The 143,884-nt window shown below is 43.4% G+C and overlaps 5 protein-coding genes, 1 long non-coding RNA gene and 2 pseudogenes across 11 annotated transcripts in view; 4 read left to right on the top strand and 4 right to left on the bottom strand.

Moving 5' to 3' along the window:
- Nucleotides 1–4,568, top strand: part of LOC122154792 (uncharacterized protein C1orf131 homolog) — a 7,437-nt gene extending 2,869 nt beyond the window's left edge. Inside the window, exons 3-7 of one of the 2 annotated variants that reach the window (XM_042806596.1) lie at nucleotides 487–543; nucleotides 1,671–1,766; nucleotides 2,468–2,554; nucleotides 3,521–3,570; nucleotides 4,227–4,568. In XM_042806596.1, the coding sequence (XP_042662530.1) occupies nucleotides 487–543; nucleotides 1,671–1,766; nucleotides 2,468–2,554; nucleotides 3,521–3,570; nucleotides 4,227–4,455 (519 nt within the window). In that variant the 3' untranslated portion in view covers nucleotides 4,456–4,568. Of the gene's footprint in view, nucleotides 1–486; nucleotides 544–1,670; nucleotides 1,767–2,467; nucleotides 2,555–3,517; nucleotides 3,571–4,226 lie in introns of both variants that reach the window. The other variant, XM_042806595.1, reaches the window with a different exon arrangement.
- Nucleotides 4,569–25,823: 21,255 nt separating this feature from the next.
- On the top strand, nucleotides 25,824–40,522 carry LOC122154779 (ras-related protein Rab-4A-like). 2 transcript variants are annotated; one of them, XM_042806583.1, is made up of 8 exons: nucleotides 25,824–25,880; nucleotides 26,159–26,239; nucleotides 27,428–27,542; nucleotides 29,080–29,142; nucleotides 30,259–30,413; nucleotides 31,351–31,446; nucleotides 38,396–38,548; nucleotides 39,846–40,522. In XM_042806583.1, exons 1-7 carry the CDS (start codon nucleotides 25,865–25,867, stop codon nucleotides 38,509–38,511), a joined length of 642 nt encoding a protein of 213 aa, XP_042662517.1. In that variant the 5' UTR covers nucleotides 25,824–25,864; the 3' UTR covers nucleotides 38,512–38,548; nucleotides 39,846–40,522. The 2 variants fall into 2 exon arrangements, with proteins under 2 accessions (XP_042662517.1, XP_042662519.1); XM_042806585.1 differs by lacking the exon at nucleotides 29,080–29,142.
- A 3,460-nt stretch (nucleotides 40,523–43,982) lies between these two features.
- LOC122154781 lies at nucleotides 43,983–46,946 on the bottom strand. The gene is made up of 3 exons (XR_006166867.1): nucleotides 46,837–46,946; nucleotides 44,908–45,084; nucleotides 43,983–44,056 (listed from the first exon to the last, which is right to left on the bottom strand). It is a non-coding gene; the product is annotated as an uncharacterized LOC122154781 (long non-coding RNA).
- Nucleotides 46,947–58,706: 11,760 nt separating this feature from the next.
- On the top strand, nucleotides 58,707–67,250 carry LOC122154780 (uncharacterized protein C1orf131 homolog). The gene is given in 9 exon segments (XM_042806586.1): nucleotides 58,707–58,839; nucleotides 59,011–59,081; nucleotides 59,084–59,208; nucleotides 59,210–59,297; nucleotides 61,825–61,881; nucleotides 63,005–63,100; nucleotides 63,805–63,891; nucleotides 64,860–64,909; nucleotides 65,568–67,250. Coding segments are annotated over 9 exon segments (765 nt in total). The 5' UTR covers nucleotides 58,707–58,778; the 3' UTR covers nucleotides 65,698–67,250.
- A 19,728-nt stretch (nucleotides 67,251–86,978) lies between these two features.
- Nucleotides 86,979–93,852, top strand: LOC104367843 (ras-related protein Rab-4A-like). Of its 4 annotated transcripts, XM_042806588.1 has the most exons (6): nucleotides 86,979–87,282; nucleotides 87,563–87,643; nucleotides 88,834–88,948; nucleotides 90,487–90,549; nucleotides 91,668–91,822; nucleotides 92,167–93,852. In XM_042806588.1, exons 1-6 carry the CDS (start codon nucleotides 87,075–87,077, stop codon nucleotides 92,190–92,192), a joined length of 648 nt encoding a protein of 215 aa, XP_042662522.1. In that variant the 5' UTR covers nucleotides 86,979–87,074; the 3' UTR covers nucleotides 92,193–93,852. The 4 variants fall into 4 exon arrangements, 3 of the variants coding, with proteins under 3 accessions (XP_042662522.1, XP_042662523.1, XP_042662524.1); XM_042806589.1 differs by lacking the exon at nucleotides 90,487–90,549 and having other exon boundaries at nucleotides 86,982–87,282; XM_042806590.1 differs by lacking the exon at nucleotides 87,563–87,643 and having other exon boundaries at nucleotides 87,229–87,282.
- Nucleotides 93,853–93,941: 89 nt separating this feature from the next.
- On the bottom strand, nucleotides 93,942–111,565 carry LOC122154775 (protein ELYS-like). Its single transcript, XM_042806573.1, has 13 exons — nucleotides 111,561–111,565; nucleotides 110,904–111,210; nucleotides 107,827–108,010; nucleotides 106,831–107,038; nucleotides 105,422–105,538; nucleotides 104,340–104,424; nucleotides 101,113–101,263; nucleotides 98,128–98,260; nucleotides 97,859–98,040; nucleotides 97,327–97,388; nucleotides 95,538–95,685; nucleotides 95,301–95,451; nucleotides 93,942–94,586 (listed from the first exon to the last, which is right to left on the bottom strand). Exons 1-13 carry the CDS (start codon nucleotides 111,563–111,565, stop codon nucleotides 94,583–94,585), a joined length of 1,737 nt encoding a protein of 578 aa, XP_042662507.1. The 3' UTR covers nucleotides 93,942–94,582.
- Nucleotides 111,566–116,300: 4,735 nt separating this feature from the next.
- On the bottom strand, nucleotides 116,301–117,564 carry LOC122154785 (annotated as a pseudogene).
- A 4,259-nt stretch (nucleotides 117,565–121,823) lies between these two features.
- Nucleotides 121,824–139,237, bottom strand: LOC122154774 (annotated as a pseudogene).
- Nucleotides 139,238–143,884: the final 4,647 nt, after the last annotated feature.

The following is a 143,884-nucleotide window of genomic DNA, read 5'->3' as shown; positions in this document are numbered from 1 at the left end:
AAATGACTTAAGGTTTGTGTCCTATCCTGCATCAGCAGTTTGGTATGGATTTGGAAATGGAATTATGCGTGACGTATAGCTCACATGTGGCAGTTTTTATTTTATAAAATGTAATTTATTCTTGAAAGGATAAAAATTAATTGCAGCTATTAATATCTTTCTGAATTATGAAACCCTTTGTAAGTGTTAGGAGATGATCCAGGCAAGAAAATGAAGGACAAAGCTGTATGCACTGTGCTATAATGGTACCCTATAAATTGTGCAAGGTCATTCCAGTAAGATCCTGTAATATCTGAATATTAAAAATGTCACTGAGGCTGTCTCTTTTCATAAATCCGGGTAACAAAGCTGGAAAAAATAGTGCTGGAAAGCTGTATACTCTTCCCAACAACTCTTTCTACATTTCACTGCTTTCCAAAAAACTATCACAATGGACATTTAAACCGGTGTTACTTGTTATATTAATTCCAAATGTTTTGTTTGTAGACCAAAAGAGTGGATGAAGATAAAAATGTGAACGAACAAGAATTTAACTTTGAAAAAGTAAGTCAGCAGGGCCTATCTAACCTCACTATTTTAGTGTGCAGGTATGTGTATCTATATCCTTGTGAAAGCTACGGTGGGACCAATGGGAAGCACTTCCAGAAAAGGTTATCTTGGTGAGGATTTCCCAATAGGTAATTTTGGCCGTATGCCGTGTCAAAGGAGAAGCATGCTGGCTCTTGTCAACTGCTTTGTGTGAAGAGAGGCATGTTGCAACTCTGTGGCCTTTCTTTCAAATCTGTCAGAGAGAATTTGAGGAGGATCACTGTATGTTACCTTTGTAAAGCTATGTGAGTACCCATAATGTTTAACATAGCTCTTTCAGGCCCATATTGTTAATCTTGGATTTCTGATCTCAGGTGGGATGGGAAAAAAAGTGTATTGGCATCTACTTTTGAAACAGCAGATTACTTCTTTCCATTTGTCTTCTTATTCTCACTTGTTCTTATATGAGCATAACTAGCATTGACCTTCTTAGGTACTGATTTGTTTACAGATCTGTGCAAGTGGTTTTATATGCCTGATCTCTGCTCAGGGATGTGCTGTGATCCAGTGAAATGTTTCACTGGAAATTCTGCATGGAGCTTTGTACTGCTGAGCACAATGGGGATTTAACCACTGACTTTAAAAATAGTATGAATTCACCACAGGTTTTGCCAGGGTATTCTTGTATAGTGTCAGCTATGCATGTGTGTGTAGTCAAACCAACTTCATCAATGCCCGGCTGTGTTTCTCACTGGTTAAGTGCGCTGCAGCCAAGAAATGAGAACAGTCTGTAAATGTTGGGTGCTGTGGGTAGCACATTTCATTGTTCTTCTTTGTGCAGCACAACATGATTCCTTTTTATATGGAGGAGATCCATTCCATTGTGTTGTTTTATGTGAAATGAGGAGGTTCAAAAATTGTCCCCCTGACAGTCTTCACCATCCAGAGATTAATGACAGTGGTTAACGGTGAATGTTCTGCAGTATGGCTCCAAACTCAGTTAGTTTTATTTTATAGTATGTTGATTTCAGGTATTATCCAGGGTTTCTTTGGGAGTATGACTTTGTTGTAGTCTGTCAAGAGCTATTTTACAAGAGGCTGGGCAAATTATGAAATGCTTGCAATTTTCTGTAATGTTCTAGGCTCGTCTGGAAGTACACAAGTTTGGAATCACTGGCTACAAGAAGCAGGAACAACGTATATGGGAACAGGAGCGTGCTATCATGCTGGGAGCCAAGGTAATTGTCACTTGGTTTGTGCTGAGCAGTCACCCAGCTGTTACAGTGCAGGAAAGCAGTAAAAAACTCTGGGGGGTTTTGGCACACCTTTTTAAAACACAAGATCCCCTACCCTGACCCACTTCATCCTTACTTTTACATATTCTATTCTGTCTTGTCTATTTTCTGTTGATGTTTGTAAAATTAGTCTGGTTGTGTTATCAGAGATGTTGTACAGATGAAATACAGCTGATTGGGGTGGAAGACAACACTTACCAATTTTTAATCAGGCCATTCAAAACTAAAATGTTGAAGGGAAGGGCTTGCTTTTTAAAGCTTCGCTGTCCCGGTGAGTTAAAGATGGCGAAAACTTTTCAGTTTGATTCATCATCAGTAATACAAAAGAGAAAAAGAATTTTGTAGGTCTTTTTTGGTGGGTGTGGAGGAGTGTGGTTTTCTTTCTAGCTCAGTGTATATGTGGAAATCCTGTAGGTTTGATGTAGAGCATAAACATCCCTCCTACTGTCTCCGGCATGAAAGATGTGGTTTCGATGTGTCTACCTTACATCCCTTCAGTCCCTTCCTCTCACCCAAGAGGAAATAAACAATTTCTGATGTTCCCCTACCACCATCTGAAAAATATTGTCCATGCAAGTGTGTGAATATTTTTTAACCTACTTGAAATTTTCAATCAGTGGTATCCCTCCCAATCTTTATTTCAGCCCCCCAAAAAAGAACATGTGAACTACAGGACTTACCAGGAGAAAATGAAAGAGAAGAAAATGGCAAAGGAGTATGATAAGGGAAAGGTTTGTGTAAAATTTTCTGTATAAAAAGGCAACATGTAAGAGCTAGCCCAAACCTGACAGATAACGCCTCAGGCGCAGGAGGAGTGCCTGAGCTTGACACCTGCTGCTCCCCATGGAGTGGGTTCCTGATGAGTAGGACTCATCATGTTGTAGTGGGTTTCACTGCCTCATCCTTTATGGCTGATAGATTGATGACACAAAATCAGCAGTTGGTTTTGTTCTTTTTTTTTTTTTTTTTTTTTCCGTGCCTCCTAAGAGAAAAAAAAATGGCCTTCAATTAAAGTTTGTTGCATGTTGTCTAACCACAGAGAGCCAGATCTTCAGCTGGTTTTATATCAGCACAGTTCCATCTAGGATCTTGCTCATTGTTTAAAGCAAGGGTGAGGTTTCTCTTGCATCCATCCTGTAGCACAGCCCATCTGGCTCCAAGCCTACTCCCTGCCTCCCATGGAGTCTTCTCATGTAGGTGGGAGCAAGGCGGGTAATTGCTCTGTCAGCCTGTTTCCTGCCACCCTCTTTCCCAGGGGACCTATTTCTCTGTCACATGGCTCAAAGCACATCCAGGGCATGGCCAGAAGTGGTTGAACCCTGTTATTTGACAGGTATGCTCAATCAGGCAACTAGGCACACCTGCCTGGGAGCAAGTCTTTTGACCCAAGGATCTGTCACATGCCCAAGAAGCAAGCCTGTCCTCCTGCGGTGGGGTTTGTGCCTCCCCACGTGGCAGGGGCAGCCTGTTGGTCATGAGAGGGCTGTAATTCCCGTAAGGTGACAGGAAGGGCTCTGGGCACTCCTAGCAGTGCCTCCATAACGCATTGCATCACTTGGCCTGTCAGAAGGTCTCCAACCTGCTTTAAATGCCTGCTGCTCCGTGAAGCAAAGGGTACCACGTGTTTTGAGTGCAGACGGTTGTTTAGCCAAGATGCTCAGATCTCTTTTCATTCAAATATGTATCTTTAAAAGCAGGAACATAAAGGTGATTCTCTCAAGAAGAAGAAGAAAGAACAGAAGGAGAGGTGAGCTGTTTTGAACATGGTTAAAATGAACTTGCTTTGTATAGCCTCTCCAGCATATTTCCCCCCGTGTAACTATGCACAGTCTTATACCAGAAGACGTGCAGTCACTGTGGAAGGAACTTCTCCAGCTGCAGAAGAACTTGGTCACAAAATGATGATGTTGCTCTGTGTCTAGCAGTTTCAGAGAGCTTTAGTTACGCAGCTTAACTGAAAATATGTCAGTTCTGCCCCACATGTCTAAGAACGCAGCTGGAGGTGAGATGGATGTGCGGACCCAGGATGTGCCACGTACTCGGAGCACTTGCCCTGAGATGTAATTAATGCAAAACACGAGATACAGTATACAGAGGCTTGAAAGATGAAGTGGCATTCTTAGTCACAGTATAGCAGGTTCACTGAAATGTGCTCTATATCTTCTTCTTCTAGCCAAGTGTCTTTATGTTTCTAAACTTTCTGAAATGTAAATCATTCTGTAATGTGCTGCAAATTTTGAATGGCTATGCAGGTAATAAATATTCTGGGTCATTACCTGCTATGATTTAATATTCCATAATACCAAACACCTATTTCATAAATAGGTGACATTTTTTACCATATTAAGCTTTTCATGAGTTTCTGTTGTTTCTCTTAATTATTTTTTTCTCTTCCTATTTCAGGAAGGCCAAAAGGAAGAAATCAGTGCCTAGCATTTGGCCTGCAGGACAAGTTGGAAAATTCAGGGATGGGACCTTGATTCTGCAAAGCCATGACATAAAGAAATTAAATCATCTAAAGTTATCAAATGAACCTATGATACAGAGCAAAATGGACAATATACATAAGATAGAATTCACATTGCTACCAACACAGATTTACAGAGCCTGTCGCCTTTCTGCCATGTCCTAATTTTTTTACCTTATTTGTTGTTGCAGGATTTTCTACATTCCATTCTGACTTGGGAAGAATATGAAAATTTACTGTTTTATAAATAAAAATAAGACTTTATATTAAGAACTTTACACAGGCTATTTTTATTAGTCAATACACGCTAAAGAAAGCATGTAACTTTCTGGAGTCAGCTTCTTGGCCAAAAGTAAAATGTCCACTTAATCCAGTAATTAATGGATTAAAATATATAGGCTCTTCACTTTCATCTGGAAGGAATATGGAAAAAACAATACCTTACTTGCTCTGAAGCTGAAGTTGTTATTCTCAAACATTTATGGGCGTACATCTGTTTCTGTGACTTTATGAATTGTTAGTGGATTGTGGAACTGCACAACAGTTTTCCTGTTCGGCAAAACCTCTCACAGTTTCAAAATTATCTGCTTTGGAATAAAAACAAGATTTTCTGAATTTTGTCCCAAATTGAGTTACGGACTCAATTTATATAACTCTGCAAAGATTTCCAAATAAGCACTGTTTCAGATGGTGGCTTGGTGGCTTGTTTTTAAAAAAACCCATGTAAGACTGAGCCAAATGAGGCATAGACACTTGATAGCTACTGGTTGTTCATGGTTAACTCATGTTTATTTTAATCAGTGTTCCCATGCCTCATAAGGCTTTTCTGTGAATTCTTTGTCAAAACTGAAGTTTTAGTGCTATTTAGATTTCAGTAATTTGGTGTTTCTGAAAGAATAGTTTTGTCCTCTGCATCTGAATATTTTTGTTTTTAAGGTTGTGTTAGTAACCTTTCAAAGTGTCCTCTCCATTCTACGTCAAGCTTAAGAAATGAATATTTTAGGGGGAGGCAAAAGTAAGGTTAGCTGCTAAATGACATACAAAAAAGTTCACGCTGTGTTGTTTCCAGATAAGGTTATCTGGAGCTTGTTTGAACAGCTCTGGCAGTGAAGCAGGTGTGTATAAGATGGAACACAGCCCTTACTGGAGAAAGTTCTTTTAGGTGTGTTGGTGAGATTCAGCGTTCCCCTGTGGGCTGGGGAAGCTGTTGGAGAATGGCTAAGGGAAAAGGGACATGGATCTAGAGATCCTCTTTGCGACGAGAGTCTCTTTTAAGTTAGCATGAGTAGGCCTCAGTCAGCAAGAGTGAACAACAGCAAGAGTGAGTCCCGTGGGAAAGTACGACTAAGGTTCTGAGATGAAACATTCTCTATCTCGTCAAGGTTGGGAAGCATTCCTTGTTCTTCTTTAATCAGGGGAGGATGGAGAAATGAGCATTCTTTTGTTTCTCCTAAACTAACTTATCTGGGTCTTTCCCAGGGCTTGGGCCAACAAGCCCTGGCATGGCTTGCTTGTATTTTATCCAATCAATGATTGACTAGTAGGCATAATTAAGCAGAAGTTATGAAAGGCTGTAATGGAAATCAATAAATTGAAGCACGCTTTATCACTCATACTGAGTCGGCTGCGTTCTTCCTCCTTGGCCTGCGTCCTCGGCTCGCCCAGCCCGGCAATTGGCGCCGAACAGGGACCCTCGAGAAAAAGGGTCAACAGGGAACAAAGGGTCTCTCGAGAAAAAGGGACCCTCGTTGAGGTGAGAACAAAGGGATCCTCGAGATGAAAGGACCCTCGTGAAAAAAGGACCTGGCTGAAGGAAAGGAGCAGTGCGCTGGGAGCAGCGACCGAAGGCAAAAAGAGCGACCAGAACATCGCGTGCTGTGGTGTGTCGTCTCCGGCCTGAACCGATTGAAGTTCACCACTGCAAGGGCTACAAGCTGAGGGCTGCAAGGATATTATAACAGTATTAAGTACATGGATTTTGAAGTAGCCCTAGATTTATTACAGAGCTTTTAGAAAAGCGTGGGACAGATAGTAGTTGCATTAAACAGCTAGCTGGTCTAGTAGCAACGGGGAAAACAAAGGGGTGTTTTAAGAACTCTGATCTGTTGTTTGATGAAGAGGAGTGGAGGAGGTACGGAGATATACTGTGGGATATGGTGATAGATGATGATAAACTTGCTAAGAATTAATGAAACCTTGGAGGAGGTAATCAATAACATTAAGCGCCATAAGGTTGAAAAGAACATGGCTGCTGTGGCTTCTCAGAAATTAGGACTCAGAGCCATCTGCCCCACCGCTAAACGCGGGAGTATCTAGTTTTTTGAGCGAACCTGCCGCGCCAAAACCGGAGAATGATTTGTTGTTTAGTACAAGCAGGGTACCAGCGCCACCTTGCTGGCAGTCTGTACGTGTTACTGAGAATTTCGCGGAAGAAGTGAAAGGGACCGGTGAACAGATAGAAGCAGAAACTGTTAAGGAGCAAGTGATGTCGGAGGATGTCGGAGGGGAGCATAGCAAGAGTGTTGGGGTAGACGAGTTACGAGAGTGAATTGGAGAAAGGTTATGGAAGATGCCGTTGATGCGGGGGATTTTTCTCCCTGCATTTCAGTCATGTTTAACAGAGATGAACATGGTGATCTGCAGGGGGCAGTATAATCCTATTAGTTGGAAATTGTTGTCGCAGTTAAGACAGACGGTATCGGAATCAGGCTTGCATGGAGAACGCAAAACAGTTTTTGAATTACATTTGGGGTAGTACGGTTCTATGTCCTGAGGATATTAAGGTCATTATGCGAACGATTATGACTCAGTCGCAGTTATTGTTGTGGCAAGCACATTGGCAACGGTTTTGTGAAGCATCATTCAACAGCCAAGGAATCCAATGACCCTTACAGGGAGTCACGGTAGAGCAATTGATGGGATCAGGACCTTTTGTGGAAGTACAAGCACAGTTGCAATTAGGTCCTGAACGGTGCATAGAGGCAATGCGAACTGCTAGGGAAGCCTTAGAACATGTAAAAATGTCACAGCCGTCTCCATCTTATATGAGTATAAAACAAGGAAGGGAGGAGTCGTTTGCAAATTTTGTGGATCGCATTACGGCGCCATAGAACAGTCAGATGTACAGCCTTGGATGAGGCTGCTTGTTAAGACAATGTGTAATTCAGAATTCCAAGAGTTACTCGGGAATTTTAATAACATTACCCGCAGATGCCACGACTGAATTGATGTTGGACAGAATGAGTCGAGTCCCTGTAGGACCTCAGGCTATGTTGGTAGAAGCAATGAATAAGTTAGGGAGAGATATCCTTCAGGCTCAGCAGCAAGCCTTTGCAGTGCAACAACGTGCACAACAGCAAGTTTTTGCCGCTTTGGCGTCTCTTCGAGCTGGCGTTGTAGATCAGCGTACAGCGAGGGCCAGTGACGGCAGAAGGCATCAAGTGTTACCGATGTGGCCGAGAGGGGCACTTGCGCCGCGACTGTTGTGTGTGAAACGAGTCTGGTGTGAGACCTGCAATTCAGCAGCCATAACACTGAGGTTTGCCAAAAATCAGGAAACGGGAGAATGAGCGCGTCCAGCCGCTGCGCTCTGACAAAAGTAGCAGCCCCAGCCACCAAGGCAGCACCCGTCTCCAGTGACAACGGCCTCCAACCTGCAACCGTCGGCAGCCTCGGATTGGATGTGGCAACAGCAATAAGTATTACCTTACTCGACCAAAAGCCACAAAAGGTCCCTACCAGGATAAGAGGGCCACTGATTATAAATGGACAATCACATGGAGCATTATTAATAGGAAGAGCCTCCAGCAGTATAAAAGGACTGAACATTATACCAGGACTTATTGATGCTGATTTCACAGGAATTGTCCAACTTATCCTGCAAACATTGTTTCCACCTTTGCATATTCCAGAGGAAGTAAGGTTGCTCAGCTGGTACCGTTGAATCAACTGACCTGTGGTATAACTCCGGCTACGTCCAGAACCAGAGACGACCGAGGTTTTGGTTCCACAGGACCAGCTGTAATGTTGACAATGTCAATGAATCGCAGGCCAATGGCAACTGTACGGCTTGAAGCAAGAGGACATTTTCTAACATTAGTCATGTTATTAGATACAGGAGCCGATCTGACACTTGTGGATGAAGCAGTATGGCCTACTGCCTGGCCGGTCAAACCAATGGCTAAAGGAGTCGAAGGAGTGGGAGGTCATTCTGCAGTGCAGTGCAGTATCGATCGTATTTGGCTGACCATAGATGGAAAAAGAGTATCTATTCATGTTACCGTTATGCGTCTGCCTTCAGGAGTGAATGGCCTTCTTGGTCGTGATGTGCTGGATCAGCTTGGGGTCGTACTTACAACGGACAAACCTTTTTAGGAACGGTCACTGCAGGATGGGCTTTCCCGATTCCACTTCGATGGACATCTAATGATCCGGTGTGGATCGAGCAGTGGCCGTTGAAACTGGAGAGCCTTACAGTCGCCCATCAGTTAGTACAGGAACAGCTCGACCAAGGACACCTGAAATTGTCCACGACTCCGTGGAATACTCCTGTTTTTGTAATAAAAAAGAAGTCTGGTAAACATAGACTGTTGCATGACTTAAGGGCCGTAAATGCACAAATGCAGCCAATGGGAGCGTTGCAGCCAGGTCTACCTAATCCATCAATGCTACCTGAACATTGGAAGCTTCTAATAATTGATTTAAAGTTCTGCTTCTTCACTATAAAACTACATCACCAAGATACACAGAGATTTGCTTTCACTTTGCCTGCCATAAACAAAGAGGCACCAGCACAACGCTTTGAATGGGTGGTGCTACCGCAAGGAATGAAAAATAGTCCAACGTTGTGCCAGCTATTTGTAGACAGCGCTCTGCGCCCCTTGCGGACTGCATGGCAACAGGTGTTCATTTATCACTATATGGATGACATTCTCTTGGCACAAGAGCAGGACTTTACTAATCAACAGGTTCAACAACTGCACGATCAGCTACAGAGCGCAGGACTTATTATAGCCACAGAAAAGGTACAACAGCGCAGCCCTTGGTCGTACCTGGGATGGAAGATAACAGATTCCGTGATTCGTCCACAGAAGCCACAGATAACAACTGAAATAAAAACTCTGAATGATGCTCAGAAATTGATGGGGGACATTCAATGGCTCCGACCAGTGACAGGAATAACCAATGAACAGCTTGATGTGCTGCGACCATTACTACGAGGAACAGATCCAGCATTGCCCGTCTATCCTACAGCAGAGCAGCAAGAAATGATTCAGACCATAGCAAACCAGATCACCTCTCGCTACTGTGATCGACGGGATCCTGACCTCCCCATTGATCTTTCTATATTTCTTACAGGAGAACATTTATTAGAGCATTGACTCAATGTAAAAAGAAAAAGGGGGAGAAGAGGGACCTCAAAATACTAGAGTGGATCTTTCCCAAAATTCAGCCAAAGAAATCAATACAACCCAGAATAGACACGTTAGCAGAATTAATACGAAAAGGTCGAAAAAGGGTTTGGCAGGTCACAGGGCAAGAGCTAAGTCAGATATATGTCCCTATGCAGAAAAACACAATAGATTGGTACCTTATGAATAGTCAAGAACTGTGTGAATGTTTGCTTTCTACAGACGTTAATATCTCTGTACTGCCACACAAGGCACCAATAATACAGTGGATAAGTCACAATGAATGGATCCGGAGGCCTCTGTACAGTGAAGTACCCCTGAAAGAAGCCCAAACAGTTTTCACTGACGCAGGCAAAAAGTCCAAACGAGCTGCGATCACATGGACTGCCAATGACGAATGGCACCACCATTTGCTAGAGGCAGTTCCAGGTGACTCGTTGCAAACGTTGGAATTACCTGCGGTCGTATGGGCTTTCGGTACTTGGAACGAGGAACGGATCAATGTAGTGACTGATTCCCTGTATGTGGCAGGAGTAGTCAACGCATCGAAGATGCCCAGATTAAAGATACCAGAAATCTTAGGTTAGGACAGCTGTTTAGACAGCTAAGGTCTTTACTGCAGATGAGGCAACACCCTTATGCAATCATTCACATCAGAAGTCATATGTGGAATCATGGTTTGGGAGAAGGAAATCAAAGAGCAGATGAATTGGTAATGATGTCAGCCCCGGTCAGTGATTTTGTAAAGGCAAGGGAGTCTCACAGTAATTTTCATCAAAACGCTCGAGGGCTAAGAACGCAATTTAACCTGACTGCAGAAGAAGCGAAAGGTATAGTGAGGGCATGCCCTCAGTGCAGCCATCATGGGCCAGGACTGGGTGCCGGGGTAAATCCCAGAGGTTTAAGTTCAAATGAAATATGGCAGATGGATGTTACACATGTTCCTGCCCTGGATGACCAAAATGGATACCAGCGAAATGGACACGCGCAGCCCTCGGAGAGTGATTCTGCTTCTTTTCGGACTCGTGTCGACCTGCTGCGCTAATCCTCACCATTTGATGAAAGACACCAACATATGGCTCACCTGGGCAAATCAAACCGGTCACACCGATTTCTGTTTAAGCCTAGCATCCACTGCAGATCCATTCAAAACTTGCCTTGTTGGGATACCGTTGTCTGTACATGAAACGGTAGATAAGCTTGATGGGTATTATAATGTTACTCAGTGGAAAAAATGTAACTGTTCTATGTGTTTAAGAGAAGAGAAGTGGGGAATGTATAGCTAACTTGCCATTTGCATTTGAATCTTGCCGGCTTCAATGTCTAATCATTGTCTAAATGCTTCTGCTATTGCTCCGATTCAAGAGTTAGATCTAATGGCTTCTATGGGACCAGCTAGCATTGCAAACGTCACTCATATAACCAACTGTTCTAACATGTCTTCCGCATATCAAGCAGAGAATGGGACAGGTGCAGTCTCTTTTGGGGATGATGGACATTACTTTATATATCAAACAAAGAACCTCTATGGCAGCAGTTCATGAATGTTACAGCAAAAATGAACTGGTGGAATCTGACCGCGACAGGCGGAGGGGTATGGCCAGTAAATGTCACAGGGGAAAAAAGCCTGCCGCCAGGTTTCTTTCTGATTTGCGGGGATCGCGCCTGGCCAGGAATCCCCTGGAGACCAGTGGGAGGGCCATGTTATATAGGTCAGCTAACCATCTTTGCACCAAGTAAAGAGCAGATGATCGGAAAGTTCAACCGAACAAGGCAAAAAAGAAGTATTTTAAATGAAAAATGTGATGATAATGTCCAGCTTCCTTCTAAAACAGAGGCTTTTTTCGCATCACTCCTTATACCTGGAGTCATGGCCGCATGGAATGCAGCCAATCTAAAGAAATTGGCATGTGGGCAGCTAAGCAGTCTAATTTGACCTCAACCATTCTGTCAGAATTAACAACCGATGTTGATAGTATTCGCCATGCTGTTCTACAAAATCGTGCCGCGATCGATTTCCTGCTTTTAGCGCAGGGACATGGGTGTGATGAATTTGATGGTATGTGTTGCTTTAACCTTTCTGATCACAGCAATAGTGTCCACAAACAGCTTGAGCACTTGCGAGACAACCTTAACAAATTAAAAGTAGATAATGATCCTTTTGCAGAATGGTGGAAGTCCTTGGGATTCCCATCTTGGCTCTTAGGATTTATTAAGCCACTTCTGGTAGGATTTCTTTTTATAATAATATTGCTTGGCATTGTATTATGTTGCTTTTCATGTATTCAGCGCCTTTGTCTAAAAATTTTTGAAACTAGCATCAATAGGAGCATCATGTTGGCCCAAAAAGAAAAAGGGGGAATTGTTGGAGAATGGCTAAGGGAAAAGGGACATGGATCTAGAGATCCTCTTTGCGACGAGAGTCTCTTTTAAGTTAGCATGAGTAGGATGGAGAAATGAGCATTCTTTGTTTCTTAAACTAACTTATCTGGGTCTTTCCCAGGGCTTGGGCCAACAAGCCCTGGCACGGCTTGCTTGTATTTTATCCAATCAATGATTGACTAGTAGGCATAATTAAGCAGAAGGATTATAAAAGGCTGTAATGAAAATCAATAAACTGAAGCACGCTTTATCACTCATACTGAGTCGGCTGCGTTCTTCCTCCTTGGCCTGAGTCCTCGGCTCGCCCAGCCCAGCACAAGTCATCACTCAGTCCCCAAAGCGGAAGGCTGTGCCCCCTGGGCTGCTCAGAAACAGGTCCCTCGTACAGCAGAGCGAAAAATAACCCACTAGAAAAACACAGCCTTTTGTTTTACCAATTTACACTTCCCGATTTAGCTGCTCCAAGACAATTGCTGAGTTATTTGTGGGAGTTTTTTTCCCTCCTCCACTGTAGCAGCTGCTGCTGCGGTGCTTTTTCTGAGTCTGCTCTCTGGCTGCCAGTCGGCAGCTGGCCAGCCGGGGCAGGGGACGCTGGAGTAGCAGGTTACACACGCTTTCCCACAGCCTCACTTCTGAGGAATTACTAACATTGACTAAACACAAACACTTCATGAATTTGACAGATATATATACTGTATACACTTTTAGAAAGGCTAGAAAAATTGTGACCCAGGAATTTTACAAATTTCTCTTAATTAGTAAAATTGCATGAAGTAAGAGGTAGATTCAATTTCAAGCTTTATCTCCATTTGCATATGAAGAAGTTATGTATTAGGTACAATCACAAACTGTGTTTACACTTGCTCAGTTTCTATCAACCTTTCAGAAAGCAAGAGCTAGCAGATTTGTGAAGGACATTCTGTTTAAGGCATTCATGTTTAATAAGACATAAATGTACCAGCATTTTTATTCTTAATAAATGTAATGTTATTAAAGGTTTTTCAGTTTAGTAGGATACTAATGAGTTTATTTGAATGTTGATATATTTATGATTTCTGTACTTGACTTGAAAATGAAGTGTTGGTTAGAAGAGATGTATAATTATGTGCATCCACATAGGGAGTTCCATATGTTTTATGCAGAGACGAGGCAAGCCTTGTCTTTAAAAGCAGCTTCTGGCCCCAGCCAGGGCATTGTTGGAACCAAAGTTTGGGAGCATTTTTAGGAGCAATTGAGGAACTTTCTTTTAGGGGTGACACTGAGTATTCTTGATTCCAACCATAGTGGAAGCCTGGTTTAAATTAACTGTTTTCTCTCAGCCTTAGTTTTTTGGAAGGATGGATCAAATTAATCATATTATTAAAACAATGGTGAGGAAACCAATGACTGCAAGCACAGGGCATTGGTCCAGGGAGAATTAGATAATTAATTGCAGTTGCTATAGACCAACTTGGGCACACCTGCTAAACTGGGGAAGCCAAAGCAATATTTATTTTGACACATTTTTGTGGGAGAATGCTTGGAAAGCTAAGGATATTGTAACATTACTAGTTTATGTAGTTTTAAGTCTGAATTGTCCACAAATGATTGAATTTCACTGAGCTGTTAATACAGGAGACTTATGTGTATCCAATTAGGGCTATTAAAAGGAAGAATGTTGTGGGTAATGTTTCCAATCTTAATTAATTGAAATAGTATCAGTTGGAGAATGTCTCCCCAGAAGCTGCCTCAACCAGCCCCTACCAGCTATGATTTATAGCCACTTGGCTTGGCAGTGTGGAAATCTTAAAGACTGAATTGCTGTTGCAAGCTTATTCTTTAGCAGTTAAATTAGGCTATAATTCTATACAATTTGTTAGGAATGAAATAAAGAAATATTTTTCTTTTAGTAATTATGTTGTTTTAGAATGTTGGAAGACTTTGCAAGTTGAAGCCCAAAGGATTTCTGCGATGATTACTTGAAGCAAGCAGTGGGTAGCCTCTCTAACTTTAATTTCATAAAATCATAGAATATTTGGGGTTGTAGGGGACCTTTAAGGATCATCTAGTCCAACCCCCTTGTTCAATAGTTACTGTGAAAAAAAAGCCACCAAATGAAAAAAAAAAAAAATCACAAATCTTGAATGTCCTTTTTTAGAATGAGCTGGGGCAGAGGTGGGGGTTCCTATGTTTTGCCAAATACAGAGAACATGTATTAACAGTCTATAAATTGGGAAATACTTGAAAAAGTGTGAAACAGGAAGAGATGCTCAATATAGGATGGTGTGATGAGGGGCAGGTTTCCTCTTAGCCCTATGAAAGGTTTGAGGCAAAACCCCCAAGACATCTAGTGGGTGTTCTCTGAATAAAATTCCCATTTTAGCTCAGTTTTGAGCTATAGGATTTGCTTATTTTTGAAGATTTTTAGATAGCAGAGCCTGTTGCATACATTTATGGTTAAAAAGAAATTTCCCTGAAAATGCAGATGAAAACTATTAGGCAAAATTTTGTGTGTAAAATGCATCAGTGACAAAAGACAAACATGTAATAGATTCAGTTTAGAATACGTCATCTGGCTAATGAAAGGGGATTAAAATAATTATTCAGCCAAATATAAATGGGTAGGGAAAGAAATAATTTACTTAGTTGATTCTAACTAAGATAACATGCTAAAGTTTTATGACCTAACAATGAAAGATCACTTTCTAATTTTATTCCTTATTTAAATAATTTAAAAATAATTATACTCATACAGTTTTATTACCTGCCATGGTATTGCAGCACATAATTTAAGAACTATTTGCATTTTGGCAACTCTTACACTTTATCCAAACACAGTTCTTGCTGTTGGGACAGGAATACCCTGTCTGTGTCATTCTGGAGTTTTTACCTGTACATGTGTGATTCATGAGATGCTAATATTTATGCACAATCATCCCTTTCTGGTCATTTTGAAACCAGCATCTATAAAACCAAGGATTAATTCAATGCCTCCTTTTTAAGCGTGTAGCAGGAAGATACAAACACTGTTATCCAGCTCCACTTTGTCCATAGGTGTGCTGGGTTTAGACTGACAACTAAAAGAAATGTAAGCAGTGCATGCTAAGAGAAAAACAAAGAAAAATTAATTAGAAAAATTCTGGTCAACTGTGTATGATGTAGCCCAAAAAAATGGCAAACACCCAAGTAAAACACCCAAGGAAAGATACAATTAGCACATGGGTATTTACTGGTTAAAATTCAACAAAGCTCAACAGAAAGTTTCAGCAACTACTGTAAGATTTTATTTAAAAATTTAGTAAGCCTTAAGTGTATTGTGGCTGCATAGGTTATGTTATAACTTGCAATATTAACAACTGATTGAATATAAATAATTTTAGTAACAGAACTTAATAGTGACATGCCACTAGCAAATCTGATTACTATTGTAGGACCTAAGATGTTACCCACAAGATTAAACACGAAAGATGGATTAAAATTTCCTTCCAAAGAAAGGCTGCCTATAAGAGTGTAATTGTGTTATCAGGCCAGCCAGGAAGGTCTCTCCCAACCCTGAGGGAATCTAATTTTGCAGAAATACAGGTTGGAAATATTTAGAGGTGAAATGTTCACCCAATGTCAGTGAATTTCATTGTAGGCATGCAAGTATGTTACCCAGAAAGGTTATAGAAAACCTTTTTCCTGGTTAAGAAGGAAAATTTAAATGTGCTGGTTTTACAAATTTACTAGAATTCTTTTGTTTTAGTCATGAAGACAAGATAATATGAATATATAATTATGATGTATATTTTGTGGAAGCCATTTGTAGAGCAACAAGATATTAATTGCCTTGAATAAAAGTTAATTATAAAGGGAGAACATAAAATAGAGAAAGCAAGGCCTAAACAGCATGTTTAGGAGGGTGGCTCTTTTAAACCCTCCTAAGGGTGACACCTCTAGACTGCCCACCACAACAGTGCTGCCTGGCTGTGCTGGGGTAGCTCAGGTGAACAACTGTTTTGCTGATAGCAGTAAAGAAAATTACATCTATATTTCAGTTTTAATTAATCCCTGAGGTTTCTCTAATAGTTTTTAAATTATGGGTCAGAAATTAAGGTGGCAGGGCAAGAGGTGTTAATTGGATGATTTTTAATCTGAGGATTATCCAGTGCTATCTTTGCTAATGTCTCCAACAGAGAAAGTTTCAATCTCCTGCCTCTGAACTTCTGTGTGATTTGGGTCTGGAATTTTTAAAGTATCTACAAATTGTATACTCAGACCCAGGGACTTCTCCCATCAGTATGGACCATAAGCATCATCTGAGTTAACCTATTAGATCACGACTGGAAGCCCAGGCCCAAGACCTGAAATCTTGTTGTAAGTCTTTTACTATAATTTTAGTGTTGACAGGCTGTAGGGAAATCTCCCAAAATCTCTTTTTACAGTATCATATGGAGTGACATTTTTGTTACTACTAACAAAAATATTCTGAGCCATTGTGCAGAGGAAATGTACCCAAACAAGCATAAGGTGCAGAAGCTGAAAAAAGAACACAGTGTAAAGCATCCTGGGCTATGGAGTTTTCTCCCATGAGAAACAAGAGCGGGCTTGCACTGTGCACCCTCAGAACATGATGCAGACTATCTTTTTGAATGCATGAAGCAGAAACCACCTAGAAGATCATCTAAAACAACCTTGCATGAGTCCCCAAAGGACGGAGTAGAATCAGTCCTTTTCAGTCTTAATTAGTGTCAATCTCCTTGACGTACAAGGTGCCTAAACACTACTGTAAAAGATGCATTACACAATACAGAGTTATGTATGCTGGATGAATTGTAGCTTCTGCACAGCCAACTCTCACTAGTGCTTCAGGAAGTAAATACACTGGATTTATACTTTTATAGGATTGCCATTAAGTCCTGCACTGTTTACATTGGCTTTATATTTAAGGACCTTATGCAGACCTAAATCTGATTTCTAGAACTTAGAGAGGGATTGTGTGTCTCAGCTGTAGTAAAATTTAATCCTGAGCCAAAAGTTTGGGCACATGCAATGATCTGCAGAGTATGGGCATCACCCCATCAGTTAAATGATGTCAGAAAAATAACTTCTTCAGTCTACCAGAAGAAGTTGACCTACAGTGTTTCTGTTACATTGAATTGCTTTAATTGACTTTGCCCATCTAGACAACGTTGAAATCAACACACAAGCAGGGCTTTCATGGCTTGGTTGACAGAAGCCTGCAAATACATATTTCTATAACTTTAAAGGATCATGAGTTGTTCCTGTAGAGAATCGAATTTATCTGATATTTTCAGCTGTGACTAGGATTTTACTCCATTCCATTTCTTTTTCACTTTACTTTCCAGCACAGAAAACCTCCTCCGTTCTTTTGTTTGTACAGAAGAGCATCCTATATTCTCAGGCAACACTTCATCCACTCAGCAAGCGAAGTGATCAATTTATGCTTTTAGCTCAGCAGGATTTTGTCTTTGTTTTTTTAGACTCATTTTTTCCTATTTCCACAGACTGACATTGGCATAACCTTCCATGAAACAGTCCAAGAACTTTGCTGGCATACGTTCCCCACCCCTTAAAAGGAGAAGCGGTGTGAGAGCTTCCATGCTGCCTACTGCAAGACAACCCACATATCTGGCAAACGGCCCCTGAGCCCTCATTCCTCCTTTGTTGAAGGGGAGGTCAACAAGTATGGTCAATAGTGAAAAAACATTGCTCAGATACATATGTGCTAGCTGTCTGAGGAGGCCACCATGCCATTAGGAGGTCACCTGCCAGGTTATGGAGGTCAGGTACCAAACACCATGTCTGGCACAGCACCAGTGGCTATGAAGAGGACCCAACTGGCTTGGGCCCCGTGCCATCCTGACAGATGGGCACGCATGTGAGCGTCCAAGTATATGTAGGCAGGGTACCTGTTTTGGGATGCCTTAACGGGCATCTGCTCTGAATTTCTGTGCCCATGACTGGAGGGAGGCACTGCCCTCAATCCCAGTCAGCACGCAGCAGCAGAAAAGCTACAGGCTGAATTCTGGACTCTGAGTCCCTCATCTGTACCTGCTTCAAGGGCATTTACATTGCCAGAGTGATCCAAAAGGACTTTAATATGTGAGAATCAGGCTTAAACATGTGCTTTTAACCAGAAGGAATTGCTGCTGAGTGTACCTGCCCTCACAGCTGTGAAAGGGAATTTGCCTTTCTGGGGCACTTAAAACAGGCAGCAAGGTGCGTTGTGAAGAGCTGGTGTCTCTGATGTACCCAGTTGTAGGCATTGCTGTGGGTAAAATGTGCCTGAAAGACTAAAAGGAACAAAAACATTCAGCTGGCTTTGAAAGAGAAACATAGTGAGGGTCGAGTCTTCTGAAAAGACTTAAAAATTCGGTAACATCTGCTGAAAAACCTATCTGCCTCATTTGTCTTCAACTTCTCTTCTAACTAGTGATAACAGATCTGTGTGGGTTTTGTGTGACAGCAACAGCTAGGAAGCCAGATAAGATCATCAAATACATTTTATATAAGCCATCAATAACAATATTCAGTCACTAGCACCATAGTCTGGGTGGAAATCCATGCCCATTAATTTCAATCAACATGTCAGTTTGATAATGTAATTAAAAAAAAAAAATAGGAAGAAAGGAAGGAAGCTTCTTCATAGACCACAAGTATTTTCAAATTTTTTTATTTTCCAAAAAATACTTTGGAAAGTAATAGCTACCAGGCAAAACTACTACAAGGTTATCTACAAGTGAAGGTGAACCAAGGAGGAACACAGCCAAGAAAAATGATGTGCGTGGCCAGAGACAGAATTGCATTTTGGGAACTAAGACTCACTTGCTGCACAGATATTGTTATATTTAGGCACATATTCTTCCTTCAGACATGCTTGAACATGTCTAGTATTACACTCTGTAGCACCATGGAGCCTGCACACCTCATCCACATGGGGCAGCTCAGACATCTCTATCCCAGCAAATGCAAGGTGAATTCCTTGGCTTTTATAACAAAAATATTGTGTATAAAAAAGTGAATATAGACCTTAGATGTTCTGAATGTTATGTGTGTCTAAAAAAAAATAATCTGAACTCTGATCCATTAATAGGTGATTGGTTACTAAGAGATTTTCTTTTGTGGAATGCCTCACGAGTATATGATAGCAAGTTGAAAAATGTTAATCTTGCAGCTTTTAAGACAGAAATATTCTGTGGCTTCAGAGAAATTCAGCACATATTTAGCAGTGAAATGCTTAACACTGCACTACAGACCCGCCTTCTCAAGCCATCTCGGCACAGATCACACCTCCAGGCTCATGCAAAGCCACAGCAAGATTTTAGCCCTAGAGACATCCCCTCATGCATGGCTGCCTTCTCTTCTCCCAGGCCTCTTCCAGCTGCTGAGCCCTCCTTGCAGCCATGACAGATGTGTAATGAGCCCTTCTTTGGCCTCTTTGCATTAAAGCAGGCCTGTCATAGCTTTCACGGCTGCATAATATCCCACGTTCAGGAGGAAGAGTAATATTGGGAAAGAGTTCCATATGGTTGCAGCTTATTTTAACAACACTGCAGCTGAAAACCACAGCATCATGACCAGAGGACTCTGTTGCCAGCCAGGGAGCTCTCTCAACTAAGCACAGTTTAGCACTGCCAGCCTGTGTCACACCAGGTTTCCCTCTACTCACATCTGTTCGCACAACAAAACAAATATATTTCAGGAGCTCCACAGTCTGTTTAGATTATTTAACAGAAGCAGCTTTTGGAGGCAAGGATGTCACTATAGACTGATGTTTAAAGGTGTGTAACAGTTCAGAGAGGAAGATAAGCATATTAAAATCTGGCTTTACTCACCAAACCTGAACAAAAGGTTGGCCATTATAATTCAAATGGCATGATGAAGTGCCAGTAGCAGGCCTAGAAGCTGCAAAATAATACACCATCAGCTGACTGCACGCACCTCCTGGCTGCTTCCAAAAGCAGCTGCCAGCAGAGCCTGCTGTGAGTATGCTGGCAGCAACGGGTCACCGGGGAGGCAGAAAGGCAGGGAGGGGACAGCTGATGGGCGCAGGCCCAGGCAATTCAGTGGTTTTCCCCACCAGCCTGGTGCCTCGTCACTGGCCCTCCTCCATCTGCACAAGCAAGGTCTGGAGAAAGGAAGATGAAGACAGACCCTGTGGGGCAGGGTTTGACAGTTCCTACTTTTAAGTATCTGTAAATTAGTTTTTCGAGGCCTACATCAGACTCCCTGTATAACAGAGCCAGTGGAGAGAAGGTGATCCGTTCTGTACTCAGACAGATGAAGACAATCCCTGGGCTCCTCCAGAGGTGTCTCTCATTCTGCACTGACACAGACGGTGCCCAGACAATCAGTGTGTGTTTAGGCTACACCTGAACAAGGGAGTACTTCCATGGGCCAGGGCCCAGCTGCAGCGCTACTTGCAGCTCCCACCACAGCAAGGCACATTTTGGGCAGGTCCCTGATTCAGCTGGCTGAGAGACGAGGTCCCTGAGAGCATGAGATCACGCATCCACCACCCGGTTATCCATAACAGGGGACATGACAAGACAAATTCCTCCTTGAGCATGCAGCTCCCACGCTGACCCAGACAGAGGCACTACTTGCTGAACCATCCAGGTGAACCATGCAAGCTCACACCCGTGTCCAAAGCCAGCCTCAATTGCTTCCTGGTGCTGCATTCAGAGCAACTGGAGAGGCAGAATTGAATCAAGACTGCTATATTGCATCTTCGAGGATATTTACTTGTGAAACAGGACTCAAATGAACAACCTTTTCATTTTATGTGAGTTCTCCTGAGCAGGGAAAACCGCTTTGAGCTTGAAAGGAGGAACACTCACGTGGCCTTGAGCATCACTCGGTAATCTATCAACAGATCTTCTAGTTCAATTATGTGTTATTAAAAATATAACCCCCCTCAGCCATTCCCTATTGTTAAAAAAGAACAAATGCAGCCAATTACATCCCATTATCGCCATTTCACCAACAGAGCAGTTAATCGGTGACACCATGAGTCTAACTTCATAAAACACAGGTGTCACAAACCTGTCTGTGTCCTAGGCACTATGAGTCATTACTTTTATAACATGTCCCAGATTTTTGTTGTCTTCATTTTCCTGTGTCCCTCTTGACACTCTGAAATAAGTCCTTAGTCCCCTTCACTCTATTTACATGATTCTTGCAAAATTAAACCACTGTTTTTGAAAGATATGGCCTGTAGTCTGATTTCCTTTAAAATATTTTTTCTCTATTCTGTGCATTTTTTTTTTTTTTTAATATAGGGCTTCTATATACCCTTATTCTAGTAAAAGTACATTAGTATGTTTCCCTGGACAAAACACCTGAAAATATTATATAAGGTTCTTCAATACAAAAAGAGATGGTACTCAATCCCATATCAGGGCAAATTTGTACTTCTGCATTATAGCATAAAGCTATCCTAAAATGAGCTTATCCCAATTTTGGGTGATTCTTCATGCATACCAGGTTGCATAGTGTCTGCCTTCTTCCTACTACTGGTGAAGAGGGCATGATAAAAATAAAAGCAGTTAGCTAGCACAGAGCACTCCAGACTCTAGCCATCACCGGCTGCCCAGTACAGTAGCATAGCCTGGGGGCTTCATATTTATTCTTGGAAGACTTCACCTTGGTGTAACCCACACAAATGTTTCCTCATCAAATACAAGGACACATAGGCCATACAAATGTTTCTCATCAAATACAAGGATAGATAGAATGCTATTCTGTTCGTTAAACCATTAACAATGATTAGTAAGGAACTTATAAAAAGGAGCTACTGTCCTTGAAGAAGAGAAACATCCTGAAACATAGAAGTTCGTTAAAATTGTTTACCATAAATCAGATTAATTAGATATTAGAGTGTCCTTTGTAGGAACTATTCTAATAGTAAAAATCACACCCACCGCTTCAAAGATCCCTGCCTGAGTAAAGACCCTCACCCTTTGAGCTTGTGCAGAAAAATTAAAACCCACTATAACTTTAAATGAAGACGAGGCACGTTACTAACCAATGAGGCATAGAAGTGATAAGCAACTAATAGTCATTATAGTAAACATGTAATCCTGTAGTCTGAAGTGTATAAATACCTTGAAGTTCTTTTGTGTGGTGTGCTAGCTTTGTGGCATAACCCCCTAGCACTCATCTTTGCACAAATATAGAATAAACTGATATCTCGGATCTGTGTGCAAGACTGGCTTCTGCACACCAGGTAACAAACCCTGTTTGAGGCACAACAATGGGGCAGGTAAAGGAGTTCAATTACAGCACCAGCATACCTTTGCAGTCACCTTCTTCACCAGCTCCCATCACTCTGGGCTAACAGATGAGGGATAAGCCCATGATTTTATAATTATCTGACCCATAAATTTACATGTATAACTGCAACTATATTAATGGACAACCATGTTCATGTGTTGAGGGCAGCTTCTGTGGAAGCTGAAGATGACAGTGTTCAAATGATGTCATCTGTTTTCAAATGAAGTCAGCTGGCCAATGTCACTGCATACAAGGATGTAATGGAAATCTCAGAGGTTTCTCAGAGCATCAACCACCTATCTTCATATTTCATTTGGGCTGCTGGAGCCAAATTCATTGCTGGGTTACCTTGGGTTGCCTTCCATATTCAGCACACAAGGAATGGGAAAGTGTGGCAGAATACATTATTCCCGATTCTACCTGAGTCTCAGACTGGACTGTGTGCCACACAGCCATAACTAATAGAGAAAACACACAGTGTCAGGCTGCTGTAGAGCCTTTCACACACGGCCTTGTATTGCCACCTTCAGACCAAACCAAGACATGCCCTGTCACTCTCTCTAGTATTAAGCAGCCCATCGCACCTTTAGCGGCACTCCAGCCCCAGCCAGAAGCACTCAGCCCCACAGTGAAGGTGAATCCCAACCACAGCTCAACTTCAGACCCAGACTGAACTTTGCTTCCCTACAGTAACGGCAAAGGAAAGCAGAAGGCCACTTGCGATGCTAGGTCATTAAAAGACGTGTCCAAATTTGCAAAGTCCTAAATCAGGTTATTTTATTTTGGAAGGAAGAGCTGTCATGGAATACCCCATCCTGAGTCTGGCTCTGTGGAGATCTTGTGAGTCCTCTTCCACTCCTAAGGTGTCAGGCACTAATATTATGGTACACTGGTTAGTGCAAACTAGTGAAAAATGAGATTAGCATTTTTAGAGGAACCTTAACATGACCTTTTGAGCAGCAATTTTACAACCACAATTATAGACATAATAATTGTGGTGAAACTAATTTGAAGAACAAATGATAGCATTTAAATGCATGATCTACAGATACAATTTGACATAATATACGTTTTTATATGAGCCAGAAGTTTCTAGCAGATGTAAACAACAGAAACCATAAATTAGAGGACAAATTAAACACCTTTTGGTTTTTATCACCCTCATACTCAAGATGAACACTGATGAGGTCAATTCTAGCTATTTATATTTTTGATAAAAAAATAATTATTTTATTAGCATATAGGACCCTATATTCTCGAATTATTGAGGTATCAGCTATATATTTTCTAACCTAGTGCAATCTTTATTAATTATTTCTGAATTTTACTCTGTTCTAAATTCCTCTTCAAAGCAGAAATACTGAAACACCAAATCCTATTAATCTCTCATGCTCTACTGTCTTTGCTCTACCATTTATTCAACCTCCAGCCTCCAATTCAGTATTACTAACATCTTTTATAGAAAGCTTTATAGTTTTAATGTATTTGATTGGCATATGCATGTAAACTAACTGGGATTGGTTGGAGGCAGAGGACCATGGCATTAGCACAATGACGTATTTATCAAATATAACCTCCATATAGTCAAGCTCATCTCGCAAGATACACGTAACAAAAAATAAGATCTGACAAGACTAATTTGACTCTTAGCATAAAGTACTGTTTATACAGTGCAAGACGGCTAAACGTCCATGCTCTCTTATTGCTATAACATGATATATTTTTAGTAATCCAGTAAAATCTGTCTACTTCTGTGTTAACCAGTCTCTGGGGATTTTTTGTTAACACTTTTGGTTTGGTTTGTTGGGGGTTTTAGAGCAAAAATAACCAACAGCCTATCACGGGTTCAGTGACGTTAGACCAGATTTCTTTAAGGCCCAACCTAAGCCTCAAAACGTACTGTTTTGGTGGACAGCTTTCAGCCACAAAGCTCTCGTTTGCGACATACTGTGATCCGTGCAGCTCATGGGAAGACCCCTCAGCTTCCTCCAGTGTTCTGGAGAGCCGATCCTCCAGAGAAATGATCATGTGTGACATTTTAGACCTCAATATCCTCTGTGCATCAGGGTTATGGTAACTTTGGGAACCTGTGTACATAACCTCTAACTACTGCTACTAGTATGAACTTATTAAGTAGTTGGTTCTTTGAAAACTGTAGCAAGTTCCTGTGTCTATATGTATCCACAGCGTCAAGAATAATCAGCAGATTCTCTGAGGGGTTCTTAGTGCTGTCTCAACACGTATTTTTTCACTGATTAGAGACAGGAATTTAAAAGCTGACCTTTGACCAGCAAAAGACTCAGTAAGGAGGTGGCTGGGACGCGCAGTGTCTCCTAGAGCTTGGGACGTGATGGAGAAGTGGAAAGAATGGGAAGTTGTGAGCAACAAGATTAAAAAGCCAGAAATAACAGAAGAGGAATTTTTAAAGGGACTGGCAGAAAGGAGAACATGGAGGACACTCAGGAAGCCCTGTCTGGGGAGGGAAAAGGTGGACAGGCTGTTGTGGTGGAGTCTTAGTGCCCTCCAACTTTCCTTGGCGTTTATCCTGGAGGTATGAAAAGCAATGGTGAAGTGTAGAGCACTGAAAAAAAAAAAAAAAAATCCCTGTTAGCTTATATATACCATATCCCTCAGAGAGATTTGCAGCAAAAAGGCTCAAATGCTTTGGCTGAAATGCTGGCTGTTGTGGGGCAAGGCAACGGATGGTATTTCAAAAAATCTGGGGTAGATATTTTAGGACTACAGCTGGACAGCAGGATACAGTTTTCAGGGGGAACTGTCACAGGGGGGTTCTGCACCAGAGAAAAAAATGCTTGAAATCGCTGAGAAATTTGAAAAACAGTATGAAAAAGCTGGAATCGGCTCAGATTTGCGACAAATAGAATGTACCAGAAGGGACTCAGGGACTATTCCTCCCTAGGGGCAGCCAGACAGGAGCGCTCCGCTCCCCGCCGCAGCCTGCCCAGCTGCTACATTTTCCAGGAGGAGCGGAGGGGAACTTCTAAATCATACGAACACCATCCGCTTCCAAACGCAGGCACCGCAACAGCACTGAGCGCGCCCCGAAGAGGGAGATGTTTTTTGTGAACACGGACGCGACCCGTAGGGCCGCCCCTGCCCCTCACGGGGAAGTGGGGGGGTGTCAGGCAGGCGGCGCTCGCGGCCCCCCCCCCCCCCCCCCACATACATACACTCTCTCTCTTCCTGCCGCCGCCGCCGCCGCCGCCGGGCGAGGCGGGCTGGGCGCGCGTGCGCAGCCGCGGCAGTTGCTGGCGGCAGTGGCAGTTGCTGGCGGCAGTGGCAGTTGCTGGCGGCAGTTGCTGGCGCGCTGAGGCGGGCCGGGCGCTGGAGGCTCCGATGGATTCTCCGCTTCCCTCCCAGCCTGCCCGCCCGGCTTCGCCGGGTAGCACACGACCCCGGGCAGGAGAGGCGGCAGGAGAGGCGGGGGCGGCGGCGGGGCGGCGGCGGCGGCGACATATGTTTTGCGTGTGTGCTTCCCCGCTCCCGAAATACCGCAGACTGCCATGTCCGAGACCTACGGTAGGAACTGGGGGCGGGCGGGGTGGGGGGACCCTCCTCTTCCTCCTCCTCCTGGGGAGCGGGCCCGGGGCCGAGCAGTCGCCTCTTGAGGAGCGGGGCGGCGGCGGTCCGCTGTGGAGGAAGGCGGCGGCGGGCGTGAGGAAGATTTTGTCATCTAGTCCCTTCTTTTTGATGTAACAGCTACTAGAGAATAGCGGCTTGTGTACTTGGTCTTGTGACAAAAATGTGAGTGCATACTAAAATCTAGCTTTTTTTTTTTTCCGTCTTGCAATATTCAGATTTCCTGTTTAAGTTTTTGGTCATAGGAAACGCGGGAACTGGAAAAACCTGTTTGCTACACCAATTTATTGAAAAGGAATGTAAGTATATGAGCACAGTGAGATTTCTTCATTGCTTTGTGCTACAGATGAAGGCTCTGCCTACATGAACATCTATTCTTTGTATGGAAGTTCCTGTAATTCTCCTACTTGTCTATATGAGGATTTTGACTGAGAATTATGTTCAGAACCATGCTATAAGTCTTTATTGCTCACTGTGTTTGCCTCTAAGCACAAGCATGATATTGAGCAGTATTCTCCATTGCTCTCAAATATAGCAGGATATTGATGAAAATAGACTATTTTTTTGTGAGAATTACATCTTGCAGCTACAAGCTTCCCTAGACATACAGTAGAGACTCAGATCTTTTAGAAAAAAATACTGAGCAGATGAAAGAAAGTTGAATTGTTTGAGTAGATTTAGAAACCCTGTAGTCTTTCAACATAGACAATCCATGTTCTTTGTTAAGGACTGTGTTCTATAATAAACACTGGTAGAGACTCCATTGTAGATATTATTTGGAGATTAATAGATGATATAAAAGAAGATTTCCTATTGGGTGGTGCATTTAGCATCATGATTAAACAAAAATAATATGCATTTAGAAACCTTTGTAAAACTAAGATAACTACTATTTTTCTCAACCAAATGGTAATTTGCGTTATCTCCTAAGGATAATAGTGTGTAATCACTGAGGAACATGGCATGATCCTGTGATTGAACTTGAACTGTGGCCTTGCTTCCCATATGGGCAGTTGTATATTGCTGAGAATCTGTGATATCAACAGTGTACATAGAGCAAATATCTTAACTTCAACCTTTAAAGAAGAAGTAGCTCTTGCTTATTTATGGGCAGGACTGTGTCTTTTTGTGTTCTGCTTTTCTGTGAATTTTAATTTTAAATTGCATCAAAGTATTAGAAAACACAGTTGGGAAAAAAGTGTACAAAAGTTATCTCGCCATTTATTAATGTGAACAGGGAATGATTAGATTAAGGCAGGCCTTTCTAGCAGTAATTTTGAATTGAATAACCTGTTCAAAAATTGTAAGAATGTTTATTTCTGCACAGTGGCAATAGACTTCTGAGTGTCACTGAATTTGATGGTTCAGGAAGTAGTTTGTAATTTGAACACTGATGTGTTTTGATTATACCTAAATTGGTTTATGTAAAAAATAATTATTCACTCTATTTTCTAAATAAGTCTGGGTTTTTTTTCTTTTTTTTGTAGTCAAAGACGTCTCAAATGTTACTATAGGAGTGGAATTTGGTTCAAAGATCATAAATGTTGGTGGTAAATATGTAAAATTGCAGATATGGGATACAGCAGGACAAGAAAGATTCAGGTACTGTTTTCAGTCATTTTACTGTTTGTTATTAAATTGTTGGTGTGGGTGTTGGGTATTATTTCTCTCTGCTTGTAAATTTCTTGGTCAGCAGAAGTGTTTGTCTGCCTTCATGTTATTAACTGGGCCAGATCTTCCGACTTGGACATAACAACATAGATCCATTGATTCCAGTAAAGCAGTGCTGCCTTGCAGGACCTGAGGTTCTGCCCTTTCATTAGGTATTTTCTGTGATAGTTAATGTACACGAGTAGAATATGTATGTGGTTAAAATTTTGTTCACTAGGCAAACTCAGAATAGTTTTTTAACTAACCACGTGTGCTTAACTTTGTCTTTAGAAGATCTTCTGTTGATTGGAATAAATTGTAAATTGCTCAATCTGCATGAGAACAATTTCATAGTATTTTATTAGAGGGAAAGAAATCAGTTGTCAGGTTCACTTGGCTAAATACGCTTCCAGAAAGACTGAAATCTCTTAAGTTTCTTAAGGAAAAAGCAATGCACTTGTCAGATTAAAACCACTTTTAATGTTGTCTTTTAATTGTGTCATATCAGAGGCATAGGTGAAACTCAGTAAAGATCTCATGTATTCCTGAGTACATTCACCATCACACGGGACATCAGTTTTTCATATCTTTGGGAGGTGGAGTTTGTGTGGGAAGTTTCTCTGGTTTTAGAGGCAGGGACAGTGGTTAACAAAGGTGAGTGTGGTGGTAGAACCTGAGTAATAGGCAGCAATCCAAGTAATCTGTAGATTTGCCTAGTCACAGATGTATCCAAAGGACTTGTCTAATAGAAGAGTAGGCAAAGCTGGGCAGTGCTGTGTAGTCTCTATTAATGAGATCTCTTCAGTGTGTTGGCCAGATATCCTGGGATTCTGAGGAGTTTGGAAATTGTACTTTCAGAGACTTGTGCAAATTCTGCTCTTTCAAGTTCAGAGTATTCACAGATTTGCAGGTTGTTCTTGTTCTTGTTTTTGTTTTTGTTTTTTTTTCTTCATATTGATTTTTATAATCTATCCAATTCTTTTGTTCTTAAGGCTTGTCACACCTCTGTGTGCTGATCAGGTTTCTTCTTCTCCCTCTACCTTTTGAAGGATGCTTTGCTTTGCTTTCATTGCCTCCTTCTCTTCAACTTAAGGAGTGTTAAATTGTTCAATTAAAACAACTTTGCTCAATCTTTCCTCAATGCTGAGAGTTCAAACATAAGTTAATTATGCTTTTTTTGTGCCAGAGATACCACCATCAGCTTCTAGTTCTATATCAGGCCATACAGTATGATGCTGTGTAGCTTCAGCAGCACACAGGTCATAATGGACTTTGAGAATCCTTGGACAGCTATATTTAGTGAAAGTGCTTTGTCAAAAGTCTAGTTGTAAATAGTCTGCTGCTGCACAGCTGATAATGTCTAAAATATAAATTTTATTTTAAATACGTAAAGTAGAATTCTGTCTCATAACAGAGATTGCATTATATTAGCCATTATATTGAAACAATGAAGATGATATAGAAATGTGCATCTGTAATTTTATTTCAGTTCTGTAACAAAAAATTACTGTAGAGGAGCTGCAGGTGCTTTGCTTGTCTATGATATAACCAGGTAAGAAAGCTAGCAACTCTTTTCCTTATAGACAGTTGGGGTTTTTTGCTTATAGACAATCAGATACAATTAATGCATAATGATTCCTCCCCAAGTACCTAATCCTCTAATGGAGAATGGGCAGGAAGAAAGGAAAATAAGTGTAAAAAGTACTTCTGGTTTTGTGCATATTTAAGTTTTAGAACTTGCTTACATGAGATACTGTGAGTGTCATAAATGTAAACAGTCTCAAAAGGGTTAGACACAAGGGAATTGGCCTACCAGTAGCTGTTTTGATCGTGGTGGGCTACATGCAACCACTGGCCCAGGAAGCCGTGCAATAGCAACTAAAAGCAGACTTAGCCACTTTTAATCAAGGTGGTTCACCCCTATTTGTGGAAACTATGTATTAGTATGCTGATATAACAGGTCATCTTCTGGAGAAGCTAGCTCTACCTACACATTCCATAACTGTAGCCCAAAATTCTGTTCATCTCTGCATCTTTTAACATTTGAGTATTATAGGCAGCCAAGAGAATACCTTACCGTACACATTTCCACACTTTTCCTGGCCGCCACTGACTGATAATTGTCAGATAAGTTTTATGTTGGTTAATGATGTTTGCTAGATTTGTTGCCTTTTTTTTTTTGTCCTGAGTGGACTGTTCTCCTCTGAGCAGTCTTGAAAGTCTTTTTTGGTCTTGGCACAAGTGTAGAATTGAGTGCCTGAACTTTCACAGAAGTAGTAAGTTCTTAAAATCTTACCTGAACTCAAGTATCAGTTGAATTCCATGTTAAACAATAACTCATTGTGTCATTTCAAAATTTCATGTATAAAAGGCTGAAACTAGTGCTTAGAATTTTAGCTTTTCACATTAACAAGGTATTTTATAATTGTGTGTATTTGTATATTGTGGTTGATTTAATTTGCTTTTTAAAAACTTTTCAATAGTTTCATGAAAGAACTCGATACTCTTCCCAGTTCATAGCTGGTATATTGAGATGTATAGGTGACTTGCCTGGCTAGCAGGAATTTGTTGTGTGTTACAAATACAGATTTGCCTTCTGGGTTTTAGTTCAATGATCTGTTCACAAGAAATCAGTATAGTCTAATGAAGGATGTCATTTTCTACATAGCCGGGAAACCTACAATGCGCTTACGAATTGGTTGACGGATGCTAGAATGTTAGCAAGTCAAAATATTGTGATAATACTGTGTGGAAACAAAAAGGATCTTGATGCAGATCGTGAAGTTACTTTTTTAGAAGCGTCCCAGTTTGCACAAGAAAATGGTAAGTAGTACAAAATCTTCATGTAGCATTCAAGGATGCTTAATACTTAAAACAATTTTTTTTTTTGTGCAGTTAGGGAGTACTTTGCCCAGTGTACCTTAAAATATCTACAGAAGAGAGAGTTCTGTCAGTACATGGGCCATAGAGAGAGGACAGTGCCTGCAGTGAAAACTGCATGTACTATTTAAGTCGTCTTACCAGTGATTCTTCCAGTCACAGCTGCTACTCAAAGAATAGCTGCTATGAGGAGATATGTTCCCAAAGGAATGTAATACAACTTCAGGTCTTGCCTTACCTCCAAAGGGCTGAGAAGGAAATGGAGAGCATGATTTCCTGTTTTTTAGCATCTTACAGATTCTATAGATCATAGACAAGGTTGGATGGGGTGCGCCGCAGATGGAAGCAATGAGTTTTACTCATAGGAAACAGAGTTTAGTGTGTGGCATGGATCCCAGAGGACCTTTACCTGGTCTGTAGTGTTCAGAATTTCCAGTGTGAGGACACATTTCTGTGGCAGCTAAAGCCAGTCTCAGTCTGAGCTTCTGTGCTGCAGTCCTGCCATCAGTAAAATCTGGGTTTTTTTTTTATAAATCAATTGCTAGTAGTGTTTTATACCAACTGTGGCTACTGGCTGTCCTTTTGCATATAACTTTCTACTAATGTGAAACCATATCAAGTTCTTTGGTTTCATGTGCTATTTCGTATGCACAGCCCAGGTTATTATCTTTGGATTCCAACTTCTTAGAATTAATATATAAATTTCAGAGGAAGTTTTTTGTGATTTTTCCTGTCAAAAGCTACTTTTCTAGACCATACTATTTGACAATAGTTCTCCTTAAGAAAATTTAAATCTATTGTTCCCAGCTGTCATGCTTTGAATTACTATATCAGATATTCCTGACTTGTTTTGAGATTTTTTTTCTGGTCTCAAATGCAGAGCTGATGTTCTTGGAAACAAGTGCACTAACGGGGGAAAATGTTGAAGAGGCCTTTGTACAGTGTGCAAGAGAAATACTCTATAAAATTGAATTAGGTAAACTGAGATTTATATTCTTTTAATGTGTTTTTTTCCCCTGAAAATTAAGAGTACGTGTGTAACTATCATCATTCAAAGTTCCGTAATAAAATTACCCCAGAGAATCAGAATTTCATCGTGCTAAAATAACCCATTTAGTTTATAGCTGCTTCCCATATGTTTTAATAGGAAAGGACATCCAAGTCAGATCTGTGTATCTAAAAGGGGTGGTGGTGTGAATTATGGATGTTTTTACATGGTGTTTACCTTAAGTATCAGCTCTGAGTGTAGGCTGTGCATTCTGTGGGTTGCTATGTCCCTACAAACATCAAGCCTGACATCAGTTTTAGCAATGCAGACTAAAAACCTAGTATTCAGGGCAGACGTAACTTTTCTGCTTCTCATGCAGCAGGAAATACAGTCAAGAGAATTTAAACAGTAATACTGAAAATTTCAGGGATGTTTCCTAGCAACTGTGTTTCTCAGAAATGACCTTCCTGCCTCTTGGTTGAAACCATTTTTACTTTTGCAGATTTAGAAATATACCAGAAGCTTCTCAGTACAAGTGGGCAGATTTCTATCAGAGACAGGCTCCTAAGTGTTAGGTGGCATTACAGCTAATTTGCATTCCAGTTTTCCTCTCTTACATTCTAGCTGTTCGATCTCTTCAAAGTTTTAAGTATTGGCCAGATCGAAAAGTCTGTTCCAGACACTTATTTTTCAGTGCCAAACACAAATTTTTAGATGAAAAAATGTTTTCTCATGTTTTCTTTGTGCCGACACACATGCATTGAATCATGGAAAAGTTGAGACTGGAAAGAGCCTATGGAGGTCTCTAGTCCAGCCTCCTGTTTAAAGCATGTTCAGGTTCAAAAGGAGAGCAAGTTGCCCAGGGCTTGTCGAGGCACATCCTGAGGTGTTCCAGGAGCGGAGATTCCACAGCCCCTCTGGACACTGTGTCCCAGTGCTAACCCATAGCTGCTATCTACCTAGTTGCTCCCCAGCTTGCACCAGTGCTTGGGCTTGTTCCATTGCTGGTGCAGAGCTCTGCATGTGTAGTTGAGGAATTTCATGAGGTTCCTGCTGGCCTGTTCCTCTAGCTTGGCCAGTGATGCTTTTCTGAAAGGAAGCCCTACCCTTGAGCTATCAACTGGACCCCTCAAGTGGTGTCAACTGCAATGAATCTGAAGAAGTGAACTAAATTATTCAGAGGGATTCTTTGGTTTGTTTCTGTTCTTTCTTTTTTTTTTTTTTAGACTAAATGTTTCTAATCTTAGACAGTCCACGATACAGCCATAAGAACGTTTTTCTGAAGGCACAGAATATGGAGTAGGCAGAAACTGATACCAAAAGTAGGGAAGCTTGAGATAATTTCCTCTGGGGGCAGTGCTTTATGGAACCCTACTGTCAGATTGATCTATTTTTGTTTGGCTTGGTGTCTACAGTACTACTTTCTTTGTATGCCAGTCTCTGAAAGCAGCAGTTTTTAACAGTGTTTGCAGAAAACATTTTGGATGTTTCATTTGTTAGAAGTAGTTAGTGCCAATACATTTCTTGTTGCAGCCTAACTTAGAGACAAACCGCTTTGTCATTATCATAGAATGCCAGGTTGGTAGGGACCTCACGGACCACTTGGTCCAATCTTTCTTGGCAAAACATGCTCTAGACAAGATGCCCCAGCACCGTGTACAGCTGAATCTTAAAGGTGTCCTGATACAGGGCCAAGATAGGAACAGGGGATGTAAGGGTTAACATGAGAATAGCAAGAAGGGGATAATAGCAAGAAGGGGATAACAAAAGAAAATAGTTCAAGGGAAATAGTTTAGATAACGGTTAACAGTTCTGCTTAGTGAACAGACAGTTTGTAAAACACGGTGAGCTCTCTAGGCTTTATCAGTATTGAGCCGGTTGGAACTAGACCCGCGGTTTGGACAACAGCCAGTAAGAGACTGAGTCTGCGCAAAACCTGGGGTCACAGAGCGGACAGGAGGAAGAGGAGCTTGACTTCATCCCCAAAGACCCCCACGCCACCACCAGAAGACACTGCGCAGACTCAACTAGGAGGAGATTATGGAAATGCTAATTATAATACGAAGCGGGGATAGGTGTTGCATATGTATAGGCGTATTGCGAAATATTATGAATATGTAATCATTTGCTCTATAAATCTTAGGTAACAGCACCATACGTGGGGTACACAATAGGAGGAGTTATCCCCTGTGTACCTCAGCGCTGAATAAACATACCTACTTTACAATCTATCATATTGTGGAGTCTATTTCTGCACGTCAGTTTTGGCGAGCCAGGCAGGAGACTCTCTGCTCGACTACGGGATCGACTGCGGGGCGGACTCTCCCAGGCGCGCCCCGAGCACTTTCCTCGGAGGAGCCTCCGCTACCAGCCGCTCACCGTGGGGGGCAGACAAGGACTTCCTGAAGCCGCGGACCAAACGGTATGTTTAAGGATAGGAGCCTGTAAGTCGTACGCGTGGCTGGGGCAGCTGGTAAATCGCACAGAGACGTCTGGCGTGCAGCTAAGCCGGGTAGGTGCACCGAAAAGGCGCGAATTCGTGCGGGTTAGGGGAGTCTAGGGGGCAATTATACCTTGCCACAGACCGATAGAGCGGTCGCTGGCTCCAATCGGGGACCTGTTGGCCGAGAGGGCGGCCACAGGCAAGAGTGATTGAAAAGGCCTTTGTTCTGTTGTGTTTTTTGTTTTTGTTTTTTTTTTTTTTACTCCTGATGAAAGTGTTGTAAGTGTGTGGACGTCCGTGAGATTGTGAGATCGTGAGTGAATGCTGTGTGGTGATTGTGTTAAGTGTGAGCGTTTGGAGTGAGTGTTTTACAAAAACAAGATGGGTAATACTCAGGGAGGGATATTAAAAAAAGAGCCCTCTCGGCTGTATACTCGCCCATTGGCGGGATATTGCAGGGAGCGGAGGTACGGAAAGCAGAAAGACTCTTGTAAAATATTGCAATCAGTGGTGGCCGCTGTATAAGCTGGAGGATGGTGCTAAATGGCCGCTTAATGGAACACTGGACTATAACACTTTGTTACAACTTATGTTGTTTTTTAAGGAGAGAAGGAAAATGGGATGAGGTATCATATGCAGATATGTTTTTCACTTTGCGAAACCACCCAGAGTGGCAAAGGGACTGTGGGTTAGTACCCCCACAGGACCCTATGGTGCTCGCACTTGAACGAGAAAGTAAGGAAAGTAGGGTAAGCTAAAGAGGTGTTGCTCATCATGTAGTATTGGACAGAGATGTACAAAGGTGGATAAGGTGGAAAACTTCAGAAGCTGCGCCCTACGGAAAGTGGGAAGGCTTCAATGAATGTAAAAATAGCAAATGTAACAGAGGACTGACGGGGACCTGGGGGATCTACCCTGGTGGATCCACTGGTTAAACTTAAGCTGGGGAGAGAACAAGAAGAAGTAGAACTTTTGGTAGACACAGGAGCAACGTACTCTGTTTTGAATCAAGCTTTAATACCACTGGGGGACGACTCTGTTATGGTAAAGGGAGCGACCGGCCAATCTGAAAAGGCGTATTTTTGTAAACCTTTAGAGTATAAATTGGGAAAGCAATGGGGAATTCATAAATTCCTTTATATGCCTAACTCCCCAAAAGCTCTCCTGGGGAGGGACTTGCTGGAACAACTGGAAGCAAAAACTGTCTTTGAAAAAAGGGGAAGTCACCTTGGAGGTAAAAGATCAGCAGTACATTCAAGTGCTGAGTCTCACTCTAACTAGTTCTTCGTCAGGAGGAGAAATTAGTGAGGAAATTTTAGACCAAGTATATCCGGGAGTTTGGGCTACCAATGTACCTGGAAGGGCGAAAAACGCTCTACCGATTGAGATCAAGATTAAGGAAGGTCAATGACCGGTGAGAATTAAACAGTATCCTTTAAAAAGGGAGGATAGGGAAGGAATCCGACCGGTAATAGAAAAATTTTTGCAATTAGGGTTACTAGAAGAGTGTGAGTCTGAGTTCAATACCCCTATACTGCCCGTTCGGAAACCTGATGGGTCGTATAGGGTGGTTCAGGACTTACGGGCTGTGAATAAAATAGTTGAAGATCTCCACCCAGTGGTAGCAAACCCATATACCCTGTTAACTGTATTAACACCAGAGTTGATTTGGTTTACTGTCTTAGATTTGAAGGACGCCTTCTTTTGCCTTCCTCTCCATAAAGCCAGCCAAAAGTTGTTTGCATTTGAGTGGGAAAATCCTAAAACTGGTCGAAAGACCCAACTCACCTGGACGGTGTTGCCACAAGGGTTCAAGAATAGCCCTACTCTTTTTGGCAACCAGCTTGCAAAGGACTTGGAATCCTGGGAAGCCCCATCCGAGAAAGGAAAATTATTGCAGTACGTGGACGACATTTTGATCGCTACTGAGACAGAAGAGGACTGTGCAACGTGGACGGTGAGCTTGTTAAATTTTTTGGGACTACGGGGTATCGAGTCTCTAAGAAAAAGCCCAGGTGATACAACGTAAAGTAAACTACCTGGGCTATGAGATCACTGCAGGGCAAAGAACTTTGGGACAGTCCCGTAAGGAGGCCATATGTCAAACCCCAAAACCTCAGACAGTAAAAGAATTAAGAACCTTCTTGGGAATGACGGGGTGGTGCAGGCTATGGATCTATAATTATGGACTGCTTGTTAAGCCCCTGTATGCGCTAACAAACACCGAACAGACGCACCTCGAATGGGATGAGGAGGCTGAGCGAGCCTTCGATTCACTGAAGAAGGTTTTGATGTCGGCCCCAGCTCTAGGACTTCCAGATGTGAGTAAACCGTTTTTTCTCATGAGAAGCAGGGCATTGCCCTGGGAATACTGGCACAAGACCTAGGTCCATATCGACGAGCTGTCGCCTACCTCTCTAAACAACTAGATGCGACTGCAAAAGGGTGGCCTGGGTGTCTGCGAGCGGTGGCTGCCCTGATACTGAACATACAGGAAGCTCGGAAGTTCACTCTGGGCCAGAAAATGAGTGTCTATGTGTCCCATACAGTGTCGGCAGTCCTGGAAGCAAAGGGAGGGCATTGGCTCTCCCCACAAAGATTTCTGAGATACCAAGCTGCACTAGTAGAACAAGATGATGTACAGATAATAGTCACTAATATTATCAACCCAGCTTCTTTCCTCAGTGGTAACATGGGAGAACCAGTGCACCATGACTGCTTGGAAACAATTGAGGCGACATACTCAAGTCGCCCTGACCTAAAAGAAAGCCCCATGAAGGATGAAGAGAGCTGGTTCACGGATGGAAGCAGTTACGTCCTGAACGGTAATCGACATGCGGGGTATGCCGTTACCACCAGTCAAAAGGTAATAGAATCAGGACCTCTGCCTGCAAATACGTCTGCGCAAAAGGCAGAAATAATTGCTTTAACCCGAGCCCTGGAACTAGCTAAGGGTAAGATCATAAACATATACACGGACTCCCAAGTATGCTTTTGGAGTTGTGCATGCACATGGAGCAATCTGGAAAGAAAGGGGACTATTGAACTCCCAAGGGAAAAACATTAAACATGCGGAAGAAATTTTGAAGCTATTGGAAGCTGTTCAATTTCCTGAGAAGGTGGCAATTATGCATATTAAAGCACACCAAAAGGTGAGCTCTGAATTGGAAAAAGGAAACGAGCTGGCGGATAGGGAGGCAAAACGGGCTGCCAAAATAGAGATAAAGACTGAAGGAGCACTTATTCCCGATAGGCAAATTTCCTTAGAAAGTAAACCAGAATATACCAGGGAGGATCAGAAACTTATTGCAGATCTGGAAGGTACATATAACAAGGAAGGGTGGGCTTATACCCCACAGGGGAAGTTAATTATCCCCTCTCATTTACTATGGCATTTTACACGAGAGGAGCATAGAAAGAGACACTGGGGAGCAGAAGCTTTGTATAGTCATTTGATAAAAGAGATTGTAGCCAGGAATTTGTATACCACGGTAAGGCAGGTGACTCGACAATGCGACATCTGCCTCCGGACTAATCCCAAAAACGCCCCCAAACTAGAAATGGGTCAGATTGGGAAGGGCTGAGCCCCTTTGAAATTTTATATGGACAACCATACGGGTACAAAAAGGAATATCCACACAAATTGGAGATGAAATCATGAGCTCCTACATGGTGGCGTTAGGGAAGCAACTCAATAAGATCAGAAAACATGTAATTGGTATTCGAGGTAGAGGGTTGGATGGACCCGTACATGATATACAACCTGGGGACTATGTATATGTTAAGTCTCTTACAGAAAAAACCTTGGAGCCACGTGGGAAGGGCCATTCCAGGTGCTGCTCACGACGTTCACAGCCATCAAGATTAAGGAATACTCGGCCTGGATACATCATACCCGAGTGAAGAAAGCCCCTAAATCTCCATGGAAAGTTACCCAAGTTCAACCAGGAAGATTACGCTTCTCACGATAAGTCTGATAATCATTTTTCCTTTAATGTATAGTCAAAGGTTCAGTGAATGGCCATGGTCCCAGGCCCACATTGGGTATACTGGAAGTATGGGGATAGGCAGCACACACACAACTCTAAATTTGGCTACTACAGTTATACAGGGGATAAATGTGAGCTCAAAAGAAGAATGGAATCACACCTATCAAGGAGTACAACAATTGCAGGGAACATTGGGACAAGAAATTAAAATAGGATGCAGAGCAATTAATGAGTCTACTCACTGGGCAGCAAAACAGTCCCATGTTTGGGAATCCACCTCTTCCCCAGGGAGATTATTCCAATTATGATTAGGGGCACATGGTTGAAATTAGAGAAGAAAATGTTACAGGTTTGCAATTGCCTAAAAGTAAACAGAACTGCAATAGATCTCTCTGTAACTAGAGCAGAATATCGTTATGCATTTTTTATCTAGTGTTGTCAGTTAGATTGGAATGTATAATTTGCATGTGATCTATCTTCTTGTGACCATTTTGTTTCTCATCAGGAGAACTGGATCCAGAAGGAATGGGTTCAGGTATTCAGTATGGAGATGTTGCTTTGAGACAGCTGAGATCACTACATAGAGCACAAGCACAAAGTGCTCAACAATGTGGGTGTTAAACAAAACACAAAATCCCAAATACTTTAGACACAGAAGGTAAGGTTACAAAAATCTCAGGTTGTTGGGTAAATTACCATATTTCATAAATGTGCTGTGTCAAGTGCTTGGCTTTTTCACAGTTAGCCTGTAAAGTAACATAGAATCTAGTGAAATAATGCACAGTAGAATGGATTATTGTTTTATACTTTGATTTTTCTTCTGCCACCTGCCCACTAAAGCAAGACTAGTGCTCTTACTGAACTATTTCTAGATCTTTGCTTACTCAGAGTAACGCTGTGGAAAACACTTTAGAATTCTGTATTCCTGGAATGCATTATAGCCCTAATAGTTATCTAATGCACTATAGAGAAGGTGAATTACTTCTGTTGTATTGTGGACAAATATTACTAGAATTGAGAATTCACAAAATATATGGTGCAATATCTTGTCCAAAGCTATTATATAGTCTTTTCTGAAAATACCAAGTTTAAAGACTGAGACTTGAAATTAAAGGTAATACTGGATTTCAAACTTCAACTGTTTACTTTTTTTCCTACATAAAAGCAGCTTAACGTTGTTCTGATTCCTGTCTGCTATGAGCAGAAATGTAAACAAGAGAATAGTAGTATTTGTTGTTTAAGCAGACCTAAAGTAGCTCTTCTAGGGCTGTTGCAGCCCATCGAACGATGCAGTCTCCTAAAAGTCTTCCAAAGACACTCTTCAGAGCAAGTGAGGAACAGATCTTTCCCTCTAGTAAAGTGGTAAGGGAAGAGACATAAGTCACGTGACCTAATCTGAAGAACAGCTTGGTGGTTAGTCTTTCTCAAACAGTTGTCCTTAAGACACCTCTCCATGGATTTTACTTAACTCTTTGTAGTATGTAAGTGGTTCATGGGGACAGCCCTTTCCCCCTGTGTAGTTAATTATTTTGTTATAATTAATCCTTATTTCTCTATTATGAGGACGGTGATATCAAATTAAACAAGTACTGCAGGCATAGTTACTGCATCACTTTTACTGTATTCATTTTTTTATCAATTTGAGCAGAAGCTTTACAGGATGTTAAATAAGGCAGCATACAAGTCTGCATTCTCATATATTGTTCTGTATCTGTATAGCTCCCAGTTAAAGCTCAGAATTTTAAATAATGGATAGGAATCCTCGAACTGCTTTCCTCCCTTACTTTCATCCTATAAAATATCATCCTTCAATAAGAGACTGCTGGAAAGGGCATTAATTTAGTTCGGCTTTGGTACAGCGCTACAGGAGTGAATATTACTGATCTGATTTCAGGAATTGAGTTTTCACATTGATCAGATGTAGATAATTGATGGAGTTCTTGTGTATTTTACAGCTGTCCTTACAAATGGTGTTTGAAGAAATGGAAAAGCTTGAAGGCTATGCAGTTTTTAAAAATGTCTTTCCACTATCTACAAACAGAGCAAACCACTGCTGTCAGAAAGGTGGCCCGTGTGGTGTGGGGCAGGAGTGTCCACATGACACACAAGCCTGCAAAGTGAACTTGATGATTTGGTGGACAATGTTAAGACTCATACCTGTATGTAAACATTTTCCATTACCTGTTTTTGTTCTTTCGCCTCTAGTTTAAAGCATTGCTATATACTGTAAATAATGTAACAGTAAATTTACAAAGCATGGTATACTTACGTATGCTGATAGAATGTTGCACTACAAGCAGTTTAATATTTTATTTTTTTATCATATAAACAAATTTAACGGAGGTAGGCTTTGTCATGTTTGTTTGCTGCACAATAGTTTATGACCTGAATTATAAAACCACTGGCACTGTCAGTGAAGGGTGGTTGGTTTATTTTTTTCCTACTTAGTTTGCCACATTCTAACAAGCTGTTGACATGACTGATTCTCAACATATGGTTAGGACCCATACTTACGTTTATTAATATGTCAAGCTGAAAAGGTAATTTTTATTGATGTTCACATATCCTGTTTTATCACAGTTCTTAAATAGCTTTTGAAGTTCTTTTATTAAACTTTATTAAGTCTGTCAAATGGCTGTTGACTTTTTTTTTTTTCCCCTTGGTCCTGATGTTTTGTGTAGCACTGGCATCATGAAGGTAGATTGTATATGTGAACAGAACTGTGCATTTTTGCGTATGTTGTAATTCTAGGGCAGGGGCACGGGCTTATGGAGAATTACCACAGTAGGAGCTCTCCTAACCTCCTACCACACCGAGCAATCAGCTGTGGAAATATTATCTCTGTTGAAGCCTACGTAGTGAGGTACAAACTGAACCCAAAGGGTGATTCTAAAGTATCCTGAATGTATGAAATTTAAAATACTCATTTCTTTCTCTTAAAACTTTCATGAAGTACAATTAAGAACTTGAATTTTAAAATTAGACTTTAAAATTAGGAACTTAATAGGCTGTCTTGCTGGAGCTCTACCCTTGAATTTCATGGAAGTGCCCTATGTGTAATGCTGGCCACAGTGCTCCCAGGAGACTGATGTCATGGAAGGGAAAAAACAAGTGTACTACTTCAGTAGTTTGTTCTTCCTGTGAAACTCATCAAGGGAAGTTTTGGCCTTGGTACTGAGTTTTTTTTTTTTCCTGTGTTAAAACACACAATTCAGACTTTCTTTCCTGACCTCTTTTTTTATTGTGGGGAGGAGGCATGGGGCAAGAGATTAGGAAACCTGTTCTCATTCCTCAGCTGGAGACAGAAGAGGAGAAGACTTGCAGAGGGTCCAAGAGGGAGGACAGAACCGCAAGTATTGTGTATCATTTTTAGTGTGACATGACAACTGATCAGGTAAGAGACCCGTGGCTTTTCCTTTGTCAGGTAAGGAGCTGCAGCACTAAGCTCGTGTTTCTGGAAGTAGCTGAATTCAACCAGTTCAGGGGGGCAATTTCATGTGCACTGATAGAAATCAGTAGTGACATTTTTACTTAGTTACTTGTATAACTAGAAATGGGATGTGTCCTTGAAAGTGCAAAATAATTAATTTGATCAGAATTCAGTATTGAAATTCCAAGGTTAAACATGCTTTATTATTTTCTGTATATGAGTCTTTTCTATTTAGGTGTTTCTTGTCAAATGAATGTTTAAAAACTAAACCAGAAAACTTAACTGATACTGTAATTTAGAGGGCAATTAAAGCACAAGAGTGAAGCAAGAATGCTACACAGAGGTATGCCACCTTTCATGGAGTTAGAATTGTGTTTAAAACTATTCCCTTTGTCCTGACATTTTTGGCTCAAATGGATGCTTACCTGAAAACTATATGCCTTAGATCATCTCTGAATTGAAAGGAATTAAGTTTGCTTTATACTTGAAAAGCCTAGGTTTAGTTCTAGAAAGGCTGTTGGGTCCAAAGACCTTTATGTTATGAGTCTCTCAAGTATCCTGTTATATTTAGGGTTGGATTTGTTACATAACTGATAACAATTACGCCCAAGGAGTATTCACTTGTATGGTAAGAGCGTAAGTATTTTTGAAGCAGCTTAACTGTGCATTTACAATAATGTCAAAGAACTCCAAAGAAACTTACCTGTCTTAATCCTTACTCAACTTGCTTTGGCTTCTAGTACTCAGAACATTACCAAAAGCAAGTACTCTGCAGTAGATGGTGGATGTAGTTGTTCTCCACCAGTCCAAAGGGCATATTATTAACTGGGATGTGTTGTGTTTCTGCCAGGGTTGGGGAGGCTTTTGGTTCTGAAACCCCAGATTGTGGAATGCTGTGAAAAGATGAGGTAGTGGGTAGGCTGTCCCTGCCCTTACCACAGTCATTAGACTGTGTTTCTTGGTACACAGACAAAAGTGAAAGCTGAGGATGTACTTACCAGCTGGGACATAGCACAAGTAAAGCTAAAGGTGTCCCCTGTCACTTAAAATGGTTGAAATGGTGTTGGCTGTTGGATCAAAACTTCTTTCCATAAGTATAGTGACAGTTGAAAGGAGCTGGGGGACTGTTACTTAACTCGGTTGCTTTTAAATAAAAATTTTAGGGGATTGATAGGGATTCATGTACTTCTTCCTGTCCTTTTCCCTTTATGTACAAGACTGGCCTCTTTTGTATACTCTGTTCTTATGTTCATTTTGGTCAACTGTCTGTGGTTAAGAAGCTGTAAGCACAGTTTTATTCTTTCTGTAACCATATTAAGCTATCCCCTTCCTACCTGGAACGAAAGAATAGCGTTGCTGTAATGTGTTTGGACATGTTTTTACCTTTTTTTTTTTTTTATTGTATACTCTTACTGTATACACATTAACCAGGTTAATGTGCTTGTTTTGTAGAATCACAACCTTTTATGCTGCATATCTTACATTTAAAAACAAAAAACTTTCTAAAATGGCAACTCCTGAGGAGAATATTGTTGGAAGCAATAGCTCTCACCAGTGCAAACTATATTGTTTACTTTCTTCTCTGAGGGTTTTTTATTTCTAAAAATACCATGCCAATAGCAGCCCTGGAGTAGATTTTAAGCTTTAGCATTAGAGTTCACACAGCAAACCAAATCTAGCTCACCTAAACAGTAAATAAGTGATAAATAGGTTAAATTATGTATGTTTTCAGTGTAAAGTTCTTACTTTACCAAAGCAAGATGGCTTAGAGTTTTACATGAAATAATACCAGGTACCTATATCCTAGTGTAAGAAACTATGAACTAGGGTATTGTTTATTGAAATGTATGTTAAGCTCAATGTAAAGGTTAGGCGGCAAAAGACAGAAAACCGCTTATGCAAACAGCTGCCAGACACCTCTTGTGTGAGACAAGATAACCGCAATTGCTTACACAAACCAGATAGATACCGCTTGTGCAAGCAGAAGGGGTACTGATCAAAGACAACCACGGATGTAAAAATGTATAAAAAGGAACTGTTTGAACTGATCAGTGCGGCAGTTGGCGGAGCGCAGACTCCCCTGCCGTCCAGCGCTGTCTTTGCTCATATTCTACTTGCTATAATTAATAAAATTATAATTGGATTATGATCCATTGTGGTCTCAATTTATAACACAATCATCCAAGGGAATCAGTTGCATCAGCAACAAGCACGAGGTGGCTGGCACTTTGTATCTGGCTACGACTGCACTTAAAACAGTATGAAGTATCACAAAAGGTTCCGCATACACAGTAGCTTCTGGGCACATTTTTGCCTGTTCCCAGGCCAAAAACAGCAATATAGAAATCTTCTTCACAACAGCTATCTTTGCCCCAGCCTTGGGTCTACAGATGGGGTACTTGTGGGCAAACTTGCTATGAAAAAATTCACCTTTGATTGGACTCAGCACCGATGAGAAGCTTTCAGATGCTGTAAGCATCTCACCCCGGGAGGTATTAACAGGACATATTTGGAACAGAAGTTAAACACAACTGCTTATAGTAGCAGCTCCTTGACTCCTTGCTGATTCTCTGAATCCTGGAAACATTGTTAAAAGAACATACTTGCCTATTCCTGCAGCAATGACAGGCAACACCAAGTCATACGTATATAGCAAATAAGACAGCATCAAAAGTCTACATAGCTTCGGTGACTGGGCAGTAGAACAACTGGATGCTCCTGAATGGCGTGTTGCAACTGAAAAAACAAAAAACAAACAGCAAGAACAATATTGTTCCAATATTTACAGACTGACTGTTGAAATTTGCAAATACAGAACTTCACAGGGCTTAAGGCAAACAGAAGCTGATTTGTTCAGGGGTGGTTTCTCTGACCACATACTCCATACCTTTTTCAAAATGGAACCATAGGAAATTTGCAGCAGTTGTTTCCAGACTAGCAACTTGTGGTTCACAAGCATCACAGGACTCAAAAGCCAGGGCCACCCCATTACATGATAGTCTAACTCAAATCCCTTTTGATGGGGATGGGAAACCCAATAAAGGCTCTCAGGGCTGACTTTGCTGTCTTCCAGGGAATGTGCTGCACCCGTCAGAACAGCTGCATTCTACAGTGAAACAGGGAGACAACAGCTCCCTAGCAAACTGAGGCAAACTTAAAGCATCTCCTGCCTCAGAGGTGCACAATGTTTCACCACTCTTAGCTGTATGAATGTTTTGCAGAACAACCAACCCAGTCAGTCACATAACATTAGGTTTTCACCTCCAATTCAGCTAAATGCATTATTAAATGTATAGTGTCAGATAGAAAAACTCTCAGTGGCTGATCTAACAGAATTGCTGACACACGGTATTCCTCACCATAGGAAGCATTTGGAAAATGTACAAAGTCCTGCTGACTGTTTGCCTCTAAAATACTTATGTATAATTTTTTCTCCTACACTTATTAAGAAATGCAATAATAAACAGAAGTGCAGTCTTTTTTTTCAAAAGATATTTTTCATATTTGTTACCTGGAGTGAAGATTAGAGTCATTGGCCAAGTGACTGGTATGAAAATATAACTTTTTTTTTCCCCACCAGTACTCACTCTCTGCATTCCTTCTTCATTCACACAAACTCTCTGGAAAAGCTGTTTAAATATTTTGCTCAACGTAAACGCAAAAAATCTGACAGCTCCTAATTGCATACTGTGGCCCATCTCATCCAAGATTTCCATGGCTTCTTCTTGAATAATATCGGGTGATTCTCCCATCTCTCTTGCTAACTATAGAGAAACAAAACAAAATAGCAGTCAGATGGTTTTCCCTTCTCTTTACCCATGCACACCATTCTATGTGCCATAACAATTAAGGCAGAGCTATTGCAATAGTCAGCAAGATTTTACTTTATGTGATAGGTATGTATCTAATCATAGAGAATCTCTTCAGTTTCAGACAACAAGAGAAAGACAAGCTAGAGCTGTTCAAAATCAAGAATGAGCTTAGGTGCCAATGGCAGGGAGAGAGTGTGCAACAATCCGCACACACCCCCCCCCCCCCCGCCAAAAACTATCTGAATGTTTTCCCTTGTAACATCTTCAGAGGAGATTTAAGTTCAAATAACATTTCCTGTATCATTGATCTGAAGAAGGCCGTCTGCAATTTTGACTAGTAAAATGAAACTTACGTTTGCAGAGATATTCACAATAAATCTCTGAAGTGCACTTGCATTAGATTTTAAGATTTGGCTGAAGAACCTTAGCCCTATCATGCTTCAATTTCTTTGTAATGTATTACTTTGGCAATGGCTAGCTGAAACGCATGCAAAGCACTGTTTCTACCAACTTTGCATCTCAATGATCTTTTTCCTGTTGCTATGCGCATTCGCTTTAGATGTTTCTTAAAAAACAGATTTAAACAATGGTCATCATTCCTATTTGATCCATTGAAGCTAGAAATACTTAATTGAAAAGTTAACTGTTACAAAATGACTAACATGCCTTGTACTGAACACAGAAGAGGAAAGAGGAGGAATGGCAGAAGAAAAAAAAAAGCAGCAGTTCAGAAAAAAACATCACACCAATTTCTTTCTGTCAAATCCTATGTAAAATACTTATTTTCAGTAAATGTTTTAGTGTTTCTGAAGTTGAAAGATTCATTTTTTTAAATTTCATATTACTTTGCAATTCATGATGGCAACAGCACTACTTGGTAGGACATGGTTTAATTTGTCACATCGTAACAGGTTTTGATATATCATGGGTAACATTGACCATTAAAAAAAAAAAAGAGAAAAATGTTATGGTAGCCACTCACTCAGGACTAATCAAGACATCTTATATAGTTCTACTGACCTGGAATTATTTTTCATGAATACTGAAAATAGTTACTCTGATAACTAACACACACTCTTATTTCAACACAATGTAAAATATGAGCCAGTTTGACTATAAAGTATTTTATTCATTACAAAGTAGTAGCTGCCCTTCATTTTAAAGCAAAAATACGGTTACATCTTAGACAATGTTTCTAACTCAAAGAATTCTCTGTGAAATTTAATGCTCATTTTAGAGAAAGTAGCATTTATAACTGATTCATAAATACATCATTAGCCTATAAAATTCCTACAAGACATCTTCAAAGCACAAAAAGTCTACTAAGAAGGAGAGTGCTTCCATCTTTCACAATCCTGATCTGTAGTGAGGACTATGGAGGAGAGGGAAAAAAAAAAACAGTCAAACACATATGCACATTAAGTAAGTTAGATGGTGAAGTGTCATATATGCAAAATCAAAACATGATTTAATGAATGAGCTATCTAACAGCTTTAGTGGTAACTCCATGGTAAATCAGTATCTGTTTATCTGTTTTTGCTGCCAAAAGAGTATGGCTCTCGACTTACTGATTTATTGGACCATCTTTCTAAACTTCAGCTATCATGTTTGACAAGGTCAGCAATAATCTTTTTTTCCCTGCTGTCACACAAAGCTTGGCTGTGTTCAAAGTACCTCATCTTACAGCTCAATGTCCAGACTCACCTGCTTGATAACATATTGAACTTGCTCTGACTGGAGAACAGCATTTTTAATAGCATTTGGCTTGCAAGGTGAAAGTCCCTTGTAGATCACAGGAGTGTAACATTTCATTGTATCTCAAGTTGCTGGACAATCGCCTTTCCTCCAAGATATCTTCAAACTCATCTCTTTTCTTTGACATGAGCTCCTTCTGCTGGGAACACACAAATAAAGAATGAGACACTGTCTCGAGCCATTCAGTGGTCTGCTTGGCTACAGTACCAAAATAACGGCATGCAATAGTTTTGCAATGTTTGGGGTTTTTTTTTAGCTTTCTATAGTGTCTGCATTCCACACCCTGAATGCATGAACAAAATATTACCTGTGTAGAACAATGCTACAGAAAGAAACTAAAAAGAAAAGGAAAAAACAAAACAAAACAAAACAAACAACAAAAAACCCCAACCCTTTGAAATCACAAAGATCCCCAAATCACCCTATGCCACGTTACTTAATTCTGCCCAAGAGGAAGAAGTTGAGAGAACACCTGGGCTTTGAAAGCTAAAGTGCCTTGCCTCAAGCCTCTCTATGATTAATAGGTATTAACTAAACCACCTTTGATTCCAACTCTCATAGCTGCATGAAGACAACGCCATAATGACATTATAAAAACACAATCATCAACACAAAAAAATAATCCCTGTTACTTCCAGTTGCATCCGGCACTGTAGTGATTTGTGCTGGCTTTCACCAGGCTTGGACATAAGGTACATAAACCACAGTCAGACAGGAACAAAAAAACAAAAACAAAACAATTATCAGCCATGTGAAGATAAAAATGTTATATGCTGCACACGTAGGTAAAAGAGAGCACAGCCTCTGAGTAACCAACACCACTGCTAGGCAGGAAAACAAACAGGTACATCAAGAACTAATTGGGGATTGTAAGAAACTATGAACTAAGGGTATTGTTTATTGAAATTTATGTTAAGCTCAATGTAAAGGTTAGGCGGCAAAAGACAAAAAAACTGCTTATGCAAATAGCTGCCAGACACGCTTGTGTGAGACAAGATAACCTGTGAGACAAGATGACGCGTGAGATAAGATAACCGCAATTGCTTACACAAACCAGATACTTGTGCAAGCAGAAGGGGTACTGATCAAAGACAACCACGATGTAAAAATGTATAAAAAGGAACTGTTTGAACTGATCAGTACGGCAGTTGGCGGAGCGCAGACTCCCCTGCCGTCCAGCGCTGTCTTTGCTCATATTCTACTTGCTATAATTAATAAAATTATAATTGGATTATGATCCATTGTGGTCTCAATTTATAACAATTTTGGTGCCGTGACTCGGATAAGGAACGGTGGGCTTCTGTCCTCCGGGGAGGCGCCCCGCGGCAATCCGCGGCCCCGCGACTGATAGCCCACCCCATCCTTACCGACGAACCTAAATTCTAGAATAATGAGCAAAGGAGAAACCGGTAAAATCCCATAAAAATTCTGTGCACGGGAGTCCGGACGAAGACGCAGGACGCGTAAGTATATTGCGATTTGTTCGCGGGTTTACCGTTCGGGCGGGATTGGGTTTCCTGGATTATAGCGAATGAGAGGTTCGATATACTGAACCAAGCGAGTGCGGACCCTTAAGTACTGCGTTTCCCATCTCCCGCGAGGGACTGGGCCAGGAACAAGGGGAGCAAGTGAGTGTGTGTTTGTGGATAATCCAGAAGATGGGGGCGAAGGGCAGCAAGCCTTCGACTCCCATGGGAAGGGTACCCACTGTACCTAAGAATACCCCTCTGGCATATATCTTAGACAATTGGAGATATTTCCCTGGAACACTAGGGAAAGATAAGCAGAAAATGATAGAATATTGTACTAAGATATGGGGAGGGAAGAAGATTTCTAAAAATGTCTTTTGGCCAGTCTGCGGGTCAGAAGAAGATTGGATAAAGGCAACAATTAAATCTCTGGGTTAATAAAAAAACCCCTTAACCCAGAAGAAAGTCAGTATGCGGAGTGTGGCTAAAAAGACGGGAGCTAGACTTTACCCGCTGAATGAAATAAAACTAAACAAAAGAAAAAGAAGGAAGGTTAGACGAAACCCTTCTAACCCCCCCTCCTTACATTTCCCCTCCTGCTCCCACAGCCCCTCCAGAGGTCCCCAGAGCGCCCACTCCCCCACCGGAGTCGGAACAAGAGTCTCCCCCTCCTCCTAGACGTGTAACTAGAAGCCAAAAAGGGGCAGCTCAGATGTACCCCCTAAGGGAAATACCCATGGGGGGACCTCAACCCGTGATCGGATATATTTCCGTACCCCTAAACTCGGCTGACCTACGAGATTTTAAAAGAACCGAGATGGGAAACTTAATTGAGGACCCACTCGGAGTGGCAGAAAGATTAAATCAATTTTTGGACCAAACCTTTATACTTGGGATGAGATGCAATCTATCCTTGGTCAATTATTTACTACCGAGGAAAGAGATATGATTAGACGAGCAGGAATGAGACTGTGGGATGCTCAACATGCCCAGGGACCTCAAGCGGATATTAAATGGCCACTCCAAAGACCTAATGGGATAATCAGGATCCGGTGCATAGAACTCATATGCAGGACCTGAGAACTATAGTAATTCAGGGAATTAGAGAAGCAGTACCCTGTGGCCAGAATATTAATAAAGCATTTAATGAAATGCAAAAGAAAGATGAGAGCCCTACTGAGTGGCTGGAACGACTGAGGAAAGCCCTTCAGCTGTATTCTGGGGTAAATCCAGACGACCCTTTAGGGCAAGCACTCCTCAAAACTCAGTTTGTGGCAAAATCATGGGAAGATATCAGAAAGAAGATTGAAAAGTTAGAAGACTGGCAGAATAGAGGGTTGGATGAATTATTGAGAGAAGCTCAGAAAGTCTATGTGTGAGAGAGAGAAGAGAGCAGCAAGCGACAAGTAAAAATGATGGTAGCAGCGGTCAGAGAGGATCGTAAAGGACGAACTGGTGAACACAGATCTGCTGGAACGAAACAAGGGAACGTAGTAGTAAAGAAGGAACAGAGATGTTGTTTTTACTGTGGAAAGAAGGGACATATAAAGAAGAATTGCAGAGAAAGGATCAGGGATGAGGAAATATTGAAAACGGAATAGGAGAGCCAGGGGCTCTATATCTTAGGGGACCGGAGTCATCATGAGCCCTTGATAAAATTAAAAATAGGTCCCCATAAACAAGAGTTCACCTTTTTAGTAGACACTGGGGCTGAAAAATCGACTATTAAACAAATACCTGAGGGATGTAAAATTTCCCCGGAAAAAGTACAAGTAATTGGGGCAAAAGGAGAACCATTTAAAGTAAACAAAATCAAAAATGTGGTATTCGAAACTGAAAATAAATTTGGAATGGGTGAACTCTTGCTCGTCCCTGAAGCAGAATTTAATCTGCTAGGACGAGATTTAATTGTTGAATTACAATTAGAAATTAAAGTGAAAAATCAAGAGCTAACAGTGTCTACTTATCCTTTGACCGTGGATGAGCAAAAACAAATTAACCCCGATGTCTGGTACTCTCCGGACACAATTAGTAGACTGGAAATCCCACCGATTAAAATCCAAGTTTCTGAACCCCACATACCTGTGAGGGTAAAGCAATATCCCATTTCCCTAGACGGACGGAGAGGATTAAAACCAGAAATTGATCGATTATTAGCACAAGGAATCTTAGAGCCTTGTATGTCACCCTTTAACACCCCCATTCTGCCTGTAAAGAAACCAAATGGGAAATATCGGCTCGTACATGATTTAAGGGAAATCGTTTAAGGGAGCACGGGGCGGCTAGGGTTAATCCCTTGCGGGGAAGTCCCAGCGGCAGGAATTCAAGGGGGGATGGGATTTGTGGATGTGCCGCTCACTAATGTAGAAGTGAGGGCGTATAAGAATGAATTTAGGAGGTTATTAGAGGACCCTGTGGGGCTGTCAGAGAAGACTGATCAATTTTTGGGACCCAGTATATATATACATGGGAGGAGATGCAGTCGATTACGGGAATTTTTTTCTCTCCTGAAGAAAGACAGATGATCAGAACGGTTGGAATGTGGATATGGGAGAGAGAAAATCAGCAGGGGATACCCGGGGAAAGGAAACTCCCTGTAACCCCTCTGCAGTGGAATCAGAATGAACAAGAGCGGAGGAGAGATATGAGTGACTCTAGGTCATTATAATAAGAGTCTGGAGGAACTCCTGAGAGAAGCACAGAAAGTAGATATTAGGAAGGATGAAGAAGAGGCTAAAACTAAAGCTAAAACTATGATAACTGCACAAGAAGCTGTTAGAAACAAACACAAGGAATCTCAGACAGGAAATCAAATTTGAAACAGGCAAGGGAATGAAAGGGAAGGCGGAACCAAGAGGCACCACTGGCTAGGGAAATCACAAGGGAATGTTTTCATTGTGGGAAGGGGGGGCATTATAAACAAGAATGCCCCCAGAGAATACGGGACCTGTTGGTGTTTGAAGTAACCCAACAGGATGAGGGTGGTAATCACTAGGGGTGTCAGGGACTCTACCTCCTGGGGGATATACCAACAGAAGAGCCCTTGATAAATTTGAAATTAAGACCCCAGGAGGAAGATTATGTAAAAGATACAACTTGGGCTGTAGGGGCTAAAGGTGAAGGGGTTTTGGTCCCAGTTATAAAGAATGTGTTAATACAAGGGGAAGATCAATATGCTGTTAATGATTTGTTGTTAATGCCAGGGGTAGGATGTAATTTGCTAGGTAGAGATTTACAAGTGCAATTAGGAATAGGTGTGGTGCTGGGTGAAGGAAAACTAGTGGTTAAATTACTAGAATTATGGGAGGAGAATCGGGGAGGATATTTAGGAACCAGAGCATAACTGTTTGGATTTTATAAATTATCAAACGAAAATAAGAGAAGATCTGTTAAATAAACCTTTGCCCTATAGAGAAAAACTATTTATTGATGGGTCCTCTCGATGCCTAGAAGGAAAAATATTGGGTTATGTAATTATCGAGAGGCAGAAGATGGAAGTGTTTGAAAAGGGGAAATTACCTGCTGGGTGGTCAGCACAAGTCTGTGAACTCTATGCCCTAAAACAGACATTGGTATATTTGAGAGATAAGGAAGGGACAGTGTACACAGACTCAAAGTATGCATTTGGAGTGGTCCACACATTTGGAAAAATATGGGAAGAAAGAGGGCTTATAAATACAAAAGGGAAGGAGCTAGTACACGAGCGGCTGATCAGAGAAGTTTTAGAAGCCCTGAAGCTCCCCACAGAAATTGCAATTGTGCATGTGAAAGGACATCAGAGGGGAGCATCAATGGAAATAAGGGGGAATAATTTAGCAGATTAAGTAGCCAGAGAAGCAGCTACAGAATCATCATTGGTAGTTTTATTGGTAATAATACCAGGGGATTATGAGAATTTAGCCCCAAATTTCACAGAACAAGAAAAGGATATACTTAAAAATAAGGGGGGAAAAGATTCAGAAGGAAAATGGACTTTAGCAGATGGAAGGCAGATGTTAAACAAAACAAGATCATGAGAAATTCTGTCATTAATACATTAGAAAATACATTGGGGAACGCAATCACTTTGTGATCATTTCCTTAGACAATATGGGTGTATAGGAATATATATAGGGCTAAACAACTAGTTGATCGATGTTTGATTTGTTAAAAAGTGAACAAAAAGGTAATGAAAAAAAAAAAAAAAAAGGTGGCTGGGGAACAGGAGCTAGCCATACAAAGCCTCCAGGTAGACTTAACAGAGCTACCTTAAATACAAGGTGAAGTATTTGTTGGTATTAGTGGCTCACTTAACTCATTGGGTGGAAGCAATCCCCCACACCAAGGGCAATGGCAAGCATGGTATCCAAGGTGTTACTGGAAAACATTATCCCCAGATATGGATTAATAGAAAGAATAGACTTGGGCGGAGGAACACATTTCATTTTAAAAAATTATACAACAGCTATCTGAAGCCTTAGGGATCGAATGGGCATGGCACACCCCATGGCATCCTCGGAGTTCTGGAAGAGGAGAAAGAATGAATCAAACTTCAAAACAAACCTTGACTAAGTTAATGATTGAGACTCAGATGTCTTGGATTAAATGCCTGCCGTTGGCCTTATTAAGGATCAATACTCAGCCACGAACAGACCTGGGAATTTCTCCCTATGAAATGATGTTTGGATTACTATGTATGAGTAATGACAGGGATATTGTCATCCCTGAAGTAGGAGATCAGTATGTAAGAAAGTATGTAATAAGAATTGGTAACACTTTAATGAAACTAAGAAAGAAAGGACTTCTGCCTCAAATACCACCATTGGCTTTTAATATCCACAATGTAAAACCAGGTGATTGGGTATTGATAAAAGTGTGGAAAGATTAATCATTAACTCCCGAGTGGGAAGGTCCATTTCAGGTGCTGCTGACCACCGAGACAGCGATCCGAACAAAAGAAAAGGGGTGGACTCTTGCCTCCTGAGGAAAAGGACCGGTGGAAAAGCCTCAGGAGTGGACTGTGGTACCATCAACTGACCAACTACAAGTCACCCTCAAAGGACTAAGTAAATTCATCAGGAGGGGATTGAATGACTCTTAACCAGTGGTTTGACTGGGTTTTTAACTGGGTTCAGAGGTAACACTGTGAAAATTTACTTATTCATTTACTTACTTGCTGTATAAGGAAACAAAAACAAAAAAACAGACAAAACCAAACAAAAAAAACTGTCAGGGAAAAGCTGGCGTTTACCGAGCATTAACTGACAGACAGTTAGAGTGTGTAAGATTATGAGCATTTTGGAGTCAATTAGGCATTGCTAGAAAATCAACCTAATTGGGTAATACCTTGTCTCGAGTGTATGTATGGATGTCATGAAGCGTGGGTTTTGTGTGAATGTGAAATGTGTTACCGGATGTGGTATTTCTTGCAGATGGAGAAAATTGTCTTATAACTGTATAGGGAAGGGGCATGAACTGTAACCTTGATTTACGGGGAAAAAGAGGTTAGTCCCCAGAATTTGTGATGTCCCTGAGAGTTGATGGGAGGACACTATCGGAAAGTGCCAAAATTTTGCTTTGCTTAGAAACAAAGGAAGTGGCTACAAAGGAGCTGCACTTGAATTGACTAACTCTTAACACACGGATTTGTTAAACAGTAGAGGGCAAGACCGGGTTAACCTCTGTGCTCGCCACCAAGAAGACCTTTTTCTCAGCTGTGGGCTGCAACCCCATAGGCATGAGAGGTGGGAGTATATGTTATACCGGACCTCTGCTAATCATCCTGGTATGGTTTGCTTTAATAGTGGCAAATTTGTGCAGCAAGTGCTTTACTGTTATGTCCAACATCAGAGTGGCTTTGCTTTCCCAAAGACAGAAGGGTGGATGGAGATATTTTAGTGGGAAGAAGAGAATCCAAGTAAAAGATGTGACAGAAGTAAAACAGCCAGTACCAAAACCGCCGAAAAGACCTATAACAGAATTTTCAACATGGTTAACCAAAGGAGATGGTGGTTTACATAAGCAGATACAACTACATGGGTACTTGAAAGAGGAACATTTACAAGGGCAAAAGATATGTAGTAAAAAGGCAAACAAAGTGAGGGCTACCAACATCAAGGCTGCACAATAAATTGCTGCCCATGCATAAGCACGCTCCATTGTTTTCGCGGTATCGGAGGTACAAGAGTGAGAGCGCGAGTGGCGAACCTGCCTGGTCTGTAGGGATCAGGAGTCAGGGTCCACATACGCAGCAGGAAAATGGATTTCCACGCCCCCAGTCCAAAGCGCATGTGTTGCTGGAGGGTCTCGAAAGTTCGGCTATACCCGGATGGCAAAAACAACTGCCAGGCCCGCCCAGATCTAGGCAGCACAGGCATTCTGGGTGGAAGAGAAACTTCCGCTCATTGCGCACTTGGACCTTCCTCGGTCAAGCCGCTAGCCTGGGGCTGGACTATCCCACTAATCTTACTGATCCCGCTGGATTGCAATCTTGGGAAGATGGGAGTAGGGGACGATCCCGTGTGCGCCGCCTGCTGTTGGGATTTTTCATTATATTGGTGGTGACTGTCGTTGCCATCGCGGTATGCGAGGGAATGTCTCGTGGCTGGTGTCGGAGATCACCTCCTCCCCCCAATCCTCCAAGATCACGAAGACAACTAAGACGCCCTCGAAACCTTGATGAGGTGATGGAAACAGACTTATAGTTCAAAGAAGAAAATGTTTGATCAGAGGAGTTACCGCGCGGCGTGTGTGACTGTTGTTCTTGGACTCTTTCTATCTTTCTATCGCTATCGCCCCGTGAGTAAGGGTAACAAGACATCGAAGGACAACATCCAAAGGACAGTGCTGATATCTTTGGTTCTTACTTTTTCTCTTTCTGATTGTGTCGCGTGGGACTTTGCTGGATTGTTATACAGTTAATTATTTCAGGTTCTTGTTTGCTAATAAATTGTTGATTATTGTTTACAGAGTGTCTGATAGTACGGTTGACTGTGCAGTTCGGCACACAGCTCGAATTTGCTTAACACCAACAGGTGAAACAGTAGTAGCAAATTGCATGTTGGTCACAACTTGTTGGATTAACTGAACAAAGCAAGGAATAAATAACACACGGCAAAAACATTAAGGCGACAACTGCACATAGCAGATAGAATAAGAGCTGTTTTACCTATGGTGCTCTGAAAACACCCTCAATGTTAGACTCAGAATGGTGGGATGATCTATTAGGAGCTTCCTGGTGGAAAAGATTGTTGTGAATGCGTTATGCCACGTGAAAACTATGATTGTAATTGTAAGGTATTATCTTGAGAGTGTTATGATAAATGTTGGAATTGTGGAAAAAGGTTTGTTTGCAGTGACGAAAATGAAAGTAGCATCTAATAAACAATAATAGGATAAAAGAAAAAGGGGGGATTGTAAGAAACTATGAACTAAGGGTATTGTTTATTGAAATTTATGTTAAGCTCAATGTAAAGGTTAGGCGGCAAAAGACAGAAAAACTGCTTATGCAAATAGCTGCCAGACACCGCTTGTGTGAGACAAGATAACCTGTGAGACAAGATAACCGCAATTGCTTACACAAACCAGATAGATACCGCTTGTGCAAGCAGAAGGGGTACTGATCAAAGACAACCACGGATGTAAAAATGTATAAAAAGGAACTGTTTGAACTGATCAGTGCGGCAGTTGGCGGAGCGCAGACTCCCCTGCCGTCCAGCGCTGTCTTTGCTCATATTCTACTTGCTATAATTAATAAAATTATAATTGGATTATGATCCATTGTGGTCTGAATTTATAACAGGGATCCATCCTGCTGCAGAAATCTCAGTGACAAAATGCTTCCCCTTGAGTCAGGAGGCATCCCCTGAGCTGGAGAGAGTCTCCTATTATCTCCTATAACACCACAGTTTATACGAATGACCCCTCAGTCTTTCCAAACTGAAATCGTATTTCTCTCAACTTCAAAACAGCAATAGCCACCAGACAAGCAAGGCAACTGGAGCAAGCCTCCGTGAAACACAAATATGAAAGTATTGGTTATGATCAAGCTTATTTATTAGAAGAAGATGCTAAAAAAAAAAACACTTATGACTTCCTCTACAGCACCACTTGAAGGGTAACGCAGGCATCCCTTTCCTTCATTCTGCCTCCTCTCCCTATAAACAACCTGTGCAGAACCAGTCTGATAATGAAGGATAAAACATGTTGTTTCATGGTCTCTTACAGTGACCTTTTCTGGTATTGAGAGGAAAGTTTGGCCAGCAAATGCACAGAACACCAGGAACAGATAAGCAAAACACCCAGCAGTAGCAGCTGGGTTTTCAACCTTGCGAGCGGGAGTCAGGTTTCACTGCCAGTGGACCACAGCCACTCCAGCAACACTATCAAAGCAGCTGACATTTAAAATAAGAGCAAACATTTAGTTCCTGTCCATTCATCGAGACAAGAATTTGGCAAAACAAAACAAAAACATAAAATCAGGAATATCTCCACTTAAGAACCACAAAAAATCCTTCCAAGCCTCAACTGTATCAAAAGCCAGTTTCGTTTTATCAGAGAACACAAATCCAACTGTAATGTTTGACCTTCTCACATTCTTTTTCCCACACATAAGAGTCAAATTTGGATACCATCCTTCTACAACAGTAACATTTGGTAGATAGTCTAACTTTTCTTTTCACTACTGTAGTTTAGAGAATTGTCCCACAATAACTGCAGTACAAACTCTCCAGGGACTGTTAAAACTAATCCTATACAATGTATTAAACTCAAGCCCATATTAATTTTGAACTTTATGTGTTTTTTTCCTGTATAGTCTAGCATTAGTTTTCAAACTTTCTTCTTCCAGCTTTCAGCTAGTTGGTGTTTTGCAAGAGCCAAGTAAGCTAAGAACTGTTAAGAAGAATGGAAATAGTTTGTATTAGCCATCTGTTGCCACTGACACCTTATATCAATCCACTTGATTAAAAATAAAACAGGAAAAAAAAATCCCTTAGGGTCTGTAATAGCAAAAAAGATAGATCAGAATAGCATCGGAAGATATTAGTTGGCTCTAAGTATACACCTACTTAGATCAGTACTGGACAAATCATTGCTCAGAAAATATAAGCAACATTTATGTCAATTACCAAAGTTTAAATCCTGCAATGTGCAACTGCACAAAACCCAGACAAAGAAACCCAGCACTCAGCTCCGGTATCATCAGCCACATCAGCAGTCACCACGCTGCTACAGCTGTTCCCCAGCGTGGCTCTGGTGACAGGAGTTTTGCAAAGGCCACGGCCAATTTAAGTCACCTCTCTGCCACAGCTCCCCATTTGATGCTTCCAGATTTGAAGTGCAACCGATTCCTCTCCATGGCAATAGTTATTTTCATGCCCTCTTGAAGCAGCGCAGAGGAAGCCAAAACACACACTTTACCAACCACTTAAGAAGAATAACACTGCTTTTGCACCCTATGGCCAAGCTGTTCTTCTAGCTTTGGTTGCCAACTGGTAGAGAGTACATTTATAAAATATGCCGTTGGAAACCTTGACATCAGAAAATTCAGTTACGTGCACTGTTACTGTGACACTGGTGAAGTACAAAAGCAAAACAGCAGGATCCTGGAACTCCTCTGCTTCCCTATAACCTTTGAAAGCAACAAAATGAGGATGCTCATGATGCGCTTGGGATACCAGCATACAGCCAGGGAGACACAGAAGAGGGCTGTGGGAATCTCTGCCAAAACCAGGAGCTGTTTCCCTCTCTCCCCAGTCACCTCCTCCAAATGTAACTGGGGGTGCGGGGAGGGAGGGGGTTACCACCCCACACCCAAATGTCCTTATCTGAGGCTGGCATAGGAGCCACAGGGAAAAAATAAGGTCAATGAAGTAATTTCCACCACGTAACACAGGAAAACCTGCTTCGGCCACTCCATCGCTGTGACATTTTCTAGGGCTGAATTTGTCGTCGCTGGCAAGTTTCTGTCGCCGCCGAGGGCTCCCCGCGAAGCCCCTCAGACGCCCACCGCCCCCGCCAGCCTTGCCGCCAGGCCCGGTCCCTGGGCTGCTGGACAAAACCTCTCTGGAGAAGAGTCCCAGACGCCTCCGACCCTTCTTAAGCCGGCTGGCGTTTGACAGCCTACCTGAGGGGAGAAGCGGCGCTCGGGATCGGGAGCTCCGACTGTCGCGACTTGACGCGACAGGCACCGTGGCGGAGCGGCGGGCTCGGGGCCCGCAGCGCCTGGGGAAGGTGAGCGTGTGAGGGGAAACGTCCGGCTCCCGCTTGGCCGAGACTTGCCGCCGCCGGGACCCAGGACAGGCCTCGTCCCCTCCCGAGCCCGGCGGGGGCCCGGCCCGGCTGCCCAGCGCGCGGCGGAGGGCGGGGGGAACGCGCGATGGGCGGCGCCATCTTGGGGGCGACGGGAGCCGCTCGGGACCAAACGTCCTTCCGCCCGCCGCCATGGGGTCGCGGGAGCCCTGCCGCCGGCTGGAAGCGGTGCTCGGCGCCCTCTACGACCTGGGTGGGTGAGCGGGGCCGCGCCGTGGGCTGCCGGTCGTGGGGAATGGGGCCGGGCCGGGCGCTGCGCCGTGGCCGGCAGCACCGCGGCCTTCCCTGGGGGTCGGGCGTGTTCACTCTGAAGCGGAGCGACGGGCCGCACACGGCTGACTCGGGGCATGCGTTCGGCACGCAGGTGAGGAGCGCGGTGCTCGGGGCGCGGCGAAGGACAGCGAGGCGAGCGTAGGGGCGGCGGCGGCGAGAAGAAGAAGAAGAAGGAGAAGGAGGAGGAGGAGAACCGAGGACCGCAGCCGGCGGCGGGCGGGCGGCGGGGAGCCCGCGACTTTTTTGGGGAGCTGCGGGCTGAGCTGGCCGCCGCCGGCCCGCCGCCCCCACGCCGCCGCCGTGGAGGTCGTGGTGTTTCGCGGGAGGAAGAGGAAGGGGCGGCCCAGCCCCTCGGTAGCACCCACCGGAGGTGCCCAGGTAGGACCGGGGAGCGGGTGGGCCCCCCTGCCCCAGGCACGCCCACGCCTGCAGGCGTGGGTGCTGCTGTCCCCGAGTAGGAGCGGCCTTCTAACGGGGTGCGCACCCTGGGCACGGTGCCCGTACCGGTGAATATCTTGCTGCTTCTTTAAAGCACAGATAGATGGGTTTTTGTGAAGCCGCACCAGAGAGTTGCTGCTGAGCAGGTACTGGACTGGGATGCCCTTTCCTGGTGACAGTTAAAACCAAATAAAATCCTCTGCGTGTCTGTTGGTTTTGCTTTTTCCTGTCTCCTTAGTCTGCCACCATAAATTGTGAGATGTCTTCCATAATGCCCCCTCCAGTGTCTAGTTTCTTCCCTCTTGCTAATACAGCTGCCTGGAAATCTGGGATCCTTTGGTGATCTGTGTGCTCAGCTTGATGGCATCCAGTCCTGCTGATTTCCAACAGGGCTGCTGGTAGGGGTGGGAGCAGGACTCGAAGACTTTTTTTCCCAATTTCCAGAGATCTCTGGATAACTATCCTATATTTGAACTAGATGTATCCCAACAAAATAAATTGATCTGCAGATAGGACTGCTGATACAGCAAGAAGTGAATGAAATGGGAAGCAAAGCCTCTTTACTTCTGTGCCTAAGTGTTGTGTGTGCTGCTCCGTTCTCGTTAACAGGAGTGGATGTGAGGTGCGAAAGCTTTCTTCTCTGGCATCACAGCAGCACTTGGCTGTTCACCAGCAATGGGGGAAGGCATGACAGCATTAGATCTCAGTCCTCTGATATGGTTTGTTGGTACTGAATTTATTCGTGCTACCAAAAACTGTAGCTGAGTTGCTACAACAGAGAGGCCTGGATAGGCTTGACTGGAAGCTGAGCTGCGTCCCATGCCAAGCAGAGGGTCCATTGCTAATTGATTGGTCTCCAGATTTTATAGCTTCTCTGGTTGTTTTCTTTGAGCCATGTTTATGGCCATAACATCAGAAGCCCAATTCTAAAATAAGGTCTGATGGACAAGCACATGACTGTCTCAAATTCAGGAAGATTTACTGGTATCTGGGGTTTGACTGCTTGGAATTAGGAAGTTCAAGAGACTGACCAAGCAGTTGGTTGAATCCATAAACTTTTGTGCTTTTTCTGGAATGTTTTCCTCTAAAAATTGCCCTAGATAATTATTTTCTTATGCTTTATTATAACTTAAATTTTTCTTCCTGAAAAGACTGGTGTTAAGCATGTTAGTAAAATGGTCTGAAAATAACCATGTTTATTTGTCATTGAAATGGACAGTTTTATATAGAAGCTTTTTGCAGAGTTGGGAGAAGTTTGGGTTTGGCTCCGCTGAATGCAGAGGGAAGCCCTGACGTAACCCTGGAACCTGAACCTGTGACTAAGTATGACTTAAAGTCCTGGAGAGTGAAACCGAAATGCGTTAAAAGCATTCAGGTTCAGTTGTAATATATATGTAGTACTCCTGCTTCCTTGGAGGGGATAGTGCTCTTGAGAGCAAACAGGGAAAGACAAGCAAGCGGATACTCTTGAACAGACTGCAGTTTCCCTGCCCATGCTGCCTGCACCAGAGGCAGAGCATCCACTCAGAGAGGTTGTTCAGCACGTCCTCTCCAAAATCAGGAGTCAGACACAATCTAAAACAAACCTGGGAGATTTGTTACTGTCCCATGTGGGACACTAGCAGGTGTGGAGCTCTCCCTGGGGATTTTGCACTTCTTTTTCTTCCTAGGATACAATCTGTCCCCCCTTGGAGAGTTCCCCTCCAAACTGAGAACTGCTGTTGAAAGGTCTCCACGTAAATCACGGAATAGAGAAGATGGAGTTTTCACTGATCTCATTTTGAGCAAGTAGTTTCTTTAAACAGCTTAAGTGGGGTCCGCCATCTCCTGACAGTGTCATCCTTTGGAGCCGTTTCTCTTGCATTAGTTAAGCTGGATATGTGCTCTAATATATGTCCACACAGTTGCAAATTAAGCCTCTGCGTGTTGCCACCGGCTGTCAGTATATGTGCTATTACCACTGCACTCTCTGTCTCAAACAAAATGACTTAAGGTTTGTGTCCTATCCTGCATCAGCAGTTTGGTATGGATTTGGAAATGGAATTATGCGTGACGTATAGCTCACATGTGGCAGTTTTTATTTTATAAAATGTAATTTATTCTTGAAAGGATAAAAATTAATTGCAGCTATTAATATCTTTCTGAATTATGAAACCCTTTGTAAGTGTTAGGAGATGATCCAGGCAAGAAAATGAAGGACAAAGCTGTATGCACTGTGCTATAATGGTACCCTATAAATTGTGCAAGGTCATTCCAGTAAGATCCTGTAATATCTGAATATTAAAAATGTCACTGAGGCTGTCTCTTTTCATAAATCCGGGTAACAAAGCTGGAAAAAATAGTGCTGGAAAGCTGTATACTCTTCCCAACAACTCTTTCTACATTTCACTGCTTTCCAAAAAACTATCACAATGGACATTTAAACCGGTGTTACTTGTTATATTAATTCCAAATGTTTTGTTTGTAGACCAAAAGAGTGGATGAAGATAAAAATGTGAACGAACAAGAATTTAACTTTGAAAAAGTAAGTCAGCAGGGCCTATCTAACCTCACTATTTTAGTGTGCAGGTATGTGTATCTATATCCTTGTGAAAGCTACGGTGGGACCAATGGGAAGCACTTCCAGAAAAGGTTATCTTGGTGAGGATTTCCCAATAGGTAATTTTGGCCGTATGCCGTGTCAAAGGAGAAGCATGCTGGCTCTTGTCAACTGCTTTGTGTGAAGAGAGGCATGTTGCAACTCTGTGGCCTTTCTTTCAAATCTGTCAGAGAGAATTTGAGGAGGATCACTGTATGTTACCTTTGTAAAGCTATGTGAGTACCCATAATGTTTAACATAGCTCTTTCAGGCCCATATTGTTAATCTTGGATTTCTGATCTCAGGTGGGATGGGAAAAAAAGTGTATTGGCATCTACTTTTGAAACAGCAGATTACTTCTTTCCATTTGTCTTCTTATTCTCACTTGTTCTTATATGAGCATAACTAGCATTGACCTTCTTAGGTACTGATTTGTTTACAGATCTGTGCAAGTGGTTTTATATGCCTGATCTCTGCTCAGGGATGTGCTGTGATCCAGTGAAATGTTTCACTGGAAATTCTGCATGGAGCTTTGTACTGCTGAGCACAATGGGGATTTAACCACTGACTTTAAAAATAGTATGAATTCACCACAGGTTTTGCCAGGGTATTCTTGTATAGTGTCAGCTATGCATGTGTGTGTAGTCAAACCAACTTCATCAATGCCCGGCTGTGTTTCTCACTGGTTAAGTGCGCTGCAGCCAAGAAATGAGAACAGTCTGTAAATGTTGGGTGCTGTGGGTAGCACATTTCATTGTTCTTCTTTGTGCAGCACAACATGATTCCTTTTTATATGGAGGAGATCCATTCCATTGTGTTGTTTTATGTGAAATGAGGAGGTTCAAAAATTGTCCCCCTGACAGTCTTCACCATCCAGAGATTAGATGGACAGTGGTTAACTGTTCTGCAGTATGGCTCCAAACTCAGTTAGTTTTATTTTATAGTATGTTGATTTCAGGTATTATCCAGGGTTTCTTTGGGAGTATGACTTTGTTGTAGTCTGTCAAGAGCTATTTTACAAGAGGCTGGGCAAATTATGAAATGCTTGCAATTTTCTGTAATGTTCTAGGCTCGTCTGGAAGTACACAAGTTTGGAATCACTGGCTACAAGAAGCAGGAACAACGTATATGGGAACAGGAGCGTGCTATCATGCTGGGAGCCAAGGTAATTGTCACTTGGTTTGTGCTGAGCAGTCACCCAGCTGTTACAGTGCAGGAAAGCAGTAAAAAACTCTGGGGGGTTTTGGCACCACCTTTTTAAAACACAAGATCCCCTACCCTGACCCACTTCATCCTTACTTTTACATATTCTATTCTGTCTTGTCTATTTTCTGTTGATGTTTGTAAAATTAGTCTGGTTGTGTTATCAGAGATGTTGTACAGATGAAATACAGCTGATTGGGGTGGAAGACAACACTTACCAATTTTTAATCAGGCCATTCAAAACTAAAATGTTGAAGGGAAGGGCTTGCTTTTTAAAGCTTCGCTGTCCCGGTGAGTTAAAGATGGCGAAAACTTTTCAGTTTGATTCATCATCAGTAATACAAAAGAGAAAAAGAATTTTGTAGGTCTTTTTTGGTGGGTGTGGAGGAGTGTGGGTTTTCTTTCTAGCTCAGTGTATATGTGGAAATCCTGTAGGTTTGATGTAGAGCATAAACATCCCTCCTTACTGTCTCCGGCATGAAAGATGTGGTTTCGATGTGTCTACCTTACATCCCTTCAGTCCCTTCCTCTCACCCAAGAGGAAATAAACAATTTCTGATGTTCCCCTACCACCATCTGAAAAATATTGTCCATGCAAGTGTGTGAATATTTTTTAACCTACTTGAAATTTTCAATCAGTGGTATCCCTCCCAATCTTTATTTCAGCCCCCCAAAAAAGAACATGTGAACTACAGGACTTACCAGGAGAAAATGAAAGAGAAGAAAATGGCAAAGGAGTATGATAAGGGAAAGGTTTGTGTAAAATTTTCTGTATAAAAAGGCAACATGTAAGAGCTAGCCCACAAACCTGACAGATAACGCCTCAGGCGCAGGAGGAGTGCCTGAGCTTGACACCTGCTGCTCCCCATGGAGTGGGTTCCTGATGAGTAGGACTCATCATGTTGTAGTGGGTTTCACTGCCTCATCCTTTATGGCTGATAGATTGATGACACAAAATCAGCAGTTGGTTTTGTTCTTTTTTTTTTTTTTTTTTTTTCCGTGCCTCCTAAGAGAAAAAAATGGCCTTCAATTAAAGTTTGTTGCATGTTGTCTAACCACAGAGAGCCAGATCTTCAGCTGGTTTTATATCAGCACAGTTCCATCTAGGATCTTGCTCATTGTTTAAAGCAAGGGTGAGGTTTCTCTTGCATCCATCCTGTAGCACAGCCCATCTGGCTCCAAGCCTACTCCCTGCCTCCCCATGGAGTCTTCTCATGTAGGTGGGAGCAAGGCGGGTAATTGCTCTGTCAGCCTGTTTCCTGCCACCCTCTTTCCCAGGGGACCTATTTCTCTGTCACATGGCTCAAAGCACATCCAGGGCATGGCCAGAAGTGGTTGAACCCTGTTATTTGACAGGTATGCTCAATCAGGCAACTAGGCACACCTGCCTGGGAGCAAGTCTTTTGACCCAAGGATCTGTCACATGCCCAAGAAGCAAGCCTGTCCTCCTGCGGTGGGGTTTGTGCCTCCCCACGTGGCAGGGGCAGCCTGTTGGTCATGAGAGGGCTGTAATTCCCGTAAGGTGACAGGAAGGGCTCTGGGCACTCCTAGCAGTGCCTCCATAACGCATTGCATCACTTGGCCTGTCAGAAGGTCTCCCAACCTGCTTTAAATGCCTGCTGCTCCGTGAAGCAAAGGGTACCACGTGTTTTGAGTGCAGACGGTTGTTTAGCCAAGATGCTCAGATCTCTTTTCATTCAAATATGTATCTTTAAAAGCAGGAACATAAAGGTGATTCTCTCAAGAAGAAGAAGAAAGAACAGAAGGAGAGGTGAGCTGTTTTGAACATGGTTAAAATGAACTTGCTTTGTATAGCCTCTCCAGCATATTTCCCCCCGTGTAACTATGCACAGTCTTATACCAGAAGACGTGCAGTCACTGTGGAAGGAACTTCTCCAGCTGCAGAAGAACTTGGTCACAAAATGATGATGTTGCTCTGTGTCTAGCAGTTTCAGAGGCTTTAGTTACGCAGCTTAACTGAAAATATGTCAGTTCTGCCCCGACATGTCTAAGAACGCAGCTGGAGGTGAGATGGATGTGCGGACCCAGGATGTGCCACGTACTCGGAGCACTTGCCCTGAGATGTAATTAATGCAAAACACGAGATACAGTATACAGAGGCTTGAAAGATGAAGTGGCATTCTTAGTCACAGTATAGCAGGTTCACTGAAATGTGCTCTATATCTTCTTCTTCTAGCCAAGTGTCTTTATGTTTCTAAACTTTCTGAAATGTAAATCATTCTGTAATGTGCTGCAAATTTTGAATGGCTATGCAGGTAATAAATATTCTGGGGTCATTACCTGCTATGATTTAATATTCCATAATACCAAACACCTATTTCATAAATAGGTGACATTTTTTACCATATTAAGCTTTTTCATGAGTTTCTGTTGTTTCTCTTAATTATTTTTTTCTCTTCCTATTTCAGGAAGGCCAAAAGGAAGAAATCAGTGCCTAGCATTTGGCCTGCAGGACAAGTTGGAAAATTCAGGGATGGGACCTTGATTCTGCAAAGCCATGACATAAAGAAAATTAAATCATCTAAAGTTATCAAATGAACCTATGATACAGAGCAAAATGGACAATATACATAAGATAGAATTCACATTGCTACCAACACAGATTTACAGAGCCTGTCGCCTTTCTGCCATGTCCTAATTTTTTTACCTTATTTGTTGTTGCAGGATTTTCTACATTCCATTCTGACTTGGGAAGAATATGAAAATTTACTGTTTTATAAATAAAAATAAGACTTTATATTAAGAACTTTACACAGGCTATTTTTATTAGTCAATACACGCTAAAGAAAGCATGTAACTTTCTGGAGTCAGCTTCTTGGCCAAAAGTAAAATGTCCACTTAATCCAGTAATTAATGGATTAAAATATATAGCTCTTCACTTTCATCTGGAAGGAATATGGAAAAAACAATACCTTACTTGCTCTGAAGCTGAAGTTGTTATTCTCAAACATTTATTGGGCGTACATCTGTTTCTGTGACTTTATGAATTGTTAGTGGATTGTGGAACTGCACAACAGTTTTCCTGTTCGGCAAAACCTCTCACAGTTTCAAAATTATCTGCTTTGGAATAAAACAAGATTTTCTGAATTTTTGTCCCAAATTGAGTTACGGACTCAATTTATATAACTCTGCAAAGATTTCCAAATAAGCACTGTTTCAGATGGTGGCTTGGTGGCTTGTTTTTAAAAATAAACCCATGTAAGACTGAGCCAAATGAGGCATAGACACTTGATAGCTACTGGTTGTTCATGGTTAACTCATGTTTATTTTAATCAGTGTTCCCATGCCTCATAAGGCTTTTCTGTGAATTCTTTGTCAAAACTGAAGTTTTAGTGCTATTTAGATTTCAGTAATTTGGTGTTTCTGAAAGAATAGTTTTGTCCTCTGCATCTGAATATTTTTGTTTTTAAGGTTGTGTTAGTAACCTTTCAAAGTGTCCTCTCCATTCTACGTCAAGCTTAAGAAATGAATATTTTAGGGGGAGGCAAAAGTAAGGTTAGCTGCTAAATGACATACAAAAAAAGTTCACGCTGTGTTGTTTCCAGATAAGGTTATCTGGAGCTTGTTTGAACAGCTCTGGCAGTGAAGCAGGTGTGTATAAGATGGAACACAGCCCTTACTGGAGAAAGTTCTTTTAGGTGTGTTGGTGAGATTCAGCGTTCCCCTGTGGGCTGGGGAAGCTGTTGGAGAATGGCTAAGGGAAAAGGGACATGGATCTAGAGATCCTCTTTGCGACGAGAGTCTCTTTTAAGTTAGCATGAGTAGGCCTCAGTCAGCAAGAGTGAACAACAGCAAGAGTGAGTCCCGTGGGAAAGTACTGACTAAGGTTCTGAGATGAAACATTCTCTATCTCGTCAAGGTTGGGAAGCATTCCTTGTTCTTCTTTAATCAGGGGAGGATGGAGAAATGAGCATTCTTTGTTTCTCCTAAACTAACTTATCTGGGTCTTTCCCAGGGCTTGGGCCAACAAGCCCTGGCATGGCTTGCTTGTATTTTATCCAATCAATGATTGACTAGTAGGCATAATTAAGCAGAAGTATTATGAAAGGCTGTAATGGAAATCAATAAATTGAAGCACGCTTTATCACTCATACTGAGTCGGCTGCGTTCTTCCTCCTTGGCCTGCGTCCTCGGCTCGCCCAGCCCGGCAATTGGCGCCCGAACAGGGACCCTCGAGAAAAAGGGTCAACAGGGAACAAAGGGTCTCTCGAGAAAAAGGGACCCTCGTTGAGGTGAGAACAAAGGGATCCTCGAGATGAAAGGACCCTCGTGAAAAAAGGACCTGGCTGAAGGAAAGGAGCAGTGCGCTGGGAGCAGCGACCGAAGGGCAAAAAGAGCGACCAGAACATCGCGTGCTGTGGTGTGTCGTCTCCGGCCTGAACCGATTGAAGTTCACCACTGCAAGGGCTACAAGCTGAGGGCTGCAAGGATATTATAACAGGTATTAAGGTACATGGATTTTGAAGTAGCCCTAGATTTATTACAGAGCTTTTTAGAAAAGCGTGGGACAGATAGTAGTTGCATTAAACAGCTAGCTGGTCTAGTAGCAACGGGGAAAACAAAGGGGTGTTTTAAGAACTCTGATCTGTTGTTTGATGAAGAGGAGTGGAGGAGGTACGGAGATATACTGTGGGATATGGTGATAGATGATGATAAACTTGCTAAGAAATTAATGAAACCTTGGAGGGAGGTAATCAATAACATTAAGCGCCATAAGGTTGAAAAGAACATGGCTGCTGTGGCTTCTCAGAAATTAGGACACTCAGAGCCATCTGCCCCACCGCTAAACGCGGGAGTATCTAGTTTTTTGAGCGAACCTGCCGCGCCAAAACCGGAGAATGATTTGTTGTTTAGTACAAGCAGGGTACCAGCGCCACCTTGCTGGCAGTCTGTACGTGTTACTGAGAATTTCGCGGAAGAAGTGAAAGGGACCGGTGAACAGATAGAAGCAGAAACTGTTAAGGAGCAAGTGATGTCGGAGGATGTCGGAGGGGAGCATAGCAAGAGTGTTGGGGGTAGACGAGTTACGAGAGTGAATTGGAGAAAGGTTATGGAAGATGCCGTTGATGCGGGGGATTTTTCTCCCTCTGCATTTCCAGTCATGTTTAACAGAGATGAACATGGTGATCTGCAGGGGCAGTATAATCCTATTAGTTGGAAATTGTTGTCGCAGTTAAGACAGACGGTATCGGAATCAGGCTTGCATGGAGAACGTGCAAACAGTTTTTGAATTACATTTGGGGTAGTACGGTTCTATGTCCTGAGGATATTAAGGTCATTATGCGAACGATTATGACTCAGTCGCAGTTATTGTTGTGGCAAGCACATTGGCAACGGTTTTGTGAAGTCAGTTCAACAGCCAAGGAATCCAAATGACCCCTTACAGGGAGTCACGGTAGAGCAATTGATGGGATCAGGACCTTTTGTGGAAGTACAAGCACAGTTGCAATTAGGTCCTGAACGGTGCATAGAGGCAATGCGAACTGCTAGGGAAGCCTTAGAACATGTAAAAATGTCACAGCCGTCTCCATCTTATATGAGTATAAAACAAGGAAGGGAGGAGTCGTTTGCAAATTTTGTGGATCGCATTACGGCGGCCATAGAACAGTCAGATGTACAGCCTTGGATGAGGGCTGCTTTGTTAAGACAATGTGTAATTCAGAATTCCAATAGAGTTACTCGGGGAATTTTAATAACATTACCCGCAGATGCCACGACTGAATTGATGTTGGACAGAATGAGTCGAGTCCCTGTAGGACCTCAGGCTATGTTGGTAGAAGCAATGAATAAGTTAGGGAGAGATATCCTTCAGGCTCAGCAGCAAGCCTTTGCAGTGCAACAACGTGCACAACAGCAAGTTTTTGCCGCTTTGGCGTCTCTTCGAGCTGGCGTTGTAGAATCAGACGGACGAGCGAGGGCCAGTGACGGCAGAAGGAGCATCAAGTGTTACCGATGTGGCCGAGAGGGGCACTGCGCCGCGACTGTTGTGTGAAACGAGTCTGGTGTGAGACCTGCAATTCCAGCAGCCATAACACTGAGGTTTGCCAAAAATCAGGAAACGGGAGAATGAGCGCGTCCAGCCGCTGCGCTCTGACAAAAGTAGCAGCCCCAGCCACCAAGGAGCACCCGTCTCCAGTGACAACGGCCTCCAACCTGCAACCGTCGGCAGCCTCGGATTGGATGTGGCAACAGCAATAACTATTACCTTACTCGACCAAAAGCCACAAAAGGTCCCTACCAGGATAAGAGGGCCACTGATTATAAATGGACAATCACATGGAGCATTATTAATAGGAAGAGCCTCCAGCAGTATAAAAGGACTGAACATTATACCAGGACTTATTGATGCTGATTTCACAGGAATTGTCCAACTTATCCTGCAAACATTGTTTCCACCTTTGCATATTCCAGAGGAAGTAAGGTTGCTCAGCTGGTACCGTTGAATCAACTGACCTGTGGTATAACTCCGGCTACGTCCAGAACCAGAGACGACCGAGGTTTTGGTTCCACAGGACCAGCTGTAATGTTGACAATGTCAATGAATCGCAGGCCAATGGCAACTGTACGGCTTGAAGCAAGAGGACATTTTCTAACATTAGTCATGTTATTAGATACAGGAGCCGATCTGACACTTGTGGATGAAGCAGTATGGCCTACTGCCTGGCCGGTCAAACCAATGGCTAAAGGAGTCGAAGGAGTGGGAGGTCATTCTGCAGTGCAGTGTAGTATTGATCGTATTTGGCTGACCATAGATGGAAAAAGAGTATCTATTCATGTTACCGTTATGCGTCTGCCTTCAGGAGTGAATGGCCTTCTTGGTCGTGATGTGCTGGATCAGCTTGGGGTCGTACTTACAACGGACAAACCTTTTTAGGAACGGTCACTGCAGGATGGGCTTTCCCGATTCCACTTCGATGGACATCTAATGATCCGGTGTGGATCGAGCAGTGGCCGTTGAAACTGGAGAGCCTTACAGTCGCCCATCAGTTAGTACAGGAACAGCTCGACCAAGGACACCTGAAATTGTCCACGACTCCGTGGAATACTCCTGTTTTGTAATAAAAAAGAAGTCTGGTAAACATAGACTGTTGCATGACTTAAGGGCCGTAAATGCACAAATGCAGCCAATGGGAGCGTTGCAGCCAGGTCTACCTAATCCATCAATGCTACCTGAACATTGGAAGCTTCTAATAATTGATTTAAAGTTCTGCTTCTTCACTATAAAACTACATCACCAAGATACACAGAGATTTGCTTTCACTTTGCCTGCCATAAACAAAGAGGCACCAGCACAACGCTTTGAATGGGTGGTGCTACCGCAAGGAATGAAAAATAGTCCAACGTTGTGCCAGCTATTTGTAGACAGCGCTCTGCGCCCCTTGCGGACTGCATGGCAACAGGTGTTCATTTATCACTATATGGATGACATTCTCTTGGCACAAGAGCAGGACTTTACTAATCAACAGGTTCAACAACTGCACGATCAGCTACAGAGCGCAGGACTTATTATAGCCACAGAAAAGGTACAACAGCGCAGCCCTTGGTCGTACCTGGGATGGAAGATAACAGATTCCGTGATTCGTCCACAGAAGCCACAGATAACAACTGAAATAAAAACTCTGAATGATGCTCAGAAATTGATGGGGGACATTCAATGGCTCCGACCAGTGACAGGAATAACCAATGAACAGCTTGATGTGCTGTGACCATTACTACGAGGAACAGATCCAGCATTGCCCGTCTATCCTACAGCAGAGCAGCAAGAAATGATTCAGACCATAGCAAACCAGATCACCTCTCGCTACTGTGATCGACGGGATCCTGACCTCCCCATTGATCTTTCTATATTTCTTACAGGAGAACATTTATTAGAAGCATTGACTCAATGTAAAAAGAAAAAGGGGGAGAAGAGGGACCTCAAAATACTAGAGTGGATCTTTCCCAAAATTCAGCCAAAGAAATCAATACAACCCAGAATAGACACGTTAGCAGAATTAATACGAAAAGGTCGAAAAAGGGTTTGGCAGGTCACAGGGCAAGAGCTAAGTCAGATATATGTCCCTATGCAGAAAAACACAATAGATTGGTACCTTATGAATAGTCAAGAACTGTGTGAATGTTTGCTTTCTACAGACGTTAATATCTCTGTACTGCCACACAAGGCACCAATAATACAGTGGATAAGTCACAATGAATGGATCCGGAGGCCTCTGTACAGTGAAGTACCCCTGAAAGAAGCCCAAACAGTTTTCACTGACGCAGGCAAAAAGTCCAAACGAGCTGCGATCACATGGACTGCCAATGACGAATGGCACCACCATTTGCTAGAGGCAGTTCCAGGTGACTCGTTGCAAACGTTGGAATTACCTGCGGTCGTATGGGCTTTCGGTACTTGGAACGAGGAACGGATCAATGTAGTGACTGATTCCCTGTATGTGGCAGGAGTAGTCCAATGCATCGAAGATGCCCAGATTAAAGATACCAGAAATCTTAGGTTAGGACAGCTGTTTAGACAGCTGAGGTCTTTACTGCAGATGAGGCAACACCCTTATGCAATCATTCACATCAGAAGTCATATGTGGAATCATGGTTTGGGAGAAGGAAATCAAAGAGCAGATGAATTGGTAATGATGTCAGCCCCAGTCAGTGATTTTGTGAAGGCAAGGGAGTCTCACAGTAATTTTCATCAAAATGCTCGAGGGCTAAGAACACAATTTAACCTGACTGCAGAAGAAGCAAACGGTATAGTGAGGGCATGCCCTCAGTGCAGCCATCATGGGCCAGGACTGGGTGCCGGGGTAAATCCCAGAGGTTTAAGTTCAAATGAAATATGGCAGATGGATGTTACACATGTTCCTGCCCTGGATGACCAAAATGGATACCAGCGAAATGGACACGCGCAGCCCTCGGAGAGTGATTCTGCTTCTTTTCGGACTCGTGTCGACCTGCTGCGCTAATCCTCACCATTTGATGAAAGACACCAACATATGGCTCACCTGGGCAAATCAAACCGGTCACACCGATTTCTGTTTAAGCCTTGCATCCACTGCAGATCCATTCAAAACTTGCCTTGTTGGGATACCGTTGTCTGTAAATGAAACAGTAGATAAGCTTGAAGGGTATTATAATGTTACTCAGTGGAAAAAAATGTAACTGTTCTAATGTGTTTGAAGAGAAGAGAAGTAGTGGGGAACGTATAGCTAACTTGCCATTTGCATTTGAATCTTGCCGGCTTCAATGTCTAATCATTGTTCTAAATGCTTCTGCTATTGCTCCGATTCAAGAGTTAGATCTAATGGCTTCTATGGGACCAGCTAGCATTGCAAACGTCACTCATATAACCAACTGTTCTAACATGTCTTCCGCATATCAAGCAGAGAATGGGACAGGTGCAGTCTCTTTTGGGGATGATGGACATTACTTTAATATATCAAACAAAGAACCTCTATGGCAGCAGTTCATGAATGTTACAGCAAAAATGAACTGGTGGAATCTGACCGCGACAGGCGGAGGGGTATGGCCAGTAAATGTCACAGGGGAAAAAAGCCTGCCGCCAGGTTTCTTTCTGATTTGCGGGGATCGCGCCTGCCAGGAATCCCCTGGAGACCAGTGGGAGGGCCATGTTATGTAGGTCAGCTAACCATCTTTGCACCAAGTAAAGAGCAGATGATCGGAAAGTTCAACCGAACAAGGCAAAAAAGAAGTATTTTAAATGAAAAATGTGATGATAATGTCCAGCTTCCTTCTAAAACAGAGGCTTTTTTCGCATCACTCCTTATACCTGGAGTCATGGCCGCATGGAATGCAGCCAATCTAAGAAATTGGCATGCTGGGCAGCTAAGCAGTCTAATTTGACCTCAACCATTCTGTCAGAATTAACAACCGATGTTGATAGTATTCGCCATGCTGTTCTACAAAATCGTGCCGCGATCGATTTCCTGCTTTTAGCGCAGGGACATGGGTGTGATGAATTTGATGGTATGTGTTGCTTTAACCTTTCTGATCACAGCAATAGTGTCCACAAACAGCTTGAGCACTTGCGAGACAACCTTAACAAATTAAAAGTAGATAATGATCCTTTTGCAGAATGGTGGAAGTCCTTGGGATTCCCATCTTGGCTCTTAGGATTTATTAAGCCACTTCTGGTAGGATTTCTTTTTATAATAATATTGCTTGGCATTGTATTATGTTGCTTTTCATGTATTCAGCGCCTTTGTCTAAAAATTTTTGAAACTAGCATCAATAGGAGCATCATGTTGGCCCAAAAAGAAAAAGGGGGAATTGTTGGAGAATGGCTAAGGGAAAAGGGACATGGATCTAGAGATCCTCTTTGCGACGAGAGTCTCTTTTAAGTTAGCATGAGTAGGATGGAGAAATGAGCATTCTTTGTTTCTCTTAAACTAACTTATCTGGGTCTTTCCCAGGGCTTGGGCCAACAAGCCCTGGCACGGCTTGCTTGTATTTTATCCAATCAATGATTGACTAGTAGGCATAATTAAGCAGAAGGATTATAAAAGGCTGTAATGAAAATCAATAAACTGAAGCACGCTTTATCACTCATACTGAGTCGGCTGCGTTCTTCCTCCTTGGCCTGAGTCCTCGGCTCGCCCAGCCCAGCACAAGTCATCACTCAGTCCCCAAAGCGGAAGGCTGTGCCCCCTGGGCTGCTCAGAAACAGGTCCCTCGTACAGCAGAGCGAAAAACAACCCACTAGAAAAACACAGCCTTTTGTTTTACCAATTTACACTTCCCGATTTAGCTGCTCCAAGACAATTGCTGAGTTATTTGTGGGAGTTTTTTTCCCTCCTCCACTGTAGCAGCTGCTGCTGCGGTGCTTTTTCTGAGTCTGCTCTCTGGCTGCCAGTCGGCAGCTGGCCAGCCGGGGGGCAGGGGGACGCTGGAGTAGCAGGTTACACACGCTTTCCCACAGCCTCACTTCTGAGGAATTACTAACATTGACTAAACACAAACACTTCATGAATTTGACAGATATATATACTGTATACACTTTTAGAAAGGCTAGAAAAATTGTGACCCAGGAATTTTACAAATTTCTCTTAATTAGTAAAATTGCATGAAGTAAGAGGTAGATTCAATTTCAAGCTTTATCTCCATTTGCATATGAAGAAGTTATGTATTAGGTACAATCACAAACTGTGTTTACACTTGCTCAGTTTCTATCAACCTTTCAGAAAGCAAGAGCTAGCAGATTTGTGAAGGACATTCTGTTTAAGGCATTCATGTTTAATAAGACATAAATGTACCAGCATTTTTATTCTTAATAAATGTAATGTTATTAAAGGTTTTTCAGTTTAGTAGGATACTAATGAGTTTATTTGAATGTTGATATATTTATGATTTCTGTACTTGACTTGAAAATGAAGTGTTGGTTAGAAGAGATGTATAATTATGTGCATCCACATAGGGAGTTCCATATGTTTTATGCAGAGACGAGGCAAGCCTTGTCTTTAAAAACAGCTTCTGGCCCCAGCCAGGGCATTGTTGGAACCAAAGTTTGGGAGCATTTTTAGGAGCAATTGAGGAACTTTCTTTTAGGGGTGACACTGAGTATTCTTGATTCCAACCATAGTGGAAGCCTGGTTTAAATTAACTGTTTTCTCTCAGCCTTAGTTTTTTGGAAGGATGGATCAAATTAATCATATTATTAAAACAATGGTGAGGAAACCAATGACTGCAAGCACAGGGCATTGGTCCAGGGAGAATTAGATAATTAATTGCAGTTGCTATAGACCAACTTGGGCACACCTGCTAAACTGGGGAAGCCAAAGCAATATTTATTTTGACACATTTTTGTGGGAGAATGCTTGGAAAGCTAAGGATATTGTAACATTACTAGTTTATGTAGTTTTAAGTCTGAATTGTCCACAAATGATTGAATTTCACTGAGCTGTTAATACAGGAGACTTATGTGTATCCAATTAGGGCTATTAAAAGGAAGAATGTTGTGGGTAATGTTTCCAATCTTAATTAATTGAAATAGTATCAGTTGGAGAATGTCTCCCCAGAAGCTGCCTCAACCAGCCCCTACCAGCTATGATTTATAGCCACTTGGCTTGGCAGTGTGGAAATCTTAAAGACTGAATTGCTGTTGCAAGCTTATTCTTTAGCAGTTAAATTAGGCTATAATTCTATACAATTTGTTAGGAATGAAATAAAGAAATATTTTTCTTTTAGTAATTATGTTGTTTTAGAATGTTGGAAGACTTTGCAAGTTGAAGCCCAAAGGATTTCTGCGATGCTTACTTGAAGCAAGCAGTGGGTAGCCTCTCTAACTTTAATTTCATAAAATCATAGAATATTTGGGGTTGTAGGGGACCTTTAAGGATCATCTAGTCCAACCCCCTTGTTCAATAGTTACTGTGAAAAAAAAGCCACCAAATGAAAAAAAAAAAAAAATCACAAATCTTGAATGTCCTTTTTTAGAATGAGCTGGGGCAGAGGTGGGGGTTCCTATGTTTTGCCAAATACAGAGAACATGTATTAACAGTCTATAAATTGGGAAATACTTGAAAAAGTGTGAAACAGGAAGAGATGCTCAATATAGGATGGTGTGATGAGGGGCAGGTTTCCTCTTAGCCCTATGAAAGGTTTGAGGCAAAACCCCCAAGACATCTAGTGGGTGTTCTCTGAATAAAATTCCCATTTTAGCTCAGTTTTGAGCTATAGGATTTGCTTATTTTTGAAGATTTTTAGATAGCAGAGCCTGTTGCATACATTTATGGTTAAAAAGAAATTTCCCTGAAAATGCAGATGAAAACTATTAGGCAAAATTTTGTGTGTAAAATGCATCAGTGACAAAAGACAAACATGTAATAGATTCAGTTTAGAATACGTCATCTGGCTAATGAAAGGGGATTAAAATAATTATTCAGCCAAATATAAATGGGTAGGGAAAGAAATAATTTACTTAGTTGATTCTAACTAAGATAACATGCTAAAGTTTTATGACCTAACAATGAAAGATCACTTTCTAATTTTATTCCTTATTTAAATAATTTAAAAATAATTATACTCATACAGTTTATTACCTGCCATGGTATTGCAGCACATAATTTAAGAACTATTTGCATTTTGGCAACTCTTACACTTTATCCAAACACAGTTCTTGCTGTTGGGACAGGAATACCCTGTCTGTGTCATTCTGGAGTTTTTACCTGTACATGTGTGATTCATGAGATGCTAATATTTATGCACAATCATCCCTTTCTGGTCATTTTGAAACCAGCATCTATAAAACCAAGGATTAATTCAATGCCTCCTTTTTAAGCGTGTAGCAGGAAGATACAAACACTGTTATCCAGCTCCACTTTGTCCATAGGTGTGCTGGGTTTAGACTGACAACTAAAAGAAATGTAAGCAGTGCATGCTAAGAGAAAAACAAAGAAAAATTAATTAGAAAAATTCTGGTCAACTGTGTATGATGTAGCCCCAAAAAAATGGCAAACACCCAAGTAAAACACCCAAGGAAAGATACAATTAGCACATGGGTATTTACTGGTTAAAATTCAACAAAGCTCAACAGAAAGTTTCAGCAACTACTGTAAGATTTTATTTAAAAATTTAGTAAGCCTTAAGTGTATTGTGGCTGCATAGGTTATGTTATAACTTGCAATATTAACAACTGATTGAATATAAATAATTTTAGTAACAGAACTTAATAGTGACATGCCACTAGCAAATCTGATTACTATTGTAGGACCTAAGATGTTACCCACAAGATTAAACACGAAAGATGGATTAAAATTTCCTTCCAAAGAAAGGCTGCCTATAAGAGTGTAATTGTGTTATCAGGCCAGCCAGGAAGGTCTCTCCCAACCCTGAGGGAATCTAATTTTGCAGAAATACAGGTTGGAAATATTTAGAGGTGAAATGTTCACCCAATGTCAGTGAATTTCATTGTAGGCATGCAAGTATGTTACCCAGAAAGGTTATAGAAAACCTTTTTCCTGGTTAAGAAGGAAAATTTAAATGTGCTGGTTTTACAAATTTACTAGAATTCTTTTGTTTTAGTCATGAAGACAAGATAATATGAATATATAATTATGATGTATATTTTGTGGAAGCCATTTGTAGAGCAACAAGATATTAATTGCCTTGAATAAAAGTTAATTATAAAGGGAGAACATAAAATAGAGAAAGCAAGGCCTAAACAGCATGTTTAGGAGGGTGGCTCTTTTAAACCCTCCTAAGGGTGACACCTCTAGACTGCCCACCACAACAGTGCTGCCTGGCTGTGCTGGAGTAGCTCAGGTGAACAACTGTTTTGCTGATAGCAGTAAAGAAAATTACATCTATATTTCAGTTTTAATTAATCCCTGAGGTTTCTCTAATAGTTTTTAAATTATGGGTCAGAAATTAAGGTGGCAGGGCAAGAGGTGTTAATTGGATGATTTTTAATCTGAGGATTATCCAGTGCTATCTTTGCTAATGTCTCCAACAGAGAAAGTTTCAATCTCCTGCCTCTGAACTTCTGTGTGATTTGGGTCTGGAATTTTTAAAGTATCTACAAATTGTATACTCAGACCCAGGGACTTCTCCCATCAGTATGGACCATAAGCATCATCTGAGTTAACCTATTAGATCACGACTGGAAGCCCAGGCCCAAGACCTGAAATCTTGTTGTAAGTCTTTTACTATAATTTTAGTGTTGACAGGCTGTAGGGAAAATCTCCCAAAATCTCTTTTTACAGTATCATATGGAGTGACATTTTTGTTACTACTAACAAAAATATTCTGAGCCATTGTGCAGAGGAAATGTACCCAAACAAGCATAAGGTGCAGAAGCTGAAAAAAGAACACGGTGTAAAGCATCCTGGGCTATGGAGTTTTCTCCCATGAGAAACAAGAGCGGGCTTGCACTGTGCACCCTCAGAACATGATGCAGACTATCTTTTTGAATGCATGAAGCAGAAACCACCTAGAAGATCATCTAAAACAACCTTGCATGAGTCCCCAAAGGACGGAGTAGAATCAGTCCTTTTCAGTCTTAATTAGTGTCAATCTCCTTGACGTACAAGGTGCCTAAACACTACTGTAAAAGATGCATTACACAATACAGAGTTATGTATGCTGGATGAATTGTAGCTTCTGCACAGCCAACTCTCACTAGTGCTTCAGGAAGTAAATACACTGGATTTATACTTTTATAGGATTGCCATTAAGTCCTGCACTGTTTACATTGGCTTTATATTTAAGGACCTTATGCAGACCTAAATCTGATTTCTAGAACTTAGAGAGGGATTGTGTGTCTCAGCTGTAGTAAAATTTAATCCTGAGCCAAAAGTTTGGGCACATGCAATGATCTGCAGAGTATGGGCATCACCCCATCAGTTAAATGATGTCAGAAAAATAACTTCTTCAGTCTACCAGAAGAAGTTGACCTACAGTGTTTCTGTTACATTGAATTGCTTTAATTGACTTTGCCCATCTAGACAACGTTGAAATCAACACACAAGCAGGGCTTTCATGGCTTGGTTGACAGAAGCCTGCAAATACATATTTCTATAACTTTAAAGGATCATGAGTTGTTCCTGTAGAGAATCGAATTTATCTGATATTTTCAGCTGTGACTAGGATTTTACTCCATTCCATTTCTTCTTCACTTTACTTTCCAGCACAGAAAACCTCCTCCGTTCTTTTGTTTGTACAGAAGAGCATCCTATATTCTCAGGCAACACTTCATCCACTCAGCAAGCGAAGTGATCAATTTATGCTTTTAGCTCAGCAGGATTTTGTCTTTGTTTTTTTAGACTCATTTTTTTCCTATTTCCACAGACTGACATTGGCATAACCTTCCATGAAACAGTCCAAGAACTTTGCTGGCATACGTTCCCCACCCCTTAAAAGGAGAAGCGGTGTGAGAGCTTCCATGCTGCCTACTGCAAGACAACCCACATATCTGGCAAACGGCCCCTGAGCCCTCATTCCTCCTTTGTTGAAGGGGAGGTCAACAAGTATGGTCAATAGTGAAAAAACATTGCTCAGATACATATGTGCTAGCTGTCTGAGGAGGCCACCATGCCATTAGGAGGTCACCTGCCAGGTTATGGAGGTCAGGTACCAAACACCATGTCTGGCACAGCACCAGTGGCTATGAAGAGGACCCAACTGGCTTGGGCCCCGTGCCATCCTGACAGATGGGCACGCATGTGAGCGTCCAAGTATATGTAGGCAGGGTACCTGTTTTGGGATGCCTTAACGGGCATCTGCTCTGAATTTCTGTGCCCATGACTGGAGGGAGGCACTGCCCTCAATCCCAGTCAGCACGCAGCAGCAGAAAAGCTACAGGCTGAATTCTGGACTCTGAGTCCCTCATCTGTACCTGCTTCAAGGGCATTTACATTGCCAGAGTGATCCAAAAGGACTTTAATATGTGAGAATCAGGCTTAAACATGTGCTTTTAACCAGAAGGAACTGCTGCTGAGTGTACCTGCCCTCACAGCTGTGAAAGGGAATTTGCCTTTCTGGGGCACTTAAAACAGGCAGCAAGGTGCGTTGTGAAGAGCTGGTGTCTCTGATGTACCCAGTTGTAGGCATTGCTGTGGGTAAAATGTGCCTGAAAGACTAAAAGGAACAAAAACATTCAGCTGGCTTTGAAAGAGAAACATAGTGAGGGTCGAGACTTCTGAAAAGACTTAAAAATTCGGTAACATCTGCTGAAAAACCTATCTGCCTCATTTGTCTTCAACTTCTCTTCTAACTAGTGATAACAGATCTGTGTGGGTTTTGTGTGACAGCAACAGCTAGGAAGCCAGATAAGATCATCAAATACATTTTATATAAGCCATCAATAACAATATTCAGTCACTAGCACCATAGTCTGGGTGGAAATCCATGCCCATTAATTTCAATCAACATGTCAGTTTGATAATGTAATTTAAAAAAAAAAAAATAGGAAGAAAGGAAGGAAGCTTCTTCATAGACCACAAGTATTTTCAAATTTTTTTATTTTCCAAAAAATACTTTGGAAAGTAATAGCTACCAGGCAAAACTACTACAAGGTTATCTACAAGTGAAGGTGAACCAAGGAGGAACACAGCCAAGAAAAATGATGTGCGTGGCCAGAGACAGAATTGCATTTTGGGAACTAAGACTCACTTGCTGCACAGATATTGTTATATTTAGGCACATATTCTTCCTTCAGACATGCTTGAACATGTCTAGTATTACACTCTGTAGCACCATGGAGCCTGCACACCTCATCCACATGGGGCAGCTCAGACATCTCTATCCCAGCAAATGCAAGGTGAATTCCTTGGCTTTTATAACAAAAATATTGTGTATAAAAAAGTGAATATAGACCTTAGATGTTCTGAATGTTATGTGTGTCTAAAAAAAAAATAATCTGAACTCTGATCCATTAATAGGTGATTGGTTACTAAGAGATTTTCTTTTGTGGAATGCCTCACGAGTATATGATAGCAAGTTGAAAAATGTTAATCTTGCAGCTTTTAAGACAGAAATATTCTGTGGCTTCAGAGAAATTCAGCACATATTTAGCAGTGAAATGCTTAACACTGCACTACAGACCCGCCTTCTCAAGCCATCTCGGCACAGATCACACCTCCAGGCTCATGCAAAGCCACAGCAAGATTTTAGCCCTAGAGACATCCCCTCATGCATGGCTGCCTTCTCTTCTCCCAGGCCTCTTCCAGCTGCTGAGCCCTCCTTGCAGCCATGACAGATGTGTAATGAGCCCTTCTTTGGCCTCTTTGCATTAAAGCAGGCCTGTCATAGCTTTCACGGCTGCATAATATCCCACGTTCAGGAGGAAGAGTAATATTGGGAAAGAGTTCCATATGGTTGCAGCTTATTTTAACAACACTGCAGCTGAAAACCACAGCATCATGACCAGAGGACTCTGTTGCCAGCCAGGGAGCTCTCTCAACTAAGCACAGTTTAGCACTGCCAGCCTGTGTCACACCAGGTTTCCCTCTACTCACATCTGTTCGCACAACAAAACAAATATATTTCAGGAGCTCCACAGTCTGTTTAGATTATTTAACAGAAGCAGCTTTTGGAGGCAAGGATGTCACTATAGACTGATGTTTAAAGGTGTGTAACAGTTCAGAGAGGAAGATAAGCATATTAAAATCTGGCTTTACTCACCAAACCTGAACAAAAGGTTGGCCATTATAATTCAAATGGCATGATGAAGTGCCAGTAGCAGGCCTAGAAGCTGCAAAATAATACACCATCAGCTGACTGCACGCACCTCCTGGCTGCTTCCAAAAGCAGCTGCCAGCAGAGCCTGCTGTGAGTATGCTGGCAGCAACGGGTCACCAGGGAGGCAGAAAGGCAGGGAGGGGACAGCTGATGGGCGCAGGCCCAGGCAATTCAGTGGTTTTCCCCACCAGCCTGGTGCCTCGTCACTGGCCCTCCTCCATCTGCACAAGCAAGGTCTGGAGAAAGGAAGATGAAGACAGACCCTGTGGGGCAGGGTTTGACAGTTCCTACTTTTAAGTATCTGTAAATTAGTTTTTCGAGGCCTACATCAGACTCCCTGTATAACAGAGCCAGTGGAGAGAAGGTGATCCTTTCTGTACTCAGACAGATGAAGACAATCCCTGGGCTCCTCCAGAGGTGTCTCTCATTCTGCACTGACACAGACGGTGCCCAGACAATCAGTGTGTGTTTAGGCTACACCTGAACAAGGGAGTACTTCCATGGGCCAGGGCCCAGCTGCAGCGCTACTTGCAGCTCCCACCACAGCAAGGCACATTTTGGGCAGGTCCCTGATTCAGCTGGCTGAGAGACGAGGTCCCTGAGAGCATGAGATCACGCATCCACCACCCGGTTATCCATAACAGGGGACATGACAAGACAAATTCCTCCTTGAGCATGCAGCTCCCACGCTGACCCAGACAGAGGCACTACTTGCTGAACCATCCAGGTGAACCATGCAAGCTCACACCCGTGTCCAAAGCCAGCCTCAATTGCTTCCTGGTGCTGCATTCAGAGCAACTGGAGAGGCAGAATTGAATCAAGACTGCTATATTGCATCTTCGAGGATATTTACTTGTGAAACAGGACTCAAATGAACAACCTTTTCATTTTATGTGAGTTCTCCTGAGCAGGGAAAACCGCTTTGAGCTTGAAAGGAGGAACACTCACGTGGCCTTGAGCATCACTCGGTAATCTATCAACAGATCTTCTAGTTCAATTATGTGTTATTAAAAATATAACCCCCCTCAGCCATTCCCTATTGTTAAAAAAGAACAAATGCAGCCAATTACATCCCATTATCGCCATTTCACCAACAGAGCAGTTAATCGGTGACACCATGAGTCTAACTTCATAAAACACAGGTGTCACAAACCTGTCTGTGTCCTAGGCACTATGAGTCATTACTTTTATAACATGTCCCAGATTTTTGTTGTCTTCATTTTCCTGTGTCCCTCTTGACACTCTGAAATAAGTCCTTAGTCCCCTTCACTCTATTTACATGATTCTTGCAAAATTAAACCACTGTTTTTGAAAGATATGGCCTGTAGTCTGATTTCCTTTAAAATATTTTTTCTCTATTCTGTGCATTTTTTTTTTTTTTTTAATATAGGGCTTCTATATACCCTTATTCTAGTAAAAGTACATTAGTATGTTTCCCTGGACAAAACACCTGAAAATATTATATAAGGTTCTTCAATACAAAAAGAGATGGTACTCAATCCCATATCAGGGCAAATTTGTACTTCTGCATTATAGCATAAAGCTATCCTAAAATGAGCTTATCCCAATTTTGGGTGATTCTTCATGCATACCAGGTTGCATAGTGTCTGCCTTCTTCCTACTACTGGTGAAGAGGGCATGATAAAAATAAAAGCAGTTAGCTAGCACAGAGCACTCCAGACTCTAGCCATCACCGGCTGCCCAGTACAGTAGCATAGCCTGGGGGCTTCATATTTATTCTTGGAAGACTTCACCTTGGTGTAACCCACACAAATGTTTCCTCATCAAATACAAGGACACATAGGCCATACAAATGTTTCTCATCAAATACAAGGATAGATAGAATGCTATTCTGTTCGTTAAACCATTAACAATGATTAGTAAGGAACTTATAAAAAGGAGCTACTGTCCTTGAAGAAGAGAAACATCCTGAAACATAGAAGTTCGTTAAAATTGTTTACCATAAATCAGATTAATTAGATATTAGAGTGTCCTTTGTAGGAACTATTCTAATAGTAAAAATCACACCCACCGCTTCAAAGATCCCTGCCTGAGTAAAGACCCTCACCCTTTGAGCTTGTGCAGAAAAATTAAAACCCACTATAACTTTAAATGAAGACGAGGCACGTTACTAACCAATGAGGCATAGAAGTGATAAGCAACTAATAGTCATTATAGTAAACATGTAATCCTGTAGTCTGAAGTGTATAAATACCTTGAAGTTCTTTTGTGTGGTGTGCTAGCTTTGTGGCATAACCCCCTAGCACTCATCTTTGCACAAATATAGAATAAACTGATATCTCGGATCTGTGTGCAAGACTGGCTTCTGCACACCAGGTAACAAACCCTGTTTGAGGCACAACAATGGGGCAAGGTAAAGGAGTTCAATTACAGCACCAGCATACCTTTGCAGTCACCTTCTTCACCAGCTCCCATCACTCTGGGCTAACAGATGAGGGATAAGCCCATGATTTTATAATTATCTGACCCATAAATTTACATGTATAACTGCAACTATATTAATGGACAACCATGTTCATGTGTTGAGGGCAGCTTCTGTGGAAGCTGAAGATGACAGTGTTCAAATGATGTCATCTGTTTTCAAATGAAGTCAGCTGGCCAATGTCACTGCATACAAGGATGTAATGGAAATCTCAGAGGTTTCTCAGAGCATCAACCACCTATCTTCATATTTCATTTGGGCTGCTGGAGCCAAATTCATTGCTGGGTTACCTTGGGTTGCCTTCCATATTCAGCACACAAGGAATGGGAAAGTGTGGCAGAATACATTATTCCCGATTCTACCTGAGTCTCAGACTGGACTGTGTGCCACACAGCCATAACTAATAGAGAAAACACACAGTGTCAGGCTGCTGTAGAGCCTTTCACACACGGCCTTGTATTGCCACCTTCAGACCAAACCAAGACATGCCCTGTCACTCTCTCTAGTATTAAGCAGCCCATCGCACCTTTAGCGGCACTCCAGCCCCAGCCAGAAGCACTCAGCCCCACAGTGAAGGTGAATCCCAACCACAGCTCAACTTCAGACCCAGACTGAACTTTGCTTCCCTACAGTAACGGCAAAGGAAAGCAGAAGGCCACTTGCGATGCTAGGTCATTAAAAGACGTGTCCAAATTTGCAAAGTCCTAAATCAGGTTATTTTATTTTGGAAGGAAGAGCTGTCATGGAATACCCCATCCTGAGTCTGGCTCTGTGGAGATCTTGTGAGTCCTCTTCCACTCCTAAGGTGTCAGGCACTAATATTATGGTACACTGGTTAGTGCAAACTAGTGAAAAATGAGATTAGCATTTTTAGAGGAACCTTAACATGACCTTTTGAGCAGCAATTTTACAACCACAATTATAGACATAATAATTGTGGTGAAACTAATTTGAAGAACAAATGATAGCATTTAAATGCATGATCTACAGATACAATTTGACATAATATACGTTTTTATATGAGCCAGAAGTTTCTAGCAGATGTAAACAACAGAAACCATAAATTAGAGGACAAATTAAACACCTTTTGGTTTTTATCACCCTCATACTCAAGATGAACACCGATGAGGTCAATTCTAGCTATTTATATTTTTGATAAAAAAATAATTATTTTATTAGCATATAGGACCCTATATTCTCGAATTATTGAGGTATCAGCTATATATTTTCTAACCTAGTGCAATCTTTATTAATTATTTCTGAATTTTACTCTGTTCTAAATTCCTCTTCAAAGCAGAAATACTGAAACACCAAATCCTATTAATCTCTCATGCTCTACTGTCTTTGCTCTACCATTTATTCAACCTCCAGCCTCCAATTCAGTATTACTAACATCTTTTATAGAAAGCTTTATAGTTTTAATGTATTTGATTGGCATATGCATGTAAACTAACTGGGATTGGTTGGAGGCAGAGGACCATGGCATTAGCACAATGACGTATTTATCAAATATAACCTCCATATAGTCAAGCTCATCTCGCAAGATACACGTAACAAAAAATAAGATCTGACAAGACTAATTTGACTCTTAGCATAAAGTACTGTTTATACAGTGCAAGACGGCTAAACGTCCATGCTCTCTTATTGCTATAACATGATATATTTTTAGTAATCCAGTAAAATCTGTCTACTTCTGTGTTAACCAGTCTCTGGGGATTTTTTGTTAACACTTTTGGTTTGGTTTGTTGGGGGTTTTTAGAGCAAAAATAACCAACAGCCTATCACGGGTTCAGTGACGTTAGACCAGATTTCTTTAAGGCCCAACCTAAGCCTCAAAACGTACTGTCTTGGTGGACAGCTTTCAGCCACAAAGCTCTCGTTTGCGACATACTGTGATCCGTGCAGCTCATGGGAAGACCCCTCAGCTTCCTCCAGTGTTCTGGAGAGCCGATCCTCCAGAGAAATGATCATGTGTGACATTTTAGACCTCAATATCCTCTGTGCATCAGGGTTATGGTAACTTTGGGAACCTGTGTACATAACCTCTAACTACTGCTACTAGTATGAACTTATTAAGTAGTTGGTTCTTTGAAAACTGTAGCAAGTTCCTGTGTCTATATGTATCCACAGAGTCAAGAATAATCAGCAGATTCTCTGAGGGGTTCTTAGTGCTGTCTCAACACGTATTGTTTCACTGATTAGAGACAGGAATTTAAAAGCTGACCTTTGACCAGCAAAAGACTCAGTAAGGAGGTGGCTGGGACGCGCAGTGTCTCCTAGAGCTTGGGACGTGATGGAGAAGTGGAAAGAATGGGAAGTTGTGAGCAACAAGATTAAAAAGCCAGAAATAACAGAAGAGGAATTTTTAAAGGGACTGGCAGAAAGGAGAACATGGAGGACACTCAGGAAGCCCTGTCTGGGGAGGGAAAAGGTGGACAGGCTGTTGTGGTGGAGTCTTAGTGCCCTCCAACTTTCCTTGGCGTTTATCCTGGAGGTATGAAAAGCAATGGTGAAGTGTAGAGCACTGGAAAAAAAAAAAAAAAAATCCCTGTTAGCTTATATATACCATATCCCTCAGAGAGATTTGCAGCAAAAAGGCTCAAATGCTTTGGCTGAAATGCTGGCTGTTGTGGGGCAAGGCAACGGATGGTATTTCAAAAAATCTGGGGTAGATATTTTAGGACTACAGCTGGACAGCAGGATACAGTTTTCAGGGGGAACTGTCACAGGGGGGTTCTGCACCAGAGAAAAAAATGCTTGAAATCGCTGAGAAATTTGAAAAACAGTATGAAAAAGCTGGAATCGGCTCAGATTTGCGACAAATAGAATGTACCAGAAGGGACTCAGGGACTATTCCTCCCTAGGGGCAGCCAGACAGGAGCGCTCCGCTCCCCGCCGCAGCCTGCCCAGCTGCTACATTTTCCAGGAGGAGCGGAGGGGAACTTCTAAATCATACGAACACCATCCGCTTCCAAACGCAGGCACCGCAACAGCACTGAGCGCGCCCCGAAGAGGGAGATGTTTTTTGTGAACACGGACGCGACCCGTGGGGCCGCCCCTGCCCCTCACGGGGAAGTGGGGGGGGTGTCAGGCAGGCGGCGCTCGCGGCCCCCCCCCCCCCCCCCCCACATACACACACTCTCTCTCTTCCTGCCGCCGCCGCCGCCGCCGCCGGGCGAGGCGGGCTGGGCGCGCGTGCGCAGCCGCGGCAGTTGCTGGCGGCAGTGGCAGTTGCTGGCGGCAGTTGCTGGCGGCGCTGAGGCGGGCCGGGGCGCTGGAGGCTCCGATGGATTCTCCGCTTCCCTCCCAGCCTGCCCGCCCGGCTTCGCCGGGTAGCACCGACCCCGGGCAGGAGAGGCGGCAGGAGAGGCGGGGGCGGGGGCGGGGGCGGGGGCGGGGGCGGGGGCGGGGGCGGGGGCGGCAGGGGTATAATGTTGTGCGTGCGCGCTTCCCCGCTCCCGAAATACCGCAGACTGTCATGTCCGAGACCTACGGTAGGAACTGGGGGCGGGCGGGGTGGGGGGACCCTCCTCTTCCTCCTCCCCTCCTGGGGAGCGGGCCCGGGGCCGAGCAGTCGCCTCTTGAGGAGCGGGGCGGCGGGCGGTCCGCTGTGGAGGAAGGCGGCGGCGGCGTGAGGAAGATTTTGTCATCTAGTCCCTTCTTTTTGATGTAACAGCTACTAGAGAATAGCGGCTTGTGTACTTGGTCTTGTGACAAAAATGTGAGTGCATACTAAAATCTAGCTTTTTTTTTTTTCCGTCTTGCAATATTCAGATTTCCTGTTTAAGTTTTTGGTCATAGGAAACGCGGGAACTGGAAAAACCTGTTTGCTACACCAATTTATTGAAAAGGAATGTAAGTATATGAGCACAGTGAGATTTCTTCATTGCTTTGTGCTACAGATGAAGGCTCTGCCTACATGAACATCTATTCTTTGTATGGAAGTTCCTGTAATTCTCCTACTTGTCTATATGAGGATTTTGACTGAGAATTATGTTCAGAACCATGCTATAAGTCTTTATTGCTCACTGTGTTTGCCTCTAAGCACAAGCATGATATTGAGCAGTATTCTCCATTGCTCTCAAATATAGCAGGATATTGATGAAAATAGACTATTTTTTTGTGAGAATTACATCTTGCAGCTACAAGCTTCCCTAGACATACAGTAGAGACTCAGATCTTTTAGAAAAAAATACTGAGCAGATGAAAGAAAAGTTGAATTGTTTGAGTAGATTTAGAAACCCTGTAGTCTTTCAACATAGACAATCCATGTTCTTTGTTAAGGACTGTGTTCTATAATAAACACTGGTAGAGACTCCATTGTAGATATTATTTGGAGATTAATAGATGATATAAAAGAAGATTTCCTATTGGGTGGTGCATTTAGCATCATGATTAAACAAAAATAATATGCATTTAGAAACCTTTGTAAAACTAAGATAACTACTATTTTTCTCAACCAAATGGTAATTTGCGTTATCTCCTAAGGATAATAGTGTGTAATCACTGAGGAACATGGCATGATCCTGTGATTGAACTTGAACTGTGGCCTTGCTTCCCATATGGGCAGTTGTATATTGCTGAGAATCTGTGATATCAACAGTGTACATAGAGCAAATATCTTAACTTCAACCTTTAAAGAAGAAGTAGCTCTTGCTTATTTATGGGCAGGACTGTGTCTTTTTGTGTTCTGCTTTTCTGTGAATTTTAATTTTAAATTGCATCAAAGTATTAGAAAACACAGTTGGGAAAAAAAGTGTACAAAAGTTATCTCGCCATTTATTAATGTGAACAGGGAATGATTAGATTAAGGCAGGCCTTTCTAGCAGTAATTTTGAATTGAATAACCTGTTCAAAAATTGTAAGAATGTTTATTTCTGCACAGTGGCAATAGACTTCTGAGTGTCACTGAATTTGATGGTTCAGGAAGTAGTTTGTAATTTGAACACTGATGTGTTTTGATTATACCTAAATTGGTTTATGTAAAAAATAATTATTCACTCTATTTTCTAAATAAGTCTGGGTTTTTTTTCTTTTTTTTGTAGTCAAAGACGTCTCAAATGTTACTATAGGAGTGGAATTTGGTTCAAAGATCATAAATGTTGGTGGTAAATATGTAAAATTGCAGATATGGGATACAGCAGGACAAGAAAGATTCAGGTACTGTTTTCAGTCATTTTACTGTTTGTTATTAAATTGTTGGTGTGGGTGTTGGGTATTATTTCTCTCTGCTTGTAAATTTCTTGGTCAGCAGAAGTGTTTGTCTGCCTTCATGTTATTAACTGGGCCAGATCTTCCGACTTGGACATAACAACATAGATCCATTGATTCCAGTAAAGCAGTGCTGCCTTGCAGGACCTGAGGTTCTGCCCTTTCATTAGGTATTTTCTGTGATAGTTAATGTACACGAGTAGAATATGTATGTGGTTAAAATTTTGTTCACTAGGCAAACTCAGAATAGTTTTTTAACTAACCACGTGTGCTTAACTTTGTCTTTAGAAGATCTTCTGTTGATTGGAATAAATTGTAAATTGCTCAATCTGCATGAGAACAATTTCATAGTATTTTATTAGAGGGAAAGAAATCAGTTGTCAGGTTCACTTGGCTAAATACGCTTCCAGAAAGACTGAAATCTCTTAAGTTTCTTAAGGAAAAAGCAATGCACTTGTCAGATTAAAACCACTTTTAATGTTGTCTTTTAATTGTGTCATATCAGAGGCATAGGTGAAACTCAGTAAAGATCTCATGTATTCCTGAGTACATTCACCATCACACGGGACATCAGTTTTTCATATCTTTGGGAGGTGGAGTTTGTGTGGGAAGTTTCTCTGGTTTTAGAGGCAGGGACAGTGGTTAACAAAGGTGAGTGTGGTGGTAGAACCTGAGTAATAGGCAGCAATCCAAGTAATCTGTAGATTTGCCTAGTCACAGATGTATCCAAAGGACTTGTCTAATAGAAGAGTAGGCAAAGCTGGGCAGTGCTGTGTAGTCTCTATTAATGAGATCTCTTCAGTGTGTTGGCCAGATATCCTGGGATTCTGAGGAGTTTGGAAATTGTACTTTCAGAGACTTGTGCAAATTCTGCTCTTTCAAGTTCAGAGTATTCACAGATTTGCAGGTTGTTCTTGTTCTTGTTTTTGTTTTTGTTTTTTTTTTCTTCATATTGATTTTTATAATCTATCCAATTCTTTTGTTCTTAAGGCTTGTCACACCTCTGTGTGCTGATCAGGTTTCTTCTTCTCCCTCTACCTTTTGAAGGATGCTTTGCTTTGCTTTCATTGCCTCCTTCTCTTCAACTTAAGGAGTGTTAAATTGTTCAATTAAAACAACTTTGCTCAATCTTTCCTCAATGCTGAGAGTTCAAACATAAGTTAATTATGCTTTTTTTGTGCCAGAGATACCACCATCAGCTTCTAGTTCTATATCAGGCCATACAGTATGATGCTGTGTAGCTTCAGCAGCACACAGGTCATAATGGACTTTGAGAATCCTTGGACAGCTATATTTAGTGAAAGTGCTTTGTCAAAAGTCTAGTTGTAAATAGTCTGCTGCTGCACAGCTGATAATGTCTAAAATATAAATTTTATTTTAAATACGTAAAGTAGAATTCTGTCTCATAACAGAGATTGCATTATATTAGCCATTATATTGAAACAATGAAGATGATATAGAAATGTGCATCTGTAATTTTATTTCAGTTCTGTAACAAAAAATTACTGTAGAGGAGCTGCAGGTGCTTTGCTTGTCTATGATATAACCAGGTAAGAAAGCTAGCAACTCTTTTCCTTATAGACAGTTGGGGTTTTTTGCTTATAGACAATCAGATACAATTAATGCATAATGATTCCTCCCCAAGTACCTAATCCTCTAATGGAGAATGGGCAGGAAGAAAAGAAAATAAGTGTAAAAAGTACTTCTGGTTTTGTGCATATTTAAGTTTTGGAACTTGCTTACATGAGATACTGTGAGTGTCATAAATGTAAACAGTCTCAAAAGGGTTAGACACAAGGGAATTGGCCTACCAGTAGCTGTTTTGATTGTGGTGGGCTACATGCAACCACTGGCCCAGGAAGCCGTGCAATAGCAACTAAAAGCAGACTTAGCCACTTTTAATCAAGGTGGTTCACCCCTATTTGTGGAAACTATGTATTAGTATGCTGATATAACAGGTCATCTTCTGGAGAAGCTAGCTCTACCTACACATTCCATAACTGTAGCCCAAAATTCTGTTCATCTCTGCATCTTTTAACATTTGAGTATTATAGGCAGCCAAGAGAATACCTTACCGTACACATTTCCACACTTTTCCTGGCCGCCACTGACTGATAATTGTCAGATAAGTTTTATGTTGGTTAATGATGTTTGCTAGATTTGTTGCCTTTTTTTTTTTTGTCCTGAGTGGACTGTTCTCCTCTGAGCAGTCTTGAAAGTCTTTTTTGGTCTTGGCACAAGTGTAGAATTGAGTGCCTGAACTTTCACAGAAGTAGTAAGTTCTTAAAATCTTACCTGAACTCAATTATCAGTTGAATTCCATGTTAAACAATAACTCATTGTGTCATTTCAAAATTTCATGTATAAAAGGCTGAAACTAGTGCTTAGAATTTTAGCTTTTCACATTAACAAGGTATTTTATAATTGTGCGTATTTGTATATTGTGGTTGATTTAATTTTGCTTTTTAAAAACTTTTCAATAGTTTCATGAAAGAACTCGATACTCTTCCCAGTTCATAGCTGGTATATTGAGATGTATAGGTGACTTGCCTGGCTAGCAGGAATTTGTTGTGTGTTACAAATACAGATTTGCCTTCTGGGTTTTAGTTCAATGATCTGTTCACAAGAAATCAGTATAGTCTAATGAAGGATGTCATTTTCTACATAGCCGGGAAACCTACAATGCGCTTACGAATTGGTTGACGGATGCTAGAATGTTAGCAAGTCAAAATATTGTGATAATACTGTGTGGAAACAAAAAGGATCTTGATGCAGATCGTGAAGTTACTTTTTTAGAAGCGTCCCAGTTTGCACAAGAAAATGGTAAGTAGTACAAAATCTTCATGTAGCATTCAAGGATGCTTAATACTTAAAACAATTTTTTTTTTTGTGCAGTTAGGGAGTACTTTGCCCAGTGTACCTTAAAATATCTACAGAAGAGAGAGTTCTGTCAGTACATGGGCCATAGAGAGAGGACAGTGCCTGCAGTGAAAACTGCATGTACTATTTAAGTCGTCTTACCAGTGATTCTTCCAGTCACAGCTGCTACTCAAAGAATAGCTGCTATGAGGAGATATGTTCCCAAAGGAATGTAATACAACTTCAGGTCTTGCCTTACCTCCAAAGGGCTGAGAAGGAAATGGAGAGCATGATTTCCTGTTTTTTAGCATCTTACAGATTCTATAGATCATAGACAAGGTTGGATGGGGTGCGCCGCAGATGGAAGCAATGAGTTTTACTCATAGGAAACAGAAAAAGAAACAGATCGTACAATTGCTCGGTGGGCTCAGGACCCTTGTCTCTGAGCCATTCTCCAACACTCGACTACAGATAGGGATTTCATTTCCACATTGGTACGGCAAGCGAGATGGGAAGGAATGAGTTTCCACAGAAACACGTTCACAAACGGCATCCCTGCGTCGTTCCTGCTGGCACACAGCGGGGGAGGCTGGTTTGGGAGGACAAAGCACTTTCTGAAGGGGAAGGAACACAGGAGTAAATCGCAAGCAGCCCTCAGTAACCAGGGCAGTACTCTCACAGACAGACGGCCCTGCTGCACGGGCGTGAAGCTTTCTGCTTCCAGCAGTGCTCGAATCCGCTGGACAACCAGCGCAGGATGCTGATGGAGTGGGAGCATCCAGCAGCTACAAAAGCTGTACTGCATGGCTGAAAACTTGGCCTCTGCTGTAGCGGAGAGGCGTGGCACTGTAAAGCTTCTGTACCCTATGAAGCTGTATAGAAGGCGGCATTAATTTTCCTTACCGAGGTGCTGGAAAGACTTTCTCATGCATACCCATCTGTAAATCCAGCTGTACTACCTCAACTTTGTTTCCCACAGTATTTTAGAGGATCCACTCTGTCTTGTACCGGAAGCTGCTCCAGAGTCACGGTTCCCATTTTTCCGATTTGAGAGTAACCCAGCCTTTTAAAGTACCGCCTGGAAAGGTCTTGGAAAGAAGTGACACTTTGCGCTAATCCCACCTGGCACTGCTTGTACTTTTCCCAATGCTGGGTGGCTTTGAAGAGCTCTTTGCACACAACGGGCACCGGGCCTCTGTTTGCAGCGCAGCTGATCGTCCAACAGCTCTTCCCGAGCCGGCCTGCCCGTACGCCAGCAGAGCAGCGTTATAACCTTGCCAGGCGTTCTCCAGCGCTCCTTGGGCCAGATCACACAACACCTCGCTCTAAACAACGATCGAGTGCATCCTCTTCACAGATGAGCAAGCAAACGCATACACAAGCACTGCTGCCCGGGACGCGTGCCCCCACTAACAGGTTGAATCAAGATTTGCAAACGTGCTTGAAAGTAATACCAAGTTCCGGGATGACGGGAGCGTAGGCAAAAGCTAGGTAAGGCTTCCAACCAGTAAACCGACCCGTGCCAGTCACCTGCAGTACGCTTACATGAACGTTAATAATGGGAGATAAACTAAATGAGCAGTCTATGACCGTGTATTAGCTACAACTGCTTGTAGTTGGTTCTTTGAGTAAAATCTTACCTGGCCTGCATAGCTGTTGGATCCGGCTGAGACGAGCATACCGTTCTCGCCCTTTCGGAAGCCACTACGAGACCACTAGGCTAGATGAAACGTAAAGGCCTTCCAGCGCCCTGGATTCTGAGGGCCACATATGCTTGTGCTGTTGGTGCTCACAGAAATCACACACTACTTCCCTGCACCCTTCTCTGTGTACTGAAAATACTGTTGTAGCACCAAAAGGCAAGCGATCGGTCACCCAGCGATAGCTCCTGCTTTTGTCTGCATTTAAGCCAAGTTGAACAGCAAGGCACACCACAGCAAGGACTGCTGTGGGATAAGCCTGCTCTTAAACTATGCCAGGGGATACACAGCCAAGGAGGAAGCGACCTGAACCAACGGACACGTCGGTAACTGTAACTTGCATTTTTCCCTCTCCCTCGCATACTGGTCATCCACACGGCAGAGGGCTTTGAAAAACACATTTTATTTTAGGAACGGCTTGAATTCAACAGGAACCACAGAACATTTATCTCCAAGCACATCCAAGAGACTCGTTACCTGGACTACTTTGCCAAGAAAAAAAAAAGCATTCCTGGATTGGAAACCTGCAAGTTTTGCACAGAAGACAAAAGTACCAACAAAATAAGAAAAAACTGCTACCTTCTTACTTGAGAGTCTACAATTTCATAGTATTTTCAGATTGGCCTAGACTAAGAGGTGAAAAGCACTGCCTATCAACTCATGAGAAAACACGGGCTGGCTGCTGCCTGTAGCTTGTTTTTTCGCCACCAGAAATCAACAGCTAAGCTATTTGCGATTCGGCACATGGGAACAGATGAAAAACCGCCAGGTGATTTTGCATCGTGATACTCCAAAGTAGTTTGGTCTGAACGGGCAGAGAAGTTGCTGTTTTCTTTGCTGACATCCATTTTCTCCAAACCATCTCCAGGTATGCTTTTTGAAAACGCTTCCACTTCAGCACGATCCTCCTCAGGATTGCTCAGAGTAAGCACAGTTGCCTTATCTCTAGTCTCAGACGATGCATCCTCCGCCATTCCATGATGATGCTCCCATGAATCCCCAGGCAGTGCTATATCATCGTTGGTTACCTTTATTAAAATACAAAAAAAAAAGCCAACAAAACCTCACAGTCAATAACATGCAGGTGGTTTTTGTAAAGGGAAGACAAAAAACCCCCCCAACATATACTGATATTTGTGTCCCTAGTGTCCCAAAAACCACACTGCAACTCTGCCTCAGGGAGAGGACGAGGTACGGCTGGTGGCTCTGCAACTCTAGCACTAGAACAAACAGGGAAAGGTAACTGACTTTCACTCCCTTGAAGTCCAAACATACCGGAATTCAGGTTTATTTGACCATCGCCCCTGAAGGAAAATCATCTGACAACCACCAGCCTCTTTTCCGCTCGTTACAATTCCGCCCGATGTTAAGAAGGAAAGGCAGAAACGAAGCAGACACTGGGCAGGAAGCGGTCAAAGATCCCTGTTTGGCCACATAACCAAGTGTCTCAAAAGCAGTACACCGAGAGCTTGGTGGCAACCACAGTTCTAGTTTCAGCTGTCTTAAATTCTTGAAAACACATTTACCATCGTGTCAGTATAGGTCTTGGCCTAAATAAGATTATCATAGCCGAAAAACTCTCTCTCCAAATATTACTTTGGATGAACTGATTACAAAAAAGCCAATCAAAGTTTATTCAGGTACACCTTCCTTCCAGAATACTAACATAATCCAAATGGATTTTTCGCTATTCCTCTCCACACACGTAGCTCAAAACTGAACTTTGTGAAAAGGCTGCTTACCTATCATATCGTGAGGAAAAGGTTTTCTGCTCATTTCCTGCCCATGCTGCTCCAATTCTGGATAACACATTACTCATGAAAGTTGCTATGATATCCAGATATCCTGAATTGGCTGGTTTTCTTGCTCTTGATACTGGCTTTGGTCTCGCAACTGTAAAGCACAAGGGAAAACCTATCAGCCTTGTGTTATCAAAGTGAGCGTTTCTTGACCGCTGTATTCCCCGCGCTAAAAATTACCTCCTCTTAAGGCCGACGAAGGCAAATGGTAAGGCCTGGCTCTCTCTGCAGCCAGCTGCCTTTGAACTCTAGGAAGGATCTTCCGATATGGGCGTAATTCAGACTTTCTGGCACATGCCCCCTCTCTGAAGCGAGGATGGCGATCATTCTGATGAATAAAAAGCGTAAAGCAGTTAACTAATTACAGCGAGTGCACTGCACAGAACAGCAGCAAGTCATTCATGAAGTTACGGGACGACGTGCCGGCTGTACTGGAGCTGGCAGCAGTAATTGTTTACCACAGCCCACTTCCTTGGGAGCAGGTGATCATGTCTGGTGCAGCCAGCTGATGTTTGCAACAGCTCGCATCCCAGTGAGACCCCCCCGTCGTCAGCTGCTGCACTGAGCCCAACGCTCGGAGACACCGACGGGGGCCATGGGGGGTCTGAGGCAAAGATGCTTTGTGTTGCGCATGACCAGCACGGCCTGCACGCTTCCTTGCGCGTATCTGTGGCACAGAATTTATAGACGGGTCTCTAGAGACAGGCCTATCAGGGCTGTTCCCTGTCAAACTCCCTAGTTTGGATCTAAGAGTACTATCACTTCTGCTGACTAAAGCCAACACCTGCAGCTCAGTGCAACTCGCAAATAATGGGAACATCAGGTTACCACGTCTTGTAGCCTCTACAGCCCTGTCAGGCAAGATGGATGTATTTCCCCCTTGATTCCCTCATAGGCAGACACCTGACCCAAACTGGGTGGCTGGACATCAGCTGGCCTGGGAGACAGACAGCCAGCTGCAAGACACCTCTTGCAGCTATCATGAATGGCTTCACGTATTAAAGGACCAGATTTCTTCAAAAAATTCAAGGTCTGAAACGTCAATCAAAAACTACAGATTAAGACAGCAGTATTATTCAGTCACTAAGGGTCTGGCTAACCACTAAGAGAAATAGGATAATTGTTCACTTAGACTCTCGGGAAGCTCACATCAGCAATATGCTTTGCGTTAGCAATCCGAGTAAGCATTACTACGTAGAGTCGTAAGGACGGCAGCCAAACTAGCAGTTACAGTTTCTAAAAAAAAATCCTGTAAAACAAAATATTGGCCCTTGCAATGCTTAAGTATTTTCTCCCTTCTCTGTCAAAACACGGGCCTTTCTTTTTCCCTGAACACTGACACAAATTACTTTCTGTACAAGCTAAAACTAACACACAACTTCAAATCACGCTTTGCATGAGCCTTTATAAGCCTCTCTGTGCAGAGGCTGATTTATGTTGGCAATACGTAGTGAGCTGAAACTTAATTCAAAATTATTTGCCACAAGCTGTGCCCTGGCTTGGAAGTTAGAATTTGGCCAGGGTCGGGAAAAAAAAAAAAAAAATTTCTTCTCAAATACTTCTCAAACACAGTTTTTCACTTTCTCCATTCTGTCCTCCTTTTTCAAGCAGACCAGGGATCAAAACCCTAACTCAAGACTACACAGGCAGTGCGACTGAAGGGTAATAGAGAAGAAACAGCTTTCTTCTTAGGAACGCTTTTGTTCTTGCTCCTAGAGCAACGTTGTATTCCCTTCTAGACGTTCAGTCTCGGATCGCGCTTCATCAGGAGGCAGTGCTCACTTTACAGTTCCAAGAGCAGACTGAAAACATTCTCATTTGCATAAAACTGGCAGGGTACAACTGCAATTATGCGTGTGGGTGGGCAGGACGAGCATAAACCCATCTCTGACAGTGAAAGCAGTGCAGGAGAAAACTTGGAAAAGGTCCATCTCTTCACATTCTCAATAAAGATTCGGTAAATGATCACCTCCTTCTGGAAGCTGGTGCAAGTCATATGGACAACTCCGGAGTTCAGCAAGCACGTACCATCTGCAGAAACAACCAACATTTGACAAGCTTCCATACGCTCACAGTTACGTTATGACCAGTTTACAGTTTTTAAACAGCAGTATCTGGAAAGACAGATCTCAGTGCCCATCTTCCTCACCAGATCACTTACAGACTTTTTAAAAAAATAATTACTGCGTCTAGAACTTTCATCTCTAGCGCAATCGAGGTGCTGTGCTTTGAGCTTCAGTTCAAAGTCATTTCATTTTATAACCATCACCTCTTCGCAGGCTCTATCATAAAAGCACCAAACCCCAAAACTCAGCACACTCTCGGATGTGTTTCACAATTTTAAATCCCACCTTAGTGCAACGTAATTTGAGTTGGGTTTGTGGGAGCTGGGGGTTTGGGGGTTTGGGTTTGGTTTTCGAGTGACAGAGAACAAGAGAACTATTTCATGTCATCTGACCTCAGTTTGAGCTTATCACTATAAAAAGCAGTGAAATACCTACCAAAATTATAGGAGCTTGGATTAAAAAACTGATCAGGTGGTGGATAGGAAGGAGGCACTCCGCGACAGAGACTCTGCTCACGTACTCGAATATCCAAAACGAGGCTTGGAGAAGTCATACTTAGTCCAGTATCCAGTGACCACAGCGCAAAATAGGGGCAGTCGTGAAGGAGTTCTTCCGGCCTTAAAGAAAACAAGTGCATAAGCTAAATGCCAACTTTCAGATGAATTATCTGGGGGGACACTGAAAAGAAGCTAAGAAAAATCTACCTCAGTGAATCTGGCATTTGAGCGTGATACCAGCGGTTAATGTCAAATACACCCAAGTAAGTAGATGGCTTTCCCTCACCATACGTATTCACTTGCCAGCTGAAGACTGATACACTGGTCTCAGGAGATATTACTGTAAAAGACAAGACGTTGTTTCTTATTTGTAGAAAACATGCCGTATCCGATATTTTTAAAGCACCGCTTCCTAGTTTGGTTTAATTCTGTTCTACCACTCATGCAAAAACAACACTGACTAAGAATAAGAAAAACAATTCACGGAGTAGCAAACACCTCTGTGACAGGTTCCAGGCATCCTGCCCCTTTTTCTTGTTCGGATTGTATCCGTTCCAAGCCAAATCAGATACATAATTAGTAGCTTATTAAGTTTGCCACGCATTAAGAGTTGAACAAGACATTTAGCTAGATGAACAGCTGAGCAAAAAAAAAATATGCTAGGAACACAGACACTGCTTCTTTTAGAAAGCACACAAATAGTCATCGTATACACTTGTATCACTTAGCCAGCATTACTAATTTCCAGCTTTGTCTCAACCACACATTTTCAGAACAGCTCCTCTCCTGCATGTCCGCACCGAAAGAACACAATTATCACACAAAACAAATACAGAAACAAAAGTTACAGGTATTTTTTCCATGCCTCATACTTCAGAAAAAGGAGGCAGAAAGGGGTTTTTTTTGTTGCCGTTTGGGTTTTTTTTGGTTTTCTTGGGGGTGTTGGGGGAGTGGTGTTCTTTTTTGTTTCCAACAGGTTTTTAGAAGGCACTCCTCTCAGAAACATGGCACAAGTGGAGAAAATCCAAAGGTGCTTTGATTAGATTTTGACACACCGTTGCTCGAGGATGGCATCACAAAAGACACGGAAGTTGCCGCTTCAGGACTAAGTCAAAGACAATCAGCAGAAATAGCCTAGAAAGGTCATGCAAGTGTCTTTGTGACACCAGACAGAAGTCAAGGCCCGTAAGAAGCGGGGGAAGGTGACTAACGCAGTCAAAACAAACGGCTATGCAAGTTATCACTGCAGCAGGCTCGAAGATATGGTCAGAGCGTAACTGGATTTGTAAACCCAGAGAGGTATATTTAATTACTGCAAGATAATGAAAGACACCATAAGAGTTTTAACTGTGTACATGGTCAAGGAAAGCTACCGCTGCATCCTGGATCCTGCTCTCCCTATCACCTGGGAGCAGGAGTAACAGTCCATCACCTCCTGACAGACTAGTACCTCTGTACCTGGCAAGTGGCCGAGGGAGGGCAATAACAGCACTGCGCATCCAGCAAGTTCTGGGCCTGCGCAACTGGTGGAAAACACCCAAATAGCTCATCACGGGAGCTGGGCCAGAGTGGAAAAGTCCCTAACGAAAGTCAGTTATCCTGGAGCCCATAAACAGTGACCCCAGGTGAGACCCTCTGAGCTCTTCTCCTGGATCGCAGTGGGCCTGTGACCAGCATCTCCCCTGAGTTGGGACGCCTCTCAGCTATCAACTCCTCGAGGCACCGTCTGCTGTCGAAGCCAATGATGGGCTGGGCAAAGTCGCCCCCCTCGGGTCTCAGTTATTGGCTGTTGAGGAATGATGATGCTTTGCAAGTATTTGCTCTAAGCTTGAGAAGAGGGAAATTTTAACCGTAGGCTAGCTTTTCTTCACCCGCCTCTCTACTTATCTATGTGTTTGGGTATACACAGCTGTTTTTACGAGTGTGGGTACATACATATTTCACTGGATCCAAATATTTTTGTCTGTCTGTGTGTTTGTACATCTTGTGTTTATGAATAAACATATGTACTTAGATAGATAGATAGATACGTAGATAGATCGATAGACAGACAGACAGATAGACAGACAGATAGGTATACGGATAGAGAGAGAGAGATAGAGAGAGAGATAGAGAGATGGAGAGATAGATTTAGGATACCACACAGTAAGTCATTGCGATTCTTGTCATTTTTGAATCTGTACAGTTAAGTCACTATTTTAATCATAACGTATTTTACTGAATTATTTTGTAAATCATTCAAGTGGTTAATGATTAAGTGCTGCTACTCATTAATAAATCTCAATTTGCTGCCAAACTATTACCGTGTTAGTATACCCATCCATGACACCTGGGAGAAGAGACCAACCCCGACCCTGCTCCCACCTCCTTTCAAGTAGCTGTAGAGAGCGACAAGCTCTCCCCTCAGCCTCCTTTTCTCCTGGCTAAACAACCCCTGCTCCCTCAGTCGCTCCTCCTAAGACTTGTTCTCCAGAACCTTCAACTTCAAGGTGCGGCCTCACCGGGGCTGCGTACCGGGGGACGGTCACTGCCCCAGTCCTGCTGGCCACACTATTGCTGATACAAGCCAGGATGCTCTTGGCCGCCTTGGCCACCTGGGCACACCTCTGGCTCACATTCAGCCGGCTGCCGACCGACACCCCCAGGTCCTTTCCCGCTGGGCAGCTCTCCAGCCACTCTGCCCCAAGCCTGTAGCGTTGCGTGGGGTTGTTGTGACCCAAGTGCACTCGATCCCCTCATCCAGATCGCTGATACAGATCTTAAACAGAACTGGCCCCAATGCTGAGGCCTGGGGAACACCACTTGTGAGTGGCCGCCAGCTGGGTGCAGATACAGACATAGGTGTGAACAGGGAAAAAAAAAATATTCAGATCACATTCCTAAGCAACGCAGAGAATGATCTTCTTTTTCCAAGAAGACAGCTGGAGGAATAAAATGACTGACAAACGTTGCAGAGATGGCCCTACTATACAGTGCTATAGCATGTCAGCAAGCACAAAATAAACCCCAATTTCCCCCTTAAGGAAGTCCCACAAAACTCAAGCAACTCTTTGTCTATTTAAATAAGCCCAACAAGCTCGTCTCTACAGATACTCAAGACTTTCTGACTTTCTGTGGGTACAGAACAACATTCACTGCTTAGATTCCCAAACTACTTTTTTAGAATAACCAAGCACGGACATCAGAACAAACCTTCATTAACGCTATCCTCTCCGTCAACCGGCTTGGGAAATTTTTCTACAGTCTGGCAGCTCAGAAATTTGGTATTGCCGGTCGGCCCTCTCCAGGGAAAGACTCCACACGTGAGATCTAAACTGAACCTTTCGTCACAGTATTCCAAACCCTGGGGAAAAAAGGAGAGACAAAAGGTCACTTTGGCGATATGAAAGAATCTATGTACCAGAATGTAACATAATATGCACCTTATACTGTGTATTTCCCATGAGCTTCTTTCTGATGGCAAACAGAAACAACATCTGGCACGCAAGAGAATCAAGCGTCAAATCCTAAGGGGTATCTTTGGCTGTAAAGGCTTTGCACATTTTCAAAATTTAGCATTCCCCTATCATTATTCGGTTCTAATCATGTTTTGCAGAAATCCTTGCAACACCAGGGTTTCTTTACAAACCGGAGGACAGATCTACAAAGAGGTATCTGAAATCAGGCGATACATACGCATGCAAAGCTCTTTGCTCTTGATTACAGGACTGAGGATGTTAGAGAAGTCTTGGCACTACAGCAGCTGAAGCTCTGTCAAGAGGTGTTATCTACTGGCACACCACCAGAGCGAAAACACATCCCTCTGTAGTAGCTGTGAGGACTTCTTACCGAGTAACCGTCTCCTTTCAAACCACATAAGCTTTTACCAGCTCCTCCTCTAATCTTGTCACACTAATGGGTGAAATATCCCCCGGTTCCTTCATCAAGCACGGCCACCAGCAAAAGGGGAAGCAGAGAGGATGTGGGAGGCACGCGGCCAAGGCGTTTAGGATCATGAATTACTACAGAGCCAGCAAACTACTTTGAGATATACCGAAACCCCAGCAGGATTGTGCTGAACCTCTGATACCACCTTTTCCTAGGGAAGCATTAATTGAAATACTGTCTTTCCAAATACAGAATTTGTTCAGGCTGTCTACCATGCAACACATCATTGTGTGTATTGACAAATAGCAGCTCTACAATTTAAAACAAAAACAAAAACAAAAACAAAAAAACAACTCACCAACACCCCCTCCCACCTAACACACAAAATACTACCACCAAGGAAAAACCAACACAACAATCAATTGTACCACACTCTACCGAAGTTTCCTAAACTTTCAGAGCTCTAAAATGAACTGGTACGACACAGTACACTCCCATAGGATTTGATATGATACACCTAAATCACCTAATCTGAGAAGAGACAAACCTCCTCTTAACCGTTCTAGGAAATACTACTAATAAGTATCAAGGCTGGCTTTAAAAAAAAAAAAAAAAAAAAGGGTCTTTCATTACTGAAAAGAAAAATGCTGAATTATGCTCTGAAGCACGCACAGTTCATTCTATTTTATCAAGTAACTTCTGCAATAACAGACACCACCAGACACGTGCAGAGTAGAGAAGCCAAAACCACCTCTTTGAAAAACTAGCATGAAGCCCAAGCAACCGATCCCGTTTTCATTACAGAAGGAACGATCACTAAAACCAGTTTATAATAAATGATGTTGTCCAGAATGAGAAGTCCATCATTCCAAAAGACCGTTGCATCAGATAAAGTCCTCAAACTCCATAAGCCTTTTGGAGATTAATTTGAACGGCTATCAATTTCCTCTCTTATTCATCTATGAACAGCCACAGAGTTGGGGCAGAGGGGAAGGGAAAGAAGATACCAGTTCCTGCCTGAGACACCTTCTGAAGCAAACCACTGTATTTTACATTTTCCACTGGGGCAAGCAAATCTAAGCTGAGCAACTCCGCTGTATGGAAGGTGTTAAGTAATTACTTTGTGGACCAGTAAACTACAAGGACAGTTTTCAAACGAGATGCGCTGGTCAGACTCGGATATGAAAGCAGAGCCTCTATACTCTGTCCAGCCGCAGGCACTGTGTAGGACAAGGGCCAAGATGTGCTGCATGGCCACGCCTGGGGGCACTAGATTTACCAACTCCTGAGATGGCATAAAAATGATCTTTGTAAGCATAACTTCAACATTCCGTTACATTAATTGCTTGAGCACAGGCTTAAACCAGCCCTGAAGGCAGTGGAGACACAACTCTGATGCTTATTTACAAAACTACAGTGCCACATGTTCCAAAACTCCTATTTGTGACTTTTTACCATGGTAAGAAGTCAGTTGCACTGTCTCATAGCCTCAAGTCTGATTCCTGGAAAGTAAAGCACTGCTGTAGTAGACACAAGTCTTTCAACTTCCTCTGAATTCTATTCAATGAACGAGGGTCAACGCTAGCTTCCTCTTTGTTTACTCAAACTTGGCCTGGCAATCGGGAACAACTCTTACACTTTCTGCCATGGAAGATGGACAAGGATCTTGACTCAGCCAGTCATATAGGCAGAGAGCCATGTGGTACTGACCAATCTCTGACTACAAGGAAGTATTCTGAGACTGAAAGTGTCCACCGTCGAGCACAGGGCCTGGCTTAATGCATCTTTGGGGTTTGGGGAGGGGGGCTTGGGAGTTGTTTTGGGGGGCAGTAGGTATCATCAGGTCTCAGTACGAAGCTACACGGCTCATCTGGAAGCGAGCTGAAGAACCCATCTTTTCTCCCCGGAGGCTCCAGCTGTTTAGTTCCTTCTTCAACTCCCTCCCGAGATTGGTTCCTGTTTCAATCTTCCACAGCACTCAGCACAGGGAAGCAGAGGGAGTAAAATATCTCAAACCCAGAGACTGGTGCCTGACACCTGCTGGAAGCCTGTGAATGTACTACTGATTGGACAGTCTGCAGAGGGTCAGGAAGTCTTACAGTAATTACACCACAGCTTTCTCAGGTCACAAACACAACAACATTATTCAATCCTTTGGTGTGCTTTTTTAAAAACGGTGCCAAGCAGAATTTCTAGTAGACCCATTCTTAAAGGCTGCTGAAGGACCTCAGCTCTCTGAGGTGAAATCTGGTGCTACTCACATCTTCAGTTAAGAAGAATTTTATTTGGAAAAGCTGCTGCCTCTTCGGGAGTTGCATGTATATGGGCTCTTTGCAGACGAATCTAGTTGGAACACACGACACTGCAGTGTGAAGTTGTATGACTTGTTCTCAAGAAGTACGGACAAAGGCCACGCCCAAGAAGACTCGGCAAAACATTTTTTTTTTAGTCAGCTCTGAGTTTTGACGGCAAGTATTAGCCCAGCCAACTCAACTGCTACTCACGAAGAGGAAATTACTGTTTTCAGCTTTTGACATACGTGCACGTCTTACCTCGTACATGACCTGTCCTGATGCCAGGCGTTTTCTCTCATGAAATAGTAACTGCAACAGATGTAAACTCACAGCGTCACCTTCACTGAAAAAGGTACAAATTATGACATGTGATTACAAAGCTGCTTTATAGTCCTTGTCATCACCTCATCAGAGCTAGACCAAAGCCTTCTTAATAGCATGCTCTTGCTGAAAAGAAAAACCCACTGCCCAAAACATGACAACCGGTCACATTTAGCGGCTAAAACACAAAGGAGGAAATGCTGGCACTAACAGCTTTGGGGACAAATGCCAACCATGCAGTCTGAAAGCTTTAATATGCTGTATGGACTAACGTTTCTTGGAAACGGTTCTTCACCGTGAAGCGTTCTCCAGCAAAACTGCTTTACAGTCACACCCAAAAAGATTGACACTCTCTGGACAGCTGGGCTGATCAAGTAGCTTGCTGATGCTGAAAGAGAGAGGTCTTTCTTTCTCCCCTCCCCTCCCCTCCCCACCAAACTTCCCGTCCCTCTCTTGCATACGCTGCACCCTTCCACCTTCTGATCTGATTCATTAGCCCGGCAGGAAACCATCGCCCTCTCTGCTCAACAGTGAGCGTTTTGTGCCAGGTGAGCTGAACCGGCTCGTGAAGGCTCCAGAGGCTGCTGAAGCTGGCACGAGGTGACAGGCAATACTGTCACCTCCCTCCTTCCGGGGCAGCAGGCTGCGGTAGCGGCACGTTTAGTGTTCCAGGTCTGCAGCCTCGGCTCCTTTCAGCGGCAGTTTCATACCACGGTGCGAATATCAAAGAAATCATGAAGCAGTCATCAAGATACAAAGCAAGCGTTTAAGAAAGCGAGCACAACAATACAGCCGCTGTTGCTTTGCCTCCTTTCGGGAGGCAGGAACCAGTAGGTCCCTCTTCACTTCTGCTAAATCCTGACAAGGTTGCATTATAAGCTTAACGGCTTCCGTACCTGAGAGAATCGTCTGCACAGCTGAACAAACGAAACATATATGCACGTATATATCAACTGTATGCGGACAAATATTGAAAAAAAAAAATAATAATCAGTGGCTTATAGTAAGTGTTTATTCACCTTTCTTGGGTAGACTGAACAGCCCACAAGTAGCAACAGTTGCGAGGATCCTTTTCAGGCTCTTGAAAAGTGACAGCATAGACAGGAATCCTTCCTCCTGCAAGCTGAGAGTGGTCCCTACAGGTTTAAAGAAATTTAAAAGAAAAAGAAAAGAAAAGAAATTAAGAGGTGATCCTACTGGCCCTAACAGTTTGTAGAGGGCTAGAAGCATCTCCTGAGAAAAGAGCACCTTCTGTGCTTATCCTCAAAGTACAGAGGTCATAATTCCCTCTCAAACAAGTGAGTCAAGGAAGCAACTACTTTTTATGCAACTGTCAAAGGGTGAGGAAATTACTGTCCATCCAATGGAACAGCCTGGGTTTATGCCCTTCTCTGCCTGAGGGGGAGGAACACAGACGATTACTGCAGCTGCCAGGCAAATGACTGTTCTGGCTGCTGTAGCCTACTTCAAGATTGAACTTAAAACGCAGCGTATCTTCTGAACAAATGTAAACCAGTGCCAAACAGAAGTAGTTCCTCGTTTCTTTACTTGGACTACGTAAAGCCCCTTTCTTCCAGACTTCTGAACCTTATCTGTACCTTCACAGTCGCTTCTTGCCGTCTAATTATCCCTCCACTGTCTATTTAGGCATCCAACAGTTTCCGGAGAGGCACTGCAGATTTGCTGAAGTGAATCCCTACCCGAATTTGGACAAATATTTCGAGCGAGATTGCTCTCTGGCAGATTTAAAATCATCTCTTAATTTTTCTATTCCTCGTGAGTTCACATGTCCCTTATTCTCATCTCCAAGTGTTCCACGCAAACTCTCATTCACGTGCATTGCTGCCTCAGAATGGCTCACTCCCCTGTTTCGGTCGAGGCTGACACGTAAGAAAGAGTATGTTTTCAGGCACAGACCAGCTATTGATTCTTCATGTCTCACTAGTATCATCCGGGACACTTTAAAGAATATCACCACCAAAATCACACTAGCAATGTAATTATGCCTTTCAATGCATGCCCTAATTGCAGTAACTTCTTCAGAAAAAGCATTTCTAAGATCTGTTTCATCGAAATACACACATTTCCTGGTTTCACCAAATGCCACCGAAAGAAGAAACTGTCTGATAAAAATCAGCTCTATCACGTCCTAACTGCTTGCCATAACCCAAAGAAGCACGCTTTCCACAATGCCTCAATCCACAGGCACAGTAAGGAAAACAATCCCGGTCCACTGGGGAGAAGGCGGTCCGCTCGGGCCTTGTGTGACTTCACAGCTCTGTCAGAAGAGGATTTCTAAGCATTCTTCCAAGATTACATGCAAAATTTCAGTCCCGGAAACAGTTCTCTTGTAATTAACGTCCTTCCTTAGGCAAAACATGGAGACCGGTGCACCGCCAGGCACAGCCAAGTGTAAAGGCCTACTTACTCCCTCTTCAACGTTTTCATGTTCCACAGTGACAGGTAGCCATCGGAAAAACCCACGACGAGATGATTGCTTCTGCTTATGTAGCTCAGGGTTGATACTGCTGTTCCCGAAGGATTTTGTAATTGAAAACAGAGATGTCTCCCTTCTCTGGCCACAGTTTTTCTTCTCTTTGGAACTCCCACAGGAATTCCACTGGCAACTTCCAGATCTACACACACAAAACCACACAAGGAATGAATGTGTTATGCCATTCACGTTGCATTTTCAACACTGACGTGACTACACGGGTAACCTAATTCTACCAGCCCAGGCAAAATACCCATTTATGCAACGCTTCTTTTGCTACTGCCGTCTTCTGTGTATTCAGAGAACATAAGAACTCTCCGATCGGACGGGTATTCTCCCTCGTATGGCAAAACCAGGTAAAAGCGTAACCTTCAGCGACAAATTCGGCTTGGACTTTGGAAATCAGGAGTTGGGGCTTCACGGTGAAGCTATCTGAAGTGCCATCAACTCCCAAAGCCACTGCTGTATTAGCTGGAACAGCGTATGCCATCTGAATACACCAACCGGAGATCTCATTCACCCACATGCATGAATTTTGGAAAGTCGGATTTGTTTCAAAAAGCAAGCTTAAGATCTGCCCCAAGTCAGCTAAGAGAAGCAGAACAACGTTCCCAAGAAATAGGGCACCTCCGGCACAACTTCCTGCCAGGCAGCTGCACCGACTCAGACGGTGAAATCCCTACAGCTCACCGGCAAGAATCACGGGGACATGGGGATCGTGGTGGGAGGGGGGCGTTTACAGCATTAGCGGGAGCACTGGGCCACTCCCATTTTTCATCAGTTCAGGACTAGGTGATGTCAAACTGCCACCTGTAATCAGCACTCATCAATGTCTGCACACGAGTATCTGCAAAGTGGCACGCATACTGTTTGTTAAAAAGACACCAGGTTTCTTCCTTTTAAATTCAAGTTTAAAAAGCGCACGCTTACCCGATGCTTCTCTTTCATTCTGACTGCAAGATAAATTATCCAAGCAAAGGTCAACCAGAAGTAGGTGGCCAACATCTGTAGCCACTGCTGCCACGCCAAAGAGCCATTGCAGGCTCGGATGTAGGTGCCGAGCGCTCGCACTGGTGATGCCTCCGTGATTAGTTATGAGCTCTACAGCAGTTACCTACAGGGAGAGTGCAAGTCAGTATTTAAGCTGCTTGACAAGCTAAACGGAAATCATTCGAAGGTGAAACCAGAATTAGCACATCAGAAACAAGAAGGTAAATACAGGATCATTAGGCTTACAGACAATATCCAATTTTATCAAGAAAAAATAATAAAATAAAGCCCTCTACAAACACCTGGTACTTCTTCCCATTCACTAGATCTCCCGCAGTTACTTAACGGAATTACCTTCCGCTCACATGGCGCATTCTGTTATTACAGCTCACCAACCTCCCTTTGCTACCTGGAAATAATTAAGTCTAAGAAAACACAGAAAATCAGACGTATGCAAGAAACTTGACCGTAATTAAGGGACCGAAGGAAGACAGACAAAACTAAATCGCCTTCTCCCACTGCTCACAGCCCATCGGCACTGGGACACCGGCTACGCCTCCTTTGCCAAACAGGTATTACGATAAATCATGGCTGTAAGTCACACGAGGCAGCGGTCAAGTCGCATGGTAGACGCACCATCTGCATGGGAATTACACATTTTTACACAGTGTTCAAGGGAGATACTGGCTCAGTAAAATTTACGCTCGTCCTCATGGAGGGTAAAGGTAACAACCAGATAAACTAAAAAGTTTTCCATGCACACCAGCACTTTTGTGAATGGGAACAAAAATTTGAAAGGCCAGACTAAAACAGCAGCAAAAAGAACAGCAGCTTGTGGGATAAAAAGCTAACTCCAACTACGGAAGAAGCCTACAGACCAGGAACATTTGTCAAAATACCGTTCAATAGTTCTGAAACATGCAACCATTATAAACCAATTTTAGATAATTAATGCCTTACATTCAGATTCGCTTTTCCAAGAATCCCATTCAAATAATACTCCACTGACACTCTGAGTTTTCTGCTGTGCTTCACGTGTATATCCAGAGGGCAGTGAGAGATGCTCACACACACACACACAGAATTACACCAATATTCTGTCGAAGCTTGAGAGTTTGTTTTTTTAATTCTCTGAGTGACTACACACCTACTCTTACTCCAGAAGGCAGTTATACGGTCACTATAAATACCCTGTATTAAAACACTAAGGGCTTCACACCTTGGACCACAGTTACTCTAAGCTAGTGTTAAACTCTACAGCTTAGCTGTCCACAGAAGATATACCCACGTGGAAAAGAGTCCAGAAACAAAGGTGCTCATTAAAGCCTTAAAACAGTAACGACTGTTAGTACTGTGGAAAGTGATGTTAAGAACAGATCTGCATTTTACGTTTAAAGATCATCAGCGTGAAGACCAGAGAAACATTCCAGCAGACTCAAAACGCGTATGACGTAACTTATAATTTGGAAGTACGAGTTACCGAAGAAATTCAAAACCTATGGACCGTGGCCAAGTACAAGTTTTATCTACTTGGTTTTGCTTACCCTTACTCCCACACTCACAACTTCAAAGCTAACAGTCCAACTGGCAATACCTCTGCCCTGTCTATGCCCGTCTGCCTCATCTAGTCGCAAAAAGATAGGAAGCAAAATGAAAGCAACAGACCAAACATGCTTATAATCCAGAGCACTAGGGTGTAAGAGCAAACACTCAAATAAGCTGTGACTTTATTCCGAAATCCACAACCTTCATCACACAACAGCCAACTTTTCCCCCACAACGTTTCTTCACATTTTCTCCTGAGGCATTTCTTCGTGCTATAGAAAAACTCCCTAATACAACCGAGAACTACATTCGACCTCAAGTCACTTCTGTAGACACAGAGGCGGTAGGTGACATGGTCCTTCTTAACCTTTCCTTCTCCTATTCCCAGTTCACTTAGATTTAACAAATAAAACTATAAAAAGCAATGTCATTTTCCACAAATGTCATTTGCTTACTGATTATATGCTGATGTCAGCACACAGCATGCCCTTCCGTCTGAAACTCCGGGATTTCTCAAGGTGATAGGCAAACTAACACAGTGGAGCGGCAACCCAACTCCTATCTTCTGAAATTACCACAGTACAAATGCTTACTACTAGTAATCACACTGTAGCATTACAAACAAACAAGCAAAATGCCACCCGTGTTCTAGCAAGTCAAGCCAAATCACTTTACGGAAAGCTGGGTAAGAAAGAAGTATTTACTTGTTGCAGATTCTGGGAGGATAAAACCAGAATGCACCTTGATATTCAATTAACTTACGCTGATTCTTGTTTGCATTAAGACAATGAGACTAGGGGTCATCACATCATTTGAGCCCAGGGCTTATACAAGACAGAAAAAATTGGCAACATCACAACACTGTATCCCCTCCACACAAACACAATTTCAATAATCAGAGGTTCAAGGGCCACACACGGAAAGTTGATCTTTCAACAGTCTGTCAGATAACTTACTAAAGGCTCTTTTTTCTAACCTAAGGCAACAGAAAGAATCTGTTCTGCTCTGAAGTCACCGGCTTGCTTGTCTGAGACTCATGGGACTGGGTCTAAGTCATTTACAGCACAACTACAGACCTCTGAGATATGTTAAAGACAGTATTTCTGACAGAATAAACCATTCAGGAAATGTATGCTACAGAGACTTTAAAGACTGGGGGGGTTTCCCTTTTCACTCTGCCCCAAAAAGCATAGTTTTCAATGCCCTTTTTTGTGGAAGCGGAGAGTTAGGTAACTATGTGCTCTGCAGTAAAACCACAAAACTTACCTTACGATCAGTCAACTCCAAAGATAATGGTACCGTTAGGCCCAGGATCAAGGCTGCCTTGACTGGATACTCTGAAGCGACAGAATGCTAACGCAATACAGAAAAAATACCTCCTGCAAAGAGACGCTCCAAAGCTTTTCCGGAAACAGGATCGTGCAGCACCTAACAACATAAAAGCTTCGTTTCTCCAATTAAAAAGCACGTACCCTTCCTGGAAGAGCCACGCCTTTAACCACTCTTGATATTCCAAGGTCGTACAGACAGAGAACGCTTCCCTCTGCTTCTTCCAAGCCAACCAGCAGCCCAGTTCTCTTCTGCCAGGAAAACTCCTTTACCACATGCACAGTGGGAGGCTGTTTATTTGCTCCCTGGAAACGGTACGCAGAGAGCCGCGCTCCTGTCACAGAGCTCACCGCCTGGAGTTGAGGACCACACGCCTGCCACGCCAGGCCATGGCTCCCTGGAAGAGAAACGCAAGAGGACTTAAGCAAAGGTCCAGCAGAAGACTGAAAACTGCCGAGAAGTCACAGTCACCGCCCTTTCCTTCAGTAAAAGTACCGAGCAGAGGAAGACCAACCCGCCCGATTCCGGTCAAGTAGTTAAAGCCACCCGTTGAAATCCTCAAGGAATGTATTTGAAAATTAACACCTTTGTTATTTTGCATTTGTACTTGTCACTCCCGCACTGAAGAGTTCTGATTGTTTGGGATAAAGATTACGAGATATTGATCTCTAGTCTGTTTACCATATTCAGCTAGGTTTTGCTAGAATCCTCTAAATACATAGGGGAATACAAGTCCTAAAGCCTACTTTGAGTAGAGCAAATCTAAACCAATTCGTTTCTAGTGTATTCATTTTACTTGCCACATGCCTACTTTGGGCAGGGATTTAGACTTCAGCAAGAATTTATCTTAAAATGGGCACCACATGAGTAAACTCAAACTGTTACACGTGCTGAGCACAGGAAGAATTTAACACGTGCTGTTTCACTGAACTTCCTCAAACTCAAAGCAAGGAGTAACTCAACTCAACCACTGCACTTCCAGTCAGGCAGGTGGACTCTAGCTGGTCTAAACAGAAGCCCAGGCATCCGGGCAGGCACCCAGCTCTACTTTCAGATCACCTAGAAAGTCAATGACCTAATCTGCTCAGCCACTTTCAGCAACTCTCACTGGGTACTCATCTGCGTCCTGTCAGATTCTTGGGAAATACGGATGCAGCGCTCAACAGCCTTCTCCCCCTCCTTCTGTTTTTATTCACACTAGAAAAGTAAAACCAGGGGGGTTTGCCTCTGTAACATTTCGGCATGTGACGGTCACAGAGATTGAGCTGGTACAAATCAATACGGCCCCAAACAACACTATTACTTTTTGGAAAACTGCCTCTTACTGAATTAGAATTTGAGGAGGGCCACCGACCCAGCAACGCTTACGGAAATTGTTCTGATGGCACAAGATGGGTGCAGGCTGCTGTAGTTTCAAAGCTGAGCTACACTAACGTTTTAATATGAACACGTTTAATAGTTAAAACATCCTTTCTGTTCTCGGCAAACCCGACGCATCTTAACAGCACCAACCTGACACAGTTGCTACGGTGCCCCGGTGCTTCAGGTAACCTCCAGGCAATAACATCTTTGCACCAAGACCAAATTTAAAGGAAAATGCTCACCTCCAGAAAACTTCCCGCTCAGCACAGAATCTAGGGTTGTCTCATCTTCCCCAAGTGCCTGAACAGTCACCTCGGGAAACTGCAGCAGACTGCTCGTTACCCGAGCCATCAGGTCTCGCACTCTTCACTGTAAAGAAAAAAAAAAAAAAAAATGACCCACGTCAGCCCTAACTATTTTTGAGATTGACACAAGTTCCATCGGGATGCAGCGAATCATCTCCTGTACATCACCTGTAGTTCTTTCCCTTAAAAAAGCGGCACTCGGGACAGTTTTCAATCTCACAGCAGAGCAAAGCGAGAATCCTTTCCCTTCTCTGATGCCTGTGGGATCACAAACAAAAAGTGACACAGACGTATGGACAAGATAAATAACAGGAAAAAACCCAATACCCTGAGTTCACGTCTGCTCACATAGGCTAATAAGATGCGAGCTGAGAAAAATCGTATTTCACATTGCAAGCAATACAGACTTCCACAGTTCATCATTCAGAAAGTAGTTTCCCATACACTTACGATGGAAACAGAACACAGCACTTTAAAACACTGATATTTTCCTGTTCTGAGATCCTCGTATTCCTTATTCCAGTCCCTTCCTTCCTACTGCCTGCCCTCATCACATCCCTGCAGTCTACTACAGAAATTTCTAGGCCCTTCAGACGGTGTCCACACTTCTACAGGTGCTCCACAAGGAGTTCGTATTTCACTATGTCAAAACAGAGGTGCTGGTGGCAAAACTTGAGAGCTGAACTGATTTACAGGGTTAAATAGGTGGCTAAACAAGAGATATTCCATACACATGGGAATGCAAACTACTCCAAGTTACTACGTTCTGCAAGTTCTCTGCGCTATTGAAAATGGCACCGTAAGAAAGTTCATGCTCTGAAGCCTGTGCACTGGAATCCACTACATGTCCAGTCACAAGCACTCGGGTTGAGAATATGTCCAGTATCTTCTGCCAGAGCAAAACCAAGGAGTGTGGGAAAGGCAGGAAGTGTAAGTCAGGGGCCTGCACTAAGCACAAGTCAACACGTTGAAAAAAGCGTTGCCAATGGCAAAGCCAGTATCGCAGGACGCTGCTGCAGCCAGCCAGCCTGACCACTCTGCGAGCATTCACAGCTAGCACAGATCAAGTTCCAACTGGGACAACTTCTTTGCAGCAGTTTTGCTGCATTTGCTTTTTGGTGCTTGTCAGCGTTTCAAAGTAAACAGCGGGACAGCCTTTTGCACTGCATCCGGGGGCTCCAGAGAGTCAAAAGCCCTCACCTCCCTCCACCCGCTGGCAAAGCTCCGCCTTACGCAGCCCAGGACACCAAGAGCCTTCTCTGCACGGGGGCCACTTCTGCCTCACGGTCAGCTTGGTGCCCAGCAGGCTCCCAGGGTCTCTCTGCCAAGCCTCTTTCCAGCTGGGCAGCCCCCAACACATGCTGGTGCATGGGGTTGTTCCTCCCCAGGTGCAGGACTTGGCCTTTCCCCTTGTTGAACTGCCTGAGGTTCCCGTCAGCCCATTTCTCCAGCCTGTCAAAGTCCCTCCGCGTGGCAGCGTGACCCACCGGGGTATCACCTCTCCACTCAGACCAAAACAGGAGTTTTACTCTAAAAGGCCGCGAGCATATCGGAGACCGTCTGCCTCGGAATTCTACAATCAGGCTTATCTCACTCAAGCGCAGCCTACAGATTCTCCTGCAGAGTCTGTGCGGCTGCTCCATAAGCACGAATCTACAGCAGCAGGTGAGAAGAAGAAAGAGTTTCAGCTCTCTAGCCCAACAACCCCCAGCAGAGAAGATCCCGGAGCTGATGCAGCCCACAGCTTTGACTTCCCTTTAAATGAAAAAAACAAGCCAAACCACCCCAGAACTTGACGCTAGAGCCAGTTTACCCAGCTACCTCCTGTGGCTATTCCCTGACAAAACTCCGCTGTCATCCAAGGGGTGCAGTCCCTGCCTAACACGGCAGAGTTTGCAAAAGCTCCCGACGTCAGTTCTGAAATGATGCTCTTTTTCACACCGCTTGGTGTACCTGGACAGACGGACGTAGGTGCTGAGTGCCTCAGCACAGAACACACACGCAGCCTTCCTGGCAGAGGGAGACCGTAGTCAGCAGGACACCTCCAGCGCGCCACCCCCAGTGACATCTCACCGCTTGCCCCTCGCATCACAGATTCCAGAATCACAGCATCACACTGAAGACAAAGGCCTTCCAGAATCTCTGGAGGTCACCCGGCCCAGCCCCCCTGCTCAAGCAGGGTCCGCCAGGGCAGGCTGCCCAGCACCCTGGCCAGACAGCTGTTCAATCCCGAATGCTGAAACATACTTTTACAAACAGCAACCTGACAAGCTGAACTGCGGGGACATCTGCAACACGGGCAACAGGCCTGGGTTTTTGGTGACTCTCTCCTACAGATTTAAGTATGTTCTCCCCACGCGAGGGAAACAACGCCACACCAGCAAAGCCTAACTTTTTTTTACCACGCACTCTAATCAAAGAAGCCTATGCACAATAACCTCCCTAGCAAAGTATATGCCCATGAGAAACTATCACCTAATTAATTAAACAGCTGTGTAGTTTGTGGCAAGATGCAGCTCATTTTAAGTTAAAAACTGAACGGAACTTGGAAGCGTGTCTCCTTTGTTTCCCCACTGGGGGGAAAGGATGGCTATCATATATATATATATATATAAAATACATATCTATAAAACGTATATAAGCACATATCATAAACATACATATAACAGATACCCTTCGGGCTTTGAAACTGAGAGAAAATGAGCTCCTAACAAAAATTCAGCGTAAATTTCATTTCACTCTACTCAGAGCAGTCCCCTCATCTGTTTCCACCTCAACTAGCCACCCACTCATACAGAGTTCAGAAAAAAGATGAATGGCCTCTTGCAGGATTTTTGATTTTGCACGGTTACATTCCTTACAATACCTAAAGCCGTCCTCACGGTCTGTCTTCTCTGGTTTGCAAAACAGCAATAAATACGCCCTGTTTTGGGTATAATCGTAGCGCACCCACCTTTAAATTTCTTTGTCAGCTTTGTGAGAGGAGGAGAGAAAAGGAAGGACTCCTTTTCCTCAACAGGCCGTTTCTGATGCATGGCAGTTCTGCAGGATCTGGTTCTTGAAACAGGATCTGTTGAAGTTCTTGATCCTTCATCACGTCCTGACAGGTTTATGTCTTCAAGCAGCAAAGGACTGCCATCAGGTCCTCGGCAGAAGGCCTCCTCCCCTGTGCTCTCCTTCAATAACGATCGTCTCTTTCTGCCCCGACGGGCTCTCCTTACTGGACTCTGAAACAGAAAAGGCCCAAACAATAGGCCTCAAACCAAAGTTGACTTCTGAGTGCATTCCCCCACCAGCAATCAGCATCTTAGCAGCAGAATGAAGCAACCAGCACCTTATCAGCATGAAAATGCAACCCTGGGAACAATCCCTGGGAACTGTAAGTAAACAATAGGAAGTAACTATAAATCCCAAATGTAAAGAAAAACAGAAACTCCTCAGACGTGCCCGGATCCTGGCCAGATCCGGACACGCCTGAGTGAGGCATGTCAATCTACCAGGTATCTCCTGTGCATTTCGTTTAGACTTGTTTGTTAAACTGTATAAAAGCCAGACCCTCTCACAGCACAGACGGAGACCTCACCTACGAGTGGACACACTGCGTAGGACTTCCCAATTTCTGGGAAAGGCTCTCTGATCCTTCGCTGTGACGGGGCTCCCCAGCTGATGCACGGGTCGGGGTGATGGTAAAGTATGAGGGCAATTGGTGATGGATCTTTCTTAATCACTATAGCCAGCTTTATGTAGTAACGACTAGGTGCATTACCTTGCTTATTCTTTCTGCTGCTTTAAACAGTAATGTCTAGGTGCATTACCTTGCTTATTCTTTCTGCTGCTTTAAGGTAAAATAAGCCTATTTCTTTAACTTGGTGTCTGTGTCCTTTGTGTTAACCCCGTCAATTGGCAAACCAGACTCCCGGGTGTGGCTGATTCCTCATTTGCCTGTGGAAGTTCTTGCTCACGAGTATCCGTTTTTTCTGGCTTGGCATGTGGAACTCTTCTTCTGCCCCTAGGAGAACCAAGGATTTCCACTCTCCCACCTGCACGTATGCCTTCCTGAGTACAGGCAGATTCTTTGCCTGCCAAGAAAATTTGTGCCCCCTTCCTCGCGCGTCTTCTAGGAGTGACAGGAAGTTTAAATCCTGCCCGAGGAAGCGATGATTTAGACAGATCAAGGGCAGAATTTTCCAAAACTTCTGATGAACTCCTCTTCCTCCTTCTGCCTCTTTTAGTTGGCACAGGTAAGAGGAGTTGGTCACTAGGCAGCCCCTCCTGATCCTTGACAATACTGCCAGTAAATTGTCAATCAATGAGTTTCGGTTTTCTTGCACTTCTGCTGGGACTGACTGCCTGTTTAATCTTCTGATCGGTGGCACTCTGGCCAGCTTCTTGACCTCCTGCTCAACTTTTTCTTCCTCTAGTCCTTTTGGAAGGAGCAGAAGCAATAATGCTACCTTCAGCAGGAGAACTTTCCTCGCTAGCCTCTTGCGAGACTTCAGAAGCAGCTTCCTCTGCTCTCCTTAATCCTCCTCTTGGAGTAACAGCTATGGGCAGCCTGCTGACGGACAACGCTTGTCCATCAGAATGGCTGCTTTCTACTTTTTCTGAATTAGTCAGTTTAGGCTTCCTACCTCTCCTAGGAGGAACAGGCATCACAGGTATTTGCTCATCTCGAGTATTTCCTCCCGTTTCAAGTCTACAAGTCTCAGGTGCTCCTTTTGTTCGCTTGGTACTTCTCCCAGGAGACATTCAAACAGAACCAGTCTGTCTGTCTGCAGCAGTTGATGAGTGCCTTCCGAGGGAATGCCTGGACTTCCACTCAGTTGTCCCCTTGTGTGTGTTCTAGCAGTGATGCCATACTCTACTTGATGCCTCCTGGTTTCATCTTCCACTCCCGTCACAGGTGATTAAGGGAGCCTTTGCCTTCTGGAATCTAGTGACCTTTGTCCTGGTTCGGGCTGGAATTGAGTTCATGTTCCTTTTCGGGAGCGAGAAGAATGCTGCCAGCACACTGAGCTTTCAAGGACTCTCCAAATCCCTATGTCCTGCCTTTGCGCAGGCACAAAAGAAGCAGGGATGGGACACGGCTGAAGCACCGGGCCCGGACTGGCCAACGGGCTATTCCACGTCATGTAACATCACGCTTGCTATGTAAAGGAGGGGTGGGCGGGAAGGGGCTCTCTCTCGCTTCCGGGATTGCAATCGCGGGGTCTTAGTATTTCGGGATCGCTAGCCGGGAACGGGCTGGGTGTCGGTCAGCGGGTGGTGAGCAACTGCACGGTGCATTGCCCGTTTCTAATTTCTATTACTGTCACCGTTTTATTTTATTACCATTAGTAAACTGTTTCTATCTCAACCTGCAAGTCTCCCTTTGCCCCTCCAATTCCCTCCCCCATTCCCAGGTGGGGGAGGGAGGCCGAGCGGCTGCGTGGTTGTTAACCGCTTCTTAAACCCTGAAAAGATGTATTTAGCACGTCAGTATGATATGAACAGATAGCTGCTCGTCTAGTGGAATGGAAGACAAGTTCAGCTTTACCGATTCGTTCCTATGTTACTGAAAAAAGAACATGTCCCAGCACTCACTGAGTCTCAAGGTTAACTTGTTCTAAGAGCCTTGAAGTGACAGGGCAAACTTTCGGGTTTGATTTCAGAAGTGATCAGTAAAACAGAAAAAGATACGTGAGGAGAAGGCTGTTAAGCAGTTTCACAAAACAGTTTCCCAGGTTTTTGAAGCTCTGAAAATGACTCTGAGATATAAAGAGCTCTCGGTGTCCCTCAGCTGCATCACATTCACCATCGTCACTAGCTGGCAATTCACGTTCAATCTGTTGCTCTGAAGCAGCACAGCTGTGTTGAAGATTGCCTGGTGGATGGAGCTCACTACACGGCGATGTTTCAGGAGCTGCTTCTGAGGTTTCTGCCGTACCCACACTATCTTCAATAACCTGAAGGTAAAAATGTCTGTTAATGCATTCTTAATTACCAGACAGACTAACTTCAAGCTGAGCTTCGTGAAACTGAGGACAGTGAAATGCTGCTTTTCCTTTCAGACCACCACCACGTGTAAAGTGGGAAACATACAATCTACTCCCTGCCACAGATAACAGTTCATGCGTTTAAGGGACAGAGAACAGACTATTCCATTTATGCAATGACACGCTCCATTTCTGCTCTTTCTGTTCCTGGATAACGATTTGCCACCACCCGTGAACAACGTGAGCAGTTTCACAACACAAGCTGCACACACGACCGGCAGCAATCGTCACGCTGCAGAACTTTCTGGACTGACCACAAATCCACAGGTCGTACAGACAGAGAACGCTTCCCTCTGCTTCTTCCAAGCCAACCAGCAGCCCAGTTCTCTTCTGCCAGGAAAACTCCTTTACCACACGCACAGTGGGAGGCTGTTTATTTGCTCCCTGGAAACGGTACGCAGAGAGCCGCGCTCCTGTCACAGAGCTCACCGCCTGGAGTTGAGGACCACACGCCTGCCACGCCAGGCCATGGCTCCCTGGAAGAGAAACGCAAGAGGACTTAAGCAAAGGTCCAGCAGAAGACTGAAAACTGCCGAGAAGTCACAGTCACCGCCCTTTCCTTCAGTAAAAGTACCGAGCAGAGGAAGACCAACCCGCCCGATTCCGGTCAAGTAGTTAAAGCCACCCGTTGAAATCCTCAAGGAATGTATCTGAAAATTAACACCTTTGGTATTTTGCATTTGTACTTGTCAGTCCCTTCTCTCGGCCCTTCCTCACTTGGCAGGCTTCCCAGTCCTTTGATCATCTTTGTGGCCCTTTTCTGGACCCTCTCCAGCCTGCCCACATCTTTTTAGTACAGCGGGGACTAAACTGCTGGCAGACTCGAGGGTGGGCTAGCCAGTGAGCAGGAGGAAAACCCGTCTCTGGGAAGACCGGGTGTCTCAGCCAGCGGTGAGGGAGGGAGCCCAGGGTGGGGGCACAGAAGATAGCTGGGCTTGAGGCCATGCTGACCTCCTGGGGCTCTGTAAACGAAGGGCGTGCGTGGGAACCCCCGGAGTGACAGCACGCCCGCGGTGTCACTCGCGAGCTTGAATCGCAACAAGCCGGAGAGGAGGCTTCAATCTGCTGACTTCAAAACAAAATCTGGTCAGTCAGTAGCAGCAAGGCTATGGTTCAAAATCAAACGTAAAAATAAAGAGCCACGACATGCTTTTTTTCCTCTGTCCAAGAACTGTGCGTAATAGGAGTAACTCGACTGCCGGGCTGGGCGAGCCGAGGACTCAGGCCAAGGAGGAAGAACGTAGCCGACTCAGTATGAGTGATAAAGTGTGCTTCAGTTTATTGATTTTCATTACAGCCTTTTATAATCCTTCTACTAATTATGCCTACTAGTCACTAGCTGATTGGCTTAAGCTCTAAGGGTCGTATTCTCACGGTCCACCTACTTGCAGTTAGCTTACAGCACAAGTTTCTCATAACACTAAGTTTCTCACGCTACTATTTCTGATTCCTGTTTACTTGTTTTCGATACACAACAGTACCGTAACACAATGTTTCTCAGACCACCGTTATCATAACACTAGGTTTCTTAGACCACTATTCCTAATTCCTCTCAACCTGTTTTCGACACACCACGGTACACAAGGCTGAAGTGTCCTTGACATTCCTCAGGTATCAGCAGCTGCGAGCAGCTGCAAGCAAACCCTAGTGAGGCCCAGCATCAGCAGCTAGAGCAGGCTCTGATCGTACAATTGCTCGGTGGGCTCAGGACCCTTGTCTCTGAGCCATTCTCCAACACTCGACTACAGATAGGGATTTCATTTCCACATTGGTACGGCAAGCGAGATGGGAAGGAATGAGTTTCCACAGAAACACGTTCACAAACGGCATCCCTGCGTCGTTCCTGCTGGCACACAGCGGGGGAGGCTGGTTTGGGAGGACAAAGCACTTTCTGAAGGGGAAGGAACACAGGAGTAAATCGCAAGCAGCCCTCAGTAACCAGGGCAGTACTCTCACAGACAGACGGCCCTGCTGCACGGGCGTGAAGCTTTCTGCTTCCAGCAGTGCTCGAATCCGCTGGACAACCAGCGCAGGATGCTGATGGAGTGGGAGCATCCAGCAGCTACAAAAGCTGTACTGCATGGCTGAAAACTTGGCCTCTGCTGTAGCGGAGAGGCGCGGCACTGTAAAGCTTCTGTACCCTATGAAGCTGTATAGAAGGCGGCATTAATTTTTCCTTACCGAGGTGCTGGAAAGACTTTCTCATGCATACCCATCTGTAAATCCAGCTGTACTACCTCAACTTTGTTTCCCACAGTATTTTAGAGGATCCACTCTGTCTTGTACCGGAAGCTGCTCCAGAGTCACGGTTCCCATTTTTCCGATTTGAGAGTAACCCAGCCTTTTAAAGTACCGCCTGGAAAGGTCTTGGAAAGAAGTGACACTTTGCGCTAATCCCACCTGGCACTGCTTGTACTTTTCCCAATGCTGGGTGGCTTTGAAGAGCTCTTTGCACACAACGGGCACCGGGCCTCTGTTTGCAGCGCAGCCGATCGTCCAACAGCTCTTCCCGAGCCGGCCTGCCCGTACGCCAGCAGAGCAGCGTTATAACCTTGCCAGGCGTTCTCCAGCGCTCCTTGGGCCAGATCACACAACACCTCGCTCTAAACAACGATCGAGTGCATCCTCTTCACAGATGAGCAAGCAAACGCATACACAAGCACTGCTGCCCGGGACGCGTGCCCCCACTAACAGGTTGAATCAAGATTTGCAAACGTGCTTGAAAGTAATACCGAGTTCCGGGATGACGGGAGCGTAGGCAAAAGCTAGGTAAGGCTTCCAACCAGTAAACCGACCCGTGCCAGTCACCTGCAGTACGCTTACATGAACGTTAATAATGGGAGATAAACTAAATGAGCAGTCTACGACCGTGTATTAGCTACAACTGCTTGTAGTTGGTTCTTTGAGTAAAATCTTACCTGGCCTGCATAGCTGTTGGATCCGGCTGAGACGAGCATACCGTTCTCGCCCTTTCGGAAGCCACTACGAGACCACTAGGCTAGATGAAACGTAAAGGCCTTCCAGCGCCCTGGATTCTGAGGGCCACATATGCTTGTGCTGTTGGTGCTCACAGAAATCACACACTACTTCCCTGCACCCTTCTCTGTGTACTGAAAATACGGTTGTAGCACCAAAAGGCAAGCGATCGGTCACCCAGCGATAGCTCCTGCTTTTGTCTGCATTTAAGCCAAGTTGAACAGCAAGGCACACCACAGCAAGGACTGCTGTGGGATAAGCCTGCTCTTAAACTATGCCAGGGGATACACAGCCAAGGAGGAAGCGACCTGAACCAACGGACACGTCGGTAACTGTAACTTGCATTTTTCCCTCTCCCTCGCATACTGGTCATCCACACGGCAGAGGGCTTTGAAAAACACATTTTATTTTAGGAACGGCTTGAATTCAACAGGAACCACAGAACATTTATCTCCAAGCACATCCAAGAGACTCGTTACCTGGACTACTTTGCCGAGAAAAAAAAAAGCATTCCTGGATTGGAAACCTGCAAGTTTTGCACAGAAGACAAAAGTACCAACAAAATAAGAAAAAACTGCTACCTTCTTACTTGAGAGTCTACAATTTCATAGTATTTTCAGATTGGCCTAGACTAAGAGGTGAAAAGCACTGCCTATCAACTCATGAGAAAACACGGGCTGGCTGCTGCCTGTAGCTTGTTTTTTCGCCACCAGAAATCAACAGCTAAGCTATTTGCGATTCGGCACATGGGAACAGATGAAAAACCGCCAGGTGATTTTGCATCGTGATACTCCAAAGTAGTTTGGTCTGAACGGGCAGAGAAGTTGCTGTTTTCTTTGCTGACATCCATTTTCTCCAAACCATCTCCAGGTATGCTTTTTGAAAACGCTTCCACTTCAGCACGATCCTCCTCAGGATTGCTCAGAGTAAGCACAGTTGCCTTATCTCTAGTCTCAGACGATGCATCCTCCGCCATTCCATGATGATGCTCCCATGAATCCCCAGGCAGTGCTATATCATCGTTGGTTACCTTTATTAAAATACAAAAAAAAAAAGCCAACAAAACCTCACAGTCAATAACATGCAGGTGGTTTTTGTAAAGGGAAGACAAAAACCCCCCCAACATATACTGATATTTGTGTCCCTAGTGTCCCAAAAACCACACTGCAACTCTGCCTCAGGGAGAGGACGAGGTACGGCTGGTGGCTCTGCAGCTCTAGCACTAGAACAAACAGGGAAAGGTAACTGACTTTCACTCCCCTGAAGTCCAAACATACCGGAATTCAGGTTTATTTGACCATCGCCCCTGAAGGAAAATCATCTGACAACCACCAGCCTCTTTTCCGCTCGTTACAATTCCGCCCGATGTTAAGAAGGAAAGGCAGAAACGAAGCAGACACTGGGCAGGAAGCGGTCAAAGATCCCTGTTTGGCCACATAACCAAGTGTCTCAAAAGCAGTACACCGAGAGCTTGGTGGCAACCACAGTTCTAGTTTCAGCTGTCTTAAATTCTTGAAAACACATTTACCATCGTGTCAGTATAGGTCTTGGCCTAAATAAGATTATCATAGCCGAAAAACTCTCTCTCCAAATATTACTTTGGATGAACTGATTACAAAAAAGCCAATCAAAGTTTATTCAGGTACACCTTCCTTCCAGAATACTAACATAATCCAAATGGATTTTTCGCTATTCCTCTCCACACACGTAGCTCAAAACTGAACTTTGTGAAAAGGCTGCTTACCTATCATATCGTGAGGAAAAGGTTTTCTGCTCATTTCCTGCCCATGCTGCTCCAATTCTGGATAACACATTACTCATGAAAGTTGCTATGATATCCAGATATCCTGAATTGGCTCGTTTTCTTGCTCTTGATACTGGCTTTGGTCTCGCAACTGTAAAGCACAAGGGAAAACCTATCAGCCTTGTGTTATCAAAGTGAGCGTTTCTTGACCGCTGTATTCCCCGCGCTAAAAATTACCTCCTCTTAAGGCCGACGAAGGCAAATGGTAAGGCCTGGCTCTCTCTGCAGCCAGCTGCCTTTGAACTCTAGGAAGGATCTTCCGATATGGGCGTAATTCAGACTTTCTGGCACATGCCCCCTCTCTGAAGCGAGGATGGCGATCATTCTGATGAATAAAAAGCGTAAAGCAGTTAACTAATTACAGCGAGTGCACTGCACAGAACAGCAGCAAGTCATTCATGAAGTTACGGGACGACGTGCCGGCTGTACTGGAGCTGGCAGCAGTAATTGTTTACCACAGCCCACTTCCTTGGGAGCAGGTGATCATGTCTGGTGCAGCCAGCTGATGTTTGCAACAGCTCGCATCCCAGTGAGACCCCCCCGTCGTCAGCTGCTGCACTGAGCCCAACGCTCGGAGACACCGACGGGGGCCACGGGGGGTCTGAGGCAAAGATGCTTTGTGTTGCGCATGACCAGCACGGCCTGCACGCTTCCTTGCGCGTATCTGTGGCACAGAATTTATAGACGGGTCTCTAGAGACAGGCCTATCAGGGCTGTTCCCCGTCAAACTCCCTAGTTTGGATCTAAGAGTACTATCACTTCTGCTGACTAAAGCCAACACCTGCAGCTCAGTGCAACTCGCAAATAATGGGAACATCAGGTTACCACGTCTTGTAGCCTCTACAGCCCTGTCAGGCAAGATGGATGTATTTCCCCCTTGATTCCCTCATAGGCAGACACCTGACCCAAACTGGGTGGCTGGACATCAGCTGGCCTGGGAGACAGACAGCCAGCTGCAAGACACCTCTTGCAGCTATCATGAATGGCTTCACGTATTAAAGGACCAGATTTCTTCAAAAAATTCAAGGTCTGAAACGTCAATCAAAAACTACAGATTAAGACAGCAGTATTATTCAGTCACTAAGGGTCTGGCTAACCACTAAGAGAAATAGGATAATTGTTCACTTAGACTCTCGGGAAGCTCACATCAGCAATATGCTTTGCGTTAGCAATCCGAGTAAGCATTACTACGTAGAGTCGTAAGGACGGCAGCCAAACTAGCAGTTACAGTTTCTAAAAAAAAATCCTGTAAAACAAAATATTGGCCCTTGCAATGCTTAAGTATTTTCTCCCTTCTCTGTCAAAACACGGGCCTTTCTTTTTCCCTGAACACTGACACAAATTACTTTCTGTACAAGCTAAAACTAACACACAACTTCAAATCACGCTTTGCATGAGCCTTTATAAGCCTCTCTGTGCAGAGGCTGATTTATGTTGGCAATACGTAGTGAGCTGAAACTTAATTCAAAATTATTTGCCACAAGCTGTGCCCTGGCTTGGAAGTTAGAATTTGGCCAGGGTCGGGAAAAAAAAAAAAAAAATTTCTTCTCAAATACTTCTCAAACACAGTTTTTCACTTTCTCCATTCTGTCCTCCTTTTTCAAGCAGACCAGGGATCAAAACCCTAACTCAAGACTACACAGGCAGTGCGACTGAAGGGTAATAGAGAAGAAACAGCTTTCTTCTTAGGAACGCTTTTGTTCTTGCTCCTAGAGCAACGTTGTATTCCCTTCTAGACGTTCAGTCTCGGATCGCGCTTCATCAGGAGGCAGTGCTCACTTTACAGTTCCAAGAGCAGACTGAAAACATTCTCATTTGCATAAAACTGGCAGGGTACAACTGCAATTATGCGTGTGGGTGGGCAGGACGAGCATAAACCCATCTCTGACAGTGAAAGCAGTGCAGGAGAAAACTTGGAAAAGGTCCATCTCTTCACATTCTCAATAAAGATTCGGTAAATGATCACCTCCTTCTGGAAGCTGGTGCAAGTCATATGGACAACTCCGGAGTTCAGCAAGCACGTACCATCTGCAGAAACAACCAACATTTGACAAGCTTCCATACGCTCACAGTTACGTTATGACCAGTTTACAGTTTTTAAACAGCAGTATCTGGAAAGACAGATCTCAGTGCCCATCTTCCTCACCAGATCACTTACAGACTTTTTAAAAAAATAATTACTGCGTCTAGAACTTTCATCTCTAGCGCAATCGAGGTGCTGTGCTTTGAGCTTCAGTTCAAAGTCATTTCATTTTATAACCATCACCTCTTCGCAGGCTCTATCATAAAAGCACCAAACCCCAAAACTCAGCACACTCTCGGATGTGTTTCACAATTTTAAATCCCACCTTAGTGCAACGTAATTTGAGTTGGGTTTGTGGGAGCTGGGGGTTTGGGGGTTTGGGTTTGGTTTTCGAGTGACAGAGAACAAGAGAACTATTTCATGTCATCTGACCTCAGTTTGAGCTTATCACTATAAAAAGCAGTGAAATACCTACCAAAATTATAGGAGCTTGGATTAAAAAACTGATCAGGTGGTGGATAGGAAGGAGGCACTCCGCGACAGAGACTCTGCTCACGTACTCGAATATCCAAAACGAGGCTTGGAGAAGTCATACTTAGTCCAGTATCCAGTGACCACAGCGCAAAATAGGGGCAGTCGTGAAGGAGTTCTTCCGGCCTTAAAGAAAACAAGTGCATAAGCTAAATGCCAACTTTCAGATGAATTATCTGGGGGGACACTGAAAAGAAGCTAAGAAAAATCTACCTCAGTGAATCTGGCATTTGAGCGTGATACCAGCGGTTAATGTCAAATACACCCAAGTAAGTAGATGGCTTTCCCTCACCATACGTATTCACTTGCCAGCTGAAGACTGATACACTGGTCTCAGGAGATATTACTGTAAAAGACAAGACGTTGTTTCTTATTTGTAGAAAACATGCCGTATCCGATATTTTTAAAGCACCGCTTCCTAGTTTGGTTTAATTCTGTTCTACCACTCATGCAAAAACAACACTGACTAAGAATAAGAAAAACAATTCACGGAGTAGCAAACACCTCTGTGACAGGTTCCAGGCATCCTGCCCCTTTTTCTTGTTCGGATTGTATCCGTTCCAAGCCAAATCAGATACATAATTAGTAGCTTATTAAGTTTGCCACGCATTAAGAGTTGAACAAGACATTTAGCTAGATGAACAGCTGAGCAAAAAAAAAATATGCTAGGAACACAGACACTGCTTCTTTTAGAAAGCACACAAATAGTCATCGTATACACTTGTATCACTTAGCCAGCATTACTAATTTCCAGCTTTGTCTCAACCACACATTTTCAGAACAGCTCCTCTCCTGCATGTCCGCACCGAAAGAACACAATTATCACACAAAACAAATACAGAAACAAAAGTTACAGGTATTTTTTCCATGCCTCATACTTCAGAAAAAGGAGGCAGAAAGGGGTTTTTTTGTTGCCGTTTGGGTTTTTTTTGGTTTTCTTGGGGGTGTTGGGGGAGTGGTGTTCTTTTTGTTTCCAACAGGTTTTTAGAAGGCACTCCTCTCAGAAACATGGCACAAGTGGAGAAAATCCAAAGGTGCTTTGATTAGATTTTGACACACCGTTGCTCGAGGATGGCATCACAAAAGACACGGAAGTTGCCGCTTCAGGACTAAGTCAAAGACAATCAGCAGAAATAGCCTAGAAAGGTCATGCAAGTGTCTTTGTGACACCAGACAGAAGTCAAGGCCCGTAAGAAGCGGGGGAAGGTGACTAACGCAGTCAAAACAAACGGCTATGCAAGTTATCACTGCAGCAGGCTCGAAGATATGGTCAGAGCGTAACTGGATTTGTAAACCCAGAGAGGTATATTTAATTACTGCAAGATAATGAAAGACACCATAAGAGTTTTAACTGTGTACATGGTCAAGGAAAGCTACCGCTGCATCCTGGATCCTGCTCTCCCTATCACCTGGGAGCAGGAGTAACAGTCCATCACCTCCTGACAGACTAGTACCTCTGTACCTGGCAAGTGGCCGAGGGAGGGCAATAACAGCACTGCGCATCCAGCAAGTTCTGGGCCTGCGCAACTGGTGGAAAACACCCAAATAGCTCATCATGGGAGCTGGGCCAGAGTGGAAAAGTCCCTAACGAAAGTCAGTTATCCTGGAGCCCATAAACAGTGACCCCAGGTGAGACCCTCTGAGCTCTTCTCCTGGATCGCAGTGGGCCTGTGACCAGCATCTCCCCTGAGTTGGGACGCCTCTCAGCTATCAACTCCTCGAGGCACCGTCTGCTGTCGAAGCCAATGATGGGCTGGGCAAAGTCGCCCCCCTCGGGTCTCAGTTATTGGCTGTTGAGGAATGATGATGCTTTGCAAGTATTTGCTCTAAGCTTGAGAAGAGGGAAATTTTAACCGTAGGCTAGCTTTTCTTCACCCGCCTCTCTACTTATCTATGTGTTTGGGTATACACAGCTGTTTTTACGAGTGTGGGTACATACATATTTCACTGGATCCAAATATTTTTGTCTGTCTGTGTGTTTGTACATCTTGTGTTTATGAATAAACATATGTACTTAGATAGATAGATACGTAGATAGATCGATAGACAGACAGACAGATAGACAGACAGATAGGTATACGGATAGAGAGAGAGAGATAGAGAGAGAGATAGAGAGATGGAGAGATAGATTTAGGATACCACACAGTAAGTCATTGCGATTCTTGTCATTTTTGAATCTGTACAGTTAAGTCACTATTTTAATCATAACGTATTTTACTGAATTATTTTGTAAATCATTCAGGTGGTTAATGATTAAGTGCTGCTACTCATTAATAAATCTCAATTTGCTGCCAAACTATTACCATGTTAGTATACCCATCCATGACACCTGGGAGAAGAGACCAACCCCGACCCTGCTCCCACCTCCTTTCAAGTAGCTGTAGAGAGCGACAAGCTCTCCCCTCAGCCTCCTTTTCTCCTGGCTAAACAACCCCTGCTCCCTCAGTCGCTCCTCCTAAGACTTGTTCTCCAGAACCTTCAACTTCAAGGTGCGGCCTCACCGGGGCTGCGTACCGGGGGACGGTCACTGCCCCAGTCCTGCTGGCCACACTATTGCTGATACAAGCCAGGATGCTCTTGGCCGCCTTGGCCACCTGGGCACACCTCTGGCTCACATTCAGCCGGCTGCCGACCGACACCCCCAGGTCCTTTCCCGCTGGGCAGCTCTCCAGCCACTCTGCCCCAAGCCTGTAGCGTTGCGTGGGGTTGTTGTGACCCAAGTGCACTCGATCCCCTCATCCAGATCGCTGATACAGATCTTAAACAGAACTGGCCCCAATGCTGAGGCCTGGGGAACACCACTTGTGAGTGGCCGCCAGCTGGGTGCAGATACAGACATAGGTGTGAACAGGGAAAAAAAAAAATATTCAGATCACATTCCTAAGCAACGCAGAGAATGATCTTCTTTTTCCAAGAAGACAGCTGGAGGAATAAAATGACTGACAAACGTTGCAGAGATGGCCCTACTATACAGTGCTATAGCATGTCAGCAAGCACAAAATAAACCCCAATTTCCCCCTTAAGGAAGTCCCACAAAACTCAAGCAACCCTTTTGTCTATTTAAATAAGCCCAACAAGCTCGTCTCTACAGATACTCAAGACTTTCTGACTTTCTGTGGGTACAGAACAACATTCACTGCTTAGATTCCCAAACTACTTTTTTAGAATAACCAAGCACGGACATCAGAACAAACCTTCATTAACGCTATCCTCTCCGTCAACCGGCTTGGGAAATTTTTCTACAGTCTGGCAGCTCAGAAATTTGGTATTGCCGGTCGGCCCTCTCCAGGGAAAGACTCCACACGTGAGATCTAAACTGAACCTTTCGTCACAGTATTCCAAACCCTGGGGAAAAAAGGAGAGACAAAAGGTCACTTTGGCGATATGAAAGAATCTATGTACCAGAATGTAACATAATATGCACCTTATACTGTGTATTTCCCATGAGCTTCTTTCTGATGGCAAACAGAAACAACATCTGGCACGCAAGAGAATCAAGCGTCAAATCCTAAGGGGTATCTTTGGCTGTAAAGGCTTTGCACATTTTCAAAATTTAGCATTCCCCTATCATTATTCGGTTCTAATCATGTTTTGCAGAAATCCTTGCAACACCAGGGTTTCTTTACAAACCGGAGGACAGATCTACAAAGAGGTATCTGAAATCAGGCGATACATACGCATGCAAAGCTCTTTGCTCTTGATTACAGGACTGAGGATGTTAGAGAAGTCTTGGCACTACAGCAGCTGAAGCTCTGTCAAGAGGTGTTATCTACTGGCACACCACCAGAGCGAAAACACATCCCTCTGTAGTAGCTGTGAGGACTTCTTACCGAGTAACCGTCTCCTTTCAAACCACATAAGCTTTTACCAGCTCCTCCTCTAATCTTGTCACACTAATGGGTGAAATATCCCCCGGTTCCTTCATCAAGCACGGCCACCAGCAAAAGGGGAAGCAGAGAGGATGTGGGAGGCACGCGGCCAAGGCGTTTAGGATCATGAATTACTACAGAGCCAGCAAACTACTTTGAGATATACCGAAACCCCAGCAGGATTGTGCTGAACCTCTGATACCACCTTTTCCTAGGGAAGCATTAATTGAAATACTGTCTTTCCAAATACAGAATTTGTTCAGGCTGTCTACCATGCAACACATCATTGTGTGTATTGACAAATAGCAGCTCTACAATTTAAAACAAAAACAAAAACAAAAACAAAAAAACAACTCACCAACACCCCCTCCCACCTAACACACAAAATACTACCACCAAGGAAAAACCAACACAACAATCAATTGTACCACACTCTACCGAAGTTTCCTAAACTTTCAGAGCTCTAAAATGAACTGGTACGACACAGTACACTCCCATAGGATTTGATATGATACACCTAAATCACCTAATCTGAGAAGAGACAAACCTCCTCTTAACCGTTCTAGGAAATACTACTAATAAGTATCAAGGCTGGCTTTAAAAAAAAAAAAAAAAAAAAGGGTCTTTCATTACTGAAAAGAAAAATGCTGAATTATGCTCTGAAGCACGCACAGTTCATTCTATTTTATCAAGTAACTTCTGCAATAACAGACACCACCAGACACGTGCAGAGTAGAGAAGCCAAAACCACCTCTTTGAAAAACTAGCATGAAGCCCAAGCAACCGATCCCGTTTTCATTACAGAAGGAACGATCACTAAAACCAGTTTATAATAAATGATGTTGTCCAGAATGAGAAGTCCATCATTCCAAAAGACCGTTGCATCAGATAAAGTCCTCAAACTCCATAAGCCTTTTGGAGATTAATTTGAACGGCTATCAATTTCCTCTCTTATTCATCTATGAACAGCCACAGAGTTGGGGCAGAGGGGAAGGGAAAGAAGATACCAGTTCCTGCCTGAGACACCTTCTGAAGCAAACCACTGTATTTTACATTTTCCACTGGGGCAAGCAAATCTAAGCTGAGCAACTCCGCTGTATGGAAGGTGTTAAGTAATTACTTTGTGGACCAGTAAACTACAAGGACAGTTTTCAAACGAGATGCGCTGGTCAGACTCGGATATGAAAGCAGAGCCTCTATACTCTGTCCAGCCGCAGGCACTGTGTAGGACAAGGGCCAAGATGTGCTGCATGGCCACGCCTGGGGGCACTAGATTTACCAACTCCCGAGATGGCATAAAAATGATCTTTGTAAGCATAACTTCAACATTCCGTTACATTAATTGCTTGAGCACAGGCTTAAACCAGCCCTGAAGGCAGTGGAGACACAACTCTGATGCTTATTTACAAAACTACAGTGCCACATGTTCCAAAACTCCTATTTGTGACTTTTTACCATGGTAAGAAGTCAGTTGCACTGTCTCATAGCCTCAAGTCTGATTCCTGGAAAGTAAAGCACTGCTGTAGTAGACACAAGTCTTTCAACTTCCTCTGAATTCTATTCAATGAACGAGGGTCAACGCTAGCTTCCTCTTTGTTTACTCAAACTTGGCCTGGCAATCGGGAACAACTCTTACACTTTCTGCCATGGAAGATGGACAAGGATCTTGACTCAGCCAGTCATATAGGCAGAGAGCCATGTGGTACTGACCAATCTCTGACTACAAGGAAGTATTCTGAGACTGAAAGTGTCCACCGTCGAGCACAGGGCCTGGCTTAATGCATCTTTGGGGTTTGGGGAGGGGGGCTTGGGAGTTGTTTTGGGGGGCAGTAGGTATCATCAGGTCTCAGTACGAAGCTACACGGCTCATCTGGAAGCGAGCTGAAGAACCCATCTTTTCTCCCCGGAGGCTCCAGCTGTTTAGTTCCTTCTTCAACTCCCTCCCGAGATTGGTTCCTGTTTCAATCTTCCACAGCACTCAGCACAGGGAAGCAGAGGGAGTAAAATATCTCAAACCCAGAGACTGGTGCCTGACACCTGCTGGAAGCCTGTGAATGTACTACTGATTGGACAGTCTGCAGAGGGTCAGGAAGTCTTACAGTAATTACACCACAGCTTTCTCAGGTCACAAACACAACAACATTATTCAATCCTTTGGTGTGCTTTTTTAAAAACGGTGCCAAGCAGAATTTCTAGTAGACCCATTCTTAAAGGCTGCTGAAGGACCTCAGCTCTCTGAGGTGAAATCTGGTGCTACTCACATCTTCAGTTAAGAAGAATTTTATTTGGAAAAGCTGCTGCCTCTTCGAGAGTTGCATGTATATGGGCTCTTTGCAGACGAATCTAGTTGGAACACACGACACTGCAGTGTGAAGTTGTATGACTTGTTCTCAAGAAGTACGGACAAAGGCCACGCCCAAGAAGACTCGGCAAAACATTTTTTTTTTTAGTCAGCTCTGAGTTTTGACGGCAAGTATTAGCCCAGCCAACTCAACTGCTACTCACGAAGAGGAAATTACTGTTTTCAGCTTTTGACATACGTGCACGTCTTACCTCGTACATGACCTGTCCTGATGCCAGGCGTTTTCTCTCATGAAATAGTAACTGCAACAGATGTAAACTCACAGCGTCACCTTCACTGAAAAAGGTACAAATTATGACATGTGATTACAAAGCTGCTTTATAGTCCTTGTCATCACCTCATCAGAGCTAGACCAAAGCCTTCTTAATAGCATGCTCTTGCTGAAAAGAAAAACCCACTGCCCAAAACATGACAACCGGTCACATTTAGCGGCTAAAACACAAAGGAGGAAATGCTGGCACTAACAGCTTTGGGGACAAATGCCAACCATGCAGTCTGAAAGCTTTAATATGCTGTATGGACTAACGTTTCTTGGAAACGGTTCTTCACCGTGAAGCGTTCTCCAGCAAAACTGCTTTACAGTCACACCCAAAAAGATTGACACTCTCTGGACAGCTGGGCTGATCAAGTAGCTTGCTGATGCTGAAAGAGAGAGGTCTTTCTTTCTCCCCTCCCCTCCCCTCCCCTCCCCACCAAACTTCCCGTCCCTCTCTTGCATACGCTGCACCCTTCCACCTTCTGATCTGATTCATTAGCCCGGCAGGAAACCATCGCCCTCTCTGCTCAACAGTGAGCGTTTTGTGCCAGGTGAGCTGAACCGGCTCGTGAAGGCTCCAGAGGCTGCTGAAGCTGGCACGAGGTGACAGGCAATACTGTCACCTCCCTCCTTCCGGGGCAGCAGGCTGCGGTAGCGGCACGTTTAGTGTTCCAGGTCTGCAGCCTCGGCTCCTTTCAGTGGCAGTTTCATACCACGGTGCGAATATCAAAGAAATCATGAAGCAGTCATCAAGAAACAAAGCAAGCGTTTAAGAAAGCGAGCACAACAATACAGCCGCTGTTGCTTTGCCTCCTTTCGGGAGGCAGGAACCAGTAGGTCCCTCTTCACTTCTGCTAAATCCTGACAAGGTTGCATTATAAGCTTAACGGCTTCCGTACCTGAGAGAATCGTCTGCACAGCTGAACAAACGAAACATATATGCACGTATATATCAACTGTATGCGGACAAATATTGAAAAAAAATAATAATAATCAGTGGCTTATAGTAAGTGTTTATTCACCTTTCTTGGGTAGACTGAACAGCCCACAAGTAGCAACAGTTGCGAGGATCCTTTTCAGGCTCTTGAAAAGTGACAGCATAGACAGGAATCCTTCCTCCTGCAAGCTGAGAGTGGTCCCTACAGGTTTAAAGAAATTTAAAAGAAAAAGAAAAGAAAAGAAATTAAGAGGTGATCCTACTGGCCCTAACAGTTTGTAGAGGGCTAGAAGCATCTCCTGAGAAAAGAGCACCTTCTGTGCTTATCCTCAAAGTACAGAGGTCATAATTCCCTCTCAAACAAGTGAGTCAAGGAAGCAACTACTTTTTATGCAACTGTCAAAGGGTGAGGAAATTACTGTCCATCCAATGGAACAGCCTGGGTTTATGCCCTTCTCTGCCTGAGGGGGAGGAACACAGACGATTACTGCAGCTGCCAGGCAAATGACTGTTCTGGCTGCTGTAGCCTACTTCAAGATTGAACTTAAAACGCAGCGTATCTTCTGAACAAATGTAAACCAGTGCCAAACAGAAGTAGTTCCTCGTTTCTTTACTTGGACTACGTAAAGCCCCTTTCTTCCAGACTTCTGAACCTTATCTGTACCTTCACAGTCGCTTCTTGCCGTCTAATTATCCCTCCACTGTCTATTTAGGCATCCAACAGTTTCCGGAGAGGCACTGCAGATTTGCTGAAGTGAATCCCTACCCGAATTTGGACAAATATTTCGAGCGAGATTGCTCTCTGGCAGATTTAAAATCATCTCTTAATTTTTCTATTCCTCGTGAGTTCACATGTCCCTTATTCTCATCTCCAAGTGTTCCACGCAAACTCTCATTCACGTGCATTGCTGCCTCAGAATGGCTCACTCCCCTGTTTCGGTCGAGGCTGACACGTAAGAAAGAATATGTTTTCAGGCACAGACCAGCTATTGATTCTTCATGTCTCACTAGTATCATCCGGGACACTTTAAAGAATATCACCACCAAAATCACACTAGCAACATAATTATGCCTTTCAATGCATGCCCTAATTGCAGTAACTTCTTCAGAAAAAGCATTTCTGAGATCTGTTTCATCGAAATACACACATTTCCTGGTTTCACCAAATGCCACCGAAAGAAGAAACTGTCTGATAAAAATCAGCTCTATCACGTCCTAACTGCTTGCCATAACCCAAAGAAGCACGCTTTCCACAATGCCTCAATCCACAGGCACAGTAAGGAAAACAATCCCGGTCCACTGGGGAGAAGGCGGTCCGCTCGGGCCTTGTGTGACTTCACAGCTCTGTCAGAAGAGGATTTCTGAGCATTCTTCCAAGATTACATGCAAAATTTCAGTCCCGGAAACAGTTCTCTTGTAATTAACGTCCTTCCTTAGGCAAAACATGGAGACCGGTGCACCGCCAGGCACAGCCAAGTGTAAAGGCCTACTTACTCCCTCTTCAACGTTTTCATGTTCCACAGTGACAGGTAGCCATCGGAAAAACCCACGACGAGATGATTGCTTCTGCTTATGTAGCTCAGGGTTGATACTGCTGTTCCCGAAGGATTTTGTAATTGAAAACAGAGATGTCTCCCTTCTCTGGCCACAGTTTTTCTTCTCTTTGGAACTCCCACAGGAATTCCACTGGCAACTTCCAGATCTACACACACAAAACCACACAAGGAATTAATGTGTTATGCCATTCACGTTGCATTTTCAACACTGACGTGACTACACGGGTAACCTAATTCTACCAGCCCAGGCAAAATACCCATTTATGCAACGCTTCTTTTGCTACTGCCGTCTTCTGTGTATTCAGAGAACATAAGAACTCTCCGATCGGACGGGTATTCTCCCTCGTATGGCAAAACCAGGTAAAAGCGTAACCTTCAGCGACAAATTCGGCTTGGACTTTGGAAATCAGGAGTTGGGGCTTCACGGTGAAGCTATCTGAAGTGCCATCAACTCCCAAAGCCACTGCTGTATTAGCTGGAACAGCGTATGCCATCTGAATACACCAACCGGAGATCTCATTCACCCACATGCATGAATTTTGGAAAGTCGGATTTGTTTCAAAAAGCAAGCTTAAGATCTGCCCCAAGTCAGCTAAGAGAAGCAGAACAACGTTCCCAAGAAATAGGGCACCTCCGGCACAACTTCCTGCCAGGCAGCTGCACCGACTCAGACGGTGAAATCCCTACAGCTCACCGGCAAGAATCACGGGGACATGGGGATCGTGGTGGGAGGGGGGCGTTTACAGCATTAGCGGGAGCACTGGGCCACTCCCATTTTTCATCAGTTCAGGACTAGGTGATGTCAAACTGCCACCTGTAATCAGCACTCATCAATGTCTGCACACGAGTATCTGCAAAGTGGCACGCATACTGTTTGTTAAAAAGACACCAGGTTTCTTCCTTTTAAATTCAAGTTTAAAAAGCGCACGCTTACCCGATGCTTCTCTTTCATTCTGACTGCAAGATAAATTATCCAAGCAAAGGTCAACCAGAAGTAGGTGGCCAACATCTGTAGCCACTGCTGCCACGCCAAAGAGCCATTGCAGGCTCGGATGTAGGTGCCGAGCGCTCGCACTGGTGATGCCTCCGTGATTAGTTATGAGCTCTACAGCAGTTACCTACAGGGAGAGTGCAAGTCAGTATTTAAGCTGCTTGACAAGCTAAACGGAAATCATTCGAAGGTGAAACCAGAATTAGCACATCAGAAACAAGAAGGTAAATACAGGATCATTAGGCTTACAGACAATATCCAATTTTATCAAGAAAAAAATAATAATAAAATAAAGCCCTCTACAAACACCTGGTACTTCTTCCCATTCACTAGATCTCCCGCAGTTACTTAACGGAATTACCTTCCGCTCACATGGCGCATTCTGTTATTACAGCTCACCAACCTCCCTTTGCTACCTGGAAATAATTAAGTCTAAGAAAACACAGAAAATCAGACGTATGCAAGAAACTTGACCGTAATTAAGGGACCGAAGGAAGACAGACAAAACTAAATCGCCTTCTCCCACTGCTCACAGCCCATCGGCACTGGGACACCGGCTACGCCTCCTTTGCCAAACAGGTATTACGATAAATCATGGCTGTAAGTCACACGAGGCAGCGGTCAAGTCGCATGGTAGACGCACCATCTGCATGGGAATTACACATTTTTACACAGTGTTCAAGGGAGATACTGGCTCAGTAAAATTTACGCTCGTCCTCATGGAGGGTAAAGGTAACAACCAGATAAACTAAAAAGTTTTCCATGCACACCAGCACTTTTGTGAATGGGAACAAAAATTTGAAAGGCCAGACTAAAACAGCAGCAAAAAGAACAGCAGCTTGTGGGATAAAAAGCTAACTCCAACTACGGAAGAAGCCTACAGACCAGGAACATTTGTCAAAATACCGTTCAATAGTTCTGAAACATGCAACCATTATAAACCAATTTTAGATAATTAATGCCTTACATTCAGATTCGCTTTTCCAAGAATCCCATTCAAATAATACTCCACTGACACTCTGAGTTTTCTGCTGTGCTTCACGTGTATATCCAGAGGGCAGTGAGAGATGCTCACACACACACACACAGAATTACACCAATATTCTGTCCTTGAGAGTTTGTTTTTTTAATTCTCTGAGTGACTACACACCTACTCTTACTCCAGAAGGCAGTTATACGGTCACTATAAATACCCTGTATTAAAACACTAAGGGCTTCACACCTTGGACCACAGTTACTCTAAGCTAGTGTTAAACTCTACAGCTTAGCTGTCCACAGAAGATATACCCACGTGGAAAAGAGTCCAGAAACAAAGGTGCTCATTAAAGCCTTAAAACAGTAACGACTGTTAGTACTGTGGAAAGTGATGTTAAGAACAGATCTGCATTTTACGTTTAAAGATCATCAGCGTGAAGACCAGAGAAACATTCCAGCAGACTCAAAACGCGTATGACGTAACTTATAATTTGGAAGTACGAGTTACCGAAGAAATTCAAAACCTATGGACCGTGGCCAAGTACAAGTTTTATCTACTTGGTTTTGCTTACCCTTACTCCCACACTCACAACTTCAAAGCTAACAGTCCAACTGGCAATACCTCTGCCCTGTCTATGCCCGTCTGCCTCATCTAGTCGCAAAAAGATAGGAAGCAAAATGAAAGCAACAGACCAAACATGCTTATAATCCAGAGCACTAGGGTGTAAGAGCAAACACTCAAATAAGCTGTGACTTTATTCCGAAATCCACAACCTTCATCACACAACAGCCAACTTTTCCCCCACAACGTTTCTTCACATTTTCTCCTGAGGCATTTCTTCGTGCTATAGAAAAACTCCCTAATACAACCGAGAACTACATTCGACCTCAAGTCACTTCTGTAGACACAGAGGCGGTAGGTGACATGGTCCTTCTTAACCTTTCCTTCTCCTATTCCCAGTTCACTTAGATTTAACAAATAAAACTATAAAAAGCAATGTCATTTTCCACAAATGTCATTTGCTTACTGATTATATGCTGATGTCAGCACACAGCATGCCCTTCCGTCTGAAACTCCGGGATTTCTCAAGGTGATAGGCAAACTAACACAGTGGAGCGGCAACCCAACTCCTATCTTCTGAAATTACCACAGTACAAATGCTTACTACTAGTAATCACACTGTAGCATTACAAACAAACAAGCAAAATGCCACCCGTGTTCTAGCAAGTCAAGCCAAATCACTTTACGGAAAGCTGGGTAAGAAAGAAGTATTTACTTGTTGCAGATTCTGGGAGGATAAAACCAGAATGCACCTTGATGTTCAATTAACTTACGCTGATTCTTGTTTGCATTAAGACAATGAGACTAGGGGTCATCACATCATTTGAGCCCAGGGCTTATACAAGACAGAAAAAATTGGCAACATCACAACACTGTATCCCTCCACACAAACACAATTTCAATAATCAGAGGTTCAAGGGCCACACACGGAAAGTTGATCTTTCAACAGTCTGTCAGATAACTTACTAAAGGCTCTTTTTCTAACCTAAGGCAACAGAAAGAATCTGTTCTGCTCTGAAGTCACCGGCTTGCTTGTCTGAGACTCATGGGACTGGGTCTAAGTCATTTACAGCACAACTACAGACCTCTGAGATATGTTAAAGACAGTATTTCTGACAGAATAAACCATTCAGGAAATGTATGCTACAGAGACTTTAAAGACTGGGGGGGTTTCCCTTTTCACTCTGCCCCAAAAAGCATAGTTTTCAATGCCCTTTTTTGTGGAAGCGGAGAGTTAGGTAACTATGTGCTCTGCAGTAAAACCACAAAACTTACCTTACGATCAGTCAACTCCAAAGATAATGGTACCGTTAGGCCCAGGATCAAGGCTGCCTTGACTGGATACTCTGAAGCGACAGAATGCTAACGCAATACAGAAAAAATACCTCCTGCAAAGAGACGCTCCAAAGCTTTTCCGGAAACAGGATCGTGCAGCACCTAACAACATAAAAGCTTCGTTTCTCCAATTAAAAAGCACGTACCCTTCCTGGAAGAGCCACGCCTTTAACCACTCTTGATATTCCAAGGTCGTACAGACAGAGAACGCTTCCCTCTGCTTCTTCCAAGCCAACCAGCAGCCCAGTTCTCTTCTGCCAGGTCCTTTACCACACGCACAGTGGGAGGCTGTTTATTTGCTCCCTGGAAACGGTACGCAGAGAGCCGCGCTCCTGTCACAGAGCTCACCGCCTGGAGTTGAGGACCACACGCCTGCCACGCCAGGCCATGGCTCCCTGGAAGAGAAACGCAAGAGGACTTAAGCAAAGGTCCAGCAGAAGACTGAAAACTGCCGAGAAGTCACAGTCACCGCCCTTTCCTTCAGTAAAAGTACCGAGCAGAGGAAGACCAACCCGCCCGATTCCGGTCAAGTAGTTAAAGCCACCCGTTGAAATCCTCAAGGAATGTATCTGAAAATTAACACCTTTGTATTTTGCATTTGTACTTGTCACTCCCGCACTGAAGAGTTCTGATTGTTTGGGATAAAGATTACGAGATATTGATCTCTAGTCTGTTTACCATATTCAGCTAGGTTTTGCTAGAATCCTCTAAATACATAGGGGAATACAAGTCCTAAAGCCTACTTTGAGTAGAGCAAATCTAAACCAATTCGTTTCTAGTGTATTCATTTTACTTGCCACATGCCTACTTTGGGCAGGGATTTAGACTTCAGCAAGAATTTATCTTAAAATGGGCACCACATGAGTAAACTCAAACTGTTACACGTGCTGAGCACAGGAAGAATTTAACACGTGCTGTTTCACTGAACTTCCTCAAACTCAAAGCAAGGAGTAACTCAACTCAACCACTGCACTTCCAGTCAGGCAGGTGGACTCTAGCTGGTCTAAACAGAAGCCCAGGCATCCGGGCAGGCACCCAGCTCTACTTTCAGATCACCTAGAAAGTCAATGACCTAATCTGCTCAGCCACTTTCAGCAACTCTCACTGGGTACTCATCTGCGTCCTGTCAGATTCTTGGGAAATACGGATGCAGCGCTCAACAGCCTTCTCCCCCTCCTTCTGTTTTTATTCACACTAGAAAAGTAAAACCAGGGGGGTTTGCCTCTGTAACATTTCGGCATGTGACGGTCACAGAGATTGAGCTGGTACAAATCAATACGGCCCCAAACAACACTATTACTTTTTGGAAAACTGCCTCTTACTGAATTAGAATTTGAGGAGGGCCACCGACCCAGCAACGCTTACGGAAATTGTTCTGATGGCACAAGATGGGTGCAGGCTGCTGTAGTTTCAAAGCTGAGCTACACTAACGTTTTAATATGAACACGTTTAATAGTTAAAACATCCTTTCTGTTCTCGGCAAACCCGACGCATCTTAACAGCACCAACCTGACACAGTTGCTACGGTGCCCCGGTGCTTCAGGTAACCTCCAGGCAATAACATCTTTGCACCAAGACCAAATTTAAAGGAAAATGCTCACCTCCAGAAAACTTCCCGCTCAGCACAGAATCTAGGGTTGTCTCATCTTCCCCAAGTGCCTGAACAGTCACCTCGGGAAACTGCAGCAGACTGCTCGTTACCCGAGCCATCAGGTCTCGCACTCTTCACTGTAAAGAAAAAAAAAAAAAAAATGACCCACGTCAGCCCTAACTATTTTTGAGATTGACACAAGTTCCATCGGGATGCAGCGAATCATCTCCTGTACATCACCTGTAGTTCTTTCCCTTAAAAAAGCGGCACTCGGGACAGTTTTCAATCTCACAGCAGAGCAAAGCGAGAATCCTTTCCCTTCTCTGATGCCTGTGGGATCACAAACAAAAAGTGACACAGACGTATGGACAAGATAAATAACAGGAAAAAACCCAATACCCTGAGTTCACGTCTGCTCACATAGGCTAATAAGATGCGAGCTGAGAAAAATCGTATTTCACATTGCAAGCAATACAGACTTCCACAGTTCATCATTCAGAAAGTAGTTTCCCATACACTTACGATGGAAACAGAACACAGCACTTTAAAACACTGATATTTTCCTGTTCTGAGATCCTCGTATTCCTTATTCCAGTCCCTTCCTTCCTACTGCCTGCCCTCATCACATCCCTGCAGTCTACTACAGAAATTTCTAGGCCCTTCAGACGGTGTCCACACTTCTACAGGTGCTCCACAAGGAGTTCGTATTTCACTATGTCAAAACAGAGGTGCTGGTGGCAAAACTTGAGAGCTGAACTGATTTACAGGGTTAAATAGGTGGCTAAACAAGAGATATTCCATACACATGGGAATGCAAACTACTCCAAGTTACTACGTTCTGCAAGTTCTCTGCGCTATTGAAAATGGCACCGTAAGAAAGTTCATGCTCTGAAGCCTGTGCACTGGAATCCACTACATGTCCAGTCACAAGCACTCGGGTTGAGAATATGTCCAGTATCTTCTGCCAGCGCAAAACCAAGGAGTGTGGGAAAGGCAGGAAGTGTAAGTCAGGGGCCTGCACTAAGCACAAGTCAACACGTTGAAAAAAGCGTTGCCAATGGCAAAGCCAGTATCGCAGGACGCTGCTGCAGCCAGCCAGCCTGACCACTCTGCCAGCATTCACAGCTAGCACAGATCAAGTTCCAACTGGGACAACTTCTTTGCAGCAGTTTTGCTGCATTTGCTTTTTGGTGCTTGTCAGCGTTTCAAAGTAAACAGCGGGACAGCCTTTTGCACTGCATCCGGGGGCTCCAGAGAGTCAAAAGCCCTCACCTCCCTCCACCCGCTGGCAAAGCTCCGCCTTACGCAGCCCAGGACACCAAGAGCCTTCTCTGCACGGGGGCCACTTCTGCCTCACGGTCAGCTTGGTGCCCAGCAGGCTCCCAGGGTCTCTCTGCCAAGCCTCTTTCCAGCTGGGCAGCCCCCAACACATGCTGGTGCATGGGGTTGTTCCTCCCCAGGTGCAGGACTTGGCCTTTCCCCTTGTTGAACTGCCTGAGGTTCCCGTCAGCCCATTTCTCCAGCCTGTCAAAGTCCCTCCGCGTGGCAGCGTGACCCACCGGGGTATCACCTCTCCACTCAGACCAAAACAGGAGTTTTACTCTAAAAGGCCACGAGCATATCGGAGACCGTCTGCCTCGGAATTCTACAATCAGGCTTATCTCACTCAAGCGCAGCCTACAGATTCTCCTGCAGAGTCTGTGCGGCTGCTCCATAAGCACGAATCTACAGCAGCAGGTGAGAAGAAGAAAGAGTTTCAGCTCTCTAGCCCAACAACCCCCAGCAGAGAAGATCCCGGAGCTGATGCAGCCCACAGCTTTGACTTCCCTTTAAATGAAAAAACAAGCCAAACCACCCCAGAACTTGACGCTAGAGCCAGTTTACCCAGCTACCTCCTGTGGCTATTCCCTGACAAAACTCCGCTGTCATCCAAGGGGTGCAGTCCCTGCCTAACACGGCAGAGTTTGCAAAAGCTCCCGACGTCAGTTCTGAAATGATGCTCTTTTTCACACCGCTTGGTGTACCTGGACAGACGGACGTAGGTGCTGAGTGCCTCAGCACAGAACACACACGCAGCCTTCCTGGCAGAGGGAGACCGTAGTCAGCAGGACACCTCCAGCGCGCCACCCCCCAGTGACATCTCACCGCTTGCCCCTCGCATCACAGATTCCAGAATCACAGCATCACATGAAGACAAAGGCCTTCCAGAATCTCTGGAGGTCACCCGGCCCAGCCCCCCTGCTCAAGCAGGGTCCGCCAGGGCAGGCTGCCCAGCACCCTGGCCAGACAGCTGTTCAATCCCGAATGCTGAAACATACTTTTACAAACAGCAACCTGACAAGCTGAACTGCGGGGACATCTGCAACACAGGCAACAGGCCTGGGTTTTTGGTGACTCTCTCCTACAGATTTAAGTATGTTCTCCCCACGCGAGGGAAACAACGCCACACCAGCAAAGCCTAACTTTTTTTTACCACGCACTCTAATCAAAAGAAGCCTATGCACAATAACCTCCCTAGCAAAGTATATGCCCATGAGAAACTATCACCTAATTAATTAAACAGCTGTGTAGTTTGTGGCAAGATGCAGCTCATTTTAAGTTAAAAACTGAACGGAACTTGGAAGCGTGTCTCCTTTGTTTCCCCACTGGGGGGAAAGGATGGCTATCATATATATATATATATAAAATACATATCTATAAAACGTATATAAGCACATATCATAAACATACATATAACAGATACCCTTCGGGCTTTGAAACTGAGAGAAAATGAGCTCCTAACAAAAATTCAGCGTAAATTTCATTTCACTCTACTCAGAGCAGTCCCCTCATCTGTTTCCACCTCAACTAGCCACCCACTCATACAGAGTTCAAAAAAGATGAATGGCCTCTTGCAGGATTTTGATTTTGCACGGTTACATTCCTTACAATACCTAAAGCCGTCCTCACGGTCTGTCTTCTCTGGTTTGCAAAACAGCAATAAATACGCCCTGTTTTGGGTATAATCGTAGCGCACCCACCTTTAAATTTCTTTGTCAGCTTTGTGAGAGGAGGAGAGAAAAGGAAGGACTCCTTTTCCTCAACAGGCCGTTTCTGATGCATGGCAGTTCTGCAGGATCTGGTTCTTGAAACAGGATCTGTTGAAGTTCTTGATCCTTCATCACGTCCTGACAGGTTTATGTCTTCAAGCAGCAAAGGACTGCCATCAGGTCCTCGGCAGAAGGCCTCCTCCCCTGTGCTCTCCTTCAATAACGATCGTCTCTTTCTGCCCCGACGGGCTCTCCTTACTGGACTCTGAAACAGAAAAGGCCCAAACAATAGGCCTCAAACCAAAGTTGACTTCTGAGTGCATTCCCCCACCAGCAATCAGCATCTTAGCAGCAGAATGAAGCAACCAGCACCTTATCAGCATGAAAATGCAACCCTGGGAACAATCCCTGGGAACTGTAAGTAAACAATAGGAAGTAACTATAAATCCCAAATGTAAAGAAAAACAGAAACTCCTCAGACGTGCCCGGATCCTGGCCAGATCCGGACACGCCTGAGTGAGGCATGTCAATCTACCAGGTATCTCCTGTGCATTTCGTTTAGACTTGTTTGTTAAACTGTATAAAAGCCAGACCCTCTCACAGCACAGACGGAGACCTCACCTAC

Source organism: Tyto alba, unplaced genomic scaffold, assembly GCF_018691265.1.
Source record: "Tyto alba isolate M040663 unplaced genomic scaffold, T.alba_DEE_v4.0 Super-Scaffold_47, whole genome shotgun sequence".
NCBI classification, from domain to species: Eukaryota; Metazoa; Chordata; class Aves; order Strigiformes; family Tytonidae; genus Tyto; species Tyto alba.
Note: the sequence above shows the minus strand (reverse complement) of the source record. Positions and strands in the feature narration are given on the sequence as shown.

Bases quoted from the DNA above. Each gene is read 5' to 3' on its own strand.
- LOC122154775 (XM_042806573.1), bottom strand. The intron at 101,264-104,339 runs GTAAGACGTGCA...TTTTTTCCCCAG, and splicing joins CAGGACAGGTCATGTACGAG to GGTTTGGAATACTGTGACGA. The intron at 98,261-101,112 runs GTTTGTTCTGAT...TGTCTTTTACAG, and splicing joins AGAGGATAGCGTTAATGAAG to TAATATCTCCTGAGACCAGT.
- LOC104367843 (XM_042806588.1), top strand. From the start codon at position 87,075: ATGGATTCTCCGCTTCCCTCCCAGCCTGCCCGCCCGGCTTCGCCGGGT. The intron at 87,283-87,562 runs GTAGGAACTGGG...TGCAATATTCAG, and splicing joins TGTCATGTCCGAGACCTACG to ATTTCCTGTTTAAGTTTTTG. The intron at 91,823-92,166 runs GTAAGTAGTACA...CCTGTTTTTTAG, and splicing joins CCAGTTTGCACAAGAAAATG to CATCTTACAGATTCTATAGA.
- LOC122154779 (XM_042806583.1), top strand. The intron at 27,543-29,079 runs GTACTGTTTTCA...ATTTTATTTCAG, and splicing joins GCAGGACAAGAAAGATTCAG to TTCTGTAACAAAAAATTACT. The intron at 30,414-31,350 runs GTAAGTAGTACA...TCTCAAATGCAG, and splicing joins CCAGTTTGCACAAGAAAATG to AGCTGATGTTCTTGGAAACA.